The 144,179-nt window shown below is 38.2% G+C and overlaps 1 protein-coding gene, 2 non-coding genes and 1 pseudogene across 8 annotated transcripts; 1 reads left to right on the plus strand and 3 right to left on the minus strand.

Moving 5' to 3' along the window:
* Window positions 1-20,516: 20,516 nt before the first annotated feature.
* LOC121174179 (uncharacterized) lies at window positions 20,517-105,018 on the plus strand (annotated as a pseudogene).
* On the minus strand, window positions 33,786-33,892 carry LOC121174228 (small nucleolar RNA R71). The gene has a single exon (XR_005890124.1). It is a non-coding gene; the product is annotated as a small nucleolar RNA R71 (small nucleolar RNA).
* Window positions 74,045-89,684, minus strand: LOC100797799 (lysine-specific demethylase JMJ25). 6 transcript variants are annotated; one of them, XR_001386583.2, is made up of 14 exons: window positions 89,232-89,684; window positions 89,018-89,133; window positions 88,715-88,814; window positions 88,491-88,629; window positions 87,882-87,945; window positions 87,062-87,800; window positions 85,730-86,059; window positions 84,706-85,194; window positions 83,896-83,968; window positions 83,729-83,814; window positions 83,288-83,407; window positions 76,811-77,140; window positions 74,711-74,769; window positions 74,450-74,525 (listed from the first exon to the last, which is right to left on the minus strand). XR_001386583.2 is itself a non-coding variant. In XM_014771830.2 (13 exons), exons 1-13 carry the CDS (start codon window positions 89,601-89,603, stop codon window positions 74,498-74,500), a joined length of 2,715 nt encoding a protein of 904 aa, XP_014627316.1. In that variant the 5' UTR covers window positions 89,604-89,684; the 3' UTR covers window positions 74,045-74,497. The 6 variants fall into 6 exon arrangements, 2 of the variants coding, with proteins under 2 accessions (XP_014627316.1, XP_014627315.1); XR_419823.3 differs by lacking the exon at window positions 76,811-77,140 and adding an exon at window positions 82,316-82,423; XM_014771830.2 differs by lacking the exon at window positions 76,811-77,140 and having other exon boundaries at window positions 74,045-74,525.
* Window positions 105,019-109,247: 4,229 nt separating the features above from the next.
* On the minus strand, window positions 109,248-109,353 carry LOC113000540 (small nucleolar RNA R71). The gene has a single exon (XR_003265873.1). It is a non-coding gene; the product is annotated as a small nucleolar RNA R71 (small nucleolar RNA).
* Window positions 109,354-144,179: the final 34,826 nt, after the last annotated feature.

The following is a 144,179-nucleotide window of genomic DNA, read 5'->3' on the forward strand; positions in this document are numbered from 1 at the left end:
AATGGGGGTGCAAATAGCAACCAAGCCCACTTGGGCCCTCCAGAAGATTCCTCCAGAAGGCTGTTGCTTCTGGAGGTAGCAACCCTGCTCGCCTGGGCGAGCTGGGTGGCAAGCTTCTCCCCCAATTTTCTATAAATAGGGGGAGAAGTGAAGTGAAAAAGGGTTCAGCCCCTTAGGCACTTCTCTCTCTTTCGAATTTGCTTGGAAAAATTGTTTTCGTGAAGAAAATCTAAGCCGAGGCGCTTCCGAAACGTTTCCGTAAGGAATTTCGCGAAGGTTTCGACCGTTCTTCGACGTTCTTCATCGTTCTTCGATCTTCAACGGGTAAGTAATGAATGAACACACAAATCAACAAACTAAGACACATCAAGAAAAACAAGTGATATGAATAGCAATATGCAACAAACAATATGCATTAAACCAAAATGTCATTCTATGCTAGATCCATCTAATATGCCTAGTTCATTTCTAATGAAGAAGAACCTATCTCTAGCAAGTGATTTAGGGAAAATGCCTGCTAGTTGATGCTCACTGTCTATGAACTCAATGCAACAATCACCTTTTAACACATGATCTCTATGAAAATGATGCCTTATTTCTATGTGTAGTCCTATAATGCATGACAAGATTTTTAGTTAGATTGATCACACTTGTGTTGTCACATTTTAGAGGAAAGTGATCAAGGTTTACTCCAAAGTCTTCAAGTTGATGCTTCATCTAGAGACATTGAGCACAACAACTTCCAACTGCTATATACTCAGCTTCTGCAGTGGAAAGTACTACACAAGCTTGTTTTTTGCAATTCCAAGACACTAGAGAGCTTCCTAATAGGTGGCATGCCCTACTTGTGCTTTTTCTATCTAATTTGAAACCTGCAAAATCAGAGTCTAAAAAGTCTGTTAGATTTAAGGAGGTACCTTTGGGATACCACAAACCTACATTGGTTGTACCCATAAGGTATTTAATGGTCCTTGAAACCTGCAAAATCAGAGTCTGAAAAGCCTGTTAGATTTAAGGAGGTACCTTTGGGATACCACAAACCTACATTGGTTGTACCCTTAAGGTATTTAATGGTCCTTTTAACGGCTGTTAAGTGAGATTCCTTAGGATTCGCCTGATATCTTACACATAAGAAAACACTTAGCATGATATCCGATCTACTTGTAGTTAGGTAGAGAAGTGATCCAATCATACCTATATATCTTGACTCTTTCTTGAAGTTTCCATTGGAGTAGATACTTCTTTGCATTTTTCCATACCGAATTTCTTAATTTGTTCTATACAGTATTTGGTTTGACTAAGGAAGATTCCATGTTTCATCTGCTTAATCTGGAGTCCAAGAAAGAAGTTTAGTTCTTCCATCATATACATCTCAAATTCTTTCTGCATATAACTTGAAAATTCCTTACACAAAATTTCATTAGCAACACAAAATATAATATCATTAACATATATTTGAATAATTAACAACTCACTATTTACTTTCTTAATAAACAATGTTTTCTCAACTTGGCCTCTAGTGAAAGATTGCTCAATTAGAAAGCTACTCAATCTATCATACCATGACCTTGGTGCTTGTTTCAAACCATACAGAGCCCTTTTCAGTCTGTAGACATGGTTGGGATGTTCGTAGTCCACAAATCCTAGTGGTTGATCTACATACACTTCTTCAATGAGACCATTGAGGAAGGCACTCTTCACATCCATATGAAAAAGTCTGAAATCCATTATAAATGCAAATGCAAGTAGTATTCTTATGGCTTCTAACCTTGCAACTGGAGCGTAGGTTTCATCATAGTCAATTCTTTCTTCTTGGTTGTAACTTTTTGCAACCAATCTTGCTTTATTCCTCAGTATGATTCCAAATTCGTCAAGTTTATTTTGAAGCATCGACTTGGTTCTAATTGACTTATGAGAGGTTCATTTAGGAACTTAGTCCTACACTTCATTTCTCTTAAACTAATTTAGCTCTTCATGCATTACCATTAACCAATGTTCATCACACAAAGCTTCATCAATGTTTCCTGGTTCAACCAGAGAAACAAAAGCCATTTTGTTACACAAAACCCTGAGTCTAAAACGAGTGGAGACACCCTTTGAGATTTCTCTAATTATGTTATTGATGACCCCCCATTGCAGTTACTTTTTGTGCATTTATGTCTCAAGGAAATTTTCAATGGGGATTTTTCATCGGAAAGCGCATCGGGTCGTTAAGTATTTAAAATTAAAATGGATGAATCCGAGTATCGAACACAGGGAACTAATGTTAGCGTGAATTGAGTTCAAAATCGAAGCATTGTTGAGAGAACATGATGCAAGCTCCATTGGAGCTTGTAGGCCTAGGATCTTCTTCATCAATGGATTCCTATGCTTCTTGGAAGATAAATGGCAGCGGAATGGAGAAGGAAGAGAGAGAGGAGACGCCACTTCAAGGAGAAGATGAGTCTAGAAGAAGCTCACCACCATAGGAGGCCATGGATAAGAGCTTGGAGGAAGAAGGAGATGAATGAAGGGAGAGGGAGAGAAGAGCACGAAATTTTGTGCTCAAAAAGAGCTCTGAAATCTGAAGTTAATATTCAAATGATCAAAGTTGAAAAAAATGCACACACATGACCTCTATTTATAGCCTAAGTGTCACACAATATTGGAGGGAAATTCAAATTTCACTTGAATTTGAAATTGAATTTGTGGAGCCAAACTTTGGAGCCAAAATTTCACTAATTATGATTAGTGAATTTTAGTTATGGTTCAGCCCACTAATCCAAGATCAATTCCAAGATTCTCCACTAAGAGTGCTTAGGTGTCATGAGGCATGAAAAGCATGAAGGACATGCACAAAGTGTGACTATATGATGTGGCAATGGGGTGTAGTAAGCAAATGCTCACCTCCCCCTCTAAAATTTAATTCGATTGGGCTTCTACCAATTCAATTAAATTTATTTCCAACCACACACATCAAATATCCACTTAGTGCATGTGAAATTACAAAACTACCCCTAATACAAAAACTAGTCTAGGTGCCCAAAAATACAAGGACTGAAAAATCCTATATTTCTAGGGTACCCTACCTACAATATGGAGCCCTAAATACAAGGACCAAATATAATGACATCCTATTCTAGTATGTACAAAGTTAATTGGACCCAACCTTGGCCCATGGGCTCAGAAATCTACCCTAAGGTTCATGAGAACCCTAGGGCCTTCTTCAGCAGCTCTAGCCCAATCTTCTTGGAGCCTCTTGCTCATGGTTCTAGTGATTGGTCCCTTCCTAGGGAGGATTGCATCCGAACATGTATATGTGATCATTTCAAACAAAATTTAAACTAAACTTGTATGCTAAAAACTATAAAATGCAAGGTAAATAAAATGGCAGCAGTAGGTAGATATGTTGGGTCTTTCTAACAAACAAGCTGATGCATAGAAATATATTTCTCTAATCAATCATGCTCTTGTGTTCCCTGCTATAGCCTAAATTGGTAAACCCTCGATCCCTCGTTAGGCTAAATATCCAAGCTTCGTCCGCAGATCCCTCATTTAAGACTACATTCTATTTAGATAGCCCTCTTAGGTTTAGACTAACTTAAACTGAGTTTCGTCTGTAGATCCCTCATGTAAGACTAGACTCAGCTCAAGTAGCTTACTAAAGTTTAGCCAAAATTTAGCCTAAGCTTCGTCCGCAGATCCCTCATGTAAGACTAGGCCTAAACTAAACAGCATTATTGTAACAACATAATTAAAACCAAAACTTAACCCGCAGATCCCTTATGTAAGGCTAAGTTTCAATCCTGCTTCAATCAAGTTCTAAGGCAACAGTACATTTCCCAATGCTAAAGTCACCTAACTGTGCACACAAATGGGTGATCAGACCAAAAGCATACAAACATTAAGCATTGAAGGAAGCATTGAACACATAAAACATAATCAATTAGATATTAGGTATTTACATTAGCTGTTCATTAGAAATCCCCAACTAGGGTGTTTAGCCACCCATTACAAAGAAACCCTAACAATAAATGTGATTAAAAGCAGAGAATGATAGTTCCTTACACAAGAAGGGGGATTCCTCCTCTTCTTCTCAGCATCTCACACTCACTCTCTACTCAATAATCTCTCTCAAATGAAAAAACCTAGGCTTTAATGCACAAGCTGCTCCTCTTTTCTGCTTCTAGGGCTCTTTTCCCCAAATAGACCCATGGCTGCTCTCGAATTCTATGCCCTGGCCGTTCTGCATGCTCTCCTAAAAGGTGTGTAAAAGCTGTAGAAAGTTCTACCCTGATTATGCACAAGACGGGCTTTAACAAGGCTCTGAAATCACAACGGTGCACTTAGCGCCACCCTCGCGCTTAGTGTGAGTAAGTGAAATTAGGCTTAGCGCCAGTCTCGAGCTTAGTCTAGCTGAAGGCACCTGCTGCGCTTAGCCCACTGATCCCATTCTTAGCGCGCGACTTTGATGCTAATTGTTAGTTGGTGAAAACGACTAACTTTTGTGTATAAAACTTGTATAAATTGTATCAAACTCTCCCAATTTATGGCTATTTTGTAATGTTATAAGTATTTTCTGTTAAGTATAGGTAATAAATACTTAGTATTTTCATTTTGTGTGTTTAATAATCATTTTCTCTCAATTTCAGGTTAATTAGGCAAGCTTTGGAAAGTGTTGTTTTTCACCTTCTCGCTAAGCCAATATGCTGGCCTAGCGAGCATCCGCTAAGCGCAACACTCCTGGACTAAGCAGGAGGAAGAATCCAGAAGAAGATGAGCTGTACAGATTCGCTAAGTGTACCGCTTCATCCCTCTAAGCGCACCGCTTCAGTTCATCCGCTAAGCGACAAAGGCGCGCTAAGCCAAAAATCACTAATATGCGCTAAGCGGTCCATACGTGTGCTAAGCGCACGAGCACGAACAAGGCCACCTATTTAAGCCTGACATCAGATTTTGTGAAGGGAGTTTGGACTGGGATTCAGAGCTTTGCATGTCGAGGATTTCTAGAGAGAGAGGTCCAAGTCCAGAGATTTTTGAGAGATTTTGTTGTGTGAAGATCTGCAGAGACCAGAGCTCAAAGCAGGAGCCGGTTAGAGAGCTTGAGATGAATTTGTGAGTGATTGTGAGATCCTAGAGGTGGAGGAGAAATCCTCACCACTTGTATTTTTTCAATCTTTCATCTTGTTCTTCTCTTTGTTGTTAAGAAGGCTTCCTGGTATTGAAAGCAAAATCCTCTGTTCGAGCTTCCCTATAGGTACCTGATGTAAATATATTTCTATCTATGTTTTGTGTGTTCTCTATGCTATCTGCTTTTCATTCCAGTATGCCTTTACCTTGATCATGTAGATGCATGCTTTGTTAGCGTCATTCAACAGTGGAAACTGGTTTGACTCTAAAGTCATTGATAGTGAAGGGCTGAGTTGTCGTGCTTTCAAAAGGAATCGGGGTGCGATAAGTTAGTTGAGTATGTGTGTCTTAATGTGGTCCTGGTTGAGTTTAGTCTTACAAGAGGAATCTTCGGACGAGGCTTGATCAGGATTAGGGTAAACTATCATGAGAAATCAGGGTTTAGTATCTCAGGAGACACCATAAGAGCACATGAGCATTGTTAGATAGAGAATATCATTTTCGCATCAGGCACCTATTAGGAAGACCAACGTGTACTCTACTTGTTTTTACACATCATTTCTCTCGCGTGATTTTCATTCTTTTTGCACAGATAGTTTATACACTTGTTCATATTCACACTTATTTTTACACAATAGATTCCTATTTGCTGAAATAGCTTACCAAATAACACAAGTTCCCCGAGTGTTCGATACTCGGTTCTTACCGTTTTATACTACTTGTGCGGTTCGGTGCACTTGCCAAAAGCCGAACAAGTTCTTGGCGCCGTTGCCGGGGAACTTCTTTTTATTTGGGAAGTTAGCTCGTTTTTAGGTGTCTATTCTTTATTTGTTATTCTTTGATTGTTTTTTTTGTGAATATTCGTTCATAATTTCCATTTGTCTTCTTTTGTTTAACTGGAAAATCGTTGTTTTGTTAGTATTGCATATGCATAGATCTCCCACAGGCAATTTAGTTCCTTTGGACTTAGAAATTGAAGCTACATTGCAAAGGAACAGGGCCGAAAGGAGAAGGAAACTTCTGCAAGACAGAATAATTGCATCCATTCTTGAGGAGGAGACGCATTTCTCCGACTTATTATCACTTGATTCGCCATCATCAAGGGAATCTGCCTCTCAATTACCTGAAGCCACTACCATGGCAGAAGAGCATGACCAGAGGATTACCCTTGAGGATTATTCAAGTAGTTCTGTACCACAATTTTTTACCAGCATTGCACGTCCTGAAGTGCAAGCTAACAACATCAACTATCCATATTCCTTAATTCATGTAATACAGGGGAACTTATTTGAAGGATTACCTAATGAAGACCCCTATGCACACTTGGCAACATTCATTGAAATATGTAACACTGTTAAGATTACCGATGTACCAGACGAAGCTATTAGGCTCAGCCTTTTCTCATTCTCATTGGCAGGAGAAGCCAAGAGGTGGCTCCACTCATTCAAGGGAAACAATCTGAAAACCTGGGAAGAAGTTGTTGAAACTCCCACTCGTGGGTTTTCTGAGCCAATCCGATTGAATATTTTTATAGATGGGCTTAGACCACAAACCAAACAACTGTTAGATGCTTCTTCAGGGGGAAAGATAAAACTAAAGACCCCAGAAGAAGCAACAAAGCTAATTGAGAATATGTCAGCCAGTGATCATGCCATTCTACGAGACAGAACCCACCAACCCACGAAGAAAAGCTCGATAGAGCTATCATCACATGACGCGTTATTGGCACACAACAAGTTGTTTTCTAAGCAATTGGAAATTTTAACAGAAACACTTGGTAAGCTTCCAACTAAGTTGTCTATGGGTCAACCTACACACTCTTCTGTTTTGCAGGTTACAGGTTGTACCATCTGTGGTGAGGCTCATGAAACAGGCCAATGTACTCCCACTGAAGAAAACACTCAAGAAATTCATTATATGGGAAATCAACAGCGACAAGGGTATACTTAATGAGGATTTTCAGGCTTCCAGTAGGGTCCATGTAATCAACAAGGACAGTGGAGGACACACCCTGGCAATCAGTTTAACAAAGACTAGAGTAGGCCTTCAAACAGGCCAATCCAACAAGGACCTAACATATTCCAGAGAACTACTAAGCTGGAGGAGACCTTGACTCAGTTTATGCAGGTAACAATGTCAAATCATAAAAGCACTGAGTCAGCATTGAAGAACCTTGAGGTCCAGGTGGGACAACTAGCCAAGCAGATAGCTGACAAGTCATCCAACAGTTTTGTGGCAAATATAGAATAAAATCCCAACGAGGAATGCAAAACTGTGATGACAAGGAGTAAAAGGTTTATGGAGGTTAAGGATGAGGATAGTGTTGTGCATAAGAAGAAAACTGCTGACAAGAAAAGTACTGATGGCAAGAAAAATAAGGTGAGAGGTGAAAGTAATCAAGAAAAGGAGGAACAAATAATGGTCAAGAATAAAGAATTGAAGGACCAAGAAAAAGAAATAGAAAATGAAAAAAAAATGAAAAAGAAGAAAAAAATAATATGACTGCAAAGAAGAGTAGGAGTGGAAAAGCTGTGGATGAAGGTGTGGAAGTACCGTATCCTATGGTACCTTCCAAGAAAGAAAAAGATCGCATCTAGCGAGATTTTTAGATATTTTCTGGAAACTAGAAATAACCATGCCCTTCAGAGAAGCATTGCAGCAGATGCCACTCTACTCTAAATTTTTGAAAGATATGTTAACAAGGAAGCACAAATATATTCATAAGGAAAACATTATAGTGGAAGGAAATTGCAGTGCTGTGATCCAGAAGATCCTTCCACCCAAGCATAAAGATCCTGGGAGTGTAACGATTCCTTGTTCAATTGGAGAAGTCAATGTGGGAAAAGCTTTTATTGACCTGGGAGCCAGTATCAATTTGATGCCACTCTCCATGTGCAGAGTGATACACATGAGAGAAAATTTAATTATTTTGCAGAGGCGAGTGAAGTGACGAAAGTGTTACCTGCTCATGAACCACTCAATCTACAGTATTGCAAAGACAGTAAAATTTCTACTGATAATTCTAATGAGTTTACTATTTCTATTTCTCCTAGTGTTCAACCATTATTGCAGGAATTTAAAAATGTCTTTCCTAAGGAGATTCCTCATGGACTACCACCTTCAAGAGGCATAGAACATCAAGTTGATCTCCTCCCCGGAGCTTCATTGCCTAACAGGCCAACTTACAAAAGCAATCCCCAAGAGACTCAACGTAAGGATGCACATGCCAAAGTTGAGTATGTGAAAAGATTGTATGACCAAGTGAAGGTGCAAATTGCAAAGAAGAATGAAAGCTATGTCAAGCAAGCCCACAAGAAAAGGAAGGAAGTGGTACTTGAACCCGGTGATGATCCTGAACATTTGAGGACAAATGTTTTCCAAGAAGGAGGGAATGATGAGAATCCTGAAATTGGCCAAATACAGGCTAAAGGCCCAAGTGGAGAAGGGCAAAGGCCCAAGTGGAGAAGGATAAAGCCCCGAGTGGAGAAGGATGAAGGCCCAAGTGGAGAAGGATGAAGGCCCAGAGGCAGAGACACTATCAAGACTATTAATTGTTGCTGAAGGCCCAAGTTAAATATATTTTTTAGTTATAATTTTTATTTATTGTAATTTTGGCCCAAACTATTTAGAAGGCCCATGTCTATTTTTATCTTTTAGTTCAGATACACTATAAGTATTGGTTTTTGTTTTGAATAAAAAAAACTTTTGGCATTTTCATAAAATTTGGGTGAGAGTTTCTCTCTGGGTTCCTTGTTGAACCAATTATCAGACTTATCAAGGTAATCCTTGTGGCGTCTACCCAGACTTATCTTCCTTAACCGGAAGTGGCGTCTACCCAGACTTATCTTCCTTCACTGGAAGTGGCGTCTACCCAGACTTATCTTCCTTCATTGGAAGTGGCGTCTACCCTGACTTATCTTCCTTCACCGGAAGTGGCGTCATCCAAATCTTCGTAGCCTGTATCAAGCGATCCGCCCCGTAAGATTCACATCAAGAAGATTGGGAGAGTTTGAAATAATGCCCACTCGAATGACTTTACAATTAGTTGACCGCTCCATTACCAGGCCATATGGAGTAATTGAAGATGTTTTGGGCAGAGTAAAACATTTTATCTTCCTGGCAGACTTTGTGGTAATGAATATCTCTGAAGATATTGACATCCCTGTAATATTGGGAAGGCCATATATGTTGACCGTAAGCTGCATAGTTGATATGGGGAAGAGGAAGCTGGAGCTAGGTTTTGAAGATCAGAAAATTGATTTTGATTTATTTGTTGAAGACAAGCCTGCTCCAGAACACAATGTTTGCTTATAGGTAATGGAAGGAGGTCAAGAGGTTCTGAAAGTAGGAACCAGGCCATATGGAGTAATTGAAGATGTTTTGGGCAGAGTAAAACATTTTATCTTCCTGGCAGACTTTGTGGTAATGAATATCTCTGAAGATATTGACATCCCTGTAATATTGGGAAGGCCATATATGTTGACCGTAAGCTGCATAGTTGATATGGGGAAGAGGAAGCTGGAGCTAGGTTTTGAAGATCAGAAAATTGATTTTGATTTATTTGTTGAAGACAAGCCTGCTCCAGAACACAATGTTTGCTTATAGGTAATGGAAGGAGGTCAAGAGGTTCTGAAAGTAGGAACCAAAACATAAGATCACCCAGTGAGGTAAAAGCGTCAAGCTAATGACGTTAAAGAAGCGCTTCCTGGGAGGCAACCCAGTTTTAATTTTTGTTATCTTTGCTTTTTATGCATTTAAATCATTTGGAACTTGCTATATAATCTGTACATAGGAGTATATCAGCCAATCATGGCAGCTAAGCGAGATTCATTGCGGCAATGTGAGCGCTAAGCGAGTTCATCTCAGCTAAGTGCATGCTCCTCTGTACTTAAGATGCATCATTTTAGCTAAGCTGGCTAGAGCCTGGCTTAGCGAGAGTTACAACTTTTCTAATCTGCAAACCTCGCTAAGCGGACTCACCCTCGCCCTAAGCCGAGTTTCTGTGTAAAAAACATGATGATTTAGAATTTGAAACGTTGGCTAAGCGCACGGGTCCGCTAAGTGAGCCTTGTTGAGAAACCAAACGTCTCTCTTGCTCGCTTAGCATAGCGGTCTGCTACGCGAAAGTATCAAAAAACTGCTTAAGTGAGTGTAACATCAGTTTCACTCACATTAACCAAATTACGGAAACCTCATCCCTTCATTCTCTCTCTCCAAAAAAATTGCACATTTTGCATCTGTGCTTTCCTTGTGCATTTTCGACTTTGAAGCATCAATCATACACCATCCAAGTAAGTTCCTTGATTCTTTTTCTCTTTTTCTTGTCTTAACTTTAGGGTAGAAGACTTCAACTGCAGCTTTATATTTTTAGGGTTTTTATGTTTTGTTAGATTTAGTTTAAGATTAGGGCTATGTACGCTTGTATACTGAATTCAGTATGGCGCACACATTGCATGTCTGATATGCCTTTTAGAGGCTTGAAAAGTGCGAGAAAACAAACTGTGTTTTCTATATTTTCTCGAAAATGCAATGAACTCGCTAAGCGAGCATGCTGCGCTAAGCGAGTTTATCCATACTCATTGTATGTAAGCGTTATCTGAAGAACTTGTTAAGCACGTTTACCGCGCTGATCGAGGTCGTACCCGAATCAAATAAACATTAAAAATGCAGTATCTAGGAAGTGATCCTAGGTCGTCTCCCAATGAGCAATGGTTAACCAAACGTTCATAACAGATAGTAATAAAACAATAAAGAATTGGGGGGGGGGGGGTTGTTTGTTTTTGTAAATTAAACCGCAAGCAAATTCGAAATAAATAAATAACAAAATTAAAACATGTTGTTTCCCCTTGATTCACAAGCAAGTCTCTTATCCTAGGTTACGAGAATTTATCCTTAATCAGTTCAACCACTTAATCTAACCCTAAATTAAAATACTAAGCGAAAATTAACATAAGGTTGTCATTATGTGATAAAGCAACACATACACCAATTAATCATGAACGAAACTGATCATTAAGCATGAACGTAAGTTAAGCACAGAGACAATTAATCAAGCACTAAGCATGCATGGATTAATAGCAACAAATACAGAGTAATTGGTGAAAAGGAAAAACTGATCAGAATTCAATAGTAATAACAAAACCTCAAAGAGAGTTGTGCTTGATCCTCAAGAGAAAACAACGTTGGAGACTTAGCCTTCCATTAATCAGTAGAAACGAAATTGTAGATTGAAGCAGAAACGAAATTGTAGAAAACAAATTTTATTCTACGTGAACAGTGCGCATGAACAGTAAAAACTGGAATTTTAAAATCCTAGAATTATTCTCCTCTCCCAAAACTCCCTAAACTAAAACCCTGGTGCTGTTATATAGGTCCTCAGCCCAAAAGCTTACAAATCTATTTTAAGTCCAAGCCCATAAATGAAATAAAATAAAATCTGGACAAGATAAGATAAGATTGGATGAAATAAAATCTGGACGAAATAAAATCTAGATGAAATAAAATCTGGATAAGATAAGATTTGATAAAATAAAATTGTCTGCTCTCTTCAAGTCCAAGCCCAATTCTGGATTCAAGCCCAATTGCTTATAATTCTCCTGAAATTAAATTAAGAACACAAAATTAGTCAAGTAGGCCCAAATGATAAAACTGCATAATTAATTTGACAATTAAGGCTAATCAGTAATTAAAATGGTGACAAAAAGGGTTAAGAAATAGGAGAAAATAATGACACATCACGCGCTAAGCGAGTTCATCTTTTGAGGATGAACACTCATCCTCTTCATGAACTACCTGTGGCTAAGCGAGGCTAAATCGATAAGCCCAGGTAACTTAATAAATTTTTTTGTTGATAGCCGTGCGCTAAGCCGAGCTTTCCGGAGCTAAGCGCAATTGGTTGTGGCATTTGCTGAGCTAAGCGAGCTTCACTCACTAAGTTCCCAACACTTAGTGAAATTTTTGAAGAGTTGGTGACGCTAAGCGCAACCTTTAAGGAGCTTAGCGCAAATCCTTGCAGCACATGCTCAGCTTAGCAGGCACTTTCCTGCTAAGCTAATTCTTCAGAATCTAAAAATTCTGCAACTTCCACTAAGCGGCTCCACATGTCGCTAAGCGATAGTGTTTTTTTAACAAAGACCAGCTAAGCGGACCATGTCTCGCTAAGCGGCCAGTGCCTTTTTCAGTTTTATTTTCCAGTTTTTAAAATTTTAAATAACTGTGTCCTGATCAAATGTTTGATTCCTTTGTCTGTAGATGTCTTCCAGAAAAAGAAAGAGCATTGGTGCAAGGCCCACAGCTCAATATGACACAAGAAGATTCCACTCCTTTGAGGCCTGGACCATATACACAGACAATGTGCTAGGAAGACATATACTAGCTGAGAGAAAGGTAGAAATATACCATATGGAGTTGGATGAGTTCAAGGCTGAATTGGAGAGGTGTAACTTCCATAAGCGCTTCACCAATTTAGCTGACAGCAGCATTGACTTAGCCTTGGTGAAGGAGTTCTACGCCAACCTCCACAGTCCTGAAGGGCCTTCCCCAAAACAAGTCAGAATCCGAGGCCACTTGATAAAAATTGATGCAGACAGCCTCAACACCTTCCTGGAGACACTTGTGGTACTGGCTAAGGGAGAATCCTTACCCGCTTACTCCAGATACTGTAGGATGCCTACTGATATCAGAGAGATTGAGGATGCTTTGTGTATACTAGGCCGAGGGTTTGTTTTAAATGCTGAAGGCCATCCTGGGAAGATCCTCAGGAAAGATCTGACAACTCTTGCTCAGGTTTGGAGTGTTCTCTCATACTCCAACCTGGCTCCGACTTCCCACACCTCGGATTTGACTTTAGATAGAGCTAGGTTAATTTTTGGCCTAGTCTCTCAGTTGGACATGAATGTATGAGCTCTCATCTCTGGCCAGATCACATCTATGGCCCAGTCTAACTCCTTTAGACTTGGGTTCCTTGCTCTTATCACAGCTCTATGTAGGTCCAGAGGGGCTGCTTCTGACAGCCTAGTCTTGGAAAACTTGAGTCCGGTCATTAACTTGGCCTATATCAGGAAGAACTGTTGGAACCCTGTTGATCTGATAGTTACTATTAGAGGGGCTAGGAGAGCGAAGGCAAGGCCAATTGAGGCTCCTTCCACATCTGCAGCTCCTCCTCCAGCACGTACCTTAGCATCTCTTTCTACCCCATCTTCTACAGACTTTCAACGTCTTGAAGCATACATCAAGGGCAAATTTTTTTATTACAAAGTTTATAGCTGGTAGCACCTCTAGACTCTATCCCTTCTGCTGAACAGTTTAATGAATGGGTAGCCAGGCCCGGGACTCAGCCTCCCCTTCACAGGGAGGCCGAAAGTCTCACCGCTCAGGTACCACAACAGAGGGAGGATGAGTCATCTGAGACTTCCACTCCAAAGCCCCTGATCTGAAGGAAGAGGGTAGTTGAAACACAAGAAGCTGCATCCACTTCTGAGAAATCTCTTGAGGCCCCTTCCGAGCCTTCAGAACTAGTGGCAGATACAACTTCCATTCAACAGGCAGCAGACCCCTCCACTCCTGAGGATCAGACTACCCCAATCCTATCTCCGAACACCTCTCCTCCAGCTACCCCTATGCTTCACTTAATAGATGAGGAGGATGTTCAGACACAAGATACTCAAGACAGATCACAGGATTTTTAAATTCCTGAGGACATTTTTGTGCCATTTAGTTTATTATTTATTTAATTATAGTCTTATTATAGTAAGTCCTTTTTGTTAAGTTCTATTTATAAATGGTTGGTATGCTTATTCTGAAGCATTTAGAACAGTTTGACTTGTTTTTGATGACATGGTCGTGAAACACTTTTATACTTTTGTGAAAAATGGATGTATGTTTTCATTTTGAATTGAGTGCATGATTGTGATGGAGTTTGTGTTTCTTATCATGAGTTTGAGCAAATGTGTATGTTAGAAAAAGAAAGAACAAGAATGTGAACTTGCATTTAGAATTGTTAGTCAGTAGACAGATTGATTGTGAAAGAAAAGCTTGAACTAAAACCGGTAAGAGTGTGACCTTAAACTGTGAGTGAACGACTAGCTGTGAGTGATAATCTTTGCATGAATCTTTGAATTTTAGAATGAAATGTATAAATGAGGACATAATGAAGGCCATGATTGTACATACACAAGCTCCCTTTTTGAGCTGAATGATATTGTCAAAAAATTTGAACCCTGAACTTAAATAATTATCTCCTGATACCTTGTTTAGATTTTAGAAGAGCATATGGTTCAAGGCAAATTTACTCTAAATTTGGGGGAGGAAAGTCAATTAGAATGAAAAGAAAAAGGTTAAGCATCAGCACACACAACAAATAAGTGTTTGTAAAAAAAAAAAATTGTGTTGTTACAATAAGGTCAAAAGCAACTTGAGAGGAAAAGATAGTGAGAAAACTACTTGTATAATACAAGACCATTGGGATAAGTCAAGGATTTGTGCTCTCTTAGAATCTAAGCCTTTGAATCCTAGAAAAACCAATGAATTTTTGTAGCCAAGCCTCACTACAAACCTGAGAAAGTCCTTCTGATTTTGTTTATACATTTCAGACTTTATGGCATGAGATGAAATTTAAAGATTGGACCTCTTGCTAGTTTTTATCAATGAATAGCTCAAACACTTGTGCTTGAGTGAAACAGTAGCCGTGAGACTGTGGTTTAAGCTATTTTCCTTGATATTTGTCTTATGCCTAACTTCATCTATCTATTCAGGTTACATTTTATTCTTCTCTTTGGATAACTGCACACCTTGTGAAAGACAAGTGATGAGGGCATTTTACTCCATTCTCTTATCATGCTATCAGTCACTTTGTAGCATACACCTTTGTACATAGTCACTGCATGTCATTGTCACTTGAGGACAAGTGAGCTGTTCTCTTTTTGCTAGAGGACAAGCAAAACTGTAAATTTAGGGGAGTAGTTAGTCGGTGAAAACGACTAACTTTTGTGTATAAAACTTGTATAAATTGTATCAAACTCTCCCAATTTATGGTTATTTTGTAATGTTATAAGTATTTTCTGTTAAGTATAGGTAATAAATACTTAGTATTTTCTTTTTGTATGTTTAATAATCATTTTCTCTTAATTTCAAGTTAATTAAGCAAGCTTTGGAAAGTGTTGTTTTTCACCTTCTCGCTAAGCCAATATGTTGGCTTAGCGAGCATCCGCTAAGCGCAACACTCCTGGGCTAAGCGCAAGGAAGAATCCAGAAGAAGATGAGTTGTACAGATTCACTAAGCGCACCGCTTCTGTTCATCTGCTAAGCGAGAAAGGCGCGCTAAGCCAAAAATCACTAACGTGGGCTAAGCGCACGAGCACGAACAAGCCAACCTATTTAAGCCTGAAATCAGATTTTGTGAAGGGAGTTTGGACTGCGATTCAGAGCTTTGCATGTCTAGGGTTTCTAGAGAGAGAAAGGTCCAAGTTCCAGAGAGTTTTGAGAGATTTTGTTGTGTGAAGATCTGTAGAGACCAGAGCTCGAAGCAGGAGTTGGTTAGAGAGCTTGAGATGAATTTATGAGTGATTGTGAGATCCTAGAGGTGGAGGAGACATCCTCACCACTTGTATTTTTTCAATCATTCATCTTGTTCTTCTCTTTGTTGTTAAGAAGGCTTCCTGGTATAGAAAGCTAAATCCTCTGTTGGATCTTCCCTGTAGGTACCTGATGTAAATATATTTCTATCTATTTAATGATGCTTTGTGTGTTCTCTGTGCTATCTACTTTTCATTCCAGTATGCCTTTACCTTGATCATGTAGATGCATGCTTTTTTAGGGTCATTCAATAGTGGAAACTGGTTTGACTCTAAAGTCATTGATAGTGAAGGGCTGAGTTGTCGTGCTTTCAAAAGGAATCGGGGTGCGATAAGTTAGTTGAGTATGTGTGTCTTAATGTGGTCCTGGTTGAGTTTAGTCTTACAAGAGGAATCTTCGGACGAGGCTTGATCAGGATTAGGGTAAACTATCATGAGAAATCAGGGTTTAGTATCTCAGGAGACACCATAAGAGCACATGAGCATTGTTAGATAGAGAATATCATTTTCGCATCAGGCACCTATTAGGAAGACCAACGTGTACTCTACTTGTTTTTACACATCATTTCTCTCGCGTGATTTTCATTCTTTTTGCACAGATAGTTTATACACTTGTTCATATTCACACTTATTTTTACACAATAGACGCCTATTTGCTGAAATAGCTTACCAAATAACACAAGTTCCCCGAGTGTTCGATACTCGGTTCTTACCGTTTTATACTACTTGTGCGATCCGGTGCACTTGCCGAAAGCCGAACACTGATGCTCTGCCAGATTATCTTTTGCACTAAGCGCGCTGAAGCTGCACTTAGCAATGGATATGCGCTTTAGCCCAACTGCTGAGCTTAGCCCCACTACTACATTTTGCAATTCAAAACTTAGCCTCTTTTTCACCTGAAAATGCACAGATTTCATCATTAAATCCAATGGAAATATTCTAGAGACAACATTAACCATAAAACAAGATTTATTTCCAAAAATCACTACAAAATAACCATAAATTGGGGAACTATACAAGCTTTGGAAAATGATTTCTATACAAAAGTTAGTCGTATGAAGCGACTAATAGTTATCCAAGGAGAGGTCTTCTAGAGTTCTCTATTCTCTAGTAAATTCTTTAGGCATTGTCATAGAGATTTCTTTGCTTTGTTCAAGCTCTTCTTATCCTTGATGTCATCTTCAAGAGTAGAATCCTTTTCCTAAAAACCTATATCTTCTTCTAAAGAATTATCTTAAGCAATAAAGTTAGTTTCATCACAAACTACATGTACAAATTCTTCAACATTTAGAGTTCGTTTATTGAATACTCTATATGCTCAAGAGGTTATACTTTAGTCCAACCACATATAGAACATTTTTATTTGAGTTTTGTACTGACTTCTAATATTTCCTTCTCCCATTATATTTCCTTCTGACAAGCATCTACTTTTTGTTAGCCTACTACATACAAACTCCACAGTTAAGTGTGCTTATCTTGAAGTAGTTACGGGATGGGTGATCTTCTAGCAAGTTTCCTAGAAATATGAGAGAGGATAAAGCACGCTGAAAAGTCTTGTGTAGGTTTATGGGGACAATCATTGCCATGAAGGCCACCATAAAAGGTATTGAGATTCTGATCTTAGAACATATTTTGGCAGACCTTCAAAGGGTCCAACTGACAGCTCTAAGCTCTATGATGACTGGTTTGAGGTCATGGGCTTAGGAAGACAAAGATTATGAAGAAGTTCTCGGAGGACAAGAGTGAAGACTTTAAGTTCAAATCTCTAACTTCCTCTGGAAGGATTATCCATTGGATTTGCATGTACTCTATGCTGCCTCGAGTTGGAACTTTTCAAAAGATAAATAACCATGATCCTCTGGTTATTTGCTGCCTTTTGAAGAAGGTTCCCTTCAGCTCGCCTCATTTGATCATTAATTACATGATCAAGGCAACCCAGCCTATGAAATCCACCTTTAGTGTTCTTTATGGAATGCTAATGACCCTGGTGTTTAAGCACTTTGGAGTGCCTTTGGAAGATGAAGCTAATAATGATGATGTTCTATCTTAGGGTGAGAAGAATGTTGCTACATCAAAGTTAATTCCACACCCAGGTTTGAAGAAGGCTTGTAGATGCTTTGATGAAGAGGAAGAACAAAACAAGGAGAAGAAGAGGAATAAAAAGAATGAAAAGGAAGAAAAAGAAAGAAAAGACACAAAGAGGTCACCACAACTCCTTACTAACTTCATCAAAAGTGGCTAAAGGCTTAAGGCTATAGTAGGAAGAAGTCCTCAGACCAAGGACCAAATGGTGGAAGAGAAGAAGTTGCCTTCGGAGGAAAAGCCTATTTCTTCACCTACTGTTTGAAGCATCTGTGCCAGAGATGGAGATCTTTAATATCAGTTGTACCCTTGGATCTATTCAACGAGCATTTAAACTGCAGAAATTCAGGTTGGTAAGCTGGTAGAAGAAGTGACTCAAGCTATGAGCAGAAGAGAAGAAGAGATTGTAGAGGTTGACACTCAAGAGGAGAGCCCTATGAATGAGCATGATTTAGAAGAAGAAGATGAGAAGAAAGTGCAACAACGAGAATAGTGCTTACAAACACACACTCGACATGAAGGTAATTTCCAAGTTAACACATGTTCTCATCAACTAACTATCAAAGAAGAAAGGCATGAAGACCATGAGGGTTCAATCATTCTAGGAAAACCTTGACAGAATATCTAGTCAATGAAGATGGAGGAAGAATGCTAGCTTGTGTTGAAAAACTGGGGGATCTAGACGATGAATCTATTGATCATGTGATGTTTGAAGAATTGGAAAACAATAAACCAAAAGAAAAGCCCAAAGTAGAATTAAAGACCTTTCCAGCACATCTAAAGTATGTATTCTTGGAGGACAATTAGACCAAACCTGTTATAATTAGCAGCTCCTTGCAGAAGAAAGAAGAGGATCAACTGGTACAGATTCTGAAAAGTTACAAAGCCGCTATTGGTTGGCACATCTCTGATTTAAAAGGAATCAGTCCCGCATATTGTATGCACAAAATTAATATGGGAGCTGATTACAAGCCAGTGAGACAACCTCAAAGAAGGCCGAATCCAATAATGAAAGAAGAAGTAAGAAAGGAAGTGCTCAAATTGCTAGAGGCAGGGCTCATTTACCCAATCTCGGATAGTTCATGGGTTAGTCCTGTTCAAGTTGTTCCGAACAAGGCAGGTATGACAGTGATAAAAAATGATAGAGATAAGCTAATTCCTACAAGAACAATTACTGGGTGGAGGATGTGTATTGATTACAGGAAGCTAAATGAAGCCACCAGGAAAGACCATTACCCGCTTCCCTTCATGGATCAAATGCTTGAGAGACTTGCAGGGCAATCTTTCTACTGTTTCTTAGATGGATACTCGGGCTACAATCAAATTGCAGTAGATCCTCAGGACCAAGAAAAGACAGCTTTCACATGTCCTTTCGGTGTATTTTCTTATCGCTGCATGTCGTTCGGTTTATGTAATGCCCCAGCTACATTCCAGAGATGTATGATGGCAATTTTTGCTGACATGGTAGAGAAATGTATTCAAGTTTTTATGGATGATTTCTTTGCCTTTGGTGCATCTTTTGAAAATTGCCTAGCAAATTTAGAGAAAGTGTTAGAACGCTGTGAAGAATCTAATTTGGTGCTCAACTGGGAAAAATGTCACTTTATGGTTCAAGAAGGTATCATGTTGGGACACAAGATTTCTAGAAGAGGAATTGGGGTGGATAAAGCAAAGATTGAGGTTATTGATAAATTTCCACCTCCAATTAATGTTAAAGGCATACGGAGTTTTTTGGGTCATGCTGGATTCTATCGACGATTCATTAAAGACTTTTCCAAAATTGCTAAACCACTGAGTAATCTGCTGAACAAGGATGTTGTGTTTGTGTTTGATGATGAATTTTTAGAATCCTTTAATACCATTAAAGCCAAGTTGGTCTCTGCTCCTGTGATCACAACACCAGATTGGGGACAAGAGTTTGAATTAATGTGTGATGCAAGTGATTATGCAGTAGGTGCTGTGCTGGGACAGCAAAAGGGCAGAATTTACTATTCTAGCAAGGTCTTGAATGATGCTCAGATCAATTATTCCACCACTGAGAAAGAATTACTGGCAATTGTGTATGCACTTGAGAAATTTAGATCTTATTTGGTGGGGTCAAAGATAGCAATTTACACTGATCATGTAGCAATTAAATATTTGTTACTTCAAGAATTTGATTTAGTCATCAAGGACAAGAAGGGATCTGAAAATGTGGTAGAAGACCACCTATCCAGATTAGTCAATGAGGAGGTCACTTTAAAAGAGGCTGAAATAAAAGATGAATTTCCTGATGAATTTTTGTTTATGATTGCAGAGAGACCATGGTTTGCTAACATGGCAAATTTTAAGGCAGCTGGGATCATTCCCAAAGACCTCACTTGGCAGCAGTGGAAGAAATTATTGCATGACACACGATTTTATATATGGGATGATCCACACTTGTTCAAGGTAGGTGCAGATAATCTTCTAAGAAGATGTGTGACAAGTGAGGAAGCCAAGGGTATATTGTGGCACTGTCATAATTCACCATGTGGAGGGCATTATGGTGGAGACAAAACAGCGGCTAAGGTCTTACAGTCAGGATTTTTCTGGCCAACACTCTTCAAAGATGCCCATCATCATGTCTTGAAGTGTGATCAATGCCAAAGAATGGAGGGAATATCCCAAAGGAATGAAATGCCTCTTCAAAACATTATGGAAGTTGAAGTTTTTGATTGCTGGGTTATTGATTTCATGGTTCCTTTCCCTTCATCTGCAGGTAATGAGTAAATTTTGGTGGCTATTGATTACGTGTCTAAATGGGTGGAAGTTGTGGCCACTCCAAGAAATGATGCTAAGGCTGTGGTAAAGTTTATAAAGAAAAATATTTTTGCTCGATTTGGGGTGCCTCGGATTTTGATTAGTGATGGTGGTTCGCATTTTTGTAATGCTCAGCTTCAAATGGTGTTGAGTCAATATCATGTGAATCATAAGGTAGCGTCACCCTATCACCCTCAAACTAATGGCCAAGCTGAACTATCCAACAGAGAATTAAAGAAGATATTAGAGAAAATAGTGGTGTCAACCAGAAAATATTGGAATCAAATTAGAAGATGCACTATGAGCTTATAGAATTGCATACAAGACCCCAATTGGCTTATCTCCTTTTCAACTGGTGTATGGGAAATCATGTCATTTACCAGTTAAAATGGAACACAAAGCATATTGGGCTCTGAAATTCCTAAATTTTGATGAGAAGGCATCCAGGGAGCAAAGGAAGATTCAACTTTTGGAATTAGAAGAAATGCGACTGACAGCATATGAATCTTCAAAAATCTACAAAGAAAGAGTCAAAGCCTATCACGATAAAAAGCTGTTGAAGAGAGATGTTAAACCAGGACAACAGGTATTGCTTTTTAATTCAAGATTGAAATTATTTCTTGGTAAACTGAAGTCCAAATGGTCAGGACCTTTCGTCATTAAGAATGTTCGGCCTTATGGTGCAATAGAGCTGCATGATCCATAATCTCAGGACCCTGACAGAACATGGGTGGTGAATGGTCAAAGATTAAAACTGTACCATGGTGGAGAATTTGAGAAGGCAAACACCATCTTGCATTTTATCACCCATTGAGGTATATGCGTCAAGCTAATGACATTAAAGAAGCGCTTCCTACGAGGCAACCCAGTTCTGATTCCTTTCATTTTGTTTTTCATTCATTCCATAAGTTGGAATTCGCTTTTTGATCATTGAAAAAGGGGATATCAACTTATAATGAGTTAGAGATATTGGGGGGTTGTTCTACATGTTTTGAGAAAGTGGACTGAAAATAACTTAAAAACATTTTTGAGGAAACAATCCACTCGCTAAGCGCATGTCATGCGCTGAGTGCATCTCCGTTTTTTTGCTAAGCGAGGTTAGCCTGCACTAAGTGCCCAAACCCCTGCATCTCAAGGTGAGTGGCTCGCTAAGCTAGCCATGGGCGAGCTTAGCCCAATTCAATTCGATCTAAATTGGGCTTAGCGAGAGTCCATTCGCTGAGCGCATCATGTTTCGTGGCTAAGCGCGTTGCACTTGCGCTAAGCCCTATTCTTTGCGGCCAAATCACTGGTTTAATCAAGCTAAGCGAGACCCATTCGCGCTAAGCGAAATTCCTTGCGGCCTGGATAGCGCTAAGCTAGCAACCACTTGCTAAGCGCATGCCCCCCTGTATGTAGGATGCAGTATTTTCCCTAAGCTGACCAAGAATGCGGCTTAGTGAGAGTTGCAGGTTTTCTTATCTGCACAAGTCGCTTAGCGTGCTGCTTTTCACTAAGCGTAGTTCTCTGTGCTAAAAAATAAAATAAAAAAAATTGAATTTCAAAATTTGGGCTTGGGCTTAGTGAAACGGCCTGTTAAGCGAGCGTATTGAGAAACCAAACGTCTCTCGAAACTCGCTTAGCAGCCGCACTCGCTAAGCGAGTTGGTCGAAAAAAAATAAGTGAGTGTAACAGCAGTTACACTCACATTCACTCGGATTTTCTAAAACGCGTCTCCGGCAACCTCTCTCTCCTAAATATTTGTGCATTGCATTTGTGCATTCTTCCTGCATCTTCTGTTAATCTTCACGAAGCATTTCTGATCCAAGTAAGTTCCTCATTTCATTTATGCTTTTACTTTTGTTAATACCTTAAGATAGAAGACATTAGGTTAGCAATTTAATTTTTAGGATTATATTGTAAATAGAATAGATAAAAATTAGGACTTTGTGAAAGATTGTACTGTGTAGGCAATTTTGATGGTTTTGCATGTTTGATAGGTGCCTTTTAGAGGCCTAAAAAAAGAAGATAACGAAGTTCGTTTTCTGCGTTTTTTTTGGAAAACGCGACGAAGTCGCTAAGCACATCTGCTGTGCTAAGCGAGTTCATCAAAAGTGCTTGAATGTATGTATTTCCAGACGAACTCGCTAAGCCAACCATGATGCACTAAGCGAGTTCATCTTTTTAAAATGAATGCTCATCATCTGGTATGAACATGGCTAAGCGACAGCTGTGTGCGCTAAGCCATCAGAGCCTTGAAAGAGAAAAAACTTGAGGCTAAGCGAGTGTTGACTCGCTAAGCCCAAGTAACTCAGAGCATTTTCTGATCAATTGTTGTGCGCTAAGCCAAGGATATTTGAGCTAAGCGCAATTCGTTGCAGCAATCATTGGGCTAAGTGTGTCTGATGCGCTAAGCAACTTAACTTAGATAAATTTTGTGAAGTTTGGGTGCACTAAGCGACACTATTGTTGGCTAAGTGCTATTTAGTGCGGCCTTGACTCGGCTAAGTGTGACCCTGTTGCGCTAAGCCTATGTGTGAAATAACTTGCTCTTGGCTAAGTGACTGCCTGCCTCGCTAAGCCAATTATGCATAAATAAATTTTCTAACATAATTGGCTAAGCGTGCCCCTGTTGCGCTAAGCCATAGTGTTATATCTGATGCAATCCTACCCCGCAAGGGCATTGGCTAGAAGACTCCAAGTAGATTGGGCTAGAGATCCAAGGAAAGGCCCTAGGGTTCTCATGAGCCTTAGGGTAGATTTCGAGCCCATGGGCTAAGTATGAGCCCGCTTATCTTTGTAAATATTAGAATAGGTTATTCCTTCGTCTAGGCCTTGTATTTTGGCCATTCTAGTAGTATAGGGTTTTAGCCTTGTATTTCAGGGCATTTTGAATTGTCTTTGTAATAAGGAATTTTTTTGTTATTTTCATGTTTTTTTTCATGGGGGTGAGCTTAGCTATTATAGGGGGTGTGTAGCTAAGCTCTAGCTTCTCATCTCAAGGAGGTGAGCTTAGCTATTAGAGAGGTATGTGTAGCTAAGCTCTAGCTTCTTTAGGAATCTTCTTAAGGAAGCTTCTCAAGGAGGTGAGCTTAGTTATGAGAGGGGTGTGTGTAGCTAAGCTCTAGCTTCTCAAGGAAGTTTTCTCAAAGAAGCTTCTCAAGGAAGTTTTCTCAAGAAAGCTTCTCAAGGAAGCTACCTAGTCTATAAATAGAAGCATGTGTAACACTTGTTGTAACTTTGATGAATGAGAGTCTTGTGAGACACAACTCAAAGTTCAACTTCTCTCCCTCTTTTATTCCTTCAATTTCGTGCTCCCCCCTCTCTCTTTCTCTCCCTCTTTCTTTTCCTCCATTGAAGCATCCTTCCAAGCTTCTTATCCAATGCTCATCTTGGTGGTGAAGCTCCTTCTTCCATGGCTTATTCCCTAGTGGATGGCGCCTCCTCTCACCTCTTCTCCTTTGTCTTCCGCTGCATCTCCATGGTGGAAAATCACCATTAAAGGACCTCATTGAAGCTCAAAGATCCAGCCTCCATAGAAGCTCCACAAGCAAGCTTCCATCAATATCTCTGAGGGCGCACTAAGCGAGCAGTATCCCACTAAGCACACATAGTTAATTTCAACTTTTATTTTTTGTTTTTGAACTTGAATAAATTTTGGTCTAATGTGAATTTTGGGTTCTTTTTACAGATGGCATCTAGGAAAAGGAAAAGCACTGCTTCTAGGCCACAAGCTCAGTATAATACCAAGAGATTCCAATCCTTGGAAGCTTGGAACCGATATACAGATAACATTTTAGACTGGAGGATCCTTTCAGAAAGGAATGTTAAGATTTGTCATACTGAATTCGACAAGTTTAAGGCAGAATTAGAAAGGCGTAACTTACACAAACGCCTTGCTAATCTCCAAGATGGAAGCATAAATATGGGTGTGGTAAAGAAGTTTTATGCTAACTTATACAGCACAGAAGACCAGAGCCCTAAGCAAGTGAGGGTAAGAGGACATTTAATCAAGATTGATGCTGACAGCCTAAACACCTTCTTAGAGACCCCAGTAGTTTGCTGCCTGTCTCTACATCCCTAGTAGGGGTTTTGTTCTGAATGCAGAGGGCCATCCTTGGAAGCTTCTAAGGAAAGATCTTACCACTCTTGCACAAACATGGAGTGTCCTCTCCTACAACAACCTGACTCCCACTTCCCACACCTCTGATCTTAATATGGACAGAGCCAGGTTGGTTTACGGCTTAGTCACAGGCATGGACATGAATATCGGAGCCCTAATCTCAGGTCAAATTTCTACCATTGCTCAGAGTAAGTCCTATAGGCTCAGATTCCTAGCCTTGATCACTGCTCTATGTAGAGCTAGAGGAGTTACCTCTGACAGTCTAACCTATGAGAGCCTGAGCCCGACCATTAACTTGGCTTACATTAAGAAAAACTGTTGGAATGTGGATGATCTGACAGTTAACTTCAGAGGGGCTAGGAAGGTAAGGGCTCGACCAGCAGATATTCCTTCTTCTTCTGCACCACCAACTCCTTCCAGTTCTGCCACTCCTACACCAGCTCCTCCCACTTCTGCCACCCTTACACCAGTTGCCCAGGACTCTCAGCGCTTTGAAGCCATGCTTTAGAGTATTCATCAAGGGCAGATTTTATTACTGCAAAGCTTGCAAGTGGTAGCTCCTCCAGGGTCCATTTTGTCGGTAGAGCAGTTCATTAAAAAGGTATCCTGGCCTGGAACCTTACCTTCTACTGTGAAAGAGGGTGAGGGCCCCAGTGCTTAAGTACCTCAACAGGTACATGGAACCTTACCTTCTATTGTGAAAGAGGGTGAGGGCCCCAGTGCTTAAGTACCTCAACAGGTACATGATGCGTCTTTTGAGGTTACCATCCCTGGAGCTTTTGATTTTTCAGGTGCAGGAGTAGAGATTAGATCTGATGAGGTTGTTCTTCTTAAGCCAATTGTGCCAGTTATACATGAGTGATGTGCCATCATTTTCTTCTATTTTCTAAACCCTTTTTGCACCATTTTAATTATTGATTGGTCTTAATTGTCAATTAATTAGGCAGTTTTATTATTTGGGCCCATTCAGCTAATTTGATGTTTTTAATCTAATTTCAGGAATTAATGAAGCATTGGGCTTGAATCTAGAATTGGGCTTGGACTTGAAGAGGGCAGACTAATTTATTCTATAAAATTAGATCTTATCTTATCTAGATATTATTTAGATTTGATCTCATCTAGATATTATTTCATCTAGATCTTATCTTATCTTATCTTATCTAGATTTGATTTGATTTTACTTATGGGCTTGGATTTAAAACATATTTGTAAGCTTTGGGGCTGGAAAAAACTATATAACAGCACCAAGGTTCTAGTTTAGGGACCCCCTCTCTCCCTCGCGGGAGACTCTCTCTCTCTCCTCTCTCTCTTCTATTTTTCGTTTTTAGTTTTAGGCTCTCTTCTCTTTCTCTTTTAATTTCGTTTTTTTACAATTCCAGTTCAGACTTTTAGTTTTATCAATAAAATTTCATTCTCTATTTGATTAATGGAAGGCTAAGTCCGCAGCGTTGTTTTCCCTTGAGGATCAAGCACTGTTCTCTTTGAGGTTCTATTATTACTGTTAAATTCTGTTTAGTTTTTTCCTCTTCACTAATTACTTTGAATTTGTTGCTTTTAATTCATGCATGCTTAGTGCTTGATTAATTGTCTCTGCGCTTAATTTACGTTCATGCTTAATGATCGATTATGAGTAATTGGTGTATGTGATGCTTAATCACATAATGAATGCCTTATGTTGAATTTCGCTTAGTAATTTAATTTAGGGTTGGATTAAGTGGTTAAACTGATAAAGGATAAACTCTCGTAACCTAGGATAAGAGACTTGCTTGTGAATCAAGGGGAAGCAACGTGTTTTAATTCTGATATTTTCTAATTCACATATATTCGCTGTTTAATTTACAAAAGCAAACAACCCCCCCCCCCATTGTTACTGTTACTGTTACTGGAAGTATATTATGAACATTTGGCTTGTCACTGCTCGTAGGGAAACAACCTAGGATCACTTCCTAGTTACTACATTTTAATGTTTATTTCATTCGGGTACGGCCTCGATCAAATTTGGCGCCGTTGCCGGGGAGCAGTGTCCAAAGGTTCATAATAGCTAGCTATTGTTGTGTGTTTAATCCTTTCGTGTTTTATGTTTAATTGTTAGTATTGTGTTAGTATGTGTGTTAGTGTTGATTAGTTCACTGGTATTGATAATAGACAAATCCAGAATCCATATATCTAGGCTAATTAGACTTGTCAGGTTTTAGCGATTTTAATATATAGATTTTAGTCCTTATTTTCATTGTCGGTCTTCCTTAGAAGTAGTTATTCCTTATTTTTTTACTGTTGGGTTTTAGGAGTAAGTATTTAGATTTAGTAGATTTAGATCTTATTTATTTGAATTTCTTAGAAGTAGTTATCTTTATCGCAATTTAAATATTTTATCATATCTTATCTTTAAATTTTTTTATCTTATCTTATCTATTATCTTTATCTTCTATTTTGATCTTTCAATCTTTTATCTTCGAATTTTATCTTTAAATATCTTATCTTTTCTTTTATCTTCTAATTTTATCTTTAAATATCTTATCTTTTCTTTACCTTATCTTCTATCTTCTATTTTAAATTCTTATCTCTTGCTTTTAAATTGGGTTTGCATTAATCTAAATACAAACAAAGTCCCTGTTTCAGTCTTGGGTGTTTTGCTGTGAAGATTGTGCAACCAAGCAGGAAAGATTGGAGTACCAGGCTTGATGATGCTCTCTGGGCACATCGGACTGCCTACAAAGCACCCATAGGAATGTCTCCTTATCGGGTTGTCTTTGGAAAGGCATGTCATCTTCCAGTGGAAATTGAGCACAAAGCATACTGGGCAGTGAAGACTTGCAACTTCTCTATGGATCAAGCTGGCGAGGAAAGGAAGTTGCAACTGATTGAGATCAAAAGCGACTCCACAAACAAGAGCTTCAAGGTCAACGGACATCGACTTAAGCCATTCCTCACGAACCCTTCTTTAGTGGACGTAGTGGTGGAAGAGACTTCCTTACTCCACCCTACTCTTCCTCCACCATGACTTAGGGAGTTTTTCTTTTCCTATCTCCTTCTTTGCTTTTATTACACTTGTCCGATTCTCTTTGATGATTTAATTGTTTTTAATCTTTTAATTGTGCTACATTGAGGACAATGTGTTGTTTAAGTATGGGGGGGGGTGTTCTTTGGTTTCGCTAGTTTTGTTGGTTTTGTTAATTTGTTAGTTGTGTTAATTTGTTAATGTTGTTAGTTTCGTCGGATTTTCAGTTTAATATTTTGGGTCAATTTTGTGTGCACGTACGACTTTGCATGTTTTTCTTTGAATTATAGGATATGTTCAAGAAATGGGTAATTGTTTTGAAAATAAAAGTTCTTGACATTTTGTGACTTGAAATCCTTGATTCTTCTCTACATGTCATGATAGTTTTGAAAGCTCAATTTGAAAGTGATGATTTTACCTTTGTGAGAATTTGAGCCATCCATCATTATAATCATTTGGTGTGTTTTGCCCCATTGATTGCTTGCACAATAGCCTTGGCTTGATTCTTGTTGATGCGTCCTAATTCACATGCATATTTGGAAATGATTAAGGAAATTTTGTTCTTATAAGCTTCTAGCCAAATGGACTTACCTTGAATTAATTCCTTTGATAGCCCTTTTGAGCCTTGTTTCCCTTTCCTTGTTTTGAAGCTCACTACAAGCCTTAAGTGAAAAACCATGATATTACCATATCCTTAAGGAATTTTGGAGCTTTGGAATTGTTTTGGGAATAAGTGTGGGGGGGTTTTTGTTTCATTGGACAACTTGTTTTGTTGGCTATGCTTCATGATGTATTTTGGGCCATACTTGATGTACATTGTATATTGGTTAAATGTTGGACATGCTGAATGAAATGTTGTTTCTCAAAGGCTAAAAAAAAAAAAAAAAAAAAAAAAAAAAAAAAAGGAAAAGCAATAAAGTTGAGTGAATAAGATCTTAAATGGCACAAGAATGATGAAACTCTTGGTTCTACTCTTCATGTTTAATTTTTATCTTTACTTCTTTTTATTTTCTTATTTTTTTCTTAATATGCACTTATTCCCCTTTGCTCCTCTATTCCTTTGGGATTTAGCCACTTATTCCATATTTCTCCATACCTTGTCCTTGGCCCCATTACAACCTTAAAAGACCTTTTGATCCTCATGTGCTTGTGTTTATGGGTTGATTGTCAATTTTAGAATCTTGCCAAGTTTATGTGGTGTTTGCTTTCATGGGTGCTTTGAGGGTAAATAGTAGCCTAGACACTTGAGAGATAGAGTGTATATCTTGTGAGGCTTTATCACTTTTCATTCTTGAGCTGATTAACTATTTTGCCATGATTGGGTTGCTTGGATGATTTTCATGAATGTCTTGACTTTTTGGATCTCCTTATGTTAGATGTTACCCATTCCTTTTATTCCTTGATGTTCATTGAGAAATATGTGAATGTTTTTGTTTGTCTCCCTCTGATATCCTTGGATTTTGTTCTTTGTTTCATTTTGCCCAGGAGTGCAAAAGGCTAAGTATGGGGGGTTTTGATGTGCCATCATTTTCTTCTATTTTCTAAACCCTTTTTGCACCATTTTAATTATTGATTGGTCTTAATTGTCAATTAATTAGGCAGTTTTATTATTTGGGCCCATTCAGCTAATTTGATGTTTTTAATCTAATTTCAGGAATTAATGAAGCATTGGGCTTGAATCTAGAATTGGGCTTGGACTTGAAGAGGGCAGACTAATTTATTCTATAAAATTAGATCTTATCTTATCTAGATATTATTTAGATTTGATCTCATCTAGATATTATTTCATCTAGATCTTATCTTATCTTATCTTATCTAGATTTGATTTGATTTTACTTATGGGCTTGGATTTAAAACATATTTGTAAGCTTTGGGGCTGGAAAAAACTATATAACAGCACCAAGGTTCTAGTTTAGGGACCCCCTCTCTCCCTCGCGGGAGACTCTCTCTCTCCTCTCTCTCTTCTATTTTTCGTTTTTAGTTTTAGGCTCTCTTCTCTTTCTCTTTTAATTTCGTTTTTTTACAATTCCAGTTCAGACTTTTAGTTTTATCATTAAAATTTCATTCTCTATTTGATTAATGGAAGGCTAAGTCCGCAACGTTGTTTTCCCTTGAGGATCAAGCACAGTTCTCTTTGAGGTTCTATTATTACTGTTAAATTCTGTTTAGTTTTTTCCTCTTCACTAATTACTTTGAATTTGTTGCTTTTAATTCATGCATGCTTAGTGCTTGATTAATTGTCTCTGCGCTTAATTTACGTTCATGCTTAATGATCGATTATGAGTAATTGGTGTATGTGATGCTTAATCACATAATGAATGCCTTATGTTGAATTTCGCTTAGTAATTTAATTTAGGGTTGGATTAAGTGGTTAAACTGATAAAGGATAAACTCTCGTAACCTAGGATAAGAGACTTGCTTGTGAATCAAGGGGAAGCAACGTGTTTTAATTCTGATATTTTCTAATTCACATATATTCGCTGTTTAATTTACAAAAGCAAACAACCCCCCCCCCATTGTTACTGTTACTGTTACTGCAAGTATATTATGAACATTTGGCTTGTCACTGCTCGTTGGGAAACGACCTAGGATCACTTCCTAGTTACTACATTTTAATGTTTATTTGATTCGGGTACGGCCTCGATCAATGAGACTGTTGAAGCAGGTGAGTCACAGTTGAGACAAGAGGCTACTACTCCTAAAAGGACACCACAGACCCCAGAAGATCCACTCTCAGTAGGGATGGACCTATCTTTTGCTCAGCAAGTAGCAGATCCTCCTACACCCATCATGGAGATGCCAGAAGACCCTACCATGCTAGTCCTGAGACTGTCATTCACTCCTCCAGCTACCCCAGTTTTACATCTGACAGATGAGGAGGATATGCAGGACACACAGGGCACACGGGACTAGTCACAGGAATTCTAAATTCCTTATTTTTCCTTTTTGGAAATTATTATAATTATTATAGTTTTAGTACATTGTTTTTGGTGATTTTGGTTTATATTTATAATTATATATTTGTCTTTCTGTGGATAATTAGTATGCATGTTTTGAAGCATACTGAACAACTTAACTTGATTCTCTGAGTATGCAGTGCAAACACTTGATCTTTTTGTGGAATTGGTGTTGTGAATTGATTGTAGAATGAATGCATGATTGAAATGAAGAGTGTTTTTTTATCAAGAGTTGAGCAAGTGTGTATGTTAGATGAGAAAGAACAAGAAAGTAGGCTCACAGTTAGAAATGTTAGTCAGTAGACATGTTGATTGTGAAAGAAAAGCTTGATAATAAACCGGTGAGAGTATGAACTTAATTGTTGAGAGAACGACTAGCATAGAGTATTAATTTTTGCATCAATCTCTGAAATTTATAATGAAATGTATGAATTGGAAATGATGAAGGCCATTGTTGTATATACAAGCCACTTGACCAAAAGCTTAGTTGTTATCAATGATTATATCATTTTCACCCATCTTTGAGCTAAACTGTAATTGTATTGAACCGTGAGCCTTGAGTTGTAATTCTGATGTGCCATCATTTTCTTCTATTTTCTAAACCCTTTTTGCACCATTTTAATTTTTGATTGGTCTTAATTGTCAATTAATTAGGCAGTTTTATTATTTGGGCTCATTTAGCTAATTTGATGTTTTTAATCTAATTTCAGGAATTAATGAAACATTGGGCTTAATCCGGATTTTGGTTGTGGACTTGAAGAGGGCAAATAAAGCAGTGCTTACCTTAGTTAATTTCTAATTAGGAAATTTCGCAATTTTATTTTATGTTGTTTAGTGTTTATTTCGTTTTGGGCCAGAGTATTGTAATAGGGCCCAGTGACTTTGAGTGACTCTTTTTAAATAGCTGCCTTGGGATTCGTGTAGGGCATTCTATTCTGCTAGGCTATTTTCATTATTCAGAGCTTTGGTTTTAGGTTTTCATGTTTTTCTGTTCCCTTGTTACAGTTTTCGTTCTTAATGCAAATTTCCGTTTTCTGCTTCTAATTACGAGTTCATTCTTGCTTCTTCTTCTACGTTCATTTACGTTTCTGTTCATTTACGTTTCTTTTCATTTACGTTCTTGTTCATTTACGTTTCTGTTTCATGTTTCATTTGCGTTTTCTGTTTGAATCCATGGAAGGCTAGATTTTCTGGTGTTGTTTCCTTTTGAGGACGAAGCCCAACTCTCTTTGAGGTTTCGTTTGTAATGTGGTTTCCTGGCAGTTTTCCCTTCACCAGTTATCCCAATTTCGTGAATATTAATCAGTGCACGCTTCGTGTTCGATTAATTGCCTCTGAGCCTAACTTGCGTTCATGCTTAATGGACGAAGGGCTAACTGGTGTATGTGGTGCCTAATCACGTATTGAAAACCCTAAGTTGATTTTCGCTTAGTAAATTGAAATAGGGTTGGATTAAGCGGTTGACTGTTAGGGACGAATTCTCCATAACCCAGGATAAGAGAGTGGCTTCTGAATCAGAGGAAACAACCCGTTTTTAATATTAGTAGTTTCGTATTCCATTTTATTTGTTCTGCTCTTTAATTACCAAACAACCAACCCCCCCCCCCATCGTTACTGTTACTGCAAGTATATTATGAACATTTGGCCTGTCACTGCTCGTTGGGAAACGACCTAGGATCACTTCCTAGTTACTGCATTTTCATGTTTATTTGATTCGAGTACGGCCTCGATCAAATTTGGCGCCGTTGCCGGGGAGCAGTGTCCAAAGGTTCATAATAGCTAGCTAGTGTTGTGTGTTTAATCCTTTCGTGTTTTATGTTTAATTGTTAGTATTGTGTTAGTATGTGTGTTAGTGTTGTTTAGTGTCCTGGTATTTTGTTTAATGTGTGTTCTGTTTCAGTTTTCCCATTAAGCGTTTCCCCTGTTTCAGTCTTGGGTGTTTTGCTGTGAAGATTGTGCTTGAAAACAGAGTAGTAGTAGAAATCAGCTTGCGGAAAAACAGAGTAGTAGTAGAAATTAATTAGAGACGGATTTTAGCGACCACCCATGCTGAATTATTTGGGATTTTTTGTTTTAGTAGCTAGGGTTGTTATTTTTGGCTGAATTTTTTTGTGGTAACTTCTTTTAATCCATATTTTGTGGGAAAAATAGCTAGAGCCTTTAGTTTGGTCAGATTTGAAAGTTCCAAAAAACTAGCAAATTTTGTGTTTGTCAAAACTTCAAACGGCCATAACTTTTGCTCCGGTTATCAGAATCGCAATTATTATATATGCATTTGGGGTAGAAAAAAATTTCCTATGCCGTGGCAGCCGGCCATACATCATCCAAAAAAAGCGATTCTGTCAAAAGTTTTTTATTTTTCAAGTTTTATTCACTTATTTTTCTTAACCTACCAATTTTAGCTTTCATAGTTAGACTTTGAATTTTTGTCTGAAATTTTTTGTGCTATCTTCTCATCATTTTATAAGGTTGCTCACAAAACTTCAAGTCATTTGGATATCATTTGAGGGTAGCTGTAGTTCAAACCTACACCTTTATTTACATGACAAGGCAACTAGTTGTGTGCATGCTGAATGTAGTGTATGACTAGAGGCAATCCATCTGACTTACAACCCTTTGATCCTGAGATAGATAGGACATTTCATAGATTAGTTAGGCATCATTTTATACCTTTTGATCATTCTGAGCATTCCATAACTGGTGAATCTGTGCATTCTGTTATTGGTGATTTTGAACATCCTGATCTTGAGCATTATAATTTTGAGCATTCTGATTCTGAGCATTCTGATTTTGCACATTCTGAGAACATGGCACAACCTCCACCTCGTGAGAGGACTCTAAGGGAAATGGCTGCACCTGATTTCACCTATGAAAGCTTATGCATCCAATACCCTGATGAGGATGTCCCATATGTTCTTAAAACTGGACTGATTCATTTGCTTCCAAAGTTTCATGGCCTTGCAGGTGAAGACCCGCACAAACATTTGAAAGAATTTCACATTGTCTGCTCCACCATGAAACCCCCAGATGTCCAAGAGGATCACATATTTCTGAAGGCTTTTCCTCATTCATTAGAAGGAGTGGCAAAGGACTGGCTGTATTACCTTGCTCCAAGGTCCATCACGAGCTGGGATGACCTTAAGAGAGTATTCTTAGAAAAAATTTTCCCTGCTTCCAGGACCACAACCATCAGGAAGGATATCTCAGGTATTAGACAACTCAGTGGAGAGAGCCTGTATGAGTACTGGGAGAGATTTAAGAAACTATGTGCCAGTTGCCCCCACCATCAGATTTCAGAATAGCTTCTTCTCCAATATTTTTATGAAGGACTCAGTAATATGGAGAGAAGTATGATAGATGATGCCAGTGGTGGAGCCCTTGGAGACATGACCCCTGCTGAAGCCAGAAATTTAATTGAGAAGATGGCCTCCAACTCCCAACAGTTTAGCGCCAGAAATGATGCCATAGTCATTAGAGGAGTGCATGAGGTAGCTACAAACCCATCTGCATCATCAGAAACTAAGAAGCTTGAAGGCAAACTGGATGTGTTGGTCAACTTGGTAACCCAGCTGGCCTTGAATCAGAAATCTGTACCTGTCGCAAGGGTTTGTGGTTTGTGCTCCTCTGCTGACCACCATACAGACCTTTGCCCTTCCATGCAGCAACCTGGAGCAATTGAGCAACCTGAAGCTTATGCTGCAAATATTTACAATAGACCTCCTCAACCTCAGCAGCAAAATCAACCACAGCAGAGCAATTATGACCTTTCCAGCAACAGATACAACCCTGGATGAAGGAATCACCCTAACCTCAGATGGTCCAGCCCTCAGCAACAACAACAGCAGCCTGCTCCTTCCTTCCAAAATGCTGTTGGCCCAAGCAGACCATACATTCCTCCACCAATCCAACAACAGCAACAACCCCAGAAACAGCCAACAGTTGAGGCCCCTCCACAACCTTCCCTCGAAGAACTTGTGAGGCAAATGACTATGCAGAACATGCAGTTTCAGCAAGAGACCAGAGCCTCCATTCAGAGCTTAACCAATCAGATGGGACAATTAGCTACCCAATTGAATCAACAATAGTCCTAGAATTCTGACAAGCTGCCTTCTCAAGCTGTCCAAAATCCCAAAAATGTCAGTGCCATTTCATTGAGGTCAGGAAAGCAGTGTCAAGGACCTCAACCCGTAGCACCTTCCTCATCTGCAAATGAACCTGCCAAACTTCACTCTATTCCAGAAAAAGGTGATGACAAAAATCTACCTAACAATTTCTGTGCAGGTGAATCTTCTTCCACAGGTAATTCTGATTTGCAGAAGCAGCACATTCCCCCTCTTCCATTCCCTCCAAGAGCAGTTTCCAACAAAAAAATGGAAGAGGCAGAGAAAGAGATCTTGGAAACGTTTAGAAAAGTAGAGGTAAACATACCTCTGTTGGATGCAATAAAGCAAATTCCAAGATATGCCAAATTCTTGAAGGAGCTGTGCACTAATAAGCGGAAGCTTAAAGGAAGTGAATGCATTAGCATGGGCAGAAATGTCTCCGCATTGATTAGTAAATCTGTTCCTCAAATTCCTGAAAAATGCAAAGATCCAGGTACATTCAGCATACCTTGTATTATAGGGAATAGTAAGTTTGACAATGCCATGCTAGATTTAGGAGCCTCTGTTAGTGTTATGCCTCTGTCGATTTTTAATTCTCTATCTCTAGGTCCCTTGCAGTCAACTGATGTGGTAATTCATTTAGCTAATAGAAGTGTTGCCTATCCTGTTGGTTTCATAGAAGATGTCTTAGTTAGAGTTGGTGAACTGATTTTCCCTGTTGATTTTTATATCTTGAATATGGAAGATGGATTTTCTCAAGGATCAGTTCCCATCATTCTAGGCAGACCCTTTATGAAAACTGCTAGAACTAAGATAGATGTTTATGCAGGCACACTGTCCATGGAGTTTGGTGATATAACTGTTCATTTTAATATTCTGGATGCTATGAAATACCCATCTGAAGATCTTTCTGTATTTCGTGCTGAAATAATTGACCATGTTGTTGATGAATACATGATTGATCTTTATTCTAATCTGCATGCCTCTCACTCTTCATGCATTGAGTCTGAAATTGTATTTGATCATATGTCTGAATTTGATGCTGAGAGTGAATCTGAAAGTGATATTGATTGCATGCCTGGTGGTGGTGTTTTACCTCTTGAGATTGATTTTATAGAGTCAGATAGGACTAACCATGTTTCAGGAAGTACACATACCTCTGACTTTCTTTATGAGGTAAAGGCTGAGAAACCATCTCCTTCTACCACTGTCCAGCCGACCACACCAGAATTGAAGCCTCTGCCATCAAATTTAAAATACGCTTACTTGGATGATAGCAAGAGTTTTCCAGTGATTATATCTGCCTCCCTTGCTGATGAGCAAGAGGAGAAGTTGTTGTCAGTTCTCAAGAAGCATAAGAAGGCTATAGGCTGGACCCTGGCGGACATTCCTGGTATTAGCCCATCCACATGTATGCATCGAATAAATTTAGAGGATGGAGCTAAACCAGTAAGACAGCCACAGAGAAGACTCAACCCGGTGATTCTTGATGTAGTGAAGAAGGAGATAACCAAGCTTTTGCAAGCTGGAATCATTTATCCTATCTCCGACAGCCAATGGGTGAGTCGCGTCCAGGTAGTCCCGAAAAAGACTGGCCTCACAGTGATCAGAAATGAGAAGGAGGAGCTGATTCCTACTCGGGTGCAGAACAGTTGGAGAGTCTGCATTGACTATAGAAGGCTGAACCAGGTTACCAAAAAGGACCATTTTCCCCTGCCATTCATTGACCAGATGCTTGAACGCCTGGCAGGTAAATCCCACTACTGTTTCCTTGATGGTTTTTCTGGTTATATGCAAATTACTATTGCTCCTGAGGATCAGGAAAAGACCACATTCACCTGCCCCTTCGACACTTTTGCTTATAGGAGGATGCCTTTCGGCCTGTGCAATGCCCCTGGTACCTTCCAGCGGTGCATGATTAGTATTTTCAGTGATTTTTTAGAAAATTGCATAGAGGTGTTTATGGATGATTTCACTGTATATGGATCCTCTTTTGATGGTTGTTTGAATAGTTTGGAAAAAGTTTTGAATTGATGCATTGAAACTAACCTTGTTCTAAATTTTGAAAAATGTCATTTTATGGTTGAGCAAGGTATAGTTTTAGGCCACATTATTTCCAATAAGGGTATTGAAGTAGATCCTGCAAAAATTTCTGTTATTTCACAATTGCCTTACCCCTCTTGTGTGCGAGAGGTGCGATCTTTTCTTGGTCATGCAGGATTCTACAGGCGCTTTATAAGGGATTTTAGCAAAGTAGCCCTTCCACTGTCCAACTTGTTGCAAAAGGAGGTGGAGTTTGACTTTAATGACAAATGCAAAGAGGCTTTTGATTGCCTCAAAAGAGCGTTGACTACCACCCCCATCATCCAGGCACCCGATTGGACAGCCCCTTTTGAGCTTATGTGTCATGCATCAAATTATGCATTGGGGGCTGTCCTTGCTCAAAAATTGATAAATTGCCCAGGGTGATATATTATGCTTCTAGGACTTTAGATGCTGCCCAAGCAAATTATACTACTATTGAGAAAGAGCTTCTAGCCATAGTTTTTGCTCTTGAAAAATTTCGATCTTATTTGCTTGGTACTCGCATTATTGTTTATACTGACCATGCAGCTCTAAAGTACTTGTTGAAGAAGGCTGATTCTAAGCCTAGGTTGATCCGATGGATGCTCTGGCTCCAAGAGTTTGACTTGGAGATCCGTGATAGGAGCGGAGCACAAAATCTAGTTGCTGATCATTTGAGTCGGATCGAACGTGTCTCTGATGCAGATTCACCTATTCGGGATGATTTCCCGGATGATCATTTGTATATATTGTATAGTATTTCTGACTCTCTTTCTACTCCCTGGTTTGCTAACATTGTCAATTATTTAGTTGCCTCTGTTTTTCCTCCCTTAGCATCTAAGGCCCAAAAAGATAAGATTAAAAGTGATGCTAAGCATTTTATTTGGGATGACCCCTACGTGTGGAAATTGTGCAGTGATCAGGTCATTAGACGGTGCATTCCAGATCATGAGACTGACTCAGTCCTGCAGTTCTGTCATTCTTCCACACCGGGAGGTCATCTGGGTGTTCAAAGGACAGCTCGCAAAGTGCTTGATTGTGGTTTTTATTGGCCCACCATCTTTAAAGATGCGTGGAAGATCTACAGCACTTGTGAGCAGTGTCAGAGAGCAGGAAATACACTGACATGGCGACAACAAATGCCTCAGCAACCTATGCTATTCGGTGAGGTGTTTGATGTCTGGGGTATAGATTTCATGGGTCCTTTTCCTGTCTCTTTTGGTTATGTTTATATTCTCCTTGCAGTTGATTATGTTTCAAAATGGGTGGAAGCCAAGCCCACTAGAACTAATGATGCTAAAGTTGTCGCAGACTTTGTCAGGTCTAATCTGTTTTGCAGGTTTGGAGTACCTAAAGCAATTGTTAGTGATCAAGGAACCCATTTTTGCAACAGGACAATGCATGCCCTGCTTAAAAAGTACGGGGTGGTACACAGGGTATCCACACCATACCACCCCCAGACTAATGGACAGGCAGAAATTTCTAATAGGGAAATCAAGAGAATTCTAGAGAAGATTGTGCAGCCAAGCAGGAAAGATTGGAGTACCAGGCTTGATGATGCTCTCTGGGCACATCGGACTGCCTACAAAGCACCCATAGGAATGTCTCCTTATCGGGTTGTCTTTGGAAAGGCATGTCATCTTCCAGTGGAAATTGAGCACAAAACATACTGGGCAGTGAAGACTTGCAACTTCTCTATGGATCAAGTTGGCGAGGAAAGGAAGTTGCAACTGAGTGAGTTAGATGAAATCCGCCTAGAAGCCTACGAGAATGCCAAGTTCTACAAAGAAAAGACCAAGAAGTTCCATGATAGCATGATAGTTAAAAAAGACTTCGTGGTTGGGCAAAAAGTGTTATTGTATAATTCTAGGCTTGGACTCATGAGTGGTAAGTTGAGGTCTAAGTGGATTGGTCCTTTTGTTGTTACTAATGTTTTTCCTTATGGTACAGTTGAGATCAAAAGCGACTCCACAAACAAGAGCTTCAAGGTCAACGGACATCGACTTAAGCCATTCCTCACGAACCCTTCTTTAGTGGACGTAGTGGTGGAAGAGACTTCCTTACTCCACCCTACTCTTCCTCCACCATGACTTAGGGAGTTTTTCTTTTCCTATCTCCTTCTTTGCTTTTATTACACTTGTCTGATTCTCTTTGATGATTTAATTGTTTTTAATCTTTTAATTGTGCTACATTGAGGACAATGTGTTGTTTAAGTATGGGGGGAGTGTTCTTTGGTTTTGCTAGTTTTGTTGGTTTTGTTAATTTGTTAGTTGTGTTAATTTGTTAATGTTGTTAGTTTCGTCGGATTTTCAGTTTAATATTTTGGGTCAATTTCGTGTGCACGTACGACTTTGCATGTTTTTCTTTGAATTATAGGATATGTTCAAGAAATGGGTAATTGTTTTGAAAATAAAAGTTCTTGACATTTTGTGACTTGAAATCCTTGATTCTTCTCTACATGTCATGATAGTTTTGAAACTAAATTTGAAAGTGATGATTTTACCTTTGTGAGAATTTGAGCCATCCATCATTATAATCATTTGGTGTGTTTTGCCCCATTGATTGCTTGCACAATAGCCTTGGCTTGATTCTTGTTGATGCGTCCTAATTCACATGCATATTTGGAAATGATTAAGGCAATTTTGTTCTTATAAGCTTCTAGCCAAATGGACTTACCTTGAATTAATTCCTTTGATAGCCCTTTTGAGCCTTGTTTCCCTTTCCTTGTTTTGAAGCTCACTACAAGCCTTAAGTGAAAAACCATGATATTACCATATCCTTAAGGAATTTTGGAGCTTTGGAATTGTTTTGGGAATAAGTGTGGGGGGTTTTTGTTCATTGGACAACTTGTTTTGTTTGCTATGCTTCATGATGTATTTTGGGCCATACTTGATGTACATTGTATATTGGTTAAATGTTGGACATGCTGAATGAAATGTTGTTTCTCAAAGGCTAAAGAGTAAAAAAAAAATCTAAAAAAAAAAATTCGAAAAAAGAAAAAGAAAAGCAATAAAGTTGAGTGAATAAGATCTTAAATGGCACAAGAATGATGAAACTCTTGGTTCTACTCTTCATGTTTAATTTTTATCTTTACTTCTTTTTATTTTCTTATTTTTTTCTTAATATGCACTTATTCCCCTTTGCTCCTCTATTCCTTTGGGATTTAGCCACTTATTCCATATTTCTCCATACCTTGTCCTTGGCCCCATTACAACCTTAAAAGACCTTTTGATCCTCATGTGCTTGTGTTTATGGGTTGATTGTCAATTTTAGAATCTTGCCAAGTTTATGTGGTGTTTGCTTTCATGGGTGCTTTGAGGGTAAATAGTAGCCTAGACACTTGAGAGATAGAGTGTATATCTTGTGAGGCTTTATCACTTTTCATTCTTGAGCTGATTAACTATTTTGCCATGATTGGGTTGCTTGGATGATTTTCATGAATGTCTTGACTTTTTGGATCTCCTTATGTTAGATGTTACCCATTCCTTTCATTCCTTGATGTTCATTGAGAAATATGTGAATGTTTTTGTTTGTCTCCCTTTGATATCCTTGGATTTTGTTCTTTGTTTCATTTTGCCCAGGAGTGCAAAAGGCTAAGTATGGGGGGTTTTGATGTGCCATCATTTTCTTCTATTTTCTAAACCCTTTTTGCACCATTTTAATTTTTGATTGGTCTTAATTGTCAATTAATTAGGCAGTTTTATTATTTGGGCTCATTTAGCTAATTTGATGTTTTTAATCTAATTTCAGGAATTAATGAAACATTGGGCTTAATCCGGATTTTGGTTGTGGACTTGAAGAGGGCAAATAAAGCAGCGCTTACCTTAGTTAATTTCTAATTAGGAAATTTCGCAATTTTATTTTAGGTTGTTCAGTGTTTATTTCGTTTTGGACCAGAGTATTGTAATAGGGCCCAGTGACTTTGAGTGACTCTTTTTAAATAGCTGCCTTGGGATTCGTGTAGGGCATTCTATTCTGCTAGGCTATTTTCATTATTCAGAGCTTTGGTTTTAGGTTTTCACGTTTTTCTGTTCCCTTGTTACAGTTTTCGTTCTTAATGCAAATTTCCGTTTTCTGCTTCTAATTACGAGTTCATTCTTGCTTCTTCTTCTACGTTCATTTACGTTTCTGTTCATTTACGTTTCTTTTCATTTACGTTCTTGTTCATTTACGTTTCTGCTTCATGTTTCATTTGCGTTTTCTGTTTGAATCCATGGAAGGCTAGATTTTGTGGTGTTGTTTCCTTTTGAGGACGAAGCCCAACTCTCTTTGAGGTTTCGTTTGTAATGTGGTTTCCTGGCAGTTTTCCCTTCACCAGTTATCCCAATTTCGTGAATATTAATCAGTGCACGCTTCGTGTTCGATTAATTGCCTCTGAGCCTAACTTGCGTTCATGCTTAATGGACGAAGGGCTAACTGGTGTATGTGGTGCCTAATCACGTATTGAAAACCCTAAGTTGATTTTCGCTTAGTAAATTGAAATAGGGTTGGATTAAGCGGTTGACTGTTAGGGACGAATTCTCCATAACCCAGGATAAGAGAGTGGCTTCTGAATCAGAGGAAACAACCCGTTTTTAATATTAGTAGTTTCGTATTCCATTTTATTTGTTCTGCTCTTTAATTACCAAACAACCAAACCCCCCCCCATCGTTACTGTTACTGCAAGTATATTATGAACATTTGGCTTGTCACTGCTCGTTGGGAAACGACCTAGGATCACTTCCTAGTTACTGCATTTTCATGTTTATTTGATTCGGGTACGGCCTCGATCAAATTCCTATTTACCTTGCTTAGGTTTTAAGAGGGCACATTGGTTTAGGACAATTTCACCCCAAATTTGGGGGAGTCTGTTTGATGGTTAATGTTTAAAGGTAAGAAACAACAACACACACAACAAATAAATAAATACAAAAAAAAAGAAAAGAGTTCAAATAAGTGAGTGTGTTGTTAGAACAAGTCAAGTGAAAGGCTAATGAGCAAGCTGAGTATATTAAAAAGACTAATTGGTTAAGTCTAGGATTTGTGCTCTCTTAGAATTTAAGCCTTTGATTCCTAGAAAAACTAATATTTTTGTAGCCCAGCCTCATTACAAGCCAATAAAAGTCCTTCTGATTCAATTTATGCATTTCTGACTTTATGACATGAGATGAAGTTCAAAGATTGGACCTCTTGCTAGTCGTTATTGATAAAAAGCTTAAACACTTATGCTTGAGTGAAACAGAAACTGTTTGATTTCGGCTAAGCATCTTTCCATGACACTTGTCTCCTACCTAGCTTTATTTAGTTGTGTTGCTTGCTAACATGTTCTTTTCTATGAAAAACTGCATGCCTTGTGAAAAGCAATTGATAAAGGCATTTTTGTTTCATTTGTTATCATGCAACTGATATTTTGGGAGTTACACACATTGGTACATAATCATTGCATGTTTTGTCACTTGGGGACCAGTGAGCTATTCTTTATTTGCTTGAGGACAAACAAAACTGTAAATTTACAGTTCTTTTGTGTAACTTTTGTGAGGGTATGTTAGTCGGTTAATATGACTAACTTTTGTGTAAAAAAGCTGTGTAAATTGTATTCGACTCCTTTCATTTACAGTTCTTTTTTTAGTATTGTAAGTACTTTTTGGTAAATTTAGGTAATAAGTACTTAGTGTCCCACTTTTGTGTATTTAATAACCTTTCCATTTCAATTTCAGGTAAAATAAGCAAGTTTGGTGAAATTTGATTTTTGCAGTTCGCTAAGCCATCCTCCTCTGGCTGAGCGCATAATTCTCTGGGCGCAACATGATTGGCTGAGCGCATAGAAGAACCTGGAAGAAGATGACCTGTACAGGTGTGCTGAGCGAGAGTCAAACTTGCTAAGTTCACCACTTGCACCTCCAGGCTGAGCGAAGAAGAGGCGTGCTAAGCCAAATGTCACTTAATTTGGGTAAGCGAACCAGAATGTGGCTGAGCGAACGACAAAAAATCAGCAACACTATTTAAAGCCTGAAATCAGAAATGGAAGGGAGTTCTCAATTTTTGGCGTTTTCTCTATTCTTGGAAGCATTCATCTAAGTGGCTGAGTGGCAGAGAGAACTTCTGGTGTGAAGATCCTGAGGGACAGCAGCGATTGAAGAGGAAGTTATCATGCAGAGTATTGGATGAGAATTTGAGTGATTGTGAGGTTTCTACAGGTGAAGGAGACATCCTCACCAATTGTACTTCCCAATCTTTCATTTTCTCTTTTTTCATCTTTGTAAGAGAAGCTTCCCAGCTATGGAGGGCTAAATCCTTAGTTGGTTCTTCCTATGGGGTACTTGATGTAAATACTCTTATATCTATCTAATGATGTTGCATGTGTTCTCTGTGCTATTAGTACTTCATTTTAGTATGCTTTTGCCTTGATCTCATAGATTCATGCTTAGTTAGGGTCATTCAACATTAGGAAATGGTTTGATCCTTAGAACTTGATAGGACGGGGCTAGTTTATTGTATTTTCACGAGGGATCGGGGTACGGTAACCTAGTTGTTGGTATGTATGTCTTAATGCAGTTCTGGTCAAGTTTAGTCCTACAAGAGGGATCTGAGGATGATGCTTGATTAGGATTAGGCTAAACATGCACGAGACATCGGGGTTTAGCAGTCCAGGAGACAACATAGAACACAGGAACGTTGTTAGGTAGAGAACATCTTTAGCAGCATCAGTCGCCCAGTAGGAAGACCAACACGTTGACCATCTGCTTTCGCACCCACCACTACTCACCTTTTTATTTACCTTTGATTAGTTAGTTTACACACGTGTCCATACTACACACAAACCTTTTACAACAAGACGCTTATTTACTAAACCACAGTTTTACCAAGTAAAACAAGTTCCCCAAGAGTTCGATACTCAGTTCTTACCATTTTATACAACTTGCGTGATCCGGTACACTTGCCGGTCGTCGAACAGGGTTCTGCGTAAAAAGAGAGAAAGTGCAGCTTTTTATAGGCAGGGACAAGCTGTAATCGACAGCCTCTGGTAATCGATTACAGGCTTATCCTGTAACTAACCAGGCTTTCTGGTCATCGATTACAGTCTTGTGTAATCGATTACAGTCTGCTGCTCTATGGTAATCGATTACAGGGAGTGGTAATTGATTACCAGACCCTAAGACATAGCTTTTTCTATAAAAAATAACTATTCTTTACTCATAAAACCTACACACTCATTGTAACTATTATCAACAACAATCAAAGATAAAAAAATAGACATTGAAAAACAAGCATCATAAAGTTAACCACATTCATCAAGCACAATCAAAAGTGCTAAAACAATCATCAACAACAATTAATCAACAATAATCATCAAAGCACAAACAAAGAATGGAATATTTATCAATCAATCAAAATATTGCAGAGACTTGATTCACAGATTCTCCAAAAGAAAGGAATTATTATTAGTGAATTTCAACTATGGTTCAGGCCACTAATCCAAGATCAAATCCAAGATTCTCCACTAAGTGTGCTTAGGTGTCATAAGGCATGTAAAGCATGAAGGACATACACAAAGTGTGACTATATGATGTGGCAATGGGGTGTAGCTGTAGAAGCAAGGCTTCAAGAAGATGTTTTGATGATGCTAAAGGAACACACTTCTCAAGTTTTATTCAATCCAAGAAATCCAAGATATATGATCAAGCAAACCTCTAGAATCTTCCAAGTTGAAACATCAAAAGGTTTGGCCAAAGGATTTGATTTAAATTGTTTTTAAACGCTTTTAAATGTTTTAATATGTTTTAGAAAGTATGTAATCGATTACACATGGCTTGTAATCGATTACCAGTGATTTGGAACGTTTTAAAACAGCCCTATGAAATTTGAATTTAAATTTCAAAGTTGAAAGTTGGAAGTTGGAAGTGGAAGTTATTGGAAGTTGAAAGTTGAAAATGGAAGTTGGAAGTGGAAGTTACTGGAAGTTGAAGTTGGAAGTGAAAGTTATTGGAAGTTGAAAGTTGAAAATGGAAGTTGGAAGTGGAAGTTACTGGAAGTGGAAGTTGTGTAATCGATTACCAGTATTTAAAAATTCAAATTTCAAATGTGAAGAGACATAACTCTTTAGAAGTAACTGTGTAATCGATTACACCATTATAGTAATCAATTACCATTAAGGATTTTCGAAAATAATTCCCAGCAGTCACATCTTTTCATTTAAATTTTGAATGACCATCAAAGGCCTATATATATGTGACTTGGGCATGAAATTCTCTCAGAGTTTTCCCTGTTCTCAAAAGGCATAATCCTCTCAAACAAAAATAACTTATCATCCAACATTCCTTGGCCAAACACTTGTGTTATTCAATAAGGAATTGAGTGCTTCATTGTAAACATCGATCTCTTTCAAGAGAGATCATCTTCTTCTTCTTCTTTTTCTAATCAAAGGGCTAAGAGACTGAGAGTCTCTTGTTGTAAATCATTTGAACACAAAGGAAGGGTTGTCCTTGTGTGTTTCAGAAAGTGTAAAGGATTTGAGAGATAGTGGAACTCCCAAGCGGGTTTCTTGGGGACTGGACGTAGGCAACGGACTTTGCTGAACCACTATAAAAACTGTGTTTGCACTTTCTCTTCCCTTAAACTCTTTTATTTATTGTTGCTTAACATTTACATTCAAATTGTTTAATTTGAATCATCATTTAGAAATTCATCTTTAAGGGAACTTGGAACTTGCATTAAAATCAAAGTAGAATTTTTAATTGGGGAAATAGTTTGTAATATCTTAATTCAACCCCCTCCCCCCCCTCTTAAGATATCTGAGACCACTTGTTTAACAGTAGCAAGCAAATGTTCACCTCCCCCTTAGGCTGGTCCAAAATTTAATTGGATTTGGCTTCTCCCAATTCAATTAAATTTATCTCCCAACACACATCAAATAGTGCACTTAATGCATGTGAAATTACAAAATTATCCCTAATACAAAAACTACTTTAGGTGCCCTAAAATACAAAGGCAGCAAAATCCTACATTACTAGTGTACCCTAAATTTGTGGGGTACCCTCCCTACACTATGGAACCCTAAATACAAGGCCCAAAAAATAATGAAACCCTAATCTAATATGTACAAAGATAAGTGGGCTCGTACTTAGCCCATGAGCCCAAAACCTACCCTAAGGCTCATGAGAACCCTAGGGCCTTTTCCTGCATCTCTGGCCCAATCTTCCTGGAGTCTCCTAGCCATGGCTCTGGTGATGGGTCCCCTCCTTGGGAGGATTGCATCGTCCCCTCCCTCTGGAAGAGGATTTGTCTTGAAATCTGCAAACCCCTCATCATCTGAATCAACTACACTTGCAAAAGGAACCAAATCAGTAATGTTAAAGGTGTTGCTAACTCTATACTCCTTTGGGAGGTCTAGCCTATAAGCATTGTTATTGATCCTCTCCAAGATATGAAAAGGGCCATCACCTCTTGGGCTAGGTTTGGACTTTCTCTTAGTAGGAAATCTATCCTTCCTAAGATGGAGCCAAATCCAATCGCCTTCATTAAGCACCAACTTCTTCCTCCCTCTATTGCCTTTAGTTGCATACACCTTTATTTGGTTCTCTATTTGGTTCTTAACCCTCTCATGTAATTTCTTCACAAACTCTGACCTAGATACACCTTCTTTATGCATAAAAGAAGTGTCAAGTGGAAGGGGAATTAGGTCCAAAGGTGTGAGAGGATTGAACCCATAGACAACTACAAAAGGTGACTGCCTGGTACTTCTATGGACCCCCTGGTTATAGGAAAACTCCATATAAGGAAGGTACTCATCCCAAGACTTGTTGTCATACCCTAATTTCGTCCGGGGACCATTGTTTGTCGGCATGCGACCTTCGTTTGACCACCTCAAAATGTTTAACACCCATCGTTGTAGAATCCGTAAAGTTCCGAGATGTTTCAAGAAGAAATCAGTCAAAAACACGAAACGGGAGTGTATTTAGCAAAGTGGGGTGTGTGTAAATAAATTTTTACACTCTATTTTCATCTGAGGACCATTGTTGATCACTTCGGAAGGCTTAACACTCATCGCAGTTGAATCCGTATAGTTTCGTGAGATTTTGGAAAGAAAACGACCAAAAACACAAAAATGGAGGGTGAACTTATCAAGATAGGGGTGTAAATAGCAATTGAATCTAGGCCCTTCCAAAACATTTTGGAAGTTGGGTTGCTTAAGGAGGAAGCAACTGGGCGGCAAACTCCTCCACGTTGTTGAAAAATGGTTTCCGGGGCTTCCGTGGCTTCCGTAATGCTTCCGTAAAATTTCCGAAAACCTTGGGTAAACATGTTTCACTTAACATTGGTGAAAGGGAAGAGAAAAAAAGATGAAAATCAAATCTCAAACACTTCCGTAAGGCTTTCGTAACTTTTCCGTAAAGTACAAAAAGGGGGGTGAACTTAGTAATTGGGATGCGCTTAGAAATCTTTCTCAGGAAGCGTCTGGGTAGCAAGCACCTCCCTTTTTCCCTATAAATAGGCGAGGAGGGATGTTTCAAAAATGTTCATGACCCCTAAGCTATGCATTTTGGCTATTTTGGATAAAAAACACATTTCCGCGAAGAAAAATCGAGTCAAAGTGCTTCTGTAACGCTTCCAAGACATTTCCATAAGCTATTCTGTGGAAATTCTTCAATGTTCTTCACCGTTCTTCGTTCATTCTTCGTCGTTCTTCGTTCATTCTTCGTCGTTCTTCGGTCTTCAACCGGTAAGTTCTCGAAATCGAATCTTTCAATTCATTCTATGCCCCCTTAGTGGTCCCTACTTGTTTTGTGTACTTTCACTTTCATTTCGCTTACTTTCAATTTTCTTTTCTTCCGTTTTTAACGTGCTTTAACCGTTTATTTAAGCCGTTATCTCGCCTAATAAATGATAAAATGAATTTCAACCGATCATTTGTGTTGTAATGTCGTTTCATCACTGTTAAAGCAAAATCTAACCGATCATTCACGCTGTAACCTCAGTTAAACCAAAAAAAGGTAAAATAATAATAAAATAATCAAAATATCTTTGAATAAAATAATCAAAAAAATCAATCGGACGTTTTTCTTTGGAAGTTTCCTTGAATGAATTGACTAATAACCAAAGTGAAACTAAGGCTAAAATCAACTCACAAATCAAGCTTTGTCCGCAAAAATCACTAAAAACCGTTTTAAGGTCCAACGCCTTAAACGATCCTCTTTGCTTTTATTGGTTAACATGGACCGTTCAAAAGCATAAAATCAACATGTAACTTTACCACTTTTGCAAGAACTACATAGGTCTGATTTCCTCATCGCAATTGAGGATACGTAGGAGCAAAAACCCCACTTTTGTCGACCACCCCAAGAGATCGTTAATGGTCCAATGCCTTAACGTTTCTCTCCTTTCAAAAGAATCAAAAGATCGTTTAATGGTCCAATGCCTTGAACGAATTTTGTGTGGTTAAAATCGATCTTGCGGAAAAAGATCAAAACAACTTAACCAACGTTTAGTTCTAAAAGAACTACGTAGGTCTGATTTCCATTGAGGATACGTAGGAGCAAGGTAAACACCCTTGTCGACTACAAAAAGATAAAAAATACAAAAGGCATACAAAGACATAAAAATGTAAAAAAGGGAAAATAAAACAAATCAAAGACATGATATTGCACACTTGGTTAAAGGTTATCGTCCCTTGTGACGGACGCATGAGGTGCTAACACCTTCCTCATGCGTAAAAATAACTCCCGAACCTTTCACGATTAAAGTTCGTAGACCACACCTTTCCGGTTTTTCCGACGTTTTCCTCAAATAAACATTGGTGGCGACTCTGCGCATTTTTCTCCCATGGAAGACGCACCCGTGAGTCTCGCGTCGCCCTCCCGCCAAAGGGTAGGTTGCGACAGTCGGAAACTCCACTAGGGACACTTTTTAGAGAGTTAGGTCTTCTAATCTCATGCAATATCATGACTTCCTCTTTTGTCAGTTTCCTTTTATTTCTCTTACGTTCTTATATATAACTCTTTGATGCTTTTAGTGTGTTTTTGAAATGTATGCATGAGATAGATATTTATTCATTTGATGCACACAAACACCAACACTATTTGGACACACGGTGAGTTGAAAAGGGGCCTTATTCCCGGGTCCATGGGAACATAAGGAGTGGAGGTGAATATGTGGTCATGCTGGGTCTCCGACTTGCTTGATAATAGCGAAGCCTCATCTAGAGTTTTTCTCTTTGATAACATATTGTTGCTGGTAGTCCCTACTGCCGCAATATGTTTTTCGAAGGGGATGATACCTCTAGAAACCATTAAGAGAGATATGACCACCTTGGGAATTATCACTAAAAGCCTTTTAGTTCCTCCCGTTTAGGTCCCTAAAATAGGGGCACGAAGCGAACACGCTGCGTGCGTTTTAAACACTGCCATGCATATAACCTAAATGTCATATACGCCTTTGCTGTATGATTATTTGAGGATATGCCCATGTTGTGTACATCCCCCTGTTGCACTTTTGCGCATCTGCATCATGTCGTCACGCATGCATTGTATGTTGGTCTCGTCTTTTGTCACGGGAAGCTGGAAGGTCCATATCACCTTCTTAACTGTACACATGGGGCATTGCGTCCCCAAATGCGCAAGTAAGAAGATATGATTTTTCGGTCTCTCGTGTCCGTAAATGCATTCATATCATGCACCGCATAAGCATCTCTTCATGGCATCGTAATGGACATATCGTTCCTGCATTTGTCACTTACCATATTCATGCATTGCATTTTGCATAAGTCACTTCATCACCATGCATCTGCATCTAACATGTTTTTGCATACCATTTGTTTTCATGTTTACTCATGCATGATCCTTGCATTTTCCTCTGCAAAACAAAAACAAAAAGGAAGCATGAAAATTCACGCTGCATTCTTAGTTGCATATGTTCGGTTCCATGAGCCAACCATGTTGGGATCATAAACCCATTTCACTTAAAAACAAAATGATTGAACATGGTACCTAATGCATGGTTAACTAAGATGTTTCTTCGGGCATCTCAATTTCATAATTACATTTGCCATACATAGCTTAAGTATGCTCGAGTCATTCATCTCTGTGAAATGTTGTCAAATTATTGGCAATTGAAATTGCCATTCCTTGGGTTATGGGGTTGAACCAAGCTCATGCTTTTATGAAAAAGGTTCATAAAGTCAATTTGAAGTATGGAAGTAACCATCATGCAAAAATTGGGGCAAAAGATGGATCAAGTTACATCGTTCCTTTGTCTACTGCCAAACACATTTAGGATTGTTGATGTCCATGTTACTTCCAGTTTCACCTTGACAAAGATGTCATGGACCATGTTGAAAATCTAAATTGATTCAACCCTATGTCTTGCGTAAAAATTCGCAATACTTCAACTGTGCATCATTCGCATACATCCATGCCTTTCATTGGTTGCATTGCTCATTGCATTCTTTCCTTGAAAAAAATGAACTTAATCATTGTTATCAAAAGGAAAGAACATGCTTTACAGTGCCCTTACCGAACCCGTGCTAGAGCTAGAGTAATGGGTGAAGTAGAGGAGGTGCAAAAGCAGATGAAGGCCAACATGGAGGCCATGAAAGAGAAAATGGCCACAATGATGAAGGCCATGATAAGCATGAAGAACATAATGGAAGCAAATGCGGTTGCAGTTGCCGCTACCAGCGCTGTTGCTAAGGTGAACCCGATGCCCCCATCTGGCCTCAACCGAATGAATCATCCAACCTCAGCTATGGTAGGCAAAGATTTGAGAAGTATGAGCGGCCCCTATTATGTGCAAATTCAAAACAAGCACGCCTTCCCACCATATGGCTTGCCTCCCAACTATACACCACCCAATGTGGCATACACTCCCAGTGAGGATGTCAATAACTCTGCTCCCATACTCATTGAAAGCTGACAACCTCAAACTGATAATGCACATGTCTCTCAACCCATGGGGGAGACACATGAAATGCCCCACCACAATCTAGCAGACATTGAGCCTTGCCTCGGATATGCCACTGAAGGGCAAGCAATTGGTGGTATACCCCTGCAAAACACTTTGGAGGGCCCTCAGTATCACCCACAACCACACCCCTCACATTCCACAACGGTTAAAAACCCTCATGCTATGGCAGAAATGGGAAAGTTGGATCATCTAGAGGAAAGGCTCAGGGCCATTGAAGGAGGCGAAGATTATGCCTTTGTTAACCTAGAAAATTTGTTCCTAGTACCCAATATCATCACCTCTCCCAAGTTCAAGGTGCCAGACTTTGACAAGTACAAGGGGACTACTTGCCCCAAGAACCATCTAAAGATGTATTGTCGGAAGATAGGGGCATACGCAAAAGATGAGGAACTGTTGATATATTTCTTCCAAGAAAGTCTTATTGGGGTAGCTGTTACCTGGTACACTAACTTGGAACCTTCCCGAGTTGATTCTTGGAAGGACCTAATGGTTGCCTTCGTTAGGCAGTATCAGTATAATTCTGATATGGGTCCGGATAGGATGCAACTATAGAACATGTGCAAAAAGGGGCATGAATCTTTCAAAGAATACGCCCAAAGGTGGAGAGACCTGGCAGCTCAAGTGGCACCTCTAATGACCGAGAAAGAGATTATCACAATAATAGTAGACACATTACCAGTGTTTTACTATGAAAAAATGGTGGGGTATGCACCTTCAAGCTTTGCGAATTTGGTCTTCGCCGGAAAAAGGATCGAAGTGGGTCTGAAAAGAGGCAAATTTGATCATCCTACTTTGATGAGTGAGAAAGCTGGGGCAAATGAAGAGGATGAGAATGAGGGAGAAACCCTTTCTATGACTGCCATTCCTACACGGTCAAATTTCCCATCAGCCCAACAATGTCATTACTCAGCCAATAACAGTCCCTCTCACCCAATAATCCACAAAGGCCATCCCTAAATCAACCACAAAGTCGGTCTACCGCACTTGCAATGATGAACACCACCTTTAGCACAAACCAAAACACCAACCAAAAAGGAATTTTGCAGCAAAAAGCCTGTAGGATTCACCCCAAATTCCGGTGTCATATGCTAACTTGCTCCTATATCTACTTGATAATTCAATGGTTGCTATAACCCCAGCCAAGGTTCCTCAACCTCCATTTTTCTAAGGATATGACTCGAACGCAACATTTGCATATCATGGAGGAGTTCCAGGACATTCCATTGAGCACTATATGACCTTGAAGCATAAGGTGCAAAGTCTAATTAATGCAAGCTGGCTGAAATTTGAGGAGAATCGCTTGTGAATCCTAACATTGACAAGCAACACCACACATGGGGCAATTTTGAAAGCTGTTGTTAGATGTCTCTAATGACTCATCAGGATTTTCAAGTTTATGCCATTATTGTAAACCACAGCTACAATGCTAAATAAAATGGATAAATTTGACATCTTTGTCCCTCATCCTCTCGTAATTAGATCTTTGCTTCCACTGGAATGTGGGCGCAAGCCATTGGTTTGTTTGGCTCTAGCGACCTGCACTCCTGAGTTTGGACTTCCAAGACTGTTCAATCAGAAATTACTCGTGCTACACATTTGGTGAGGGTGCCGTAAAACGACGAGTAAAGTTCAAAACAATAAGTTTCAAAATAAAAGAAAAAAAACATTTGATTGGCTGTGTCTCAAATAAAGTACAGACATTCATGTGACCTCATTTTATCATTCCTGAAAGTTTGTCTTTTTTGAGAGAGAATGTGAGTTATCAAAAATAGAAATCATTTGACTTAATCTGTCAATTGAAAAAAAAATCCTTCAAATGTTTCTTGTCCTTGAAAAATCATTTTTAAGAACCTGCACTATTTCTTCCTTGCAACAAGGTCATGAAAAAAGACAAGGTTGATACCTCAAAGCCCTACACTGGGGCAATAAGGGGCACTGTGCATAAGCCTCGAGCAAACCTAGGGAAGATAAAAAGTTCTCACCCGTCGATGTTTTTAAATGAAAAGAGGGTGACAAACTCTGGGTTTTCAATGGATTGATTAAATGTCAAATGACTCCATTGCCATCACTCCAAAATGGTTAAGTGTTTAAATCAAACAGAACATACACTCTGAGGGAGTTCCCAGAGAGATTTGCAAAGGATAGGATGAGGTTGCATGAATTATCACCTCTTTCAAAAGGACAGTCAATCTGTGTTATCCGAAAAAATCAAATCAAAATTAGAATCACAAAATAGGGAAAAAATGTCATGAGCATTGTACAACTTTCCATTACATCGCATTGTTGCATACGAAGTCCGCATTTACCACATTTCAAGATAAAGGTTACATGCATCTGGATCCCAAAAAATCATGTTAACTACATAGATTTCCTACATCTACTGTCCAATCATTTTGAATTTGGAATGACTGGCCCTCTCAATGAGTCAATCTCTTGCTTTCTCATAATGGTGGACCCTTGAGGACTACACGTCCTTAACTTCAGAAGGCTACATGCCCTCGCCTTTAGAGGGCTATAGGTCCTCACCTTCAGAGGGCTACACGCCCTCACCTTCTGAGGACTACACGTCCTCGCCTTGAGGACTACACGTCCTCGCCTTGAGGACTACACGTCCTCACCTTTAGAGGGCTACACGCCCTCACCTTAAGAAGACTACACGTCCTCGCCTTGAAGACTACACGTCCTCACCTTCAGAGGACTACACGTCCTCACCTTCAGAGGGCTACACGCCCTCACTTTCAGAGGACTACGCGTCCTCGCCTTCAGAAGACTACTGATGTGCCATTATTTTCTCCTATTTCTTAACCCTTTTTCGCACCATTTTAAGTGTTGATTAGTCTTAATTGTCAAATTAATTAGGCAGTTTTATTATTTGGGCCCATTCAGCTAATTTGATGTTTTTAATCTAATTTCAGGAATTAATGAAGCATTGGGCTTGAATCCAGAATTGGGCTTGGACTTGAAGAGGGCAGACTATTTTATTCTACAAAATTAGATCTTATCTTATCTTATCTAGATATTATTTAGATTTGATCTCATCTAGATATTATTTCATCTAGATCTTATCTTATCTTATCTTATATATATTTGATTTTATTTTATTTATGGGCTTGGATTTAAAACAGATTTGTAAGCTTTGGGGCTGGAAAACTATATAATAGCACCAAGGTTCTAGTTTAGCCCCCTCTTGTCCCTCTCTTCTCTTTCTCCTATTTTTGTTTTTTAGTTTTAGGTTTTTCTTTGAGACATTTTTTTCGTTTTGCAATTCCAGTAGCAATAAAATTCCGTTCTTCAATTTATAAGTTCATTATCTATTGATTAATGGAAGGCTAAGTCCCCAGCGTTGCTTTCTCTTGAGGATCAAGCGCAGTTCTCTTTGAGGTTTTATTATTACTGTTAAATTTTGTTCAGTTTTTCCTCTTCACTAATTACTCTAAATTTGTTGCTATTAATTCATGCATGTTTAGTGCTTGATTAATTGTCTCTGTGCTTAATTTACGTTCATGCTTAATGATCGTTTATGAGTAATTGGTGTATGTGTTGCTTAATCACATAATGAATGCCTTATGTTAAATTTCGCTTAGTAATTTAATTTAGGGTTGGATTAAGTGGTTAAACTGATAAAGGATAAATTCTCGCAACCTAGGATAAGAGACTTGCTTGTGAATCAAGGGGAAACAACATATTTTAATTCTGATATTTTTCTAATTCAATTTTACTCGCTATTTAATTTACAAAAACAAACAACCTCCCCCCCCCCCCCAATTTGTTACTATTTCCTACTATCTGTTATGAACATTTGGTTTATCATTGCTCATTGGGAAACGACCTAGGATCACTTCCTAGTTACTACATTTTAATGTTTATTTGATTCGGGTACGGCCTCGATCAAATTTGGCGCCGTTGCCGGGGAGCAGTGTCCAAAGGTTCATAATAGCTAGTGTCGTGTTAGTGTTTAATTCTTGTGTTAGTGTTGTTTTAGTATTGTGTTAGTGCTGTTTAGTACCTTGTTATTTTGTTTAGTGTGTGTGTTCTATTTTAGTTTTGTTGTTCAGCGCTTCCCCTGTTTCAGTTCTGGTGTTTGCTGTGAATAGTGCTTTGCGACGGATTTAGCAACCACTTTTGTTGAACTGGAGTTGTTATTTTTGGCTGATTTTTTTTGTGGTCACTTCTTTTGATCCATATTTTGTGGGAAAAATAGCTGGAGCCCTTAGTTTGGTCAGATGTGAAAGTTCCAAAAAAGTAGCAAATTTGATTTTTGTCACAACTTCAAACGGCCATAACTTTTGCTCCGGGTATCAGAATGACTATTATTATATATGTATTTGGGGTAGAAAAATAATTTCCCATGCGATAATAGTCGCTGTAGGCCGGCTGAGGTCTCCTTCTTCCAAAAATTGCAATTCTGTCAAAAGTTTTTTATTTTCCAAGTATTATTCTCTTATTTTTCTTAACTTATCATTTTTAGCTTATATAGTTAGACTTTGAATTTTCATTTGAAATTTTCTGTGCTGTCTTCTCATCATTTTATAAGGTTGCTCACAAAATTTCAAGTCATTTGGATATCATTTAATGGTAGCTGTAGTTCAAACCTACACTGTTACTTGCATAAGAAGCCAACTAGTTTTGCATGTTGAATGTAATGTATGACTAGAGGCAATCCATCTTACAACCCTTTGATCCTGAGATAGATAGGACATTTCATAGATTAGTTAGACAACATTTAGTACCTTTTGAGCAACCTGAGCATTTTGTTATTGGTGATTTTGAGCATTCTGATTTTGCACATTCTAAGAACATGGCACAACCTCCACCCCGTGAGAGGACTCTAAGGGAAATGGCTGCACCTGATTTCACCTACGAAAGCTTATGCATCCAATACCCTGATGAGAATGTCCCATATGTTCTTAAAACTGGACTGATCCATTTGCTTCCAAAGTTTCATGGCCTTGCAGGTGAAGACCCACACAAGCATCTGAAAGAATTTTATATTGTCTGCTCCACCATGAAACCACTAGATGTCCAGGAGGATCACATATTTCTGAAGGCCTTTCCACATTCTTTAGAGGGATTGGCAAAGGACTGGTTATATTACCTTGCTCCAAGGTCCATCACGAGCTGGGATGACCTCAAGAGAGTATTCTTAGAAAAAAAGTTTCGTACTTCCAGGACCACGGCCATCAGAAAGGATATTTCAGGCATTAGGCAGCTCAGTGGAGAGAGCCTATATGAATACTGGAAGAGATTTAAAAAATTATGTGCTAGTTGCCCTCACCACCAGATTTCTGAGCAGCTTCTCCTCCAATATTTTATGAAGGACTCAATAACATGGAGAGAAGTATGATAGATGTTACCAGTGGTGGAGCCCTTGGAGACATGACCCCTACTGAAGCCAGAAATTTAATTGAGAAAATGGTTTCCAACTCCCAGCAATTTAGTGCCAGAAGTAATGCTATTGTTATTAGAAGAGTGCATGAAGTAGCCACAAATTCATCCTCATCAGGCGAGACTAAGAAGCTTGAAGGTAAACTAGATGCCTTGGTTAACCTAGTAACCCAACTGGCCATGAATAAAAAATCTGCACCTGTCGCCAGACTCTATGATTTATGCTCCTCTGCCAACCACCACACAGACCTTTGCCCTTCTGTGCAATAATCTGAAGCAATTGAACAGCCTGAAGCTTATGCTGGAAACATCTACAACAGACCTCCTCAACCTCAGCAGCAAAATCAGCCACAGCAAAATAATTATGACCTCTCCAACAGGTACAATCTCGGATGGAGGAATCATCCCAACCTTAGATGGTCGAATCCTTCACAACAGCAGCAGCAACAACAACAGCCTTATTTTCAAAATGCTACTGGCCCAAGCAGACCATACGTTCCTCCACCAATCCAGCAGCAACAACAGCAACAGCCCCAGAAATAGCAAATAGTTGAGGCTCCTCCACAACCTTCCCTTGAAGAACTTGTGAGACAAATGACTATGCAGAACATGCAGTTTCAAAAGAGACCAGAGCTTCCATTCAGAGCTTAACTAGTCAGATAGGACAATTGGCTACACAGTTAAATCAACAACAGTCCCAGAATTCTGACAGATTACCTTCTCAATCTGTCCAGAATCCAAAAAATATGAGTGCCATTACATTGAGATCGGGAAAGCAGTGTCAAGAACCTCAACCACCAAAGGAACCTGCCCAACCTCACTCTACTCCAGAAAAAGATGATGCCAAAAATGAAAATGTAAAGAGTAAGTTACCTAACAGTTTCTATGTAGGTGACTCTAAAGAGAAGCAGCATATCCCTCTTCCATTCCCTCCAAGAGCAATTTCCAACAAAAAAATGGAAGAGACAGAGAAGGAGATCTTGGAAACATTTAGGAAGGTAGAAGTAAACATATCTCTGCTGGATGCAGTAAAGCGAATTCCAAGATATGCTAAATTCTTGAAGGAGCTGTGCACTAATAAGCGGAAGCTTAAAGGAAGTGAAAGAATTAGTATGGGCAGAAATGTCTCCGCATTGATTGGTAAATCTGTTCCCCAAATCCCTGAAAAATGTAAAGATCCAGGTACATTCAGCATACCTTGTATTATAGGGAACAGTAAGTTTGACAATGCCATGCTAGATTTAGGAGCTTCTGTTAGTGTGATGCCTCTGTCTATTTTTAATTCTCTATCTCTTGGTCCCTTGCAGTCAACTGATGTGGTAATTCATTTAGCTAATAGAAGTGTTGCCTATCCAGCTGGTTTCATAGAGGATGTCTTACTTAGAGTTGGTGAACTGATTTTCCCTGTTGATTTTTATATTTTGAATATGGAGGAGGGATTTTCTAAAGTATTAGTTCTCATCATTTTAGGGAGACCTTTTATGAAAACTGCTAGAACTAAGATAGATGTATATGTAGGCACACTATCTATGGAGTTTGGTGATATAACTGTTCATTTTAATATTCTTGATGCTATGAAACACCCATCTGAAGATCTTTATGTATTTCGTGTTGAAATAATTGACCATATTTTTGATGAATACATGACTGATCTTCATTCTAATCTGCATGCCTATCACTCTTCATGCATTGAATCTGAATTTGTACTTGATCATATGTATGAATTTGATGCTGAGAGTGAATCTGATTTTGATATTGATTACACGTTTGATGTTTTACCTCTTGAGATTGATTTTATAAAGTCAGATAGAACTAACCATGTTTTAGGAAGTACACATACTTCTGACTTTCTTTATGAGGTACAGGCTAAGAAACCATCTCTTTCTACCACTATCCAGCTGCCCACACCAGAATTGAAGCCTCTGCCATCAAATTTAAAATATGCTTACTTGGATGATAGTAAAAGTTTCCCCTGCCATTCATTAACCAAATGCTTGAACGCCTGGCAGGTAAATCTCACTATTGTTTCCTTGATGGTTTTTCTGTTTATATGCAAATCACTATTGCTCCTGAGGATCAGGAAAAAGCCACATTCACCTGCCCCTTCGGCACTTTTGCCTATAGGAGGATGCCTTTCGGCCTATGCAATGCCCCCTGGTACCTTCCAGCGGTGCATGATTAGTATTTTTAGTGATTTTTTAGAAAATTGCATAGAGGTGTTTATGGATGATTTCACTGTATATGGATCCTCTTTTGATGTTTGTTTGGATAGTCAGGAAAACGTTTTGAATAGATGTACTGAAACTAACCTTGTTCTAAATTTTGAAAAATGTCATTTTATGGTTGAACAAGGTATAGTTTTAGGCCACATTATTTTCAATAAGAGCATTGAAGTAGATCCTGCAAAAATTTCTGTTATTTCACAATTGCCTTACCCCTCTTGCGTGCGAGAGGTGCAATCTTTTCTTGGTCATGCAGGATTCTATAGGCGCTTTATAAGAGATTTTAGCAAGGTAGCCCTTCCACTATCAAACTTGTTGCAAAAGGAGGCACCTGATTGGACAGCCCCATTTGAGCTAATGTGCGATGCATCCAATTACACATTGGGGGTTGTCCTTGCTCAAAAGATCTCTTTACTTCAGCTTACTTCTTTTCCACCATGACTTAGGGAGTTTTTCTTTTCCTATCTCCTCCTTTACTTTTACTACATTTGTCCGATTCTATTTGATGGTTTAATTGCTTTTAATCTTTTACTTGTGCTACATTGAGGACAATGTGTTGTTTAAGTATGGGGGGGAGTGTTCTTTGGTTTTGGTTTTGCTAGTTTTGTTAATTTTGTTAGTTTTGTTGGGTTTCTAGTTTAATATTTTAGGTCAATTTTGTTTGCATGTATAACTTTGCATATTTTTCTTTGAATTATAGGATATGCTCAAGAAATGGGTAATTGTTCTAAAAATAAAAGTCTTTTGACATTTTGTGATTTGAAATCCTTGTTTTTCCTCTACATGTCATGATAGTTTTGAAAGATCAATTTGAAAGTGATAAGTTTACCTTTGTGAGAATTTGAGCCATCCATCATCATAATCTTTTGGTGTGTTTGGCCCCATTGATTGCTTGCACAATAGTTTTGGCTTGATTCTTGTTGATGCTTCCTAATTCACATGCATATTTGGAAATGATTTAGGCAATTTTGTTCTTATAAGCTTCTAGCCAAATGGACTTATCTTGAATTAATTCCTTTGATAGCCCCTTTGAGCCTATGTTCCCCTTTCTTTGTTTTGAAGCTCATTACAAGCCTTAAGTGGAAAAACCATGATATCACCTTACCCTTAAGGAATTTTGGAGCTTTGGAATTGTTTTGGGAATAAGCTGGGAATAAGTGTGGGGGGTATGTTTCATTGAAAGATATAATTTTTGGCCATGCTTAATGTTTTATTTTGGCCATGCTTGATGTATCTGTATATTGCCTAGTTCTTGCTTTAATCTTCAAATTCGTACTGTTCAAAAAAAAAAAAGAAGAAAAGAAGTGAAGTTGAATAAATGAGGTCTTGTTATGAGGACTTGATTTGGGAGCCTTGGTTGATTTTGTTGATATTAGAGGGTTTGGGTTTACTACTTGTGCTTAATTTCCACTTATTTCCCATTGCTCCTCTATTCCTTTGGGATTTAGCTACTTATTCCATATTTTTCCCTACCTTGTCCTTGGCCCCATTACAACCTTAAAAGACCTTTTGATCCTCATGTGCTTATGCTTATGGGTTGATTGTCAATTTTTGAATCTTGCCAAGTTTATGTGGTGTTGGTTTTCATGGGTGCTTTGAGGGTAAATAGTAGCCTAGACACTTGAGAGATAGAGTGTATATCTTGTGAGGCTTTATCACTTTTCATTCTTGAGCTGATTAACTATTTTGCCATGATTGGGTTACTTGGATGATTTTCACGAATGTCTTGACTCTTTGGATCTCTTCATGTTAGATGTTACCCATTCCTTTCATTCCTTGATGTTCATTGAGAAATATGTAAATTTTTTTGTTTGTCTCTCTTTGATACCCTTGGATTTTATTCATTGTTTCATTTTGCCCAGGAGTGCAAAAGGCTAAGTATGGGGGGTTTTGATGTGCCATTATTTTCTCCTATTTCTTAACCCTTTTTGCTCCATTTTAATTACTGATTAGTCTTAATTGTCAAATTAATTACGCAGTTTTATCATTTGGGCCTATTGGACTAATTTTGTGTTTTTAATTTAATTTTAGGAGAATTATAAGCAATTGTGCTTGAATCCAGAATTGGGCTTGGACTTGAAGAGAGCAGACAATTTTATCAAATCTTATCTTATGTAGATCAAATCTTATCTTATCTAGATTTTATCTAATCTAGACATTATTTCATCTAGATCTTATCTTATCTTATCTTATTTAGATTTTATTTCATCTAGATTTTATTTTATCAAATCTTATCTTATCTTGTCTAGATTTTATTTTATTTATGGGCTTGGACTTAAAACAGATTTGTAAGCTTTGGGGCTGAAAATATATAATAGCACCAAGGCTCTAGTTTGAGCCCTCCTCTTTCGTTTTTAGTTTTAGGCTTTTCTTCTTCTTTTAGACACTTTTTTGTTTTGCAATTCCAGTTGTTACTTTTCATTTTAGCAATAAAAGTTCGTTCTCTATTGATTAATGGAAGGCTAAGTCTCCAGTGTTGTTTTCTCTTGAGGATCAAGCACAACTCTCTTTGAGGTTCTATTATTACTATTAAATTCTGCTCCGTTTTTCCTCTTCACCAATTACTCTGTATTTGTTGCTATTAATTCATGCATGCTTAGTGCTTGATTAATTGTCTGTGCGCTTAGTTTACGTTCATGCTTAATGATTGTTTATGAGTAATTGGTGTATGTGTTGCTTAATCACATAATGAATGCCTTATGTTAAATTTCGCTTAGTAATTTAATTTAGGGTTGGATTAAGTGGTTGAATTGATAAAGGATAAACTCTCGTAACCTAGGATAAGAGACTTGCTTGTGAATCAAGGGGAAGCAACGTGTTTTAATTCTGCTATTTTTGAATTCGCATCTATTCGCTGTTTAATTTACAAAAGCAAACAACCCCCCCCCCCCAATTCGTTACTATTTTCCTACTATCTGTTATGAACATTTGGTTTATCATTGCTCATTGGGAAATGACCTATGATCACTTCCTTGTTACTGCATTTTAATGTTTATTTGATTCAGGTACAGCCTCGATCAAACTCCAACTAGTGGTTCTGTGTTAACTTCTAAGGTGTGTTTGGATTGTCCTGTGGAAATTTCTGGTAGAACCTTCTTGATTGATCTGATTTGTTTGCCTTTGAGCCAGATTGATGTTACTCTTGGTATGGACTGGTTATCTTCAAACCATGCCTTGTTAAACTATTTTGATAAAATTGTGGTGTTTGATGGTCCTGGAGTCAGTAAGGATATGATGTTTATCTCTGCCAACCAAGTTGTGACAACTTTAAAAGAAGATGCTCAAGTGTACATGATCTTGTCTAACCTAGAAATAGAGACAAAGGTTTCCATGTGTGACCTCCCTGTTGTCAGAGAGTTCCCTGAAGTCTTCCCTGAGGATATATCCGGTGTACCACCCGAGAGAGAGATAGAGTTTTCCATAGACCTAGTACCTGGTGCTAAGATTTTAGAAGGGGAGGTGAGCATTTGCTTGCTACACCTCATTCCCACATCATATAGTCACACTTTGTGCATGTCCTTCATGCATTACATGCCTCATGACACCTAAGCACACTTAGTGGAGAATCCTGGACTTGATCTTGAATTAGTGGGTTGAACCATAGCTAAAATTCACTAATCATAATTGGTAAAATTTTGGCTCCAAAATTTAGATCACTTTAATTGCTTCCTCTATCTTTTGGTTCGGTCAACTCACTTTAATTCCTTGTTCTTCATCTTATTCTCCATGTATATCCTCCATTGTTTTGTGGTTTGGTTCTGTTTAGAGTAGATTAAAAAAAAAATAAACCGATTAAATCTTAGATCTACACTTGTTCTTGCATTTCTATGGTTCAAATTTTATAGATCTACTCTTGAATCATGTTTTTGTGTTGATTTTAGGTTCTATCATTTTTCAGTCATAATCTTCTTGTGCTGAACCTTTGAATCTAAATTTTCTTCCAAAATATTGATTGAAAAAAAAACAAAAAAATATAAGTGTAAATCACTTAATCCATGTTTTCTTAGAGTCATGTTTAGTAATAATAATTGTCACATTATGTTCTAAGTTTGTGTTGAATTTTGATTTCGTTGATTGGATTCTAGATACATTTGTTCATGTATTCTTGTCATTCTTAGCCTATCTTTTGAATTTTGAGTCTAATTCATGCATGTTATTTAGTTCATAACATGTTCTAAATCAATTCCTTGAAGTAGTCTTGTTGTTGAACTTTGTTTTATTTTCTAAGTTTCCTATATGATGCCTATGAAGAAATTGAGTTGTGGTGCTGAGTTGTGGCTAGATTTGTGAATCAAAATAAGTCTTAAGCTCTCTTGAATTGTGTTATTCAAGACATTTGAGCATAAGCAAACACAAATTGCAATTGTCCAAGCCTTAAGCAACATAAACACTACTCTTGATTTCTAAGTTGAAATTGCTGGTGCTGGCAATTTGAACATACGAAATTGTAAAAATTATTGAGAATTGGTACTGTCAATGTTGAGCTGAAAGTCTTAATTAATTTTCAAGATATCTGAACCAAAATTAGAAAAAAAGAACCAAGTGATTTGGATAAAAGGAAAAAATAAGAAAAATCACACAAGTTGGCAAGAAAATTAGTGTCCAGGAAAAAAAAGTGAAAGGGAAGTGTGCTTGTTGGTTTGGCTACAAATTTGTTCTATAATTGGTACCTATTTTATACAAATATTAGTTCTGAAATTTCAATTTAAAATTATTGTGAAAACAAGTGCCAAAACTAGAGGTTTATTGAGTCTTTTTTTTAGTTTTTTTTACTCTACTCTAGAGCCCTTCTACGTTTCTCTTTGAGTCCTAGCTTGCTTTTATGTGCTTTTCATTGCTTTAATTGTTGAATAATCCTTGAAAATTTGTCTTGTTAAAACTCTATTAGTTTAGCTTTCATTTCATTTTTTGGTCTTTGGTTATTGATTGTCTCTTTGTTTCCTTGTTTGTGAGTTGCCATATAGGGAATTGGAAAGGAGGATTGGTGCCATCCCTTGAAGAATTTGAGTCAAGAAGCAAGGGGCCAAGCACCTTAAGAGCTATATGACTAAGAAGCACTCCAAATTGAGTGAATCACCAAAGAGAGCACAACCACCAAAATTGAGGGCTATTTTCTAATTTTGTAATTGGTAATTTACTTACCTTCATTGCTTTCAAATTTTGTAACAAAAAAGCCTTTCATTGGAAGTGTGTTGGGAGCCGCCAATAGGTTACCAAACTTCCATTTGTTTGTGTCATACCCTAATTTCGTTCGGGGACCATTGTTTGGTGGCATGCAACCTTCGCTTGACCGCCTCGAGGTACTTAACACCCATCGTTAGGTAATCCGTAAAGTTCCGCGACATTTCGGAAGTCAAAAAGAAGCATTGTTGCGTAATCCGTAAAGTTATGCAACATTTTGGAAGTCAAAAAGAGCATTGTTGCGTAATTCATAAAGTTTCGCAATATTCTGGAAAGAAAATGGATGTCGTTACGGAATCCATAAAGTTTCGTGAGATTTCAGAAAGAAAACAGCCAAAAACACAAAATGGGGGGGTGAGCTTATCAAGATAAGGGTGTAAATAGCAATTCTAAAAATCTAGGCCAACATTTTGGAAGTTGGGTTGCTTAAGAAGGAAGCAACTGGGCGGCAAGCTCCTCCACGTTTTTGAAAAATGGTTTCCGGGGCTTCCGTAATACTTCCGTAAAATTTCTGAAAACCTTGGGTAAACATATTTCACTTAACATTGGTGAAAGGGAAGAGAAAAAAAGATGAAAATCAAATCCAAAACACTTTCGTAACTTTTCCATAAAATACGAAAAGCGGGGTGAACTTAGTAATTCGGTGCGCTTAGAAAGCTTCCTCAAGAAGCCTCTGGGCGGCAAGCACCTCCCTTTTTCCCTATAAATAGGGGTGGGGGCTGTTTCAAAAATATTCATGACCCGTAAGCTATGAATTTAAACTATTTTGGGCAAAAAAACACGTTTTCCTGAAGAAAAATCGATTCGAAGTGCTTCCGTAATGCTTCCGTAAGTGATTATGTGGAAATTCTTCATCGTTCTTCACCGTTCTGTAGAAGCAAAGCTTCATGGTGAATCAAAGGTTTTTTGATGATAACAATGATGATAACAAAAGATGATGACAAAGGTGATGACAAAAAGCTCAAAGATCAATCAAAGAACAACTCAAGTGAATCAAAAACAATTCAAGAGTTCAAGATAAGAATCAAGAAGAATTCAAGACTCAAGAAGAAAGTTTAGAGTCAAGAATCAAGATTCAAGATCTCAAGAATCAAGATCAAGATTCAAGACTCAAGATTCAAGAATCAAGAGAAGGATTAATCAAGATAAGTATGAAAAGTTTTTCTCAAAAATTGAGTAGCACAGGATTTTTCTCAAAACATGTTTACCAAAGAGTTTTTACTCTCTGGTAATCGATTACCAGTAGCAAAATTGTTTTGAAAAAGTTTTCAAATTGAATTTACAATGTTCCAATTAATTTCAAAAAACTGTAATCAAGTTACAATGTTTTAGTAATCGATTACCAGTGCCTTTGAACGTTGAAATTCAAATTCAAATGTGAAGAGTCACATCCTTTCACATAAAAGCTTTGTGTAATCGATTACACTGATTTGGTAATCGATTACCAGTGATTATTTCTGCATAAAATCAAAAGATGTAACTCTTCAAATAGTTTTTGACTTTTTCAAATTGGTTTTTAAGTTTTTCTAAAAGTCATAACACTTCTAATGGTTGTCTTGACTAGACATGAAGAGTCTATAAAAGCAAGGCTTTGTTTTGCATTTTGTCATACCCTAATTTCGTCCGGGGACCTTTGCTCGATGACGTGCGACCATTCTTTGGTCCTCGTGAGGTGCTTGGCACCCATCATTAGGCAATTTGTGAAATTCCAGGACATGCCGAAAAACCAAAAAAATATTGATGCACAATCCGTAAGTTTCCGTGACACACCGGAAATCAAATGGAAGCATCGTTGCATAATTAAGTGAGGTTCCGTAACATTCCGTAAGTCAAAAAGGGGATGATTATGTAATCCGCAAGGTTCCGTAACGTTACGGAAAGAAAACAAGTATCGTTACGAAATTCGTAAGTTTCCGTAACTTTACGAAAAAAGAATCACCAAAAAACAGCAGAGGGGGTGTACTTAGTAAAAATGGGGGTGCAAATAGCACCCAGGCCCACTTGGGCCCTCCGGAATATTCCTCCAGAAGGCGGTTGCTTCTGGAGGAAGCAACCCTGCTCGCCTGGGCGAGCTGAGCTCGCCTGGGCGAGCTGGGCGGCAACCACCTCCCCTATTTTGCTATAAATAGGGGAGGAAGGCAAGAAGGAAGGGGTTCAGCCCCTTAGGCACTTCTCTCTCTTTCGAATTTGCTTGGAAAAATTGTTTCCGTGAAGAAAATCTAAGCCGAGGCGCTTCCGAAACGTTTCCGTAACGTTTTCCGTGAGGAATTTCGCAAAGATTTCAACCGTTCTTCGACGTTCTTCATTCGTTCTTCATCGTTCTTCGATCTTCAACGGGTAAGTACCTCGAACCAAGCTTTTCGATTCATTCTATGTACCCGTAGTGGTCCACGTTGTGTTTCGTGCATTTTTATTCTCGTTTTGTTTACTTTTTATACCCCCTGTTGACGTGCTTAAGCCATTTTACTTAAGTAATTTCTCGCTTAACTTAAAAATAAAATAAATTTCCACCGAACGTTTGAATTGTATTATCCATTAACTTCGGTTAAAATAAATTCCGACCGTTCGGTCGTGCCGTAACCACGTTGGAAATCAAAAAGAGGTAAAAAAATAATAATCAAAAAGACATCTTTTAGTAAAATAAAGCGGAAAATCAATCGGATGTTTTCTCTTTGGGATTTCTCATTCTTAATCGAATTGATTAATAACTAAAGTGAAACTAAGGCTAAAATCAACTCGCCTAGTCAAGCTCGTCCACAAAAATAGGCTTTTGAAGTTTGTCATTTCAATTTCTCACTAAGTAAAATGGATCATTTTTAAGGTCCAACGCCTTAAAATGATCACCACTTAAGTAAAAAAGAATCACTTGATAAGAAAGAACTACGTAGGTCTGATTTCCTCATCGCAAATTGAGGAATACGTAGGAGCAAAGGGAAACACCCTTGTCGACCACAAAAAGAAAAAAAATATAAAAATGATATAAAGGATATAAGGACATAAAAGGGAACATAAAAATCAAAGTCATGTTTGCACATTCGATTAAAGGCTGCCGTCCCTTGGGACGGACGTGTGGGGTGCTAATACCTTCCCCGTGCGTAAATACAACTCCCGAACCTTTTCACTTAAAAGTTCGTAGATCGCGTCTTTTCCGGTTTTTCCGACGTTTTCCTCAAATAAACGTTGGTGGCGACTCCGCGCGTATTCCTTTCGTGGAACACGCATCCCGCGAGTCTCGCGTCGCCCTCCCGCCGAAGGGTAGGTTGCGACACTATGAATGTAATAGATAGATAGACACACACCAAACACAACAACATAGAAAAGGTTATATGGACAAAACAAAAGATAAAAGGGAAAAGGGAACATAAATAAAGAAGAAGTCACGATAAAAAAATTACACACTATTGAATGGCCTAACTCTCTAACAAGTCTCCAGTGGAGTCGCTATTTGTCGCAACCTTTGGCGGGAGGGCGAGGCAAAAAGCCAATGGTGCATCTTCTAAAAAAGAAAACGGGCAGGAGTCGCCACCAATGTTTATTCAAGGAAAACGTTAGAAAAACCAAAAAGAGGTCTGCAGATTTTGAAAATAAGGGTTCAGGAGTTGTTTACGTACGGGGAAGGTATTAGCAACCCATGCGCCCGTCACAAGGGACGGCAGCCTTTAATCGAGTGTGCATAACGTGACTTCAATATTATTTACTTTTCCCTTTTTATGTTTTTTTTTATTTTTTGGGGTCGACAAGGGGACTGCCCTTGCTCCTACGTATCCTCAGGTGCGATGAGGAATTCAGACCTACACACTTCTTTAAGTCTAAATGTTTGTGTGCTAAATTGATTTTATGTTTTTGAAAGATTCACTTTAATTGCAAACAAAAGGTCGTTTAAGGCGTTGGACCTTGAAATAATGTTTTAATTTTTGAAAAGAGGAGAGAATCGTTAAGGCGTTGGACCTTGAAACGATCTTAAGAAGTTGGTTATGAGTTGGTTTTATCTTGGTTTTGTTTATTAACTTTCAATCTCTTTTAAGACAACTTTACAACACTAGTGATCGGTTAAGATTGAACTTTACAAAGAAAAACGAGATCGTCGATGATAGATAGAGAAGATGAATGTGCACATAATGACAAGGGGGATCCCTAAGGGTACATAGATCACATTCAAATCTTAAAAACAAAACTAATCGACAGTCGCATGAAGAACACCGAACAAGAAACGAAGTAAGGAATGATCACGGTCGCGATTCGGTAGCGCCTTGGCCTCGTTTCCTCTTCTTTCTTCTTCTTCTTTCTTTCTTCTCTTAATTCCTCACCTTCTGAACCTTGGAACCTCTCCTCAGCCTCCCTAGCAGGCCTATTTATAGAAAAAAAATGGCATTTAGGACCATGGCAGCTCGCCCAGGCGAGCCAAGACTTACACCTGAAGTAACTGGCACGCCCAGGTGAGCTGCAGCTCGCCCAGGTGAACTGCAGCTCGCCCAGGCGAGCTGGTCCCTTCAGGCTGAAGTCTTCTGAGGGCCCAGGCGAGGCTCACCTGGGCGAGCCAGGGTCCAAAAAGCTTAGCAAAAAGACCATTTTGCCCATTCTTTTGGTATCTTTCGCGTTCTTGATCAAAACATTGAACGATCTTTCATCTCGTGCGGTAAATGGTGTCGAACAACGTAGTTCAGCTAGTGAGAATCAAAACATCAATGAATGATAGTCCCTGGACGAAATTAGGGTCTGACACTAAACACAGAAATTAAAATTTCTAGTGCAAATTCAAGTTATCAACATACATAGAGAAATAAATATGGTTCAATCACACATAAAGACTATCAAGCAACAAGAGAGATGCCCCATACCTTGAGAAAGCCTCTTAGAGTCAACAAAACCAATGGGTCTCACTAGGGCTTTTTGAGAGCTCTAGAAATGCCAAAGAAAACAATGAGAACACACCTACAATGAGGGGACTAAACAAGAGGGAAGAAAAAAATGAAAATGGGAAGATTCCATGAACGGAGGAATGGCTCTTACCAACAAAATCTCTTCACAAAGGTCTCCACAAGCTCCTTCTATGGTAGAGGAAGAACAAAGCTCCTTCCTCCCTTACAATGCTAGGGTCGACACACTAAAGAGGTAGGGGGAGGAAGCTTTTGTTTTGTGTTAATAAATTAGGGCTTGGGTGCCCTAAGTTAGAAGCCCAATTAATTAAGTTTTTAACTCACTAAACCTTCTAATTAATTAATTTAGACTCTTTCATCTAATAAAAAAATTACTTAAGTTGATTAGAGCTATTTTAGAAATTAAAAACTATTATTACTAATTTATTTGCATTACTTTTTTTTAAAAAAAAGAATTATTCTATTTACTAAAATATTCCCACATACAAAACAAAAAAAATGTCACACAAAGGTTCACACAATAATTTGCACACAATATTAAAAATTGGGATGTTACAAGGTTCATCCACCCCTGCAACTACATTCATGATACCCTTGACCATCTTGTCTTGCCAACACCTTGACAACGATGCTGAATCGTCCCAAAATAAACTAGGATTCCAACAATTCGGCAATATATGAATAACCTAGGTCGACTCAGAGACACAATCCAATAAGGTTCCAACTTCAATCCACTTATAATTTAGAGTAAGGGATTTCATCGAGCAATTTGCAAACAATTGAAATGCAGAAATAGAATCACAAAATTAACAGGATTATGAAACAGATGTAAGGAGCATCAATCAAATTCACTGAATCCAAGCAATTCGAATTATCACAGCTTCCTAAAGATGATCATTCTATTATGAAGGATTCAAGGTTTAGTCAATCTAATTAAAGGTAATTCAATTGAACTAATCCCCAATTACATTGAGATCACAAATCATATTGAAGTATCATCCAATTAATCTGTAATTAGGATTCAAATTATGAAATTAATCAATTACCTAATTCATCCCAAACACATGTAGAATCATGAATACGAAAATAGAATTGGAGAAGAGGATGAACATTCACAACAAAATTCGAAATACTTAACTAGAACTCAAATTCGTCATTACTTGAATTGGATCCTTGGATTGATTAGTTGTTTAGTCTTCCATAGTCATCACCAGTGGAAGAACAGAAAAAATTGAACAAGAGAAGAAAAGAACAGAGTTGAAGAGATGAAGAAACGTGAAGAACCCGTGAGAGAAAAGGAGAGAAAAGAGTTTGATCTAAATCTTGCACTAGAAGTTTCTAAAAATGTGTTTTGTACAAAATGACTCTAACTAACTCTGAAAATACACTAAGTAGACTAATATATACTCTAACTAATCAGAAGTAATGGGAGGGCCCTGATCAGGCCCACTAAATCTCTCCAATTAAGCTAATTACAGAATGCAAAGGCCCAAAATTCGTAGCCCAAAATCCAAGTGCAGAGGCTCTGACATCCAAGCCTTAAATAAGCCTCAAAACAACAGACTTGGCCCAAGCTCATCTCTGACAAAATTGTAGCTTTTTTCCTTAGCTTTCCAAAGACTACTCATATGCTCCATTTGGAGTTCTTTAGCATCCTATAGGTCCTTCACATGGCTGATATGTCAAGTAAGCACAAAATCCGAAAATAAGTAACAATTATCAATTAAGCCCAATTATTTGTCTAAGACTAAAACTAATTAAGGTAAGAAAATAAGAGTCAAAGAAAGGTCAAATAAGCTAATCAAAATAGGAAAATATTAAACTAAAAATGCTCAATCAAATTCCCCCACACTTATCTTTTGCACTTTGAAGCAAAACTAAAAGAAAGACCAAGAAAGAACAAACTAAAGTCACAAACTAAAAGAAAGGTATGAACAAGGCACACATATTTTTCAATGGATCCTAATAATGCACAAAAGTGAGAAAGACGGAAAATGGAGGAACGGTATCAATGTAACAAGCAATCCATGAACACATGATCACAAAATGCAAAGTGGAAAAGTAGTCGAGTCAAATTTAAGAATGCACCAAGGTGATAGAAATCTCTAAAAGGAACAACACTCAACCTCACCAAATGTGTATGGGTTTGTGTTTACACTTAAGAACCACATGTAACTAGCACACCCAAATTTTGACAAGACTCTAATCCATTCAACTTGAACTATACATGCATCAAAAGATCAAAAGGGCTTTTATTAGGTTGTAATGTATGACTTAGGTAAGCGTGTGATGTAGCTCCATGTAGAGCTTGAAGGCCTTGGATCTTCTTCATCAATGGAGTTATTTGCTTCTTGAAAATCAATGGCAGCGGAATGGAGAAGGAAGAAAGATGATTGGAGACGCCACTTCAAGGAGAATATGAGTCAAGAACAAGCTCACCACCATAGAAAGCCATGGATAAGAGCTTGAAGGTAGGAGAAGATGAGTGGAGGGAGAAGGAGCACGAAATTTTATGCCTCAAATGAGGTCTGAACTTTGAAGTGTAATTCTCAAATGATCAAAGTTGAAAAATGCACACACATGGCCTCTATTTATAGACTAAGTGTCACACAAAATTGGAGGGAAATTTAAATTTCTTTCAAATTTCACTTGAATTTGAAATTGAATTTGTGGAGCCAAATTTCACAAATTTTGATTAGTGAATTTTAGCTATGGTTCAGTCCACTAATTCAAGATCAAGTCCAAGATTCTCCACTAAGTGTGCTTAGGTGTCATGAGGCATGTAAAGCATGAAGGACATGCACAAAGTATGACTATATGATGTGACAATGGGGTGTAGCAAGCAAATGCTCACCTCCCCCTCTAAAATTTAATTGGATTAGGCTTCTCTCAATTCAATTAAATTTATTTCCCAACACACACATCAAATATTCACTTAATGCATGTGAAATTACAAAACTACCCCTAATACAAAAACTAGTCTAGGTGACCTAAAATACAAGGGCTGAAAAATCATACATTTCTAGGGTACCCTACCTACATTATGGAACCCTAAATACAAGGCCCAAAAATAATGAAACCTTAATCTAATATGTACAAAGATAAGTGGGCTCATACTTACCTCATGGGCCCGAAATTTACCCTAAGGCGCATGAGAATCCTAGGGCCTTCTCTTGCACCAGGGTGGATATGAGAAGGATATTTAGGCTGAAACTAAGAGAAAAGAGGGGTAATGGGGGGTAAGCAAACAAGCAAAAAGAAGGGTAGAAATAAAATAAAATAAAAAACAAAGTGGAGAACAAAAAAAAATGAAAATAAAAAGAACTTACAAGAATGAAAATGAATCACAACTAAATTTATTGCATTTTTTTTCTTTCTTCTTCTTTGTTTTGTACACTTTCTTTTTTCTTGTTTTCCTCTGTTTTTTTATTTTTCTTTTTCTCTTTGCTTTGCTTTTTTTTCCAACAAATCAAAATAAAATGAAATGACAAAAGCAGAAGAACATACATGAAAAATAAACTAAAAATCCCCCACACTTGTTTAAAACTCACTCCCAAAACAATTCCAAGGCCCCTTTTCTCCCTAAAGTTTAAGACTAACATGATTTTCCACTTGTTGGCTTGTAATGAGCTACAAAATGAAAGAAGGGGTTAAAGGCTCAAAGAGGGTGACAATGGATATCAATGCAAGGTAGATTTATTTGGCTAGTAGCTAAAAGAAAGAAGGCCTAAATTATCTCAATCAATGCATGTCCAACAAGGAATAACAAGAGAGGCAAGGCAAAACCTAGAGTAATCTAGCACAAGGGTGAAATCGCACATGATATAACATGAATGGAATAATGCAATCCATATGCAAAGGCCCAAAAACTCACAAGGCATAATTCTATCACACATGGTCTACCTTAAATTTTAATTTTCAAGCTTACTTATCACTCCAACAATTGCAACAATGGTTCACATCAAGTCATGAAATCTTTCAACTAAAAATGGTGTACATTTCTCACAATTTATACAAGTTAGAAATCTTATGAAAAACATGAAAAAGTGCCTAAATTCAACAAAAACATCAAAATAACAAAAATTGCTAAATCTTCATTTGTTTTATTTATGTAAAAACAATAGAAATAGTAAAACAACAAAACAGAACAAATACAGCAAAACAGAAAACAAAAATAGCAACAAAAACAAAAAAAGAAAACAAACATTGAAAATAGACAGAAACAGTAAACAACTATTGAAAACATTCACCAATTAAGCATATGATCTCCATTCCAATCTTGGCCTCCATCAAGGCTCTTTATCTGTCATCTACCTTGTCCTTCCCTTATTCTCTTTATCACCATTTGAGCATACAATCTCCCTTTCACAAACCCTCCTCCAACAATTATTGGCCTTCCCCTATATGGGTAACATTTCAGTTTAGGGCCCTCCTCAACTAACCCCTTTTCCTTTGCTCCCTCACTCCCCCTATTAAATCTAGGCAAGTTTACATTCAGTTTCATTTTCCCAATCATTATATTATCCAACTGCCTCTCTAGTCATTGGGGTTCCTTCACCTCCCTATATCTAACAAAGCCAAATCTTTTACCTGCTTTGTTCCTTCTTGGGTGCACAAACACATGCTTCACTCTCCCACACCTAGAAAAGACCTTCTAAAGATCATACCATTGTTGATTTTAGAGGAAGTAAAATAGAAGTTTGTTAACTTTGCCTGCCCTCCATTATCCTAGTGATCAAACTTACTCTTACCATCTCTCCCCTCACTTTCACTTGTTTTTTCCGCCCGAGAGCATTCTCCTCCCATCCCTGTTTGTCTAGCTTTAGCATCCTCCATCTTCATCAAATGTTCATCATTATTACATGACTAGCTAGCTAGGTCTATATTTCCCTCTTAGTATGCTTTCAACTAATGCAAATATTTAACTTAAAAGTTACTTATAAGATAAAAATAAGCCAGAGTCTCAAACCAAGGATGAGTCTGATAGCTAACCCAAAAGATCAAAGCTTTTGAAAATACTTCGAGATTCCACGAGAGAGCCAAAGGCTCTAATTACAGTGATTGCAAAAAAACAATATTTCGACATAAAATATGTATTGTCAAACTAACTGGTGGCATTTATGTTTCTCCCATGAAGACAATTTTCCACACGCAAAGGATAAAAAATATGGAAGCAACAACTAGATACTTGTGTGAATACGTGATATTTTACGTCAAATGAGGGTCGTTCCAAACATGCTAGTAGCTTTTCATGATAGATTGTTGTTGGAAAATGTTGGCAATAATGGGAACAGACCTTTAAAAGAAGGTAACAATCCATTGACTACCGCATAAATCATTTCCTACTTTCAAATGTCTCTTCCCTTTAATACTATTTTCTAAATCACGTTGAAATTATTTTATAAAATAGTTTCGAAAAACTAAACTTGAAACACAACCAATCATCTCGTCCATCTAGAGTCAATCATATTCTCTTTTTTGCTGATTAAAAAAGTGGTATTCTCTTTTGGGCGGAATATTGATGCAAAAACAATGAACATGACATCAAATTAACATTCCCAACATTTTGCCACACATTTAGTGTGTTTGTATAACGCACAAGAATCAATTCTACCACAATTATAGTGATATCATGAAAACGTAGAAGTCACTATTTCTTGCTTTACCTTCACCATGAAAAAATTAATAATTTCTTACTAAGAATCTAATTCAAACACATCGATAATGCAATAAGGGCAAGTTAGAATCTCATCTATACATATTCAGACGTTCTAAAAGTACAATGCTGACATCATCATATGCCCACAAACTTTATTCGGCCTAAGAAATCAGCACACCCAAGGCATACAAGGGGTGACAACTATATGTACACCTAACCCCACTAGGATCGACGTAGCGGTGAGGAAACCTCCCAACTGCCAATGTACACTAAAAAAAAAAAACTACAACTACTCCGTTACAGGTCATGTATGATGTTTCGGTAAATCCTCTTCCAGGTGGGTAGCAAAGCCAAATATGGAACCATTCTTACAGTCACGATACATAGAACCCAACATCATCACACTTAATAAGCTAATGACTCGAATTTTGTACACTTCCAATTGGCTTCTATCTGTTACAGATATATTTACTCTGGACCCTTGGTTAACCCGGACCTGTAAATTGAATAACAATCTTCAATTTCACAAGCGATAATTGAATCAAGAGCCTAGAGAACATAACAAGAATGAACACAGTACATAACAGATAATAATCTAACAATGCCCAAGTATACAACCTACTCAGCAAATGCAAATATCAAAATCCATACCCAAAGGCCCAGAAGTGGGTAATCACTAACCTTGCTTTCTCCAACTTTCCAATCACATCTTCCATTGCATATATTGTCATTTTCTTCACCTGTTTCAAAATCAGCAATCAAGGGGAAAAGTTACACAAAATCACAGTACAAACTGTTGACATGACAATATAAAGCAGATTGCCTTCCTACTACATTTCAATAAATTAATTCTAGAACAAACCAAGTTACTTTATTTCTCAGACCAAAATATCCAATAAAAAACCACACACCCATGACAAGCCGACAAAAGTAGCTCATAATTTGAACACTTCCAATCACATGCCTTAAGGTAGACTGAATACCCATTTTTGTTCCACAAAATAGTCCCCCGAGACAATTCGACGTCTAAAGGACATTGAATTTAAAGACCAATTTGATGTAAAAAAGTCACATTACCAAACAGAAAATACTTATTTCTTTTAAGGATCAAAATGTGATGAAACCCCCTCAACCCATCACAAATTTCAGCATCTCTCAAAATTTAGGAACACAAAAAGGTAAAGAAAAATATAAAACGGAAAGACAAGAAATGGAATAGACGTCACAATCAAAGCTCGATTGATAAGTCAAGGAGGATTCGCCACAAAGAAACGTTTCTTTGTTAAGAATCAAAAGGTTCTAATCCAAGAACCATGAGAAAACTCTACATAACACAAGGCTAATCTCAAATTTCAATATCCAAGTTCTGATTTCATTCATAACTTTGTGAGATACATATAGAAGTTCAAAGGCATACCAAGAGTCCCTACTCATAATGTGACTCCTAATGGCAGAAATTAACTCAAGTTAGTGGCTTATTAATTTGCATGCAAGCTAGCAGCCACTTTTATTATTTCTTATTAAATATTACAACTTTATAAAAATAAAACTAAATGATATATCTTCTTAGGCCTTGTCTTGCAAATCTATCCATCTTCTTTATTCCTAAACTTGAATCAAGTAGTTGACCAATTTGGGCTCCAATCCGTCTAATTGTGGGTTTGCTTCAACCAAGTTGTCACCATATGGTTTAGGGCTTCTCTTGCTTTCTTAGCCTTTATCAAAATGGGTTCTATAAAACTAGTTATTAGAGCTTTGCAGGGAAAGTAATTGGCCAGAGGTTAAACACAGTTTTAAGTGGGCATAAGACAGTTTATGTATCTGAGTTCTTCCGACTTTATGCACATGCCCATTTATGAAGTGCATATCTTCCCAAATAGAATCTGTCTGAAATTCAGTGCTGTTAAAGAAAACAATAAAATATGAATCAATTTGTCTTTAAAATGCATAAAGGTTGAAAACCAAGGCTTCAAAAGTCTAACGAGGACTTAACCTTGACAAAAATAAAATCACTTGAGATTAAGATATTTGATAACAACGCTTGAGTGAGTTTTCACTCAGCTGAAGACTTTCATATATATTAGACCAAAGGTCAACAGTTCAAAAGGTGAAAGAGTGCAAACTGCAACTCTCAAGCTCATGGTTATCAAACTCTTGAGTTAACTCGCTAACCCGGACAAGTTTACGCGTCTACTTACCCTATGTGAGTTAACTCGTGAGCAAACTCGTATTTTAGTAGACTCGCAATGGACTTGGTGCAAACTTGGTAGAAGGTGACCCCACTTGGAGTGGGCTTGAATTTCAGCAATTTAGCATTATGCTTTTCACTAATTTAACATTCTTTTGTCTGGTGGGATTGTGATAATTTGATTAAGGTCCCCAAATGTTGAATTGGTATATTATTTATAGATAATTTATTATTTTTTTTTTATAAGTAGACTCTTACGACTCGTAAGAGACTACGAGTTGAGTCTAAGGAGCTCCCATGAGTCTACGTAGACTCTCGAGTTCGGTATATTATGGTATTGAAATATTGAATTGGTATGTTATAGGTATATTATCATTTTTTTTTATACGAAATAGACTCAAGTCTACGAGTCGAGTTTATAGAGCTCCCATGAGTTTACGTACACTCGAATTTGATAACCTTGTTTATAGTTTTTTGCTTCAGTTGGTTTCTTTTTTTGGTGTGGACCTAAACAATTACAAAATTAAATTTGAGTATTCAACACAAACACAATAGCTATTGACAATAACGTACTAGGTAAGTAATTTTCATACCATCTAAAAAGCTGGAATTCAAGCTCAACAAACAAATGGCAAACCTCTACAACTCCAAATGTCCATCATCTTGAAATTTCTTTCAGCTGTTTCGTTACACGTGAGGCATCAATTGATCTCAAAAAGACATTTCCCTATGCTCCTATCAATCCATCCATCAATCATGATGGTACATCCAGTCTTCTTCCAAATAGTCCTATGCTCCTCCAAAATCTTATCTGTCCTCACAACTTTTTTCTTCAGAAGCTTCAGTCTAATGTTATTGTAAGATGGTGGCTTGTATGCTGGACCAAAGCAACTACCCAACTCATCCTTTGGATCTCTTCATCCCTTGCAACATAGAAAGGAATAGTGTAACATCCTATTTTTCGTAAATAAATTAAAAAGACTTTTTAGTAAAAATAAATAAATAAATAAAGTTTTAAAGAGCGGTGAGGTTTTTATAATTAAATAAATAAAGAAAAATAGTTGTAATAAAATAATGCTTTGAAAAAAAATATATATATTTGATTTATACATTTGATAAGAAATAAAATAAAGTTTTTTTTTATAAAATAATAAAAATAAATAAATAGAGTAAATAATAAGTTGTGAGTACCCTAGGTATAAATAGCCATATGTTAAGTCAATTTTTAGACCGACGATGTCTCCTCTTCTCCTCCCAAAACCCTCTCAAAAAAATGACGATCTCAGACTCATTCACCGTTGGATCATCGTGAAATTTAAGCACCAAGTTTGCAACTCAATTCCAAGCCTTTTCACCGTCGGGAATTTTGAAATCATGTCAGAGCTGAGAGAAATACACTTTGCATCATAGCCTTTTCCTTTCCCGCAGAAACCCAAAGCTGTCTTGGTAAAACTACGATCCCGGACTCGTTAACCGTTGGATTGTCGTGAAATTTTTATACGTGGTTCGCGATTTAATTGCTCACACCTTCACCATTGGAATTTACGAGATAATATTCATGGAGGGAGAAAAAGGAATCGTACGAAGACAGTACAAATGGAGACTTCAATTCCTTCTCATTCTCTCTAACGTTTGGAAACCCTATCAGAACAATCAGAGAAAAAACTTGAGAAATCTCAGGAAATTGCTAGAGATGCCGCTATTGCTATCGGAACGTGAGCCCACTTAGAGGTAAGGAATGAGTTTATCGCAATTGGGGATTAGAATGAACATGTGTAGGGATCCTTAGAGGATTAAATTAAAGTTTATTTTGGGATGTTTATTGACTTATAATTTTTGCTTTATGATTATAAATACAATATTATTGTGTTTTATGTACCAATTGATGTTCTGATAAGTATTGATTGATAAACTTGAGTGCCCTTGATGTTTTTGTATTTTGACTCATGATTTTGATATAATTGTGTGAAATTATTTGAAGGGTTTTACTCCCCATGTTGTGATCATTTGAACCTGTGATTAATGGTGAAATACATGTATATTGAGATGTGTTTATTGAGTTGTGAGCTATGAACTGTGCAATCACACAATTGTAAGACCCTTTACGGGCGACGAATATTGTAATGGGATTCATTGTGGGAACCCGACAAGTTAAAATGATTTTGAAAACAATTGAGTAGTTGTGTGTATTGCATGATTCATAGGTAAAGTGTATGTGATTCATGAAGTGTGATGACGTATTAAATTGAGATTATACCATTGTGATTGAGATCGAGTGTATGTGATAAATTGAGTATGTACATGATTGTGATGTTGTTTGCATTGAGTTATGAACTATGAATTATACAATCACACGACTTTAAGAACCTTTAAGGGCGGTGAGTTAATTATAAGACTCTTTAAGGGCGGTGAGTTAACGTTAAGACCTTTTAAGGACGACGAGTTAAAACTATTTTGAAAACAATTGAGGAGTCGTGTGTTTTGTATAGTTCATAGATAGAGTCTGTATGTTAAAATGTTTTCTGGGTTGAACCTGAATTAGGAAGAAGGTCCTGATGGACTCTTCGGAGTGTAGACTTTGAGGGTCACCCGGTTTGAGTGCTCTTTAAGCCTATGTTGATCCCATATGGTTGGGGCATTCTCGCAAAACACCGTGACCCAGACTGGTCTCCCTATGATCTTACCTAGTGAGAGTGACCTAACTTGCTAATGTGTGGTTTGTCTTGTCATGTACTCCTAAGCACTCGACGAGGTTTTTCACTGACATGGTATCACATTGCATATAGGATTGAGTCTTTGTGTATATGTTGCATAACGCTTGTGTATTGATCGATATTGATTGACTTGGTGATATTGTGTGTTGATCCTTGAGTACGTGAATATTGTGAAAATGAATGAGGCGTGTTGTGTTATGATGTGATGTTGGATGACAAAGTGGTGAAATGATGTAAACTATGTTTAAGTAAGTTTTATTTTGTTTTTATGATATTTATACCTACATGCTATATCGTTACTCTTCATTAGTTAGGAAGGTGATAACACACTCCCAGTGTGTTATTTGTGTTTGGATCCTGTGATGATCTCGAACCTTGTGTTCGTGGGAGCAGATGAATAGGTGGATGACTATGAAGAACCTCATGCTAGAGGACACGGGAACACTGCTCTGATAGGATGTGACATTAGGGTATATGTTCTATATTAATTGTATGAAGTTTTGGACGGCCTTGTTTTGTGCCAACGTGAATTTATTATTTATTTAGACAAGTTTTATTATGATGTTAAAAATGTGAATGTGAGCCTTTTACCCTTTTGAAAGGCTTGTATTTAAAAAAATATTTTAAATATTTTTAATTAATATTTGAATTTTTATTCCTTTTATTATTAATACATATATGTATGGGGTAAAGGGTGTCACAAATAGCATTGTAAAAAAAGTTGCAACTTGTAACTCTACTTCCTCCTTCAACTCTTCTTAAAAATGTTTTCAAAGTGTTTGAGAACTCACTTCCCTTTTCTTGAATATATTTGCGGATGTATTACCTTCTACCCTTTTCCTTTTTCCATCCCTGTCATCACCAACAAAATCACCGATGCTAGCTTGTTCTTCATCTCTTGAACTGTTCTTTGAGTTTATCTTGCAACCCATAAACAATGTCCCACATTTGCATCCTAATGTCATTCGGGACAGCTTTGCACTATTCAACATCCATTTTAGTTCCGGCTAAATGGTGCTTGAATTGATAAACTCCACTCGTGTAAACATGTTCACAGTACTTACACTTTTTCTTGTCTTCCCATCTACACTAACACCATGAAGCCACCTCATCTCTTGCCTCTATGCAACACAATTCTTTGGTATATTTTTCCTCTCCTACTACTCAACACCTACCCTACTACCTCCACTTAAACCCCATACTCCTGCCTCATTGCCACCAGTCCCATTTCCACCTTGCTTAGCAAAAGCAATTTTACACTGATAATAAACAAAAGACGGCACAACAATTAGAAAAAAAGAAACATACCAGCAAAAGAGCAAAGAGTGCAAGACACAAAAGGATAGGACAATAAGAATTTAAAAGAAAGAAATAAAGAACCGAACCAACCAAAATGACATGCGTGAAAGAGAGATTACTAAATGGTGTGAGACGAGAGTTCACAATGATTTCAAAATCAAGTGTATAATCAATGGCAGTTCAATAGAATCAAAACGATATCTTTGTTCATGTGAAAGAGATGTACAAGGCAAATGAGAAAAAATAGGGATTAGAGTGCATGTGTGAGTTTTCAATAGCAATGAGTGTTTTTCAAGATGGAGAGGTGAAAAATATTGGGGGAAAGTAGGTATCGAACTCAGGAATGAGAGAATCAGATCACGCGTCGCAGCCATAGTTGTCAATAGCAGCTGGAGAGATAGTGAGGCACAACCGTGTTGCATTTTAGAGTTGCGGTTGGAGTGGCTGCATTAGTGGAGGAGCAAGGCGGCTAGATCAAACTTCCAAGCGTTTGGGTGTTGTGACTCAGAATCCCAAATGAAATCCGCTGTGCTGGACATTCCATGACCTTCCTTTTTCCGCTGCCAACCTCTCGCTCTTCCATTTGCATTCTTTAACAAGGATATATCCCTTTGACAAGGGCAGTGTGAGCTTAGTGACAGTCAGATCCTTAGGGTTTTAGGGTGTGTTTTCTCTTTTCTCATTTGTTGGGCCTTGTACCTCAAGTCCAACATTTCTCTGCCATATATTTTCACAAGGGTGGATTTTTACCTGTTATTTGTGAACTATTATCTATTATCTATGCTACACATGTAAGACAAAATTGTGCGTCAAGACAGAGTCGTATGATTATACGTTCTTTGATTCCCTTTCCATGTGAGACCTGTGCAAACTTATCGAGAGCAGAATTGCAGGCCTCGGTCGCGCTGGATCTCAAGATTGTGAAGTCAAGCACGTTTCTGAGTTCACCAGCACGCTATTTTGGGCCAAACAGGGATGTCTTTATATTTCTGTTTTGGTCTTTTAAACCCTAAGTCCAAAAAGCTCAATTGCTTTCAGTTTACCCAATGTGACTATTACTTTGTTTTCAACCCTAATTTATACCTTGAAGCCTAATAACTGAACGAAGTTACTGCCTCCTTCCCGCTCTTCTCATTGTCGCAAATCCCTGCCGCACAAACCACCACAAATGCCACAACCACCGTGTCTATATTTAAGCTTATTTAAGTATTTGATGTGTGGTATATATATTTGTTTTTTTATCATAATTTTACTATGTATGTTAGATGCATATATAATAATTTATTTGCTATTTCTTACTTTTATAAGCAGGTAGAATCTTGAGTTTGACTAACATGATGATATAATATAATAATAATAATAAGATATATATTAACTAAAAAATAATATAATATTATTAAACAATGCACATATTGTTATATAATACAAACTATATATAAGTAAAAATCTAAAATAATATATATATATATATATATATATATATATATATTAAAAAATCAGAAATAGGTACAAAAAATAGAGTACCAATCATCCTACTATCCTTGATCTAGCTATTTTAGGGTTGATTGTTCCGCTCCACTATTCCAGGACTAACAACTAAGGAAATACGAAAATATGGAAATGTTCAATTACTAGAAATTAGGGATTTAATTTATTCCTTGTACCCTTAATTGTTCCCTTGTTTGATTGATTATAAATAGAGAGTGTGTGTGGGGGTAATACACAACATTTAGATGCATCATTCTTATAATTTCAATATAAATGAAGGACATGGGCACCATCACTTCCTAGTTTAATCTTTTTAATTTCAAAAAAAATTTCAACCTAGGCTAGCGATCCAATCAAATCTAGCCCATCAAAAGAAGGTACTTCACTTTTTGCACTACCTATGTAAACACATCTAAATCCACATCTTTAAAACTAGATGAATGAGCATCAAAATGCCCTTGATCATGCGGTTGACTAGTTTGAACATGGATAGATTTGATTAACTAGCTCTTTTTGCTTAGCCATACCCTTTAGCAACGGTAGAATAGTCTTCTGTCTTAGGTGGATGATGTGACAAATTTGGATTGGACTACTAACCTGTCCAAATTAGTTGTTGACTCAGCCAATTGATTGTTGGCTTGTCCGAACTCTAATTTTGGCCAAGGCTCCTTTGCAACTACAAAACTGTAGCAATGGGTGTGACACCTACAAAAGGCACTGACACCCAAGTCAATAATAATCCCTCCAGAGTGACAATATGTATTAAATGTATACCTCTAATAATGACATTGGGAGTATATATAGGTGTTCAATCTGAGCTAAATTACTAGTACAGGGCTGAAGGCCCTTAGTAGGAAATTGTACAATTCTTTGACGTGGTGTAAAGTAACTTTACTCCTGACATTAACCTTGGTCAAGGCTTGCCTATTCAAGTTCCCTGCTGCATTTGGGCGTACTAAAGGTATGATACGGGTTTGACCAAGGCCTGATCTGTAACAAATAGTATCCAAATTGCCAAGCCTTTCTCATTTCTCCAAAATTTCAACAAATATTTGGGATACCATCTCCCATTTTTCACACTTCCTCATGGTGACAATTGGATCACTACATCTCAACATTCATCTCCTCCACATGCTTCTCTGATCTTTTTACTCATGTTCATCCTCAATGGCATCCAACAAGTCAAACCAAATTGTTGAACTCAAGAAATGATCATATTGATTTCTGAATAAATTACATGTATTTTTTTTAGACTAGATTTCAGTACAAACATCAACACAAGTATTCCCCCTAACAAGGATTTTCCTCCTTCAAAACACCAAAAACAATAAACAGACACCTTATGCGCTCTTTTAGGTCTATCAAACCATATATACAACTATAGCTAACAATATATAATACACACACACACATATATATGTGTGTGTGTATATATATATATATATATATATATATATATATATATATATAAAGCATAACTTCCAAGCCTATCAAAGACTAAACAACAAAATAAGCTGCTACATCTCAAAACAATGGAGAAGAATATAAATGCCAGAATCAATGGCATACCTCCAATTTGTCCTCAGTAGACCTGTGATTAATTGGAAGTGTGCGAAATTCCTCCGTCAAACGAAAGCACTCCCCAACATTTTCAGGAGACACAAAATCCATTGCAACCTTGATACATGACTGCAAAAGGAAAACATATATCATGGATGTTAATATGGTGAACATTTTAAAGATCACTTTAAATAAAATCAATCAAGCCACAGAAAGTAAGCTAGTGATTCAGGACTTAAGTAGTATATGAGAAATAGATTCATACCTTCATATTATCATTGTATCATAAAATAAAAATAAGAAGTGCAATGGAGTATCTAGGCTTGATTAAGGTACTAAGGAAAGATACTATTATAGTATGACAGAACCATACCTGAAATAATAAAATACTTAGCATTTATACTCTTTTAGGCAAACAAGGATACAACATGCCTACAATAAACAAGTTACCTTCAGATTTCTGACTTGGTGAGGACAACCAACTGGAATAAAAACAGCATCTCCTAACTTCTGAATAAAAGTCCAGGGCTCAATTCCTAAAAGAAAATACAGAACTGTCAATATAGAGACACAATTAGAACTCTCCCAATCAATATACGAAAAATTGTGTTACCAACCATACTCCTCCTTAAGCTTCCTCTTATGCTCCATAGTCAGATAGAAGGTCTGGTCATGGATGGGATGAATAACCTACATTACCAAAAGATATGCCCAGTATAAAAAAATTGAGCATAATCAGTGACGGACTCTCAGACAGGTGAGTTATCTATAAACAATAGTTACGGTCTGCCAAATCAAAACTTCAAAATAGCCAAAGCCAAGTATATAAAACATTTTACCTCGTACCCCATTGCCCAGAGGCTCTTCGCTATGCGAAGGTATGGGGGAGGGATGTTGTACGCAGCCTTACCCTTGCATATGCAAAGAGGCTGTTTCCGGATTCGAACCCATGACCAACAAGTCACCAAGGCACAACTTTACCGCTGCACCAAGGCTCGCCCTCACCAAGTATATAAAACATATTTATTTGAAAAAATAATGAATATTTTGGACTGGTAATTGCACTATAATGCTATTCCCAGCCTTTGTTTAAAGAACGAACACAGTTGCAATTGCATGACATCTATTGTCATATTAATGAAAAGCTCATTACCACATAATAAAATAAACAAAAAACATTTTTTTTATTTTCTAAATAACTATTTATTAGCAGCTTGATCCTTCACCCAATCCTTTATGACATGCATATTTAATGAAATTTTTATCAGAATAAAATAAGGGAATGGGAGAATGTCAACGTTATAAGGGTGCAAAGCTCCAAATATTAAAATTTAAAAATATAACCTAAAGGTGAAAATATTTGTTATAAATGACTCAGGTTGATAAGGAGTACTCAGACAGATAACTGAATCATTTTAATAATTTACCTGCTTTAAAGGACAGCAATGGACATGCCTAAACTCTCTGAAATGCTTCTTCAGATATTCCTGCAACTTAGGGACATCCTGTCTCCGAAAAATATCCCAGAGAGCACCATCTGAAGCATCCCCCCCAAACAACAAATCACCTTGATTTATTTTTACTTTGTCAACCTCTATGAGCTCTGATCCATATGAAATACCATCCTCATTAGCAATGGCAACCTCATTACTACGAGACGGTTGATGAAACTGATCAACTTCTTTCCCATCACATAATCCACCTTCTTGTTCCATGACTTCAACACTACTTTGCTTGTCCAAAGCATTTATTGTAGAAGATGAATTATTAAGCATGTCAACATTAGTTCCTCCATCCTGATCATCACCAAGTAGCTCCCTTTTCTCTTGCTCGAGGTGCTTTTGCTTCAACTTCTCAATGATAGTAAGTTGATCAGAATCCAGTTTCACTTCAGCAATATGAGTCAACACATTTACCTAAAACAGCCAAATTATTAAAAAAAATGCTTCAATTCCTTCATTGATAAGCATGCACTCAAGGCCACATACAGCAAAATATACAAAACACTAACAAATGTTTGATCAGGAAAATCTATGCAACTGACATAAGTATATATACGCAAATTAAAACCTTCTCTAAGCCAAAGGCATCATTCATTTCAAGTCCTTAAACATACTAATGTGATGATTCTACTATCATAACAAGAGTAGTTTTTCTAATTATCAATCAATCATTATAACAACCAGGGAAATAACTCGTCAAATATAGAATCAAATGAGAGTTTATGAATTGAAGACAATGCACAGAACTTAAAAACTGACGTGGAATTGAAGCCACAAACTACTCATAAGAAACAGAACAGAGAAATGTAATGGCTTATCAAAGACAACACTTTATACATCCTACAAACTATACACCATCCAATATGAAATCTATTTAAAAAGTTCAAATAATTTAGAAGAAACCCTTGAAAATAACAGCCCAGGAAAGAAATAAGCAAATAGAGCATACTGCATCAGACATATCACAATGGAGCTTAGTCACTGAATCACCACGTCCAAGCTCCTGAGGAAATCCATAAGCAATATATGTTTTTGGCCCCAGGTCTGGCTTTAGAGAACCATTAGGCAACTTCACAGCAAGGTTAAGAGAACCTTTGTGAGGATCAGTATATTCCTTGAAGGGTAAGGAAGATATGAACTCAGCACAATGACGAGGCAATTGTTCCTCAAATAAATTAGAAGGAGGCCAATCTTTTAATTTCAATATCTGTGGCCAAGCAAGCCAATCCTTACGACCATTTGTATAGCCAGTAAAAAATTGGTGGATATTAATTTCCCCCTGCATTTAACCAATACCTCAAATAAGAAATGCAGAAATCAGCAGCAACAGAATAAACAAGTCCAGTAAAAGCAGTAAAGAATTACTAAATCAGTAAAATAAAGCAGATATGATTTACTCTAGTCTGATTACTAAACAGAAAAACAGAATGAGTACAAATCGAAAATAACATTTTCAACAAACTAAAAAAAATAAAAATAAAAAGTACATTTTACCCAACATCAGCTAGATGCTGTAAGTCTAAGAACTAGACAAACATACCAAAGGATGCAAGGGCAACAAGAAAGGTCTGGGCAGGCAAAGCAAAAACAGCAAAATGGGGCAGGGACAAGAAACAGCCAAAAATTGAGATAAAATTTTCTAAGATGATAAGATAAGGAGCAAAACCTAGGACTAAGAAGATGAATATGATGATGATGGTAGCAGGATAAATTGATCACACTAGCCATATTTCTTGAGAATGATGGAGAGACAGCATAAAGCATGAAACAAGGGCTTAAAATTTGAGACTAATATAAAAACTACACACAGAAAAATGATTTCTAATTATCACCCTAATGTGTGTTTTGTTTACCAACATTCCACCTTAGGCTGGTATCTCTTTATGACCCAGATAGCAGAACATCTACAAACTGTTTCTTAAAGTGGAACCATCCACCAAAAAATTGTAATTTTTCGGTACTTCACAAAATATTTCAAGGACATTCGGTTCTGATAACTCTATGGAATTCAATAACTGACAATATTAAATGCACTGAAATAACTCTCAATCCAAAAAAGGTGGAGTTACTGAATTCAGGAAACATGTAGGAAATTCAACAACATAAAAATTGCTAATATTAAATAATTCTCCAAATGCCATAACTGCAGTGGTTCCAGTTAAAATAAGTACCAACATTAAACAATTAAACATAATCTTCATGAGAATGAAGGTGAAGAATGAAATTTGTGTAAAAAGCTCTCCAAGGTCAATAAAGTTAAAGATTGGGAAATTAAGCAAACCTCAGTCCAATCTAAGCAATCAATTGTTTTCTCAGCCAAATGTTGGCCACGCTTGGTATTAGTTACATGACGTAATGCACGCCACATGACAAGTGGTTCCCAGCTTAAACCAGATGTACATTCAAGCACATTGCTGACAATGACAGGCTCCCCCTTTTCCCAATGCCACTGAAAATGCCTTAAATCCTTGTACTGAAGATCTACAGCTTTAGGACAGTATAAATAGTTGTCAGTCAAATCTTCTCGAGAAGCAGCCTTCCTCATATTACTATAGCTAACATCTGTGTTTCTATCAAGCTTCAAACATGAACAGAAGTTGTCTGCGGTCTTAACTACATTTTGAAGCTTGTATGCTTGCACTAGTTCTTTTGCTTTACACACTAACTCAGAGACAAAATGTTGACCCAATATGCTTCTCAGTTCAAGAAAACCATGGTTACATTCATCATTGACTTTTGGACAAGGAATGCTACCATCACTTTGTGCCAGCCACCCAGATCTTGACCATTCACGAACCTCAGGCTTACAATCATCATCTGATGCATTTTGTTTTACCTCTTCATCTTTTTTTTCAGCATGCAAGTAACCACGACCTTGCCAAACAAACTCCAACTCTATTGGATCTGCACCACCTACAAGCTGCCCACCACGAAGCTCACGGCAACAGATGAGACAAAGGTCAAAAGAGCATTTTGTGCAGCTTCTATGGTAATCAAATATTGATGTTTTGCAGTTGTCACTACAAGAGAGTGTTAAGTTAACAACTAAAGAATATGGGGATAACTGGGGAAAAAACTTAAGAAATCAGAAAAATCCCAACCAGTACACACGCTCCTCCATAGAGTAATCTGCCTTAGCTAAATTTAGCTTGGAGACTGAGAGCCCTGTAGTGCACATCCCAAAAGCAAATTATACAATGAAAAAGATATGGAATTTGTACTGAACTCTGACTGGGGAATGAGATGAGATATACACTCAAGCTATTATGATGCTACAGCACATACAAGAAAATTAGTTCAAAATATGTAAGTAATCCAAGATCGAGAGAGAGAATTAATTCAACAAATAAAGAAACAAAACCGGGAAACATTAGCTAAACAAACTACATTGGTAAGAGGGGGGAATAACTAGAAGAAATAGTTTGCAACACGTAACAGTCAGGCAGTTCAAAAGTGAAAATTTTATCCATGATTATAAAACAGATAATTATTTCTCTTATGCAGTCAGACTTCAATGCAAAGTGATCTTTGGCTTCATGGTATCAATTGAAAGCAAAGGTTTAGTTGAGTATTTGCTGACATAACATGTATTAGAACAAACTTACACTAATCAAATCTAGCATTGCTTCATCATCAAATTCATCTCTTTACTGAGCAACATCAATTTACACATGAATAAGTTCAATCAAGACTCCTAAAGGAAAAAGTACCTTGTATCTTAGCTTCTGTCTCATTCTCAATCAACTGTTCTTCATCCAACTGCCGTAAATATGGAAGAAGTACTTGCAGCAAATACATACAGAGTTCAACCTTCTCTTCTTTGTCAGCTTTTGCAAACTCCCTCATTTGCTACAGGAAACCACACGGTAACTTTTCAAATGTAGAAAACCAAAAATTACCGGACAAAGTCAATGTAGAAGGGGGAAGACCTAACCTTAATAAGTTCATCACAGCTCAAGCATGCTTTGCAATTGCAATTACCACGGCACACAGGACATTTCTCAGCAATATCATTCTCTTTCAAATGAGGATACCTTAACAATATTGGTCAAGTAATCATCATTCATAACCAAAACTTGCAATAACTTTTCATTTCAGGACATTGATCTCGCAACTGTTTCTATCAATTAAGGCTTTTATCCCAACCATCAGAAATAGTAAGCATATTTGTAGCTGGCAATGCAGTATGGTAAACATGACATGGAAAGAAGAAAAATAAAGAAAGGCAAAGTTATACCAAGCTTGTAAACACAATAGGCAAAATCTTCTCTTGTTACAGCATTTGCACCTCACAACCCTGCCTTTATCATTTCTCTTACATTGATGGCACGTTAAGGGGCCCTCTTCATCACACTGATAATTGAGAAACAAAAAACATGATCTCAAATACAATGTTGTATGTAAAGACAAACTCAAACATGCATTCATATTTGAATGATAAATCATATCACCTTGGCCTTTCTCCTGTTGGCTTTTGGCTCCATCTCTTGTTTACAGCCCCTAAGACCATATTTTTTCTCAGTGCCAGACATTTCAAATTCAGCCATTTCATCATATTTCTTTCTTTTTCTACTGGGTCTCTGCTCGGAAACCCCACCTTCCATGGCGGTAGCATCTAACATCTTTCCCATCTCCTTTTTACTTTTTCTGCCGCGCTTTTTTCTCACGCCTTCTTCAACATAGGAAGAACCTCCTGCCCCATTTCCAGCAGAGTTGGTCATTTTGGTCTCACACTCAGTATCGAAATCCAAAGATTGTATTTCTTCGTGACTGGAAAGACTTGGGTTTGCATCCACACGAGTGTCTGTGCTCCCTTGCTCCATTGGAAACAGACAAACAAGTTCAAAATGTGAACCCTAGCTTTGTCTACCCGGGTTCGTCTCCTGTTTGCATTTCACTTTTGTTGCATACACGTGGACCCCACCACATTTTCTTCTTTGTGACATGCTATTAACTAGCATGCGTGAGTAGAGTAGGTCCTGTACCGTGCGAAACTTTTGTGGACCGTCGGATATAGGATTTTTGTAAGGAAAGATGGAGATTCTCTGGGACGGACTGCACTGGATCATAGGTTCAGTAGAGGACCAATGCATGCTGAGTTGCCTTGGACAAAAAAGTCTTTATGTTTAGCTGCTTTATCGTTTTGTGACCTTCTTGCTCGAGAGCTTGATGAAGGTAGAACTAGGAATAGAGACTATTCCAAGAACTACATAGCCTTAGGGATTCTAATGGAAGAATAGAACCCGAATAGTTTTCATTGCATTCGGTGAAAAAGATTACAAAAGTTATTTGTTTTTCTTTCCGTGCCACCCCTTATCTATACCCAAGAAAATAGAATCATAACAGAAAAAAAAAATCATAACAGACTAAGTGTCACGTATCTTCTTTATTAACTTCTTACATCAATTCCCCTGCCTTCAAAAAATCCTTGTCCTCAAGGATTAAAAGTTGGATACATCCTCTTCAAATCATAGAAGAACTCCCAAGTAGCATCTTCGATTAATTGGTGTTTCCGCTTGGCTAAGACCTTTGTGACAACCTTGCTCTATCCAGAATTAGTTCAGGTTCTTTGCCTACCATAACACCATCGGAATCTGTAGGAAGGAAATTTGAAACTGGTGCTTCACCAACATGCCTTTTAAGCTGTGAAACATGAAAAACATCATGGATTTTAGACCCCTGTGGCAACTTCAGCTTGTAAGCTATAGCCCCAATTTTATCCTCGATTTGAAATGGTCCAAAGTATTTAGGTGCTAGCTTTGCATTAGGTCTGAATGCTACTGAAATCTGCTTGTATAGATGGAGCTTAACATACACAAAATCACCAATCTCATACGATCTGTCACTTCTCTTCTTATCTGCTAATTGCTTCATTCTCTCCTGAGCCCGCTTCATGTGAAATTTTACTAACTTTAATGCCTCCTCTCTTTTCTGCAAACTTCTATCAATTACCTCCACCTTTGACTCACTCGACAAATAAGGAAGATAAATTGGAGGAGGCTGGCCAAACATAACCTCATAAGGACTGCACTGTATGGAAATGTGATGGTTGGTATTGTACCACCATTCTGCCAGCGGAAGCCATTTAGACCGCTCATGGGGAACATCACAACACATACACCTCAAGAATGTCTCTAAGCATCTATTCACCACCTCGGATTGGCCATCCGTTTGTGGATGATAAGTTGAAGAGAGTTGTAAATGAACCCCTTGAAAGGCCATCAAATCCTTCCAAAATTGGCTGACAAAGATAGGGTCCCTATCACTGGTTATAGAGTTTGGAAAACCATGTAACTTGAACACATTGTCCAAGAAGGATTGAGCAACTTCAAGTAGCAATGTAGGGGTGTGTTAGGGACATAAAGTGGGCCGCCTTACTTAATATGTCCACTACCACATAGATCACTTGTTTTCCTTTGGAATTTGGTAGACCTTCAATAAAATCCATGGTGATATGCTGCCATATCCTCTCTGGAATTGGTAAGGGTTGTAGCAAACCCGAATAGGCAAATTTGTCATATTTACATTTCTGGCAAACTTCACAGTTGAGCACAAAAATTCTGACATCCTTGGTCATGCCTCTCCAATATACAACTGATTTCAACCTCTTCAATGTGGCTTCCCTACCCGAGTGGCCACTAGTAGGACCAGCATGTATCCATTGTAGCAAATCAGTCCATAAAGTTAGATCCTTCCCAACTACCAATCTCCCTTTCCTTCTGAGTTCATTATGGTTCCAAGTATGATGTTTATGTGAAGAAGCATCGGTTTGCAAATCTTGGATCAATTTTTGAATGTCAAGATCAGCCTGCTAAGAGCGTATGATTCTGTTCAACATGTTCCTTTTCGGTATGAGAGTTGTGATTGTTTGACAATCTACGACTTCCTATCGGGATAGGGCATCAGTTGCTAAATCTTCTTTTCCCTGTTTGAATTCAATTGTGAAATCAAATTCCATCAATTTCACCAACCATTTCTGTTGGAAGGATGTCGTCAACCTTTGGCTTAGTATATACTGCAAGCTTCTGTGGTCTGTTCTGATAATAAAGTGAGTATTCAATAGATAATGCCTCCACTTTTGGACTACAAAGACTACTGCTAACAGTTCCTTTTCATATGTGGAAAGTGATTGTTGTTGTATATTGAGGACTCTGCTGATAAAAGCAATTGGATGGTGATTTTGCATCAGCACAACACCAATGCCATAACCTGAAGCATCCACCTCAACCACAAACACCTTAGAGAAGTCAGGTAATGCTAATACTGGTGATTGAATCAGACTATCCTTGAGGGATTGAAATGCCACTTTTGCTTCGTCAGACCAGTGGAAATTATTTTTCTTCAACATGTTGGTTAAAGGCCTTGCAATCCCACCAAACCCTCGAACAAACCTTCTATAGTACCCTGCAAGTCCCAAAAATCCCCTCAGTTGTTTCAAGGAGGTTGGTATTGGCCAGTTCTTGACAGCCATGATTTTTGCAGGGTCAGTTGACACACCATCTTTTGTGATAAAATGGCCTAAATACTCAACTCTTTCTACACCAAAGTAACATTTAGATTTCTTAGCATACAAGGAATTCCTTCTCATAGTCAACAATACCATATGCAAATGAGAGAGATAGTGTTGTAAATCCTTGCTATATATTAGGATGTCATAAAAAAACACCAAAAGGAACTTTCTCAGGTAGCCTTGAAAAATATTATTCATGAGACCTTGGAATGTGGTTGGTGTATTGGTTAGGCCAAATGGCATGACTAAGTACTCAAAGTGGCCTCCATGTGTCTTAAATGCAGTCTTATGGATATCACTATCCTTCATTCTCACTTGGTTATAACCTGACCGTAAATCAATTTTGGAGAACATCTTAGACCCATGCAACTCATCCAAAAGATCATCTACTAAAGGAATACGGAACCTGTCCTTAATTGTCTACTTATTAAGGTCTCTATAGTCAACACAGAGTCTCTAAGTGCCATCTTTCTTGCCAACTAGGACAACAGGACTTGCAAAAGGATTGCTGCTTTTCTATATTGTACCAGACATAAGAGAATCCTGCACCAACTTGTCAATAACATCTTTTTGTTGCTTAGCATATATGTAGGGCCTATTATTAATAGGATTAGCCCCTGCAACCAAGGGAATTTTATGATCATGACCTTTTCTCTTAGGTGGTAGTCTGGTAGGTTCCTGGAAAATGTCCTCAAACTGCAATAGTAATTCCTCTATAGATTCAGGAGTAGCTTGATTGGTAGCATGTGTGGTTAATGAGTGCAGTAGGAAATTATTATCCGTGTCACACAATTGCAACATGGATAAATGCACACCTGAGGCAATTGTCGTCTGTAACTGTTTTTTTCTAGCCATTTTTAGTCTTGCACCTGTTGCCCCTCTCAAGACCAATTTCTTACCTTGGACATAAAACTGCATCGATAACCTATCAAAGTTCCAGGTAATGTCCCCCAGAGTAACCAACCACTCAATTCCTAACACCACATCACAACAACCCAAGGGTATAAGAAGCATATCTGAGGTAAATCCAGTGTTTAGAAGTATCCAAGAAAACTGCTTAACAATAGAAGTAATGTTTACCTGAGCTCTATCAGTTACTGCCACACTTAAGATAGGAATGTCTGTTATAAGACAACCCAATTTCTTAGCCACCCCCTCATCCAAAAAATTATGGGTGCTGCCACTATCGATGAGTATATGTAAGGGTTTCTTCTGATAGTAACCAATCACTCTCATAGTTTTGAAACTAGCTATACCAGTCAGGGCATTAACTGATATTTGAGGGTCCGAAGAGCGCCATACAAATTTTAGTTTTTAAAAATCAAAGGCAGAGGCATTTGGGTTGCTACCTTTGCACCCAAACCTCTGCACCCTTTCATCTTTGAGCATTCTTTTACTTTCTGCGACGTGTGTACTGCTTCTTTGCATCATTTTTGCTTCATTTCAAAGACAATCCAAGTAAGTTAGCACATTTCTATTTTTACTTTTCATGCTTCAAACCTTAGGATAGTTTATTTATGGTTTTCGTGATTAGTATTGTTGTTAGGTTAAGTTACTTAGTTTTAGGGTTAGGTATTTTAGGACTTTAGGTAGTTTAGAAGCCCATTAGGGGCAATGTGGCTGAAAGGGGTGAAAACCCCTGTGTGTATTTCTAGGTATTTTGATGAACACGCTAAGCGCACCTGCTGTGCTTAGCCTGTTAATCGCAACTGTTAAATTTTTTAGGATTTCTGATGATCGTGCTAAGTGAACCATGTTGCGCTAAGGGCGTTCATCGTGGTTGTTGAACCAAAACGATGTAGACGCTAAGCATGCTTGTGCACTAAGAGTCAATAGTATACTGAGATACTCAGAGTAGTTCAGGCACTAAGTCTAGCTTGCTGAGCTAAGCACCACTTAGGTTCTATTTCTTTGCCTTTGTAATAAGGCTAAGCGCATCTGTGCGCTAAGCCCTTGTTGTGTGTTGAGCTAAGCACCTTGCTGCGCTAAGCTCAACTCCCTCGCTGTCTTTTAAGTTTTTGTAAGTCAGGATAAGCGCAACCTGTGCGCTAAGCCTGAGTGTCTTTCTGTTGAGGCTGAGCTAAGCGCCAGCATGTTGCGCTAAGCTCCAGTCCTCTAGTGTTTCTAAAATTGTAGACTTAGGCTAAGCGTAGCTATGCTAAGCCTATTCTACAGGAAAAAATGTTTTCTGTGTCTTTGAGCTAAGCGCCAGCTTGCTGTGCTTAGTGCTTGAGTAAAATTTCATAAGGCGTGCTAAGCTCAGCATGCTGCACTAAGCGCCCAGTCAAAATTTCAATTTTATTTTTCTATTTTTGTGAAAATAACCTGTACTAATCTCTTTGTGTTTTGTCTTATATTTTACAGATGGCTTCTAGGAAAAGAAAGGCACCCTCTACACCTACCCAAGCCAGATTTGATAGATCCAGATTCTCTTCCCAAGAGGCTTGGGAGAGATACACTGACATTGTGGTGCCTCGTAAGCTTTTACTAGAAAGGAATGTGGTAGTCTACTATACAGAGTTTGATGAGTTCAAGCAGGAACTTGAGAGACGCCATTGGGATGAGGAGTTGATTGACTTTCTGGATGACAACATTGATGTTGCCATTGTAAATGAATTCTATGCAAACCTTTATGACCCTGAGGACAAATCACCTAAGCAGGTGAGGGTGAAAGGTCATCTGATTAAGTTTGATGAGGATACTCTTAACACATATTTGAAGACCCCTGTTGTTGTGGAAGAGGGGGAAACACTCAGTGCTTACTCTAGATTTGCACTCCTGAGGTCTGATCCTCAGGAGTTAGCTGCTAAGCATTGTATCCCAGGGAGGAGATTTGAGCTTAATGCTGATGGGCAGCCTTTGAAGATTCTGAGGAAGAGCATGACCATGCTTGCTCAGACTTGGAGCGTTCATTCCTTTTCAAACCTTATTCCCACTTCCCACACTTCTGATGTCACTCTTGACAAAGCCGAACTCATTTATAGCATCATCATGAAGATGGACATGAATGTGGGATACCTCATCTCCCACTAGATATCCCTCATAGCACAACATGACACATCCAGACTAGGATTCCCTGCCTTGATCACAACTTTATGTAAGGCTAGGGGAGTTCACTCAGATTCGAGGTCCCCACCACTTCAGCACCAGAGACACCAACTCCTTCTTCTTCCACAACTCCATTACCTCCTATTCAGACTCCAATTATTCCTCCTACACCCTCACATATACCACTTCCAACTTCTTTATCTACAGGTCCATCAGATTTTATTTTTACACCATAGATGCTACACGCCATGCTCCAAAGCATCCACAGGGGCAGTCCATTATCATGCAGAGCCTTCAGGGCTTGGGCTTGCCATCCATTATGAGCATGGAGGAGTTTGAGGCTCAGGTGGCCTGGCCAAGAGACCAGCCCTCTTCTTCTGGAAGGGGTGGGGCCTTTGCAGCCCAGAGGCCTGTGACTGAGGAACCACCAGCACCAGCACTACTAGCAACAACAACAACAAAGGGGGAGGATGAGCTCATCCCTCCCGAGCCCTTTTATTTTGATGCAAATACACACATGCCTCAGGAGAAGGGTACCCCCACAGATCAGATACCGGAGCCATCCTCTGCACCTGCTCTTGAGGAGACCCAGCCATCCTCTGCACCTGCTCCTGAGGAGACCTAGCCATCTACACCAGTTGCGGAGCCAGAGCAGCCTATCCAGGATTCATCAGCAGCTCCAGCACTGGATCTTAATAAAGACCAGCCACAGGAGGAGCAAGACGTTTAAATTTTTGCATTTTGAACACTTTAGTTTATTTTAAGTTATTTTATGATTTATGTCATTTAAATTTCAGCTTTTATGTTTCAGTTCTTTAAATTTCAGCATTTAAATTTCAGTACTGTAAAAAGCTTGATTGAACAGTGAATTGGTTGAACTTTGTATATAGTGGCTTGTTTGGTATGAAATGAGTGTTTGAAAATGATTTGATTGAGCAAATGCATGAATTGAATGGATTGGGATGATTAGATGATTTTTTTGATCAAGTTTGCAGTCATTAGAAGAGAATGAGCATGTGATTGGAAGTATGTCTGAAAATGTTAGTTGGTTTTCAGATTGATTGTGAAGGAATGCATTAACCGTATCCCGGTGAAAGTGTGATCCTTAAATTTTGAGATAAATGACTATCATTTAGCACTGATTTTTGCGTGAATATCTGAAGTATGGACTGGATGCATGAATTTGAGGGTGATGAAGGCCATGCTTGATTATGAATAGCCACTTAGCCAACAAGCTGACCATATGTTTGAATGAATTATCTCTTGCACCCAGTTTGAGCTGAATGAATTTATTGATTGATTGAACCTGGAGCCTATTCAGTTGTATCTTTTGTTACCTTATTTTAGGTTGTAGGAGAGCATCATCCACAGAAGCTGGGTTCAAAGCAAATTTTTCCCAAATTTGGGGGAGGCACTGGGTAAGAATTGAAATGGTCAAAGAAAATAGTATACACACACTATTTATGTATATAATGTTTTCTGTGTTAAAAAGAAAACTATAAGTACAAATGAAATTAATAAGTGTGTATGCTGCAACATAATGAATGAAAGCTAAGTGCCTAAATAAAGGGCGGGTACGGGGTAGGAATGAATGAAAAAGGTGAAGGTTTATCTATGGATGAATGCTCTCTTAGAACCTAAGCTTTTGAATCCTAGAAAAACCATGATTTGTTGGAAGCCTAACCCCATTACAAGCCGAGAAAGTCCTTCAGACTCAATTTTGTGTGTTCATTGTTGTATGAGATGAGATGAAATGCAAAGGTTGGAACTTATGTTGGTTGTTTATGATGGAATAAGCCTAAAAAATTGAGCTTGAGTGAAACAATGATTGTGAGGTTTTGGTTGGTCATCCTTCCTTGATTTCCGTCATGCTTACTAGCTTATTTCAGTTGTGACTCTAATGCTTATGCTCCTATCTTTGAAAAGTTGCATGCTTATGAGAAGTGATTGATTTAAGCATTCCATGATATTCAGTTCATATGGTTGAATTCCTTTATGAATCAGACACCATTTTCTTTTGATTAACCACTGTTTTTGTCACTTGATGACAAGTGAGTTGTTCTTTCTTTGCTTAAGGACAAGCAAAACTGTAAATTTGGGGGAGTTTGTTAGTCGTCTTATACGACTAACTAAGCACAAGAGCTCTGGAGGCAGCAAGAGGAGCAGCATTTGTAGAGATACCTAGGTTTTGTAAGCTTATTATTGTTAGGGTTTCTTCTATAATGGTTGGCTAAACACCCTAGTTTGAGATTTCTAATGAACAACTGATGTAGATACTTAATATCTAATTGATTATGTTTTCTGTGTTCAATGCTTAATGTTTGTATGCTTTTAGTTTGATCATCCATTTGTGTGCATAGTTAGGTGATTTTAGCATTGGGAAATGTACTGTTGCCTTAGAACATGATTGAAGTAGGATCGAAACTTAGTCTTACAAGAGGGATCTGCGGATTAAGTTTTGGTTTTAATTATGTTGTTACAATAATGTTGTTTAGTATAGGCCTAGTCTTACAAGAGGGATCTGCGGATGAAACTTAGGCTAAATTAGGCTAAACTTTCGTAAGCTGCTTGAGCTGAGTCTAGTCTTACAAGAGGGATCTGCGGACGAACTCAGTTTAAGTTAGTCTAAACCTAAAAGGGTCGTCTCAATTGGGACTAGTCCAACAAGAGGGATCTGAGGACGAAGCTTGGATTGATTTGGTCTGACGAGGGATCGAGGTTGAGTAATTTAGGCTGCAACATAGAACACAAGAGCATGACTGATTAGAGAAATATATTTATATGCATCAGCTTGTTTGTTAGAAAGACCCAACATTTCTACCTACTGCCGTCACTTTTACTTACCTTGCATTTTATAGTTTTTAGCATAAAGGTTTAGTTTAAATTCTGTTTGAAATTATCAATCATACATGTTCTCTCAACAATGCTTCATTTCTGAACTTAACTCAGGCTAACATTCGTTTCCTGTGTTCGATACTCAGATTCATTCATTTTAATTTTTAAATACTTGACGATCTGGTGCGCTTTTCGGCAAACCGGATTCCCTTGAATATATTTGTACGAAGAAAAAGTGGAACAAAAAGTAACCGTAGGGGAAATCCAACACCCCTCCATGGCAAGAATAGCCAAAGTGGTCAAGGTCTCGGTGCAAGAATTGGACCGTGTAAAACAAAATAGAGATGGGGTGGTTGGGATACCAAAGAAGCACTTGGAAGAGAAAGCGAAGGCTTTGGCAGATCAAGGAGAGTCGGCTTCATTTATTGATGTTTTAGCGCTATTGGTGTTCGGGGTCATCCTCTTTCCAAATGTGGATGGGCTAGTTGATCTAGCGACGATCGACACTTTCCTTGCTTATCACCACAACAAGGAAAGTCTGGTCGTTGCTGTTTTGGCCGATGCCTATGACACATTTGATCGAAGATGCGAGAAGAGCAATGCAAGGATTGTCTGTTGCACACCCTCTCTTTATGTACGGCTGGTCTCTCACATTTTTCATCATGAAAGTAGACCCGTCAATCCCCTACAAGGTCACCGCATGTGTGCCTAGAAAAGGAAAGCAAATTGGGAGCAGCTCTTGGCTGGTATGGTAGGGGTGTTCGCTAATTGGTTACCCTGATGGAAGGAAGGAGGGGTCGGAGTTTTGTCTTCATGTGAAGGTGATGTGTCATTATTTTCTCCTATTTCTTAATCCTTTTTGTCACCATTTTAATTACTGATTAGCCTTAATTGTCAAATTAATTATGCAGTTTTATCATTTGGGCCTACTTGACTAATTTTGTGTTTTTAATTTAATTTCAGGAGAATTATAAGCAATTGGGCTTGAATCCGGAATTGGGCTTGGATTTGAAGAGAGCAGACAATTTTATTTTATCAAATCTTATCTTATCTAGATTTTATTTCATCCAATCTTATCTTATCCAGATTTTATTTCATCTAGATTTTATTTCATCCAATCTTATCTTATCTTGTCCAGATTTTATTTTATTTCATTTATGGGCTTGGACTTAAAATAGATTTGTAAGCTTTGGGGCTGAGAACCTATATAATAACACCAGGGTTTTAGTTTTAGGGGAGGAGAATAATTCTAGGATTTTAGAATTCCATTTTTTATTATTGTTCATGCACATTGTTCACATAGAATAAAATTCGTTTTCTGCAATTTCGTTTCTACTTCAATCTACAATTTCATTTTCTGCTGATTAATGGAAGGCTAAGTCTCCAGCGTTGTTTTCTCTTGAGGATCAAGCACAACTCTCATTGAGTTTTTGTTATTACTATTGAATTCTGATAAGTTTTTCCTCTTCACCAATTAATCTGTATTTGTTGCTATTAATCCATGCATGCTTAGTGCTTGATTAATTGTCTCTGCGCTTAATTTACGTTCATGCTTAATGATCAGTTTCGTTCATGATTAATTGGTGTATGTGTTGCTTAATCACATAATGACAACCTTATGTTAATTTTCGCTTAGTAATTTAATTTAGGGTTGGATTAAGTGGTTGAACTGATTAAGGATAAATTCTCGTAATCTAGGATAAGATACTTGCTTGTGAATCAAAGGGAAACAACATGATTTAATTCTGTTATTTTCTAATTCAAATTTGCTTGCTGTTTAATTTACAAAAACAAACAACCCCCCCAATTCGTTATTGTTTTATTACTATCTGTTATGAACGTTTGGTTGACTATTGCTCGTTGGGAGACGACCTAGGATCACTTCCTAGATACTGCATTTTTAATGTTTATTTGATTCGGGTATGGCCTCAATCAAATTTGGTGCCGTTGTCGGGGAGCAGTGGGCCAAAGGTTCATAATATTGTTTAGCTGTTTTGTTTTGTATAGCATTCTGTTTTGCATTTCAATCATGTCCCCTATTTAGTGACTATTTTTAGCGACTGTTTGAGCGTTATGTTTTGCTGTGAACAGTGATTAGCGACTAATTTTGCAATTTAATTGGCGATTTTTGTTTTGATAGTTAGAGTTGTTATTTTTGGCTGATTTTTTCTGTGGTAGTTTCTTTTGATCCATATTTTGTGTGAAAAATACCAGGAGCACTAGGTGTGATAGTATTTGAGAGAGACACAAATTTTGGGAACTTGTTTTTAGCAAAACTTAAAACGGCCATAACTTTTACTCTGGGTATCAAAATGACTATTATTATATATGCATTTGGGGTAGACAGAAATTTCCCATGCTGTGGCAATCCACCAAAGGTCCATTGCCATTTTAAACTTGAAAAATCAGCCGTTTACTAAGTTTTTTTTTTTCAAGTATTTTTGTCTTATTTTTCTAAACTTTGCTTAGGTAGTTTTCATAGTTAGACTTTGAATTTTTGTTTGAAATTTTTTGTGCTATCTTTTCATGATTTTAGAGTGCTCACAAAATTTCTGCTCATTTGGATATCGTTTGACTATAGTTGTAGTTTTAACCCTCCCCTGGTGCTTGTTTGAGAAACACATGATTTGCTGCATATAGTGCATGACTAGGGGCAATCCAGGTGATTTACAACCCTTTGATCCTGAAATAGATAGAACCTTTCATAGATTAATTAGGCATAGTGTGTATCCTGGTCTTTCTGTGCATTTTGAGCATTTTGAGCATTCTGAGTATTTTGTTGTTGGTGATTCTGAATATTCTGATTTTGAGCATTCGACTACTAATTTTCATACTGAGAACATGGCTCAACCTCCACCTCGTGAGAGGAATCATAGGGAAATGGCTGCACTTGATTTCACTTATGAAAGCTTGTGCATTCAATATCCAGATGAGGGTGTTCCATATGTTCTCAAGACTGGACTAATACATTTGCTGCCCAAGTTTCATGGTCTTGCAGGTGAAGATCCTCATAAGCATCTTAAGGAGTTCCATATTGTTTGTTCCACCATGAAGCCCCTTGATGTCCAGGAAGATCATAGCTTTCTAAAGGCTTTTCCTCATTCTCTGGAGGGAGTGGCAAAAGATTAGCTGTACTACCTTGCTCCTAGGTCCATTTTCAGCTGGAATGACCTTAAGAGGGTGTTCTTGGAGAAATTCTTCCTTGCATCTAGGACCACTGCCATCAGAAAAGACATTTCAGGCATCAGGCAACTTAGTAGAGAGAGCTTGTATGAGTACTGGGAAAGATTAAAGAAATTGTGTGCAAGCTGCCCTCACCACCAGATTTCTGAGCAACTCCTTCTTCAATATTTCTATGAGGGACTTAGCAACATGGAGAGGAGTATGATTGATGCTGCCAGTGGTGGAGCCCTTGGTGATATGACTCCTGCTGAGGCTAGGAATTTGATTGAGAAGATGGCTTCCAACTCCCAACAATTAAGTGCAAGAAATGATGCTATTGTCCTTAGAGGATTCCATGAGGTGGCCACAGATTCATCTTCATCTGCTAAAATTAAAAAGCTTGAGGGAAAACTTGATGCCTTGGTCAACCTAGTAACTCAGCTTACCATGAATCAGAAATCAGCACCTGTTGCAAGAGTCTGTGGTCTATGTTCTTCTGCAGATCAGCGTACAGATCTTTGTCCTTCTTTGCAGCAATCTGGAGTCCATGAACAACCTGAAGCTTATGCTACAAACATTTATAATAGACCCCCTCAGTAGAAAAACCAACAACAACAGAATAATTATGATCTTTCAAGCAACAGATACAATCCAGGTTAGAGGAATCATCCAAATCTGAGATGGACAAGTCCTCCACAACAACAACAGCCTGTCCCTCCTTTCCAGAATGCCGCTGGTCCAAGCAAGCCACATGTTCCTCCTCTAATGGAGCAACAGCAGCAGCAGTCACAACAAAGACAACAAGCAACTGAGGCCCCTCCTCAACCTTCCTTAGAAGAGTTAGTGAGGCAAATGACCATCCAGAATATGCAATTTCAGCAAGAGACAAGAACCTCCATTCAGAGTCTGACAAATCAGATGGGGCAGATGGCTACTCAGTTGAACCAATCTCAGTCCCAAAATTCTAACAAATTGCCTTCACAGACTGTGTAGAATCCGAAAAATGTGAGTGCCATCACCTTGAGGTCTGGCAACCAAATTGAAGTGCCTCCACCAGTAGCAGCACCTGCACCTGAACCTGTCAAGCTTCATTCTACACCTGAGAAAGAGGATGAGATAGTTGCACAAAAGAGAAAGCTTCCTAACAAAAAATTTCATGCAGGTGGGCCTTCTTCTAGTAATTCTGACTTACAACAGCCTCCTATCCCTCTTCCATTCCCACCTAGAACAATTCCAAACAAAAAAAATGGAAGAAGTGGAAAAGGAGATCTTGGAGACCTTTAGGAAAGTAGGGGTGAACATACCTCTGCTAGATGCCATCAAGAAAATTCCAAGATATGCCAAGTTTCTAAAGGAGCTGTGCACCCACAAAAGGAAGCTCAAAGGCAATGAAAGGATTAGCATGGGCAGAAATGTGTCAGCATTGATAGGTAAATTTGTTCCTCACATTCCTGAGAAATGCAAGGACCCAGGTACTTTTTGTATACCTTGCATTATTGGGAATAGTAAATTTGAGAATGCCATGCTAGATCTAGGAGCATCAGTTAGTGTCATGCCTCTGTCCATTTTCAATTCTTTATCTCTTGGACCTTTGCAATCTACAAATGTGGTGATTCATTTGACAAATAGAAGTGTTGCTTACCCCGCAGGTTTCATAGAGGATGTGCTGGTTCGGGTTGGTGAACTTATTTTTCCTGTTGATTTTTATGTTCTTAATATGGAAGAGGGATTTTTCCATGGTTTAGTTCCAATTATTTTAGGCAGGCCATTTATGAAAACAGCCCGAACCAAGATAGATGTTTATGCTGGCATATTGTCTATGGAATTTGGTGATATTGTTGTTCATTTTAACATTCTTGATGCCATGAAACATCCATCTGAGGATCATTCTGTTTTTTGTGCTGAGATAATTGATCAAATTGTTGATGATTATATGTTTGATTTTGATTCTGTTCTTCATGGTAGGAAACATCCATTTTTATTTGATCTGCATACTTGTCATTCCTTATGCGTTGAATCTGAATCTGAGTTTGAATTTGATCATGTATCTGATTTTTATGCTGAGAGTGAATTTGAATTTGAGTCTGGTTCTGATTTTCTGGGTGTTGTACCTCTTGATGTGTATTTTTTAGAGTCAGAATGCACTAACCATGTTGTAGGAAGTACATATACTTCTGACTTGCTTTATGAGGTACAGGTTGAGGAACCTTCTTCTTCTCCTACCCTGGTTCCTCCCACTATTCAGCCACCACCCACACCAGAGTTGAAGCCCTTACCAGCAACCCTCAAATATGCTTACTTGGAGGACAAGGAAAAAATTCCAGTGATCATCTCTGCCACCCTTGCTGCTGAGCAAGAGGAGAAGTTGTTGCTAGTTCTCAAGAAGCACAAGAAAGCCATTGGATGGACTTTAGCAGACATTCCTGGTATTAGCCCATCTACCTGCATGCATAGGATACTTTTAGAGGATGGAGCTAAGCCAGTGAGGCAGCCATAGCGGCAACTCAACCCCGTCATTCTAGATGTGGTGAAAATGGAAGTGACCAAGCTCCTACAAGCTGGAATCATCTACCCCATTTATGACAGCCAGTGGGTGAGTCCAGTCCAAGTGGTTCCTAAGAAGACATGCCTCATAGTGATTAAGAATGAAAGGGATGAGCTTATCCCCACAAGAGTGCAGAACAACTGGCGAGTCTGCAATGATTATAGGAGGCTGGACAAGGTAAATAGAAAAGATCGTTTTCCCCTGCCATTCATTGATCAAATGTTTGAGCGCTTGGTAGGTAGGCCTCATTACTGTTTTCTTGATGGTTTTTCTGGTTATTTACAAATTCATATTGCTCCTGAGGATCAAGAAAAGACCACATTCACCTGTCCCTATGGCACTTTTGCTTATAGAAGGATGCCCTTTGGCCTATGCAATGCCCCTGGTACCTTTCAGCGGTGTATGCTTAGCATTTTTAGTGATTTTTTAGAGAGTTGCATATAGGTGTTTATGGATGATTTTACTGTTTATGGATCCTCTTTTGATGCATGTTTGGATAGTCTGGATAGAGTTCTTAATAGGTGCATTGAAACTAACCTTGTGCTGAATTTTGAAAAATGTCACTTCATGGTAGAACAAGGTATAGTTTTAGGGATATCATTTCCAGTAGGGGCATAGAGGTAGACCCTACAAAAATAACTGTTATTTCACAATTGCCTTACCCCTCTTGCGTGCGAGAGGTTTGTTCTTTCTTGGTCATGCAGGGTTTTATAGGTGCTTTATCAAGGATTTTAGCAAAGTGGTCATTCCACTATCCAATCTGCTGCAAAAGGAGGTGGAGTTTGATTTTGATGATCGATGCAAAGAGGCTTTTGATTGCCTCAAGCATGCGGTGACTACCACCCCTATCATTCAGGCACCTGATTGGACAACCCCATTTGAGCTAATGTGCGATGCATCCAATTACGCATTAGGGACTGTCCTTGCTCAAAAGATTGGTAAGCTGCCTCGGGTGATCTACTATGCTTCTAGAACTTTGGATGCTACTCAAGCAAATTACACTACCACAGAGAAGGAGCTATTAGCGATAGTTTTTGCTCTTGAGAAATTTCGTTCATTTTTACTTGGTACTCATGTTATTATTTATACTGACCATGCAGCTCTGAAGTACCTGTTGAAGAAGGATGAATCAAAGCCTAGATTGATCAGGTGGATGCTTTGGCTCCAAGAGTTTGATTTGGAAATCCGTGATCGGAGTGGTGCACAAAACCTCGTGGCTGACCACCTGAGTAGGATTGAGCATGCATCTGAGGACTCACCCATTCGGGATGATTTTCCGGATGACCACTTGTACATTATGTATAGTATTTCTGATTCCTTCCCCACTCCTTGGTTTGCTAATATTGTGAATTATTTGGTTGCTTATGTTTTTACTCCCTTAGCATCTAAAGCCCAAAATGATAAAATTAAGAGCAATGCTAAGCATTATATTTGGGATGACCCCTATTTGTGGATGTTGACCATGAGATCGACTCGGTCTTGCAATTCTGTCATTATTCTGCACCAGGTGGCCATCTTGGCATACAGAGGACAGCTTGCAAGATGCTTGACTGTGGTTTTTATTGGCCCATCATATTCAAGGATGCGTGGGGAATCTGTAGCACTTGTGAGCCTTGTTAGAGAGCAGGCGACTCACTTTCATGGAGATAGAAAATGCCTCAACAACCCACGTTGTTCTATGAGGTATTTGATGTCTGGGGTATAGACTTTATGGGGCTGTTCCCTGTCTTTTTTGGTTTTGTTTATATTCTCCTTGCTGTTGATTATGTTTCAAAATGGGTGGAAGCCAAACCCACCAGAACTAACGATGCTAAGGTTGTTGTGGATTTTGTCAGATCTAATTTGTTTTGCAGGTTTGGAGTCCCTAGAGCCATCGTTAGTGATCAAGGCACCCATTTTTGTAACAGATCCATGTATGCCTTGCTCAAAAAGTATGGAGTCGTGCACAAAAATTTCCACACCTTACCACCCCCAAACTAATGGGCAGACTGAGATTTCAAACAGGGAGATAAAAAGGATCCTGGAGAAGATTGTGCAGCCAAACAGAAAAGATTGGAGCACCAGGCTGGATGATGCTCTTTGGGCGCATAGGACTGCCTACAAAGCACCCATAGGAATGTCTCCTTATCGAGTTGTCTTTGGCAAGGCATGTCATCTTCCTATAGAGATAGAGCACAAAGCCTACTGGGCTGTAAAGACCTGCAACTTCTCTATTGATCAGGCTGGAGAGGAAAGGAAGTTGCAATTAAGTGAGCTAGATGAGATCCGTTTAGAAGCCTATGAGAATTCCAAATTCTACAAGGAGAAGACCAAGAAGTTCCATGACAGTTTGATAGTTAAGAAGGACTTTGTGGTTGGACAGAAAGTTTTGTTATATAACTCTAGGCTCGGACTCATGAGTGGTAAGTTGAGGTCAAAGTGGATTGGTCCTTTTGTGGTGACTAATGTTTTTCCTTATGGTACAGTTGAGATCAAAAGTGAATCCACAGATAAGATCTTCAAGGTTAATGGACACCAGCTGAAACCATTCCTCACAAATCCCTCCTTAGTGGATGTAGTGATGGAGGAGACTTCCTTACTTCACCCTACTTCTCTTCCGCCATGACTTAGGGAGTTTTATTTTTCTGTCTCCTTCTTTACTTTTATTGCACTTGTCTAATTTTATTGATTGTTTTGATTGCTCTTGATCTTGTGATTGTGCTACATTGAGGACAATGTGTTGTTTAAGTGTGTGTGTGTGTGTGTGTGGGGGGGGGGGGGTGATGTGCCATCATTTTCTTCTATTTTCTAAACCATTTTTGCACCATTTTTATTACTGATTGGTCTTAATTGTCAATTAATCAGACAGTTTTATTATTTGCGCTCATTTAGCTAATTTGATGTTTTTAATCTAATTTCAGGAATTAATGAAACATTGGGCTTAATCCGGATTTTGGTTATGGACTTGAAGAGGGCAAATAAAGCAGCGCTTACCTTAGTTAATTTCTAATTAGGAAATTTCGCAATTTTATTTTATGTTGTTCAGTGTTTATTTCGTTTTGGGCTAGAGTATTGTAATAGGGCCCAGTGACTTTGAGTGACTCTTTTTAAATACCAGCTTGGGATTCGTGCAAGGCTATTCTGTTATGCTATTTTATTATTCAGAGTTTTTGTTTTAGGTTTTCACGTTCTTCTATTCTAAGGCTACTGTTTTCGTTCTTAATGCAATTTTCCGTTTTCTGCTTCTAATTACAATTTCGTTCTTGCTTCTTCTTCTACTTTCATTTACGTTTCTGTTTCATTTACATTTCTGTTCATTTACGTTTCTGTTCATTTACGTTTCTGCTTCATGTTTCATTTGCGTTTTCTGTTTGAATCTATGGAAGGCTAGTTTTTCTGGTGTTGTTTCCTTTTGAGGACGAAGCCCAACTCTCTTTGAGGTTTCGTTTGTAATGTGGTTTCCTGGCAGTTTTCCTTCACCAGTTATCCCAAATTCGTGAACATTAATCAGTGCACGCTTCGTGTTCGATTAATTGCCTTTGAGCCTAACTTGTGTTCATGCTTAATGGACGAAGGGGTAACTGGTGTATGTGGTGCCTAATCACGTATTGACAACCCTAAGTTGATTTTCGCTTAGTAAATTGAAATAGGGTTGGATTAAGTAGTTGACTGTTAGGGACGAATTCTCCATAACCCAGGATAAGAGAATGGCTTCTGAATTAGAGGAAACAACCCGTTTTTAATATTAGTAGTCTCATATTCCAGTTTACTTGTTTTGCTCTTTAATCACGAAAAAAACAAACCCCCCCCAATCGTTTCTGTTACTGCGCAAGTATATTATGAACATTTGGTTTGTCATTGCTCGTTGGGAAACGACCTAGGATCACTTCCTAGTTACTGCATTTTCATGTTTATTTGATTCGGGTACGGCCTCAATCAAATTTGGCGCCGTTGCCGGGGAGCAGTGTCCAAAGGTTCATAATAGCTAGCTAGTGTTGTGTGTTTAATCCTTTCGTGTTTTATGTTTAATTGTTAGTATTGTGTTAGTATGTGTGTTAGTGTTGTTTAGTGTCCTGGTATTTTGTTTAGTGTGTGTTCTGTTTCAGTTTTCCCATTAAGCGTTTCCCCTGTTTAAGTCTTGGGTGTTTTGCTGTGAATAGTGTTTTGCGACGGACTTAGCGACCACTTTTGCTTGCGGCAAAACAGAGTAATAGTAGAAATCAAGTAGAGACGGATTTTAGCGACCACCCATGCTGAATTATTTGAGATTTTTTGTTTTAGTAGCTAGGGTTGTTATTTTTGGCTGAATGTTTTTGTGGTAACTTCTTTTAACCTATATTTTGTGGGAAAAATAGCTAGAGCCTTTAGTTTGGTCAGATTTGTAAGTTCCAAAAAAGTAGCAAATTTTGTATTTGTCGAAACTTCAAACGGCCATAACTTTTGCTCCGGTTATCAGAATCACAATTATTATATATGTATTTGGGGTAGAAAAAAATTTCCTACGCCATGGCAGGCCGCCATAGGCCGGCTAAGGTCTCCATCGTCCAAAAATAGTGATTCTGTCAAAAGTTTTTTATTTTTCAAGTTTTATTCACTTATTTTTCTTAACCTACCATTTTTAGCTTCCATAGTTAGACTTTAAATTTTTGCCTGAAATTTTTTATGCTATCTTCTCATCATTTTATAAGGTTGCTCACAAAATTTCAAGTCATTTGGATATCATTTGAGGGTAGCTGTAGTTCAAACCTGCACCTTTATTTACATGACAAGGCAACTAGTTGTGCATGCTGAATGTAGTGTATGACTAGAGGCAATCCATCTGACTTACAACCCTTTGACCCTGAGATAGATAGGACATTTCATAGATTAGTTAGGCATCATTTTATACCTTTTGATCATCCTGAGCATTCCATTACTGGTGAATCTGTGCATTCTGTTATTGGTGATTTTGAACATCCTGATTTGGAGCATTACAATTTTGAGCATTCTGATTTTGCACATTCTGAGAACATGACACAACCTCCACCCCGTGAGAGGACTCTAAGGGAAATGGCTGCACCTGATTTCACCTACGAAAGCTTGTGCATCCAATACCCTGATGAGGATGTCCCATATGTTCTTAAAACTGGACTGATTCATTTGCTTCCAAAGTTTCATGGCCTTGCAGGTGAAGACCCGCTCAAACATTTGAAGGAATTTCATATTGTCTGCTCCACCATGAAACCCCCAGATGTCCAAGAGGATCACATATTTCTGAAGGCTTTTCCTCATTCATTAGAGGGAGTGGCAAAGGACTGGCTGTATTACCTTGCTCCAAGGTCTATCACGAGCTGGGATGACCTTAAGAGAGTATTCTTAGAAAACATTTTCCCTGCTTCCAGGACCACAGCCATCAGGAAAGATATCTCAGGTATTAGACAACTCAGTGGAGAGAGCCTGTGTGAGTATTGGAGCGATTTAAAAAACTATGTGCCAGTTGCCCTCACCATCAGATTTCGGAGCAGCTTCTTCTCCAATATTTTTATGAAGGACTCAGTAATATGGAAAGAAGTATGATAGATGCTGCTAGTGGTGGAGCCCTTGGAGACATGACTCCTACTGAAGCCAGAAATTTAATTGAGAAGATGACTTCCAACTCCCAGCAGTTTAGCGCCAAAAATGATGCCATAGTCATTAGAGGAGTGCATGAGGTAGCTACAAACTCAGCTGCATCATATGAGACTAAGAAGCTTGAAGGCAAACTGGATGCATTGGTTAACTTGGTAACCCAGCTGGCCTTGAATCAGAAATCTGTACATGTCGCAAGGGTTTGTGGTTTGTGCTCCTCTGTTGACCCCTATACAGACCTTTGCCCTTCCATGTAGCAACCTGGAGCAATTGAGCTGCCTGAAGCTTATGCTGCAAATATTTACAATAGACCTCCTCAACCTCAGCTGCAAAATCAACCATAGCAGAACAATTATGACCTCTCCAGCAACAGATACAACCCTGGATGGAGGAATCACCCTAATCTCAGATGGTCCAGCCCTCAGCAACAACAACAGCAACCTGCTCCTTCCTTCCAAAATGTTGCTGGCCCAAGCAGACCATACATTCCTCCACCAATCCAACAACAACAACAGCCCCAGAAACAGCCAATAGTTGAGACCCCTCCACAACCTTCCCTCAAAGAACTTGTGAGGCAAATGACTATGCACAACATGCAGTTTCAACAAGAGACCAGAGCCTCCATTCAGAGCTTAACCAATCAGATGGGACAATTGGCTACCCAATTGAATCAACAACAGTCCCAGAATTCTGACAAGCTGCCTTCTCAAGCTGTCCAAAATCTAAAAAATGTCAATGCCATTTCATTGAGGTCGGGAAAGCAGTGTCAAGGACCTCAACCCGTAGCACCTTCCTTATCTGCAAATGAACCTGCCAAACTTCACTCTACTCCAGAAAAAGGTGATGACAAAAATTTACCTAACAATTTCTGTGCAGGTGAATCTTCTTCCACAGGTAATTCTGATTTGCAGAAGCAGCACATTCCCCCTCTTCCATTCCCTCCAAGAGTAGTTTCCAACAAAAAAATGGAAGAGGCAGAGAAAGCGATCTTGGAAACGTTTAGAAAAGTAGAGGTAAACATACCTCTGTTGGGTGCAATAAAGCAAATTCCAAGATATGCTAAATTCTTGAAGGAGTTGTGCACTAATAAGCGGAAGCTTAAAGGAAGTGAACGGATTAGCATGGGCAGAAATGTCTCCGCATTGATTGGTAAATCTGTTCCTCAAATTCCTGAAAAATGCAAAGATCCAGGTACATTCAGCATACCATTTATTATAGGGAATAGTAAGTTTGACAATGCCATGCTAGATTTAGGAGCTTCTGTTAATGTTATGCCTCTGTCTATTTTTAATTCTCTATCTCTAGGTCCCTTGCAGTCAACTGATGTGGTAATTCATTTAGCTAATAGAAGTGTTGCCTACCCTGTTGGTTTCATAGAAGATGTCTTAGTTAGAGTTGGTGAACTGATTTTCCCTGTTGATTTTTATATTTTGAATATGGAAGATGGATTTTCTCAAGGATCAGTTCCCATCATTCTAGGCAGACCCTTTATGAAAACTGCTAGAACTAAGATAGATGTTTATGCAGGCACACTATCCATGGAGTTTGGTGATATAACTGTTCATTTTAATATTCTGGATGCTATGAAATACCCATCTGAAGATCTTTCTGAATTTCGTGCTGAAATAATTGACCATGTTGTTGATGAATACATGACTGATCTTTATTCTAATCTGCATGCCTCTCACTCTTCATGCATTGAGTCTGAAATTGTACTTGATCATATGTCTGAATTTGATGCTGAGAGTGAATCTGAGAGTGATATTGATTGCATGTCTGGTGGTGGTGTTTTACCTCTCGAGATTGATTTTATAGAGTCAGATAGGACTAACCATGTTTTAGGAAGTACACATACCTCTGACTTTCTTTATGAGGTAAAGGCTGAGAAACCATCTCCTTCTACCACTGTCCAGCCGACCACACCAGAATTGAAGCCTCTGCCATCAAATTTAAAATACGCTTACTTGGATGATAACAAGAGTTTTCCAGTGATTATATCTGCCTCCCTTGCTGATGAGCAAGAGGAGAAGTTGTTGTCAGTTCTCAAGAAGCATAAGAAGGCTATAGGCTGGACCCTGGTGGACATTCCTGGTATTAGCCCATCCACATGTATGCATCGAATAAATTTAGAGGATGGAGCTAAACCAGTAAGACAGCCACAGAGAAAACTCAACCCGGTGATTCTTGATGTAGAGAAGAAGGAGATAACCAAGCTTTTGCAAGCTGGAATCATTTATCCTATCTCCGATAGCCAATGGGTGAGTCCCGTCCTGGTAGTCCTGAAGAAGACCGGCCTCACAGTGATAAAAAATGAGAAGGAGGAGCTGATTCCTACTCGGGTGCAGAACAGTTGGAGAGTCTGCATTGACTATAGGAGGCTGAACCAGGTTACCAAAAAGGACCATTTTCCCCTGCCATTCATTGACCAGATGCTTGAACGCCTGGCAGGTAAATCCCATTACTGTTTCCTTGATGGTTTTTCTAGTTATATGCAAATTACTAAATCCCATTACTGTTTCCTTGATGGTTTTTCTAGTTATATGCAAATTACTATTGCTCCTGAGGATCAGGAAAAGACCACATTCACCTGCCCCTTCAGCACTTTTGCCTATAGGAGGATGCCTTTCGGCCTGTGCAATGCCCCTAGTACCTTCCAGCGGTGCATGATTAGTATTTTCAGTGATTTATTAGAAAATTGCATAGAGGTGTTTATGGATGATTTCACTGTATATGGATCCTCTTTTGATGGTTGTTTGAATAGTTTGGAAAAAGTTTTGAATAGATGCATTAAAACTAACCTTGTTCTAAAATTTGAAAAATGTCATTTTATGGTTGAGCAAGGTATAGTTTTAGGCCACATTATTTCCAATAAGGGTATTGAAGTAGATCCTGCAAAAATTTCTGTTATTTCACAATTGCCTTACCCCTCTTGTGTGCGATAGGTGCGATCTTTTCTTGGTCATGCAGGATTCTACAGGCGCTTTATAAGGGATTTTAGCAAAGTAGCCCTTCCATTGTCCAACTTGTTGCAAAAGGAGGTGGAGTTTGACTTTAATGACAGATGCAAAGAGGCTTTTGATTGCCTCAAAAGAGCGCTGACTACCACCCCCATCATCCAGGCACCCGATTGGACAGCCCCTTTTCAGCTTATGTGTGATGCATCAAATTATGCATTGGGGGCTGTCCTTGCTCAGAAAATTGATAAATTGCCCAGTGTGATATATTATGCTTCTAGGAATTTAGATGCTGCCCAAGCGAATTATACTACTACTGAGAAAGAGCTTCTAGCCATAGTTTTTGCTCTTGAAAAATTTCGATCTTATTTGCTTGGTACCCGCATTATTGTTTATACTGACCATGCAGCTCTAAAGTACTTGTTGAAGAAGGCTGATTCTAAGCCTAGGTTGATCCGATGGATGCTCTGGCTCCAAGAGTTTGACTTGGAGATCCGTGATAGGAGCAGAGCACAAAATCTAGTTGCTGATCATTTGAGTCGGATCGAACGTGTATCAGATGCGGATTCACCCATTCGGGATGATTTTCCGGATGATCATTTGTATATACTGTATAGTATTTCTGACTCTCTTTCTACTCCCTGGTTTGCTAACATTGTCAATTATTTAGTTGCCTCTGTTTTTTCTCCCTTAGCATATAAGGCCCAAAAAGATAAAATTAAAAGTGATGCTAAGCTTTTTATTTGGGATGACCCCTACTTGTGGAAATTGTGCAGTGATCAGGTAATTAGACGGTGCATTCCAGATCATGAGTCTGACTCAGTCCTGTAGTTCTGTCATTCTTCCGCACCGGGAGGTCATCTGGGTGTTCAAAGGATAGCTCGCAAAGTGCTTGATTGTGGTTTTTATTGGCCCACCATATTTAAAGATGCGTGGAAGATCTGCAGCACTTGTGAGCAGTGTCAGAGAGCAGGAAATACACTTACATGGCGACAACAAATGCCTCAGCAACCTATGCTATTCTATGAGGTGTTTGATGTCTGGGGTATAGATTTCATGGGCCCTTTTCCTGTCTCTTTTGGTTATGTTTACATTCTCCTTGCAGTTGACTATGTTTCAAAATGGGTGGAAGCCAAGCCCACTAGAACTAATGATTCTAAAGTTGTTGCAGACTTTGTCAGGTCTAATATGTTTTTCAGGTTTGGAGTACCTAAAGCAATTGTTAGTGATCAAGGAACCCATTTTTGCAACAGGACAATGCATGCCCTGCTTAAAAAGTACGGGGTGGTACACAGGGTATCCACACCATACCACCCCCAGACCAATGGACAGGCAGAAATTTCTAACCGGGAAATCAAGAGAATTTTAGAGAAGATTGTGCAGCCAAGCAGGAAAGATTGGAGTACCAGGCTTGATGATGCTCTCTGGGCACATCGGACTGCCTACAAAGCACCCATAGGAATGTCTCCTTATCGGGTTGTCTTTGGAAAGGCATGTCATCTTCTAGTGGAAATTGAGCACAAAGCTTACTGGGCAGTGAAGACTTGCAACTTCTCTATGGATTAAGCTGGTGAGGAAAGAAAGTTGCAACTGAGTGAGTTAGATGAAATCCGCCTAGAAGCCTACGAGAATGCCAAGTTCTACAAAGAAAAGACCAAGAAGTTCCATGATAGCATGATAGTTAAGAAGGACTTCATGGTTGGGCAAAAAGTGTTATTGTATAATTCTAGGCTTGGACTCATGAGTGGTAAGTTGAGGTCTAAGTGGATTGGTCCTTTTGTTGTTACTAATGTTTTTCCTTATGGTACAGTTGAGATCAAAAGCGACTCCACAAACAAGAGCTTCAAGGTCAACGGACATCGACTTAAGCCATTCCTCACGAACCCTTCTTTAGTGGACGTCGTGGTGGAAGAGACTTCCTTACTCGACCCTACTCTTCCTTCACCATGACTTAGGGAGTTTTTCTTTTCCTATCTCCTTCTTTGCTTTTATTACACTTGTCCGATTCTATTTGATGATTTAATTGTTTTTAATCTTTTAATTGTGCTACATTGAGGACAATGTGTTGTTTAAGTATGGGGGGGGGGGGAGTGTTCTTTGGTTTTGCTAGTTTTGTTGGTTTGGTTAATTTGTTAGTTGTGTTAATTTGTTAATGTTGTTAGTTTCGTAAGATTTTTAGTTTAATATTTTGGGTCAATTTTGTGTGCATGTACGACTTTGCATGTTTTTCTTTGAATTATAGGATATGTTCAAGAAATGGGTAATTGTTTTGAAAATAAAAGTTGTTGACATTTTGTGACTTGAAATCCTTGATTCTCCTCTACATATCATGATAGTTTTGAAAGCTCAATTTGAAAGTGATGAGTTTACCTTTGTGAGAATTTGAGCCATCTATCATCATAATCATTTGGTGTGTTTTGCCCCATTGATTGCTTGCACAATAGCCTTGGCTTGATTCTTGTTGATGCTTCCTAATTCACATGCATATTTGGAAATGATTGAGGCAATTTTGTTCTTATAAGCTTCTAGCCAAATGGACTTACCTTGAATTAATTCCTTTGATAGCCCTTTTGAGCCTTGTTTCCTTTTCCTTGTTTTGAAGCTCACTACAAGCCTTAAATGAAAAAACCATGATATGACCATATCCTTAAGGAATTTTGGAGCTTTGGAATTGTTTTGGGAATAAGTGTGGGGGGTTTTTGTTTCATTGGATAACTTGTTTTGTTGGCTATGCTTCATGATGTATTTTGGGCCATACTTGATGTACATTGTATATTGGTTAAATGTTGGACATGCTGAATGAAATGTTGTTTCTCAAAGGCCATAGAGCAAAAAAAAAAAATCGAAAAAAGAAAAAGACAAGCAATAAAGTTGAGTGAATAAGATCTTAAATGGCACAAGAATGATGGAACTCTTGGTTCTACTCTTTATGTTTAAATTTTATCTTTACTCCTTTTTATTTTCTTATTTTTTTCTTAATATGCACTTATTCCCCATTGCTCCTCTATTCCTTTGGGATTTAGCCACTTATTCCATATTTTTCCATACCTTGTCTTTGGCCCCATTACAACCTTAAAAGACCTTTTGATCCTCATGTGCTTGTGTTTATGGGTTGATTGTCAATTTTTGAATCATGCCAAGTTTATGTGGTGTTTGCTTTCATGGGTGCTTTGAGGGTAAATAGTAGCCTAGACACTTGAGAGATAGAGTGTATATCTTGTGAGGCTTTATCACTTTTCATTCTTGAGCTGATTAACTATTTTGCCATGATTGGGTTGCTTGGATGATTTTCATAAATGTCTTGACTTTTTGGATCTCCTTATGTTAGATGTTACCCATTCCTTTCATTCCTTGATGTTCATTGAGAAATATGTGAATGTTTTTGTTTGTCTCTCTTTGATATCCTTGGATTTTGTTCTTTGTTTCATTTTGCCTAGGAGTGCAAAAGGCTAAGTGTGGGGGGTTTTGATGTGCCATCATTTTCTTCTATTTTCTAAACCCTTTTTGCACCATTTTAATTACTGATTGGTCTTAATTGTCAATTAATCAGACAGTTTTATTATTTGGGCTCATTTAGCTAATTTGATGTTTTTAATCTAATTTCAGGAATTAATGAAACATTGGGCTTAATCCGGATTTTGGTTATGGACTTGAAGAGGGCAAATAAAGCAGCGCTTACCTGAGTTAATTTCTAATTAGGAAATTTTGCAATTTTATTTTATGTTGTTCAATGTTTATTTCGTTTTGGGCCAGAGTATTGTAATAGGGCCCAGTGACTTTGAGTGACTCTTTTTAAATACCAGCCTTGGGATTCGTGCAAGGCTATTCCGTTATGCTATTTTATTATTCAGTTTTTGTTTTAGGTTTTCACATTCTTCTATTCTAAGGCTACTGTTTTCGTTCTTAATGCAATTTTCCGTTTTCTGCTTCTAATTACAATTTCGTTCTTGCTTCTTCTTCTACTTTCATTTACGTTTCTGTTTCATTTACATTTCTGTTCATTTACGTTTCTGTGCATTTACGTTTCTGCTTCATGTTTCATTTGCGTTTTCTGTTTGAATCTATGGAAGGCTAGTTTTTCTGGTGTTGTTTCCTTTTGAGGACGAAGCCCAACTCTCTTTGAGGTTTCGTTTGTAATATGGTTTCCTGGCAGTTTTCCCTTCACCAGTTATCCCAAATTCGTGAACATTAATCAGTGCATGCTTCGTGTTCGATTAATTGCCTCTGAGCCTAACTTGCGTTCATGCTTAATGGACGAAGGGGTAACTGGTGTATGTGGTGCCTAATCACGTATTGACAACCCTAAGTTGATTTTCGCTTAGTAAATTGAAATAGGGTTGGATTAAGTGGTTGACTGTTAGGGACGAATTCTCCATAACCCAGGATAAGAGAATGGCTTCTGAATTAGAGGAAACAACCCGTTTTTAATATTAGTAGTCTCATATTCCAGTTTACTTGTTCTGCTCTTTAATCACGAAACAAACAAACCCCCCCCCCCCCAATCATTTCTGTTACTGTGCAAGTATATTATGAACATTTGGTTTGTCATTGCTCGTTGGGAAACGACCTAGGATCACTTCCTAGTTACTGCATTTTCATGTTTATTTGATTCGGGTACGGCCTCGATCAGGGGGGGGGGGAAGATTGTTCTTCAATTTTGTTGATTTTGTTGGGTATTCTAGATTAATTTTGTTGGGTTTTCTAGTTTAATTTTTTTAGGTTTTCTAGGTTAATTTTCTTTATTTTGGTTTTATGTTTTGTGTACAACATTGCATGTTTCTCTTTGAATTATAGGTTATGTACAGGTAATGGGTAATTGTTTTTGAAATAGGAGTTTCTTGGCATTTTGTGAATTGAAATCCTTGTTTTTCTTTACATGTCAAGTTAGTTTTGAAAGCTCAAATTGAAAGTGATAGATTTACCCTTGGTGAGAATTTGTGCCATCATCATCTATTTTATTCGGTGTGTTTTGCCCCATTGATTGCTTGCACAATAGCCTTGGCTTGACTCTTGTTGATACTTCTTGCTTCACATGCATGTTGGGAGATGATTTAGGCATTTTGTTCTTATAAGCCTCTAGCCAAATGAGCCTACCTTGAATTAATTCCTTTGATAGCCCCTTTGAGCCTATGTTCCCCTTTCTTTGTTTTGAAGCTCATTACAAGCCTTAAGTGAAAAACCATGATCTCACCCTACCCTTAAGGAATTTTGGAGCTTTGGAATTGTTTTGGGAATAAGTTGGGGGGGGGGGTGTATGTTTCATTGGATGATATGTTTTTTTTTGTTGGCCATGCTTGATAATGTATTTTGGCCATGCTTGATGTATATACATATATTGCCTAATTGTTGATTTATTTTCAAATGCTTTCAAATACTACTGTTCACATTAAAAAAAAACGAAAAAAAAGAAAAGAAGGATGAAGTTGAATAAATGAGGTCTTGGTTTGAAGACTTAGATTGGTTTGAGGACTTGTTTGATTTTGTTTTGGGTTTACTTTTTAAGCTTAATTTTTAATTTTGATTTTGGGGTTTACTACTCTTTCTTAGTTCCCACTTATTCCCCATTGCTCCTTTATTCCTTTGGGTTTTAGCTACTTATCTCATACTTTCCTCTACCTTATCCTTGGCCCCATTACAACGTTAACCTTTTGATCCTCATATGCATGTGTTTGTGGTGTGGTTGTCAATTTTAGAGTCTTGCCAAGTCTATGTGGTGTTTGTTTTCATGGGTGCTCTGAGAGTAAACAGTAGCCTAGACACTTGAGAGATAGAGTGCATATCTTATGAGGTTTTATCACTTTTCATTCTTGAGCTGATTGACTATCTTGCCATGTTTGAGATGATGCAATCCTAACCCCCAAGGGCATTGGATAGAAGACTTCAAGAAGATTGGGCCAAAGATGCAAGAGAAGGCTCTAGGGTTCTCATGAGCCTTAGGGTAGATTTCGGGCCCATGGGCTAAGTATGAGCCCACTTATCTTTGTACATATTAGACTAGGATGTCATTATATTTGATCCTTGTGTTTAGGGCTCCATATTGTAGGTAGGGTACCCTATAAATATAGGATTTTTCAGCCCTTGTATTTTAGGGCACCTAGACTAGTTTTTGTATTAAGGGTAGTTTTGTAATTTCACATGAACTAAGTGAATATTTGATGTGTGTGGTTGGAAATAAATTTAATTGAATTGGTAGAAGCCCAATCCAATTAAATTTTAGAGGGGGAGGTGAGCATTTGCTTACTACACCCCATTGCCATATCATATAGTCACACTATATGCATGTCCTTCATGCTTTACATACCTCATGACACCTAAGCACACTTAGTGGAGAATCTTGGAATCTATCTTGGATTAGTGGGCTGAACCATAACTAAAATTCACTAATCATAATTAGTGAAATTTTGGCTCCATAGTTTGGCTCCACAAATTCAATTTCAAATTCAAGTGAAATTTGAATTGAAATTAAAATTTCCCTCCAATTTTGTGTGACACTTAGGCTATAAATAAAGATCATGTGTGTGCATTTGTTTTTAACTTTGATCATTTGAATATTAAACTTCAGATTTCAAAGCTCATTTAGAGCACAAAATTTCGTGCTCTTCTCTTCCTCTCCCTTCATTCATCTTCTTCTTCCTCCAAGCTCTTATCCATGGCCTCCTATGGTGGTGAGCTTCTTCTAGACTCATCTTGTCTTGAAGTGGGGTCTCCTCTCTCTCTTCTTTTCTCTATTCCGCTTCCATTCATCTTCCAAGAAGCAAAGGAATCCATTGATGAAGAAGATCCTAGGCCTACAAGCTCCAATGGAGCTTACATCATGTGGTATCAAGGGCATCTTCATCTAGGTGATGTTATTTTGCTTCCTCTATCTTTTTGTTCAGTGAATTCTCTTTAATTCCTTGTTCTTCATCTTATTCTGCATGTATATCCTCCATTTTCTTGTGGTTTGGTGCTGTTTAGAGTAGATTCAAAAAAAATAAACCGATTAAATCTTAGATCTACCTTGTTCTTGCATTTCTATGGTTTAAATTTTGTAGATCTACTCTTGAATCTTGTTTTTGTGTTGATTTTAGGTTCTATCATTTTTCATTCATAATATTCTTGTGCTGAACCTTAGATCTAAATGTTCTTCCAAAATATTGATTAAAAAAAACACAAAAATCTAAGTGTAAATCACTTAATCCATGTTGTCTTAGAGTCATGTTTAGTCATAGTAATTGTCACATTATGTTCTAAGTTTGTGTTGAATTTTATTTTGTTGATTGAATTCTAGATACATTTTTTCATGTATTCTTGTCATTCTTAGCCTATCTTTTGAATTTTGAGTCTAATTCATGCATGTTATTTAGTTCATAACATGTTCTAAATCAATTCCCAGAAGTAGTCTTGTTCTTGAACTTTTTTTTTGTTTTCTAAGTTTCCTACATGATGCCTATGATGAAGTTGAGTTGTGGTGCTGAGTTGTGGCTGGATTTGTGAATCAAAATAAGTCTTAAGCTCTCTTGAATTGTGTTATTCAAGATAATTGAGCATAAGCAAACACAAATTGTAACTATCCAAGCCTTAAGCAACATAAACACTACTCTTGATTTCTAGGTTGAAATCGCTGGTGCTGGCAGCTTGAACATACGAACTTGTATGAATTACTGGGAATTGGTCACTACGTTTTTTGAGCTGAAAGTTTTACTGAATTTCTAGACATCTGGACCAAAATTATAAAAAAAGAACCAAGAAATTTTGATTAAAGGAAAAAATAAGAAAAATCGCACAAGTTTGCAGAAAAATCAGTGTCCAGGAAAACAAAAGTGAAAGGAAAGTGTGCTTGTTGTTTTGGCTCAAAATTTGTTCTATAATTGGTGCCTATTTTATACCAATCCTAGTTCTGAAATTTCAATTGAAAATTATTGTGAAAACAAGTGCCAAAACTAGAGTTTTCTCGAGTCTTTTTTTTAGAGTTTTTCTACTCTACTCTAGAGCCATTCTAGGTTTCTCTTTGAGTCCTAGCTTGCTTTTTTGTTCTTTTCATTGCTTTAATTGTTGAATAATCCTTGGAAATTTGTCTTGTTAAAACTCTATTGGTTTAGCTTTCATTTCATTTTTTTTTGTCTTTGGTTATTGCTTGTCTCTTTGTTCCCTTGCTTGTGAGTTGCCATATAGGGAATTGGAAAGGAGGATTGGTGCCATATCTTGAAGAATTTGAGTCAAGAAGCAAGGGGCCAACCACCTTAAGAGCTATTGGACTAAGAAGCACTCCAAATTGAGTGAAATACTAAAGAGAGAATAGCCACCACAATTGAGGACTTTTTTTTTGTAATTTTGTAATTGGCAATTTGTTTTGCTTTCAAATTTTGTAACAAAAAGGCCTTTCATTGGAAGTAAGTTGGGAGCCTCCAATAGGTCACCCTACTTCCATTTGTGTGTAATAATTTTAGGCAATTTTCCCTTAGAATAGTGAATGTTTTGTTGGGAACCTTAAATGAGGTCATCCAAACACTCTTAGGATCCGCCTAGTTAGCATTTCTTGCACTTTAATTTCTTGCTTACTTTCATAGCTTATTTCCTTTACCCTCCATTGTCAAACCGCCTAGATAGCTTGCCTTTTACCAATTAGTTTTTACCTTATCTTTCACAACTCTTTTAGTGTTTATTTTGGCTAGTTTCAACCATAGTTTCTTTTACCTTTTTTTCAAACCCCCAACAAGAAAGAACCATAACTTAGGAACCAACATGAGTCTTCATTCTTCACTAGTGTTAATGGTGAGGGTTCTACTCCTAAGGACCCCTTGTATAAGATATTAGATGAGTTGAGATCCCTTAAGTTGTGGAATGAAAAACAAGAGAGAAAAGAAAAAGGTAAAAAAAGAGTGGAAGAAATAAGTTAAGATGAAAGAAAGAAAATAAAAGAGGAAGAAAGAAGAAAAATAATGAAAGAAATGAAAAGAGAAAAACATGCCTCCTATAGTAATCATAACTCTTGCAAGAGCCTAAGTGAAGAACTTCGTGACTATTACGAAGAAAGACATAGGTCACATCTTAGACCTCACTCCCATAGAAGAGTAAAGGAAAGAAAGTCTCAAGAGGCTAACATTAACCTCCCATACTTCCATGGGAAGGACAATGTAAAGGCTAACTTAGATTGGGAAATAAGGGTAAAGCAACAACTTAAAAAAAAATCTACTTCAAAATCTTTTGGCTCTCACTCTTATCCAAAGAAAGACCAAGGTCAAGGCATCTTAGGGGTGACACCTTCTAAGCCCAAAGATGATAAGGGGAAGACAATAGAAAAGCAAGCCCCTAAGGCTAGTATGAAAGAGAAAACTATCTCTATAAAGTGCTTTAAATATCTTGGAAGAGGACACATCACTTCTCAATGCCCCACCACAAAAACCATGATTATGATGGGCCAAGACATTTATAGTAGCCAAGATGAGGCTACTACTTCACCTTCCTCTAGTGAAAGTGAAGAATCAAAAAGGGAAAAATCTAGTGAAGAAATCTACCCCCAAGAAGAAGGACAACCATTAGTGGTTAAAGAGAAGTGTAAGGAGGTAAGTGTCTCCTCCAAGAGTTTAGCTAAGAAGGAAATTCATTTTACAATAAAGACAAACATTAAAGAAATTTTTCCTCTTAGACAACCTCCACATTTTCTCTTTTGTAAAAAGACACTTGCTAGCATTGCCACACTTCTTGGGCTTGAGTTTATTCCTCAAGTAAAGAAGTTGTTGGATGAGGGTTTGGTTTGCAAGAGCTTAAATCCTTGTGCTTTTTTGGTGCCCAAAATAGGTATTATTAGGCACCAAGTCCCTAAAATAGGTGGTATGATGAATGTTTTGAATGGTGCAACCCGCTTTTGTAAAATCACTCGTGCACCCAACATCTTCATGGTGTGTGTACATAGGGACCCATTAGGTAGGTTTGTTCTTATTTTTAGTTTCAATACAAACTTAGGTACTCATATGGGACACCTTAGGTTTGTCATACTTTTTGGTAGGAATAATCAATATGAAAACACAGAAAAAGGTATGTTTTATTCCATTACTTTCCTTAACTTTTTAAATAGTGATCAAGGGCTTCCCATGGACCCTAAGAGAGTAAAGGTCATTCCTGAGTGGCCTACTCCACCAAGTATAAGGGAAATTTGGGGCTTCAATATCTTAACAAACTTTTACAAAAGGTTTGTCCCATATTTTTCTACACTTGTAGCACCACTCATTGAGTTGGTGAGGAACTATATTCTCTTATGGGAAGATGGCCAGGAAAGGGGTTTTCAGTCCTTACCGTACTCTAACATACCCAACATCACTAATACATATGTTATTATTCTTTTTACAGGTGTTGAGGAAAGAATTAATGAGTTTCAAGAACCTCAGGATTTGAGGTCAAATCCTTTTCAAGGGGGAGGGAATGATTCAATCCTACCCCCCAAGGGCATTGGATAGAAGACTCCAAGAAGATTGGGCCAAAGATGCAAGAGAAGGTCCTAGAGTTCTCATGAGCCTTAGGGTAGATTTTGGGCCCATGGGCTAAGTATGAGTCAACTTATCTTTGTACATATTAGACTAGGATGTCATTATATTTGATCCTTGTATTTAGGGCTCCATATTGTAGGTAGGGTACCCAAGAAATATAGGATTTTTCTGCCCTTGTATTTTAGGGCACCTAGACTAGTTTTTGTATTAGGGGTAGTTTTGTAATTTCACATGCACTAAGTGAATATTTGATGCGTGTGGTTGGAAATAAACTTAATTGAATAGGTAGGAGCCCAATCCAATTAAATTTTAGAGGGGGAGGTGAGCATCTGCTTACCACACCCCATTGCCACATCATATAGTCACACTTTGTGCATGTCCTTCATGCTTTACATGCCTCATGACACCTAAGCACACTTTGTGGAGAATCTTGGAATTGATCTTGGATTAGTGGTATGAACCATAACTAAAATTCACTAATCATAATTAGTGAAATTTTGGCTCCAAAGTTTGGCTCCACAAATTCAATTTCTAATTCAAGTGAAATTTGAATTGAAATTCAAATTTCCCTCCAATTTTGTGTGACACTTAGGCTATAAATAGAGGTCATGTGTGTGCATTTTTTTTCAAATTTGATCATTTGAATATTAAACTTCAGATTTCAAAGCTTATTTAGAGCACAAAATTTTGTGCTCTTCTCTTCCTCTCCCTTCATTCATCTCCTTCTTCCTCCAAGCTCTTATCCATGGCCTCCTATGGTGGTGAGCTTCTTCTAGACTCATCTTCTCCTTGAAGTGGCATCTCCTCTCTCTCTTCCTTTCTCCATTCCGCTGCCATTCATCTTCCAAGAAGCAAAGGAATCCATTGATGAAGAAGATCCTAGGCCTACAAGCTCTAATGGAGCTTACATCATGAGATGCTTGGATGATTTTCATGACTGTCTTGATTCTTTAACTCTCTACATGTTGAATTTTGCCCATTCCTTTCATTCCTTGAGATTCATTGAGAAATATGTAATTTTTTTTGTGTTTGTTTGTTTCTCTTTAATGTCTCTAGATTTGTTCCTTGCTTTGCTTTTTGATTTTGCCCAGGAGTGCAAAAGGTTAAGTGCGGGGGGATTTGATGTGCCATTATTTTCTCCTATTTCTTAACCCTTTTTGTCACCATTTTAATTACTGATTAGCCTTAATTGTGAAATTAATTATGCACTTTTATAATTTTGGCCTACTTGACTAATTTTGTATTTTTAATTTAATTTCAGGAGAATTATAAGCAATTGGACTTGAATCCGGAATTGGGCTTGGACTTAAAGAGAACAGACAATTTTATTTTATCAAATCTTATCTTATCCAGATTTTATTTCATCTAGATTTTATTTCGTTCAGATTTTATTTCATCTAATCTTATCTTATCTTATCCAGATTTTATTTCATCCAATCTTATCTTATCTTGTCCAGATTTTATTTTATTTTGTTTATGGGCTTGGACTTAAAATAGATTTGTAAGCTTTGGCGTTGAGAACCTATATCACAGCACCAGGGTTTTAGTTTTAGGGGAGGAGAATAATTCTAGGATTTTAGAATTCCAGTTTTTATTACTGTTCATGCACACTGTTCACATAGAATATAATTCGTTTTCTGCAATTTTGTTTTTGCTTCAATCTACAATTTCATTTTCTGCTGATTAATGGAAGGCTAAGTCTCCAACGTTGTTTTCTCTTAAGGATCAAGCACAACTCTCTTTGAGGTTTTGTTATTACTATTGAATTCTGATAAGTTTTTCCTCTTCACCAATTAATCTGTATTTGTTGCTATTAATCCATGAATGCTTAGTGCTTGATTAATTGTCTCTGCGCTTAATTTACGTTCATGCTTAATGATCAGTTTCATTCATGATTAATTGGTGTATGTGTTGCTTAATCACATAATGACAGTCTTATGTTAATTTTTGCTTAGTAATTTAATTTAGGGTTGGATTAAGTGGTTAAACTGATTAAGGATAAATTCTCGTAACCTAGGATAAAAGACTTGCTTGTGAATCAAGGGGAAACAACATGTTTTAATTCTATTATTTTCTAATTCAAATTTGTTTGTTGTTTAATTTACAAAAACAAACAATCCCCCAAATTCGTTATTGTTTTATTACTATCTATTATGAACATTTGGTTGACCATTGCTCGTTGGGAGACGACCTAGGATCACTTCCTAGATATTGCATTTTTGATGTTTATTTGATTCGGGTACGGCCTCGATCAGAAGGGTTCCCGAATGTCCCCTTGATGGAAACAAGGGGTTGTATTAATTATTATCCCGTACTTGCCATAAGACAACTAGGCTATCCTATGAGAGGGGCGCCATCGGAAGAGGGTATCGCGCCTTTCATCGCACGAGGCTTTAGTGACCTCAATGCAAAAATGCTTCAAAGAGTCCGAAAAGCATGGAATGCAGTGCAAAGGAATGATAAAGAGCTTAGAGGAAGCAACAACGGTGTTATTGGTGGATTTCAAGTGAGGAAGAGGCTGAAATCCCTGAGGTGAGCGAAGAGGTGCAAGCCTTGAAATCGAAACTTGAAAGAACGTGAGGGTTCAAGGAAAAGTTCAAGGCGATAACCATCAGAGTTAGGAAGGAATGTCACAAGTTGAGGGATGTCAATGTGGCCACGACCGAAGCATTAGAACGAAAAATGAAGAGGACCAGAAAAGAAGAGTGGGGCCAAAACATGTTCTAAGGGGCTTTATGGGGCAGCAACAACAAACTCAAGCTTCGAAGGGCTGAAAGGGACGAGTCGAGACTGGAAAGTATGATATTAGAGGACAAGTTAAAGGTTTGTCAAAGGTCAAAGAAGAGCTTGACCAAATAGTTGAGTAGGACGGAAGAGAACATGTGGGCTATCATTGACCAGTATAAAGAGAAGCTAAATCTAGCTGCTAGCCGTGAGCAAAGGCTAGAGGACAATCATGCAAAAGTGTCAGTCATGCAATGGGAAAGGGAAGTAAGGGAGAGAGTGACAAATTCATTACACAGAGAAGCTATGATGTGGATGGATAGGTTCGCTTTCACATTGAATGGAAGTCAAGAGCTTCCAAGACTATTAGCCAAAGCCAAGGCAATGGCGGACGTGTACTCGGCTCCCGAGGAAGTTCATGGGCTTTTCGATTATTGTTAGTATATGATCAAGTTGATGTCCCACATAATTAGGATCCGCTGAGGCATTTGTATTTAGGCTTTGACTTTGACAAGATAAACAATATTGTCTCTTAATGAAAATGAGATTTGATTCAACCCTATGTCTCTGCTAAAATTTCTGCATGGGTCCAATACTTCGACAACTTATCATTGTCATGCATTCATGTTTAGTTCATTGTCACATTACTCATTGCATTTTGTTCTTTTAGCAGTTACAATCAAAGTAAACACCATAACCAAAAAGGACAAAAACACTTTACGACACCCCTATCAAACCCGTTCCAAAACTAAAATTATGAGTGAGATAGAAGAAGTGCAAGAGCAAATGAAGGCCAATATGGAGGCCATGAAGGATCAAATGACCTCCATGATGGAGGCCATGTTAAGTATGAAATGGATGATGGAGAAAAACGTGGCCGCAGTTGCCACCACCAGTGCCGCCGCTGAGGCAGATCCAACCCATCCATTCGCCATAAACTAAGCGAACCAACCTATCCCAGACATGGTGGGTCAAGGAGGAGAGGTGTTAGGCAGCACGAGCGGTCCCTACATGGGGCAAAATAGGAATGCTTTCCCATATGGCTTACCCCCCAACTATACATCACCCAACGTTGTGCACATGCCCAACAAGAACGCTAACCACGTCGTTCCCATTCCCTTTGAAGGCTAGCAACCCCAGTTGGGGCATACACCCTTCGCTTAGCCTGTGGGGGAAGCCCGCAAAGAGCCTCGGGATCATGCTCTAGGTGGCTTTGAACCATACCCTATGTTCGCCACTGACGGATCGACGTGTAGTGGTATACCTCAACCCAATGCCGTGGGGGTACCTTAACACCGCTCGCTGCAACCTCTACACTTCTCCGTGGGGAGACTACCTCTGGCCATGGAAGGAAGGGAGAAATTGGACCTCATTGAGGAGAGGCTAAGGGCCATCAAAGGGATTAATGATTACCCATTCACCGACATGGCAAAGTTGTGTTTAGTGCCTGACGTTGTCATCCCCCCAAAGTTCAAGGTGCCAAATTTTGATAAGTACAAGGGGACTACTTGCCCCAAGAGCCATCTAAAAATATACTGTCGGAAGATGGGGGAATAATCCAGAGACGAGAAGCTCTTAATGCATTTTTTCCAAGAAAGCTTGGCCGGGGTGGCGGTCACCTGGTATACCAACTTGGAAGCTTCTCGGATCCGCTCTTGGAAGGATTTGATGGTTGCCTTCATTAGGCAGTATCAGTACAACACTGACATGGCTCCTGACAGAACCCAATTGCAAAATATGAGCAAGAGGGAGCATGAGTCCTTTAAGGAGTATCCTAGAGATGAAGGGACCTGGCAGCATAAGTGGCATCCCCCATGATGGAAAGAGAAATGATAACCATGATAATGGACACATTGCCAGTGTTTTACTATGAGAAGATGGGGGGTTACATGCCTTCTAGTTTCACAAATTTGGTATTTGTGGGCGAGAGGACTGAGGTAGGCTTGAGAAGGGGGAAGTTTGATTATGCCTCTCCCGCCAGCACAAGCAATAGGAGATTTAGAGCAAGTAGGGCCAAGAAGAAGGAAGGAGACACCCGCGCTGTAACTTTAGCTCCTGCCTGGCCTAAACCCCAGCAAACCCCTCATAACCCCACTTACTAATATTCCCCACACCAACCAAGTTTCTCGGCCAACATCGGAAATACTCCTAATCCGACGCCCATCCAACAAAGGTTACCCACTCAACCACAAAGGCTTCCTGCACAATCTCGTTCCTGATCGAGGCCGTACCCGAATCAAATAAACATTAGAATGTAGTAACTAGGAAGTGATCCTAGGTCATTTTCCAACGAGCAATGACTAACCAAATGTTCATAATATGCTTCATCATAACAGTAACAATGGGGGGGGGGGGGTGTTTGTTTTTTGAATTTAAGAATAAGCAGATTGGAATGCGAAATTAATAGTATTAAAAACGTGTTATTTCCTCTAATTCAGAAGCCATTCTCTTATCCTAGGTTATGAGGATTTCACCCCTGGCAGTTAACCAGTTAATCCAACCCTAATTTAATTTACTAGGCAAAAATCAATTTAGGGTTGTCAATATGTGATTAAGCAACACATACACCAATTAACCCCTTGTTCATTAAGCACGAACGTAATTTAAGCACAGAGGCAATTAATCGAACACGAAGCATGCACAGATTAACAGAACGCATGTGGGTTAATTGGTGAAGGGAAAATCGATAGGAGAGCAACATTAAAAATAGAACTTCAAAGAGAGTTACGCTTCATCCTCAGAGGGAAACAACACTAGAAATTTAGCCTTCCATAAGTTCAACAAAAGAAGAAAACATAAATGAAACTAGAAGTAGAGATGTAAATGAAGCTAAAGGCAGAAAACGAAAATGAAACTAAAGGCAGAAGAAGGAACATAAACGAAATTGCAATTAGAAGCAAAAAATGGAAAAATGCATTCACGTGAACAGTAATACCAAGCTCAAAACGTAAAACCCTAAAACTCCTGAATAATAGAATAATCTTTACACGAATCCTAAGGCTGCTATTTACAAGGGTCACTCAAAGTCACTGGGCCCTATTACATTATTTTGGCCTAAAACGAAATAAAAATAACTGAATGCCATAAAATGAAATTAGACGAAATATAATAAAATTGTCTTCTCTCTTCAAGTCCAATCTGGCTCGGCCCAATTGCTTATAATTATCCTGAAATTGAATTAAAAACATCAAATTAGTCAAGTGGGCCCAATTGATAAAACTAAATAATAAATTTAACAATTAGAGTAAATCAATAATTAAATTGGTGACAAAAAGGGTTAAGAAATAGGAGAAAATAATGACACATCAGTCCTGCCGGCAACTCCAATCATAGCACAAGCGCCAATCTGGGAAGGAATTTTCTAGTAAAGAAGCTTGTGGAATTCACCCCAATCCCGATGCCATATGCTGACTTGCTACCGTCCTTGATCACCAACCAAATGGCGGTGGTATACCTCGGGAGGATCTACCAATCTCCTTTCCCTCGATGGTACAACCCCAATGCAACCTGTGCCTATCATAGGGGTGTCCCGGGGCATTCAATAGAGCCATGCGTGGTTTTCAAACACAAGGTCCAAAGTTTGATTGATGCAGGGTGGCTGACATTTCAAGAGGACAACCCGAATGTAAGGACGAATCCTCTTACCAGTCATGGGGGATCGGCAATTAATGTGGTGGAGGAGTATGGAACTCGGGGACCGAAGTAGATGGAAGATGTGTTAACCTCTAGGAGGTTCATATTGGAAGCTGATCACTCCCCATTGCAGTTACTTTTTGTGCATTTATGTCTCAAGGAAATTTCAATGAGGGTTTACCGGAAAGCGCACTGGATCGTCAAGTATTTAAAATTAAAATGGATGAATCCGAGTATCAAACATAAGGAACTAATGTTAGCCTGAATTAAGTTCAGAATCAAAGCATTGTTGAGAGAACATGTATAAATGATAATTTCAAACAAAATTTAAAATAAACTATTATGCTAAAAACTATAAAATGCAAGGTAAATAAAATGACAACAATAGGTAGAAATGTTGGGTCTTTATAACAAACAAGCTGATGCATGGAAATATATTTCTCTAATCAATCGTGCTCTTGTGTTCTATGCTATAGCCTAAATTACTAAACCTTCGATCCCTCGTCAGGCTGAATATCAAAGCTTCATCCGCAGATCCCTCATGTAAGACTCGACCTGATTTAGATAGCCCTCTTAGGTTTAGACTAACTTAAACTGAGTTTCTTCCGCAGATCCCTCATGTAAGACTAAACTCAGCTCAAGTAGCTTACAAAAGTTTAGCCTAATTTAGCCTAAGCTTCGTCCGCAGATCCCTCATGTAAGACTAGACCTAAACTAAACAACATTATTGTAATAGCATAATTAAAACCAAAACTTAACCTACAGATTCCTCATGTAAGGCTAAGTTTCGATCCTGCTTCAATCAAGTTCTAAGGCAACAGTACATTTCCCAATGCTAAAGTCACCTAACTGTGCACACAAGTGGGTGATCAAACCAAAAGCATACAAACATTAAGCATTGAATGAAGCATTGAACATAGAAAACACAATCAATTAGATATTATGTATTTACATCAGCTGTTCATTAGAAATCCCCAACTAGGGTGTTTAGCCACCCATTACAAAGAAACCCTACCAATAAATGAGATTAAAAGCAGAGAATGGTAGTTTCTTACACAAGAAGGGGGATTCCTCCTCCTCTTCTCAGCATCTCTCAAATGATAAAACCTAGGCTTCAATGCACAAGTTGTTCCTCTTTGCTGCTTCCAGGGCTCTTTTCCCTGAATAGGCACTGTGGCTGCTGTGTGATTCTGTGCCCTGGGCATTGTGTAAGTCTGTACCCTAATTCTGCACAAGACATGCTTTAAATAGACTATGAATTCGTGACGTTGCACTTAGTGCCACCCTCGTGCTTAGCACGAGTAAGTGAAATTGGGTTTAGCGCCAATCTTGAGCTTAGCCTGGCTGAAGGCACCTGCTGCGCTTAGCGCACTGATCTCGCGCTTAGCATGCGGCTTTGATGTTGATGCTTTGCCAAATTCTCCTTTGCACTAAGCACGCTGAAGCTGCGCTTAGTGGTGGTTATGCGCTTAGCCCAAATACTACTTTTTGCAATTCAAAACGTAGCCTCTTTTTCACCTGAAAATGCACAGATTTCATCATTAAATCCAATGGAAATGTTCTAGAGACAGAGTTAACCATAAAACAAGATTTATTTACAAAATTTACTCCAAAATGACCATGAATTGGGGAACTATAGAAGCTTTGGAAAATGATTTCTATACAAAAGTTAGTCGTATAAAGCGACTAACAGAAGCATTGCGCAAAGCGGGCATGATCTGCCTTGACGGGGACAAGGGAGATTCTTGTTTGATACATCCAAGAGCATCACACGATGTAGAGGCATGCTCGGTGGCAGAGGACCTGCTACAGGGGATGATGGATAAAGGCCTGATTGAGGTTTGTGATGCGAGAAAGGGGGGAGGAGATGTGTGTATGCAATCGGCTGATAAAGTGTGAATCATGTGATGCAATCCTACCACGCAAGGGCATTGGATAGAAGACTCCAAGAAGATTGGGCCAGCGATGCAAGAGAAGGCCCTAGGGTTCTCATGAGCCTTAGGGTAGATTTTGGGCCCATAGGCTAAGTATGAGCCCACTTATCTTTGTACATATTAGATTAGGATTTCATTATTTTTGGGCCTTGTATTTAGGGCTCCATAATGTATGTAGGGTACCCTAGAAATGTAGGATTTTTCAGCCTTTGTATTTTAGGGCACCTAGACTAGTTTTTGTATTAGGGGTAGTTTTGTAATTTCACATACATTAAGTGAATATTTGATGTGTGTGTTGAGAAATATATTTAATTGAATTGGGAGAAGCCCAATCCAATTAAATTTTAGAGGGGGAGGTGGCATTTGCTTGCTACACCCCATTGCCACATCATATAGTCACACTCTGTGCATGTCCTTCATGCTTTACATGCCTCATGATACCTAAGGACACTTAGTGGAGAATCTTGGACTTGATCTTGGATTAGTGGGATGAACCATAGTTAAAATTCACTAATCATAATTAATGAAACTTTGGCTCTAAAATTTGGCTCCACAAATTCAAATTTGCCTCTAATTTTGTGTGACACTTAGGCTATAAATAGAGGTCATGTGTGTGCATTTTTTTCAACTTTGATCATTTGAGAATTAAACTTCAAAGTTCAGACCTCTTTTGAGGAACAAAATTTCGTGCTCCCTCTCCTTCTCCCTCCATTCTTCTTCTCGTACCTCCAAGCTCTTATCCATGGCTTCCTATGGTGGTGAGCTTCTTCTTGACTCATCTTCTCCTTGAAGTGGCATCTCCTCTCTCTCTTCCTTCTCCATTCTACTGCCATTCATCTTCCAAGATGTAAAGGAATCCATTGATGAAGAAGATCCTAGGCCTACAATCTCCAATGGAGATACATCATCATGTATGTTTTGATGATGTCAAAAAGAAATCACTTCATTGTCATCATCAAAAAAGGGGAGAATGTGAATGTATGTATACATGATTTTGATGTCAAAAAGAAATCACTTCTTTGTCATCATCAAAAAGGGGGAGAATGTGAATGTATGCATACATGATTTTGATGATGCCAAAGAAGAATCAAACAAGGCTACTTCAAAGGATAAGCATTGCTCCGAGATTGATACAAGATTGCTTCAACAAACAAAGCCTTGCTTCAAGATTTCTTCAAGATCAAGCCTTGCCTCAAAACAAAGGGTTTCAAAGTCTTCCAAGGCTCTGATAATCGATTACCAGGCAGTGTAATCGATTACTAGAAGGCAAGTTTGAAAAATAGCTGTTAAAAAGGGTTTTGAATTTGAATTTTGAACCTGTAATCGATTACCAGATGTTTGTAATCGATTACCAACATCGGAACTCTGGAAATTCAAATTCAAAAGTCATGACCCTTCAAAATATAACTGTGTTATCGATTACCAGAAACCTGTAGTTGATTACCGGTGAAAAATTTCAGAAAAAGCTTTTTGAAAAGACACATATCTTCAAACCATTTTGAAAAGGCACGAAGGGCCTATATATATGTGTGTTTGATTTCAAAAAAGCAAGAGAGAGATATTCCAAGAGAACTTCATTGCCAAATGCTCTCTCAAAAACTCTTGGGCAAACACTTGCAAATCCATCAAGAGTTCATCCATGAACTTCAATTGTAATATCCTTCTCTTAAAGAGAGAATTCTTCTTCTTCTTCTTCTTCTTATTCAAAGAGATTGATTAAGGGACCAAGGGTCTCTTAAGTTGTAAGAATTCCTTAACACAAGGGAAGGGTTATCCCTATGTGGTTAAGACTTTGTAAAAGGATTTTTGCAAAGAGAGTGGAAAATCTCAAGTGGGTTGCTTGAGGACTGGACGTAGGCACAGGGCGTGGCCGAACCAGTATAAATCTAGTTTGCATTTCTCTCTTCCCTTATCTCATTTATATTATTGCAATCAATTTTGTCTTGCGTGTTTAAAGAACATTATTAAATTGATTGCTGCTTCTACTTCTGCATTATGAGCCTATCATTTAGAAGGGGGTTAAAAGTTTGTTAGTGGGAAATTAATTCACCCCTTCTTAAGATAACTGAGGCCATTTGTCCAACATAAAGGCCCGAGCAAACCAAAGCCATTGGTGATCCACTTCACTAGAGATGTTGCCACACAAAAGCCTTGAGGTTTCCAGCCTATCCCAGTTGAGAAGCCTGTCGCTTTCCCCTACTAGAGTGACAAAGTGGTACCATGGAGGTACGCCACAGAAGGGCCCGATAGAAGGAAGGACACATTCGTCGTACACATTAAAGGTGATCTATCCTCCGCTAAGGTCACTAACATCTCTGGCATGAGCCGTAGCGGGCGGATCTTCGCGGCACCTAAGCCACCGATGCGGTCTAAGGACCCAAAAGGGAAAGCAAAGGCGAGCTGGAAGAAAGCGACAAAGTGGGCACGGTTCCGAATGACGAGGTCCCGGCCGGAAGGTTTGCCAAGGAAGAAGACAACTTCAGCAAAAAAAGAATATCTGCTGAAGATGCAACCGAGTTCTTGCAAATCATCTAGCAGAACGAGTTCAAGGTAATTGAACAACTAAATAAAACCCCAGCTAGTATCTCTCTGTAGCGATTGCTTATGAACTCTGAGCCTCATCGGGCACTATTGGTCAAGATTTTGAACGAAGCCCACGTAGCACAAGACACATCTGTGGAGGGATTCGGGGGTATAATCAACAATATCATGACCAATAATTACGTCACATTCGCCAATGAAGAAATACCCGTCGAGGGACGAGGGCGCAACAGAGCCTTGCATGTATCTATCAAGTGTTTGGACCACATAGTGGCCAAAGTGCTCATTGATAATGGCTCTTCCCTCAGTGTCATGCCCAAGGCTACTTTGGACAAGATGCCTTTTAATGCGTCACACCCAAGGCCGAGCTCCATGGTAGTGCGAGCTTTCGATGATAGCTGCCGAGATGTAAGGGGGGAGATTGATCTCCCAATCCAAATTGGACCCCACATATGTCAAATTACTTTCCAAGTCATGGACATAAATCCTACCTATAGCTGCTTATTAGGTCGACCTTGGATTCATTCAGTTGGGGTGGTCCTTTCAATGCTACACCAAAAGTTGAAATTTATGGAGGAGGGGCAATTAATTATAGTCTCGGGAGAAGAAGACATTCTCGTAAGTTGCCCTTCTTCTACGCCCTATGTGGAAGCCACGGAGGAGTCCTTGGAAACGTCCTTTCAGGCATAGGAAGTGGTAAGAAATGCTCACGTGGAGTCTCCACTAGTACAACCATGCTCATCTGGGGCCACATTGATGGTAGCTCGGGTGATGTTAGGACATGGATACGAGCCTGAAATGGGTTTGGGCCGGAATGGCAATGGCATGTCGAGTTTGGTAGAGTTCACGGGGAACCACAGGAGGTTTGGACTAGGATATGAGCCTACGCGCACCGACATGAGGAGGATTTCCCTAGAAAGGAGGGGAAGAAGCATGGGCCAGACGCAAGGGCTGCAAGTGAAAGAGGTTCCCTTGTATCACATTGATAAGAGCTTTGTTAGTACGAGTTGGATGTGCGAGGGATGAGTCACCATGATAAATGAAGAAACCCCTCAAGAGCAACCAAATTGGGTGCGGTTGTGTCCTCCAGAGTTTGAATTGGGGAACTGGCGAATCGTCAAACAACCCGTAGTTTCCGAGGTGAGCTCAATGTAATTTGTTATTCCTAACCCTATTGTTGGGCCTAGTTTTTAGGGTTTTTTTCTCCCTGTTTGGGCATGTCTTTGTTATCACAAAATTATAAATATACAATCCTTCTTCATTTGTTCTTGCACTTTCGTCTTTCTTTTCATTCTTCTGCATATTTATTTTTGTTGCAATTAAATGGTACAGATCCAACAATGAGTCCTGTGAAGGTAATGGTACCGAGGACTCAGACGTTGATTTTGAGCAACTGGTAAGTCAAGCTGAGGAAGGGGAAGATGAGGATTGGGGGCTTCCCCTAGAGCTAAAAAGAATGGTCGAACAAGAAGACAGGGAAGTAAAGCCACACCAAGAAGAAACAAAGATCATAAACTTAGGTGTTGGCGAAGAAAGAAAAGAGGTCAAGGTTGGTACGGGCATGTCCCCACATAGCCGGGATGAATTGGTGGCTCTGCTGTGAGACTACCAAGACATCTTTGCTTGGTCATACCAAGATATGCCCGGCTTGAGTACCGACATCATGCAACATAGATTACCTCTGAACCCCGAGTGTTCCCTAGTAAAGCAAAAGCTGTGGAGGATGAAGCCTGAGATGTCCTTGAAAATAAAAGAAAAGGTAAAAAAGCACGGATCGTAAAGTATTTAAAATTAAAATGGATGAATCCGAGTATCGAACTCAGGGAACTAGTCTTAGATAGGGTTAAATTCAGAAATAAGTCATTGTTGAAAGAAACATTGATAATTGATGATTTAGAACAGAACTAAACTAAGTCTAGGCTAAAAGCAGTACAAATGCAAGTAAGTAAAATTGACAGTAGTAGGTAAAGATGTTGGGTCTTTCTGACAAACCAGCTAATGTATATAAAGATATTTCTCTAATTAATCATGCTTTTGTGTTCTATGTTGTAGCCTAAATTACTAAACCTCGATCCCTAGTTAGACTGAATCAATCCAAGCTTCGTCCTCAGATCCCTCTTGTTGGACTAGGCTTAATTTAGATAGCCCTCCTAGGTTTAGACTAACATAAACTAAGCTTCATCCTCAGATCCCTCTTATTGGACTAGACTTAGCTTAAATAGCTTATGAAAGTTTAGACTAATTTAGCCTAAGCTTTGTCCTCAGATCCCTCTTGTTGGACTAGACTTAGACCAAACAACATTATTGTAACAACATATTTAAAACCAAAACATAGTCCGCAGATCCTTCTTGTAAGACTAAGTTTCAATTCTACTTCATTCAAGTTCTAAGGCAACAATACATTTCCCAATGCTAAAATCACCTAACTTGGCACACAAATGGTTGATCAGACCAAGAGCATACAGAATTTAAGCACTGAAAGAAGCATTGAACACAAGAAACACAATCAATTAGATATTAAAATAATTACATCAGTTGTTTGTTAGAAATCCCCAACACGGGTGTTTAGCAAGCCATTACAGAAAAACCCCTAACAATAATGAGATTACAAAACCTAGGTATCTTTGCAAAAGTTACTCCTCTTGTTGCCTCCAGAGCTCTATTCCTGAAATAGGCACTGTGGTGTGCTCTGGAATGTTGCTAAAATTCTGCTATAAAAATTCTGTACCCTAATTCTGCACAAGACAGACTTTAAATAGGCTATGAATTCACGACGTTGCACTTAGCGCCACCCTCGCACTTAGCACGAGTAAGTGGATTTGAGCTTAGCGCCAGTCGTGCGCTGAGCCTGACTGAAGACAACTACTGTGCTTAGTGCACGACCTTGATATTGATGCTCTACCAGATCTTCTGTTGCGCTAAATCTGCGCTTAGCGATGGATACGTGCTTAGCCCACTGATGAGCTAAGCTCAACTGTCACTTTTAGCACTTCATGGTTTAGCCTCTTTTTCACCTGAAATTCTACATATTTCATCATTAAATCCAATAGACATATTCTAGAGATAGCTTTAACAATAAAACAAGATTTATTTACAAAATCACTACAAAATAACCATAAATTGGGGAACTAAACAAGTTTTGGAAAATGTTTTCTATACAAAAGTTTGTCGTATAAGACGACTAACAAACTCCCCCAAATTTACAGTTTTGCTTGTCCTCAAGCAAAGAAAGAACAATTCACTTGTCCTCAAGTGACAAGCTACAGTAATCACTCAAAATGGTGTTTGCTTCATAGACAAATTCAACCATATGAATTGAATATTATGGACTGCTTCAATCAATTGCTTTTCACAAACATGCAGCTTTTCAAAGATAAGAACATACACATTAGAGTCACAACTGAAATAAGCTTGTAAGGATGGCAGAAATCAAGGAAGGATTATCAACCACAACCTCACAGTCATTGTTTCACTCAAGCTCAAGTGTTTAGGCTCATTCCATCATAAACAACTAACACAAGTCCCAACCTTTGCATTTCATCTCATGTCATACAGCAATGAACACACAAAATGAATCCGAAGGACTTTCTAGTCTTGTAATGGGGTTAGGCTTCCAACAAATTATGGTTTTTCTAGGATTCAAAAGCTTAGGTTCTAGGAGAGCATTCATCCATAGATAAACCTTCACTTTTCATTCATTCACACCCCAATACTTTCCTTTTACTTAGGCACTCAACTTTATTTCATTATTTTGCAGCATACACACTTATTAGTTTCATTTGTATTTACAGTTTTTTTTAACACAATATATACAAAGACATTATGTGTATATACAAAAATAGTGTGTGTATGCTCTTTAGTTTGACCATTTCAATTCTTACCCAATGCCTCCCCGAAATTTGGAACAAATTTACCTTGATAATTACTCCCCCAAATTTGGGACAAATTTGCTTTGAACCACGCTTCTTGTAGATGATGCTCTCCTACAACCTAAGTCAAGGTAGCAGGAGAATAACACTGTATAGGCTTAGGGTTCAATCAATCAATAATTCATTCAGCTTAAACTGGCTACAAGGGATAATTCATTCAAGCACATGGTCAGCTTTTTGGCTAAGTGGCTATCACAATCAAACAAGGCCTTCATCATCCTCAATTTCATGCATTCAGTCCATACTTTAGATATTCATGCAAAAATCAGTACTAAATGATAGTCGTTTCTCTCAAAATTTAAGGATCACACTCTCACCGGGATACGATCAATGCATTCCTTCAAAATCAATCTGACAAATTGACTAACATTTTCAGTCATGCATCCAATCACGTGCTCATTCTTTTCTAATGGCTACAAGCTTGATCAAAACAATTATCTAATCATTCCAATCCACTCAAATCATACAATTGCTTATTCAAATCATTCTCAAACATTCATTTCATGCAAAACAATCCACTGCATATCATTTTCAATCAATTCACTATTCAAACACGCTTTAGGTACAAGCAAACAACTCAAAGTGCTGAAATTTAAATAACTGAAATTAAAATAACTGAAATATGACAACGAAATCAGCTGGAAATATAAGGTGTTTAACCTTCACCAAAACATCTTCAATGACTCCATATGGCCTTGTGATGGAGCGGTCAACTAACTGGAGGGTCATGCGTGTGGGCATTATCTCTATCTCTCCAAGTCGCTGGCACATGGAAAGAGGCATTAAATCGATACTAGCTCCCAAGTCTATGAGAGCTTTGCCTACAACAACCTCACCAATATAACACGGTATCGTGACAACTCCAGGATCTTTGTGCTTGGGTGGAAGAATACGTTGAATAACAACACTATAGTTACCTTCCACAACAATTCTATCACTATGGATGTACCGGTTCTTCTTGGTTAACATATCCTTCAAAAATTTGGCATAGAGGGGCATTTTCTGAAGTGCTTCTCCAAATGGCAAAGTAATTTCTAGCTTCTTGAAGATATCAAGAAATCTGGCCAAATGTCGCTCTTTATCTTTCTGGGAGGGTACCAATGGATAAGGTACCTCCTTACATTCAACAGGAGTAGCCTCTTTCTTCTTTTCTATGTTAGCCTCACTCTTGCCTTTCTTCTTTTCAGTCTCAACAACCTTCTCTTTTTGTTTTTCATTTTTCAACTTTTTTTTCTTCTTCTTTTGTTTCTTCTTCTTTTTCTTTTTCTTCCTTCTTCTTTATTTTCTCTTGATAGTCTCTTATTGGTGTCTCTCCTTCTTCATCACCTTCTGCTTCCTTGTAAGTCACCTTATACGACTAACTTTTGTATAGAAATCATTTTCCAAAACTTGTATAGTTTCCCAATTTATGGTTATTTTTTAGTGATTTTTGTATATAAATTTTGTTTTATGGATAAAGTTGTCTGTAGAATATGTCCATTGGATTTAATGATGAAATTTGTGCAATTTCAGGTGAAAAAGAGGCTAAGTCATGAAGTGCCAAAAGTGACAGTTGAGCTTAGCTCATCAGTGGGCTAAGCGCGCATCCACCGCTAAGCGCAGCTTCAGCGCGACAAAAGAATCTGGCAGGGCATCAGCATCAAGACCACACGCTAAGCCTGAGATCAGTGCGCTAAGCACAACAGGTGTCTTCAGCCAGGCTCAGCGCATGACTGACGCTAAGCCTGAATCCACTTACCCGCGCTAAGCGCGACGATGGCACTCAGCACAACGTTGCGAATTTAGAGCCTATTTAAAGCCTGTCTTGTGCAGAATTAGGGTAAAGATTTTAGGTAGATGATTGGCACAGATTCCAGAGGACACCACAGTGCCTATTTCGAGAAAAAAGCTTTGGAGGCAGTAAGAGGAGCAGCTTTTGTAGAGATACCTAGGTTTTGTAAGCTTATTATTGTTAGGGTTTCTTCTGTAATGGCTCGCTAAACACCCTAGTTGGGGATTTCTAATGAACAACTGATGTAAATACCTAATATCTAACTGATTATGTTTTCTGTGTTCAATGCTTCCTTCAATGCTTAATGTTTGTATGCTTTTGGTCTGATCATCCATTTGTGTGCTGAGTTAGGTGACTTTAGCATTGGGAAATGTACTGTTGCCTTAGAACTTGATTGAAGTAGGATCGAAACTTAGTCTTACAAGAGGGATCTGCGGATTAAGTTTTGGTTTTAATTATATTGTTACAATAATGCTGTTTAGGCTAGGCCTAGTCTTACAAGAGGGATCTGCGGATGAAGCTTAGGCTAAATTAGGCTAAACTTTCGTAAGCTACTTGAGCTGAGTCTAGTCTTACAAGAGGGATTTGCGGATGAAACTCAGTTTAAGTTAATCTAAACCTAAGAGGGTTGTCTCAATTGGGCCTAGTCCAACAAGAGGGATCTAAGGACAAAGCTTGGATTGATTCGGCCTGACGAAGGATCAACGTTTAGTAATTTAGGCTACAACATAGAACACAAGAGCATGATTGATTAGAGAAATATATTTATATGCATAAGCATGTTTGTTAGAAAGACACAATATTTCTACCTACTGCTATCACTTTTACTTACTTTGCATTTTATAGTTTTAGCATAAAAGTTAGTTTAAATTCTATTTGAAATTATCAATCATACATGTTGTCTCAACGATGCTTCATTTCTGAACTTAATTCAGGCTAACATTTGTTGGATCAAGTGGCCTCGGAATAATTAAGAAGGGGGGGATGAATTAATTATTAATGTGTCTTGACTAATTAAAAAATTTATCCTTCTTAATGTTACTAGATTCAACTAGGCTTTTACTACAAAGTTAAGAATGTAAAGAACAGAAACAAAAAGTTAACCAAAAGTAAAAACGGCAATTAAAAGTACATAGCAGAAATTAAATAGTATAGGGAAGAAGAAGACAAACACAAGATTTATACTGGTTCGGCAACAACCCGTGCCTACATCCAGTCCCCAAGCAACCAATGGTTCTTGAGATTTCTTTCAACCTTGTAAAAACCTTTATAAACCTTTACAACGCCTTCTTGGATCTTCTTTCTTTATAGCTTTTCTTCTCATTCTTCTCGGGCCATGACTCATTTGAGGGGCAGTTTGCCTTTATGTGATCGGGTTGATTACACTTATAGCATTTAAGTGTAGGAGAAACTTCTTGGGATCTCTTCTCATTGTTGAAGTTATGGCTTCTCTCCATTCTTCTATTTTTGACAAATTTATGAAACTTTTTCACAAAGAGTGAGAAGTCCTCTTCATCATCAGATTCTTCTTCTTCTTCTTCTTGCATTGAGGAGGAGGCTTTGAGTGCTATGCTTCTTTTCCTTTTGTCGGACTCTTCATTTTGGTTGAGACGTTGAAGTTCCATTTCATGTTCCTGCAATTTGCCAAACAAAGTGGCAAGAGACATACAGGAAAGATCTTTACTTTCAGAAATGGCAGTTACCTTGGGCTGCCATTCCCTACTTAAGCATCTTAAAACTTTATTAATTAAATCTTCATTAGGGAAGGTTTTCCCTAAGGAGGCAAGATGATTGACTATGTGTGTGAATCTTTTTTGCATACTTTGGATGTTCTCATTAGGGTTCATCCTAAATAATTCATATTCATGTGTAAGGGTGTTGACTCTAGATCTTTTCACATCAGTGGTGCCTTCATGAGTAAGTTGTGGTGTATCCCACATCTCCTTGGCATTTGAATAGTTTGACACTTTAAAACATTCATCTATTCCTAGGGCAAAAGTGATGATATTTTTGGCTTTAAGATTGTATTGAATTTTTCTCCTATCTTCCTTAGACCATTGATCTCTAGGTTTTTCTACAGCACTCACATTGGTTTCACTAGTACTTTCATTTACTATGGTAGGGATGAAAGGTCCTAAATCTATTGCTTCCCAAATGTTGTAGTCTATGGCTTGAATAAAAATTTGCATACGGGTTTTCCAATAGGGGTAACCCTCACCATTAAAGATAGGTGGCCTATGGATGGAGTTTCCTTCCGGAAACAAAAAATTTGAGGAGGCCATGAATCTTGAAGTTGTGAAACTTTTCTCAAGAAACCTACTCTGATACCACTTGTTGGATCAAGTGGCCTCAGAATAATTAAGAAGGGGGGGATGAATTAATTATTAATGTGTCTTGACTAATTAAAAAATTTATTCTTCTTAACGTTACTAGATTCAACTAGGCTTTTACTACAAAGTTAAGAAAGTAAAGAACAAAAACTTAACCAAAAGTAAAAGCGGCAATTAAAAGTACACAACGAAAATTAAAGAGTGTAGGGAAGAAGAAGACAAACACAAGATTTATACTGGTTCAACAACAACCCGTGCCTACATCTAGTCCCCAAGCAACCAACAGTTCTTGAGATTTCTTTCAACCTTGTAAAATCCTTTACAAGCCAAAGATCCACAAGGGATGTACCCTCCCTTGTTCTCTTTGAACAACCAAGTGGATGTACACTCTCTTGTTCTCAGTATAATAACCCAAGTATATGTACCCTCTACTTGTACCACAAAGGATGTACCCTCCCATGGGAGTAGAAAGGAATTCTTAGAAGTTCTAAAAAATTGTTAAAGAGTTGTAAAGTTCTTTTGAATGCAATTCAAGGTCTTACTTTTATAGACTCTTCATGTCTGGTCAAGAAAACCATTGGAAGATTTATAACCTTGAGAAAATCATGTCCAGAGTTACAACTTTTGACCTTTTATTCAAAAGTTAGCACTGGTAATCGATTACCATAATCATGTAATCGATTACACAATTCATTTTATGAAAAGTTGTGACTCTTCACAATTGGATTTGAATTCCAACGTTCAGATACACTGGTAATTGATTACCAATATAGTGTAATTGATTACACCATTTGAAAAATATTTTGGAACATTGCAAATCAGTTAAAAACATTTTGAAATCAAATTTGGTCACTGGTAATCGATTACCAGAGAGAAAATACTCTGGTAACTAAGAAAATTTTTGAGAAAACTCTTTTGTAAAACAAAATTGTGCAATGTTTGGATTTTTTAAAAATACTTCCCTTTTGAATTATTGACTGTTGCTTCTCGATTTCTTCTCTTGAATCTTGAAATCAACTTCTCTTGAATCTTGAATCTTGAATCTTGAGTCTTGAATGTTGATCTTGATTGTTCTTGAATCTTGAAACTTAATTGTTCTTGAATCTTGATTCTTTGAGACTTGATTCTTGAAGCCTGATTCTTTGGAACTTGCTTGACTCTTGATTCTTTGGCATCATCAAAATAATCTTGGAAGTCATAACTTCCAGAACATTAGTTCCCTGTGTTCGATACTCGTATTCATCCATTTTAATTTTTAAATACTTGACAATCCGGTGCGCTTTCCCACAAACCGGATTTCCCTTGAATATATTTGAACAAAGAAAAAGTGGAACAAAAAGCAACGGGAAATCCAACAAAGTATTTATGGCGCTGTTGCCAGGGAACTAAGCTGTTAGTAGAGTTTAGTTTAGTTGTGCAACATTGCTTTATTTTTGCTTTCTTTGATTTATTGATTCTGTTGACTAACATAGTAGTTATAGCACATTCATTGTTCATTTGATCTGGATAACTATTGTTCTGTTTTCTTGTATGCGAAGAAGATCTACTGCAGGTGATTTGATCCCTATTGATTTGGAGATGAACGCTATTTGTAGAAGGTGTAATCAAGAGAGAATTAGAAATTTTTTGCAGGATTTAGAAGCAGCAGCAATTCCAGAGGAAGAACCTCAATCTTTTGAAGCATCTTCTAGTTTTCTTATTGCAGGACATTCTCATTTAGATCATATCAAAGACCACCTCATGGCTGAAGAGCCAAGAAGAGTCACCCTGGAAGATTATTCAAGTTCTAATGTGCCACAATTTTTCACCAGCATTGCTCAACCAGAAGTTCAAGCACAAACCATTACATATCCACCATCATTGATTCAGTTAATTCAGAATAATCTGTTTCATGGTTTACCAAATGAAGACCCATATGCACACTTAGCCACCTACATAGAAATATGCAATACCATCAAGTTGGCTGGAGTGCCTGAAGATGCAATCTGATTGAGCTTGTTTTCATTTTCTTTATCGGGAGAAGCTAAGAGGTGGCTTCATTCATTTAAAGGCAATAATCTTAAGACATGGGATGAGGCTGTGGAGAAATTTCTCAAGAAATATTTTCCTGAGTCTAAGACTGCAAAAGGCAAAGTCCCCATCTCTTCTTTTCACCAATTTCCCGATGAATCTTTGAGTGAGGCCTTGGAAAGATTCCGTGGTTTATTGAGAAAAACTCCCACTCATGGATTCTCATAATCGATGTAGCTCAACATTTTTATAGATGGGTTAAGACCACAGTCCAAGCAGCTATTGGATGCTTCTGCAGGTGGGAAAATCAAATTGAAGGCCCCTAAAGAAGCCATGGATCTCATTGAAATTATGGCTGCAAGTGACATTGCTATTTTGAGAGATAGAGCTCACATTCCTACTAAAAAGAGTTTATTGGAGC

This window comes from Glycine max, chromosome 19, assembly GCF_000004515.6.
Source record: "Glycine max cultivar Williams 82 chromosome 19, Glycine_max_v4.0, whole genome shotgun sequence".
NCBI lineage: Eukaryota > Viridiplantae > Streptophyta > Magnoliopsida > Fabales > Fabaceae > Glycine > Glycine max.

What these genes read in the sequence shown, in the direction of transcription:
- LOC100797799 (XM_014771829.3), bottom strand. Translation starts at nt 89,603, where the DNA reads ATGGAGCAAGGGAGCACAGACACTCGTGTGGATGCAAACCCAAGTCTT. An exon ending in CTATTGTGTTTACAAGCTTG is followed by an intron (nt 88,815 to 89,017) that starts GTATAACTTTGC and finishes AATATTGTTAAG; the next exon opens with GTATCCTCATTTGAAAGAGA. An exon ending in ATGGAGGAGCGTGTGTACTG is followed by an intron (nt 87,801 to 87,881) that starts GTTGGGATTTTT and finishes ACTCTCTTGTAG; the next exon opens with TGACAACTGCAAAACATCAA.